Source organism: Heloderma suspectum, chromosome 17, assembly GCF_057233095.1.
Source record: "Heloderma suspectum isolate Gila_16-S chromosome 17, 16-S_ref, whole genome shotgun sequence".
NCBI classification, from domain to species: domain Eukaryota; kingdom Metazoa; phylum Chordata; class Lepidosauria; order Squamata; family Helodermatidae; genus Heloderma; species Heloderma suspectum.
Genome location: NC_139474.1, coordinates 2,608,124 through 2,748,733, shown reverse-complemented (window position 1 = coordinate 2,748,733; position 140,610 = coordinate 2,608,124). Strand labels below are relative to the sequence as shown.

At 48.7% G+C, this 140,610-nt stretch overlaps 6 protein-coding genes across 7 annotated transcripts in view; 3 read left to right on the top strand and 3 right to left on the bottom strand.

Annotated features, from left to right (window-relative positions):
- LOC146334206 (ras-related and estrogen-regulated growth inhibitor-like protein) overlaps positions 1-4,985 on the top strand; it is a 7,452-nt gene extending 2,467 nt beyond the window's left edge. For both annotated transcript variants that reach the window (XM_084824822.1, XM_084824823.1), the window contains exons 2-4: positions 136-189; positions 302-378; positions 1,915-4,985. In XM_084824822.1, coding sequence (XP_084680948.1) covers positions 136-189; positions 302-378; positions 1,915-2,337 — 554 coding nt within the window. In that variant the 3' untranslated portion in view covers positions 2,338-4,985. The remainder of the gene's footprint in view (positions 1-135; positions 190-301; positions 379-1,914) is intronic.
- Positions 4,986-50,726: 45,741 nt separating this feature from the next.
- Positions 50,727-58,233, bottom strand: PEX11B (peroxisomal biogenesis factor 11 beta). Its single transcript, XM_084823987.1, has 4 exons — positions 57,870-58,233; positions 54,929-55,044; positions 54,055-54,256; positions 50,727-53,334 (listed from the first exon to the last, which is right to left on the bottom strand). Exons 1-4 carry the CDS (start codon positions 57,923-57,925, stop codon positions 52,962-52,964), a joined length of 747 nt encoding a protein of 248 aa, XP_084680113.1. The 5' UTR covers positions 57,926-58,233; the 3' UTR covers positions 50,727-52,961.
- An 82-nt stretch (positions 58,234-58,315) lies between these two features.
- LIX1L (limb and CNS expressed 1 like) lies at positions 58,316-84,102 on the top strand. The gene is made up of 6 exons (XM_084823984.1): positions 58,316-58,773; positions 69,416-69,579; positions 71,502-71,642; positions 73,107-73,202; positions 77,463-77,540; positions 78,086-84,102. The coding sequence occupies exons 1-6, from the start codon at positions 58,479-58,481 to the stop codon at positions 78,326-78,328; spliced, it is 1,017 nt and encodes a 338-aa protein (XP_084680110.1). The 5' UTR covers positions 58,316-58,478; the 3' UTR covers positions 78,329-84,102.
- A 1,872-nt stretch (positions 84,103-85,974) lies between these two features.
- Positions 85,975-91,920, top strand: RBM8A (RNA binding motif protein 8A). Its single transcript, XM_084823977.1, has 6 exons — positions 85,975-86,125; positions 88,337-88,396; positions 89,236-89,313; positions 89,462-89,598; positions 90,447-90,583; positions 91,564-91,920. Exons 1-6 carry the CDS (start codon positions 86,059-86,061, stop codon positions 91,607-91,609), a joined length of 525 nt encoding a protein of 174 aa, XP_084680103.1. The 5' UTR covers positions 85,975-86,058; the 3' UTR covers positions 91,610-91,920.
- Positions 91,921-95,336: 3,416 nt separating this feature from the next.
- On the bottom strand, positions 95,337-111,786 carry LOC146334202 (gonadotropin-releasing hormone II receptor-like). The gene is made up of 4 exons (XM_084823950.1): positions 111,638-111,786; positions 98,738-99,966; positions 97,604-97,808; positions 95,337-95,982 (listed from the first exon to the last, which is right to left on the bottom strand). Exons 2-4 carry the CDS (start codon positions 99,308-99,310, stop codon positions 95,495-95,497), a joined length of 1,266 nt encoding a protein of 421 aa, XP_084680076.1. The 5' UTR covers positions 99,311-99,966; positions 111,638-111,786; the 3' UTR covers positions 95,337-95,494.
- Positions 111,787-122,353: 10,567 nt separating this feature from the next.
- Positions 122,354-124,044, bottom strand: ANKRD34A (ankyrin repeat domain 34A). The gene has a single exon (XM_084823468.1). The coding sequence runs from the start codon at positions 123,984-123,986 to the stop codon at positions 122,427-122,429; it is 1,560 nt and encodes a 519-aa protein (XP_084679594.1). The 5' UTR covers positions 123,987-124,044; the 3' UTR covers positions 122,354-122,426.
- Between the last annotated feature and the right edge of the window lie 16,566 nt (positions 124,045-140,610).

The following is a 140,610-nucleotide window of genomic DNA, read 5'->3' as shown; positions in this document are numbered from 1 at the left end:
AAATGTATGGGCAGGTCAGTCCAAGAGAAATCTCTCCTGGGGTCTTGGAGGAGTTGCCTGTGTTCTTAGCAAAGATGTCGTACCTGCCCCAGCCAGATCAACAATGACTTCCTAATATTTCCTCCTTTGTTCTAGCTTTGACTGTTCGGTTTCTGACCCGAAGGTTTATTGGCGAATATGGCGATATTGGTGAGTGAGCTCTGGGAAGTATTCCTTCATTATCCCCACTTCAGTTTTTCTCCCTTCTCCTCTCAGTCCTTCCTTCCTAACACATCTTCCCCACTTCATGTCTCCCTTGCAGAATCAATTTACACCCACAAAGTGACGATTGGTGGCCGAGAGGCTTGCTTCAGCATCTGGGACTCGGTGTGCCCGCAGGTAAGACATTGCATGAGAATCTGGGAAAGATCCCAAGGGTAGCAGCTCAAGAACCATGAACCAGCTGAAGCTGACATGTCCAGTCAAGAGGCTGAATGAGAGGAGGATCATTGTTTTCGCTGAATTAGGAGATACCTGGGCCAGGGAAAATTCTGAGCACAACTCCAGACAAGATCAGCCATCCCCCAACCTGGCAGCCTCCAGATGTGTTGGACTGCAACTCCCATCATTCCTAGCCAGCATGATGGGAGTTGCAGTCCAACACATCTGGAGGCCGCCAGGTTGTCTCCACTATTTCCCTTCCATCATGCCCAAAACAAATTGGAACATAAGAACACTTCTTGGATCAGATCAGGGGGCTACGAAGCCCAACTCTCTGCTTCCAACAGTGATCAGCCAAATGCTTTCAGAGAAGCCCATCAGCAGGGCATGAAGGCAACATCTTCCCCACCCCACTCTTTGCTTTCAAGCAACTGTCACTGAACGTGGAGGCTCTATTGCACTATCTGGCTCATAGCGTCTTCTCCATGAATTTGTCTAAACTAAAACCATGTACAGGCGTGGCCACATCCTATGACAATTAATTCCCTACATTAATGATGCGCGCGCACACACACACACACGTGTGTGTGTGTGTGTGTGTGTGTGTGTATTATATTTATATATAAGGAAGAAAACATAAGCAGGTGAGCATCCAAAGTAGATCACAAAGAGAAACAGGTTCTCGGGATGCAAAAAGAAATTTATTGTAGGAAGCCCAAACAATAAATTTATTCTTACAATAAATTTATTTTTGCATCTTGAGAACCCATTTCTCTTCCTTGTGTTATATTTATATCCCACTTCCTCCTCCAAGGGGCCCAAGGTGGTATACATGATTTTCCTCCATTTTATCCTCACAACAACCCTGTGAGGTAGGTCAGGCTGAGAGTCAGTGACTGGCCCAAAGCCACCCAGGGAGCATCGTGGCTGAGTGAGGAACCCAGGTTTCCCTCGTCCCAGGCCAATGCTCTCACCGCTCCACCATGCTGCCTCTCAGAGTATAAGAACAGAGGAATTACCCAGCTCAAGCTGACTGTGTTTTATGCTAGGCTACTGGTGCCTGTAGAATCATGCTGGGTGAAGGGTTGCGTAGCTCTTCCTGACTTCAGTCCATCCATTTGAGACATGGGATATTTATCTTGGGTGGGAGTTTGAAGGTGGATTTGTCCACGCCTCCCGAGACGAAACTGTGTGGCATAGCTAGACAGAGTGATGCATGAGGGGTAGAATGGAAGGAGAAGCTTTTGGGGAGGCTGGAATGAGTGGCCACACGAGGCCTGCTGAATTTCAGCACCAGTGCTACATCACCACGCACTGCTACGGCCAACTGCTGCGCGTTAATATCCCAAAACTGCATGCTCTGGCTGGGCCTAGTTTGATTTTGGAAGCCTGGATGTTGATTTCCTAGGTCGCCAAGGCAACCTGCGAGGGCATTAGGGAGGGCTGTGTTACTTACACCGCAGTAATGACGGGTGCTCGCTTGAATCTCTGCAGATGGCCAATCTCCAGGGGTGCATGAACGAGAAACGGCTCCGCTGGGCGGATGGGTTTATCGTCGTCTACAGCATCTGTGACCGGGCCAGCTTCCATTTTGCCCGCCAGCAGCTGCAGCGGATCCAGCAGCTGAAGAAGCGGGGCGGGGCTGAAAAGACGCCCGTGATCCTGGTGGGGAACAAACGGGACTTGCAACACCGGCGCACCGTCTCCAGTGAGGAAGGCCGGCTCCTGGCCCTTTCCACTGACTCGGGCTTCTTCGAGATCTCTGCTGCCGAGACCTATCATGGCGCCTTGGTGGTCTTCCATGAACTCCTCGACATGGTACGGGACTCTCGGAGCTCCATCAAAAAGGCATCTGTGGGCATCCGCGGGATTGTACGCAGCATGTCGGCCGTCTTTGGGCGGAGGAGGACTGAATGAAGAGGCCCCAGGGAGGAAACGTTAGCAGGAAAGAGGGAAGCTAGAAGCGTCATTCACGGGATGGCCATCCAGTTGGAGATTGGTTCCTCCTCCTGGAATGTCAGATGAAAGACCACAGAAGGAGAGCATGGAAAGATTGTACATGATGTGCTTGGAGCTATGGACAGCTACACATGTATTTCCTGTTTACTACAGAAGGCAGTAACTGTGAACAGTTGTAAATCCTTTTCTCCTGCCAGCACAATCTTGCATCTCTGGAAATTCACAGATTTGCACCTCCAAAACAGTGTTATCAGAGCATAGTGCTACAGATCAGACTTGGAGTGTGGAAAAAAAGAAGAGGGTGCTTCAGAGCATACGCAGAGGGCCATTCCTCACCACCAAGCAACTGCAAGCAGCCACAATGACATCTCTGAAAATAGAGGGGTGGGTCTTCCAAGTTAGTGGAAGAAGGAGAGGTGTGCACCGCTCTTCATATATGAATCCCTTTGCAGAAAAACGATGTGAAAGAAGCAGAGCAATTATGCATTTTTTTTTTTTGAAGGCATATAATGTTGCTGTGAAACCTTTTGGGGACGCGGCAGGGGTTGGCGAAATGATTAGGTTGATTGGGAAGAAAATAATAAGACTCAGTTGATCTCATGTCAGTTTCAGTGCAAGAACCGCACTGAACTTGACAGCATGCAGTCGCGGCACATAGAGCTTTCTCTTTAATTAAGTGCTCAAAGGGGGAGGCGGGACTATGTTGTTTTAGATTTTATGTACAGCGCATGCTGAAAGCCACTGAGATGGTTTCTGATCTCAGTTGCATACTGCATAATTCCCCCTTTAAAAGAGCTATGGAGAATGCCCAAGTTTCAGAACTGGCAGATTTCCAGAACTCTGCAAGGCATGTTGGGCAGGGGTGGGGGGAAATAATTTTTATCACCTCGGAAAAGAAAACTGAAATGTTTACACACACAGAAACACACACACACCTGAAATGTTTACCATTACATCCTTGTTTGGGTTGCTTCAAACGTTGGGGTTTAGAAATAAGATGTAAACTAGACCTGCCCACAAAATTTGCAACCAGAATGTCTTTATCTAAAACTATTTCAGTGCAAAGTTGTTATGGCTGAGAACTGAAGAACCGTGCCAGTTCATTCTTTGCCCTTCTGGTGGGTTCGGGCTTGTGTTTCTCGAAGTCTAGCCACTCCATGCTGCTGGGGCAAACTGCTTTTTAATGGAGTGAAATTTGAAAATCGGGGCTGTGTATCAGCACAGGAACTGCTCTTCAAAGGGAAAGAAAGACAAAAATCTTATCGGGTCCTCCGGATGCATGTAAAATAGCTGTTTGGATCCTGGCCTCTATGTCAAATTTATACAGAGAGTTGCCAACCACCTGGTATTGTGCTGGGGCAAATAGTCTGCATTCTGTTTTGTAACTTTTGGCTGAAAGGTCGGTCAGTTTCAGGCTAGTCAGGTTCAGAAGAACTCATCAGTTCTTCCCCCAGCTGCTCCTCTGCTCCAGGATTCTGCCTTGGCTTCACCCCTGATTCCCCCAGGTCTCCTTGTGCTCAAGATGGGGGAGCGATTTGTCTAGTTTGGACTTTAATGTGAACTTACCTAATTTCACACGTTCAAACGCTTTGTGAGCTGAAACTCCATTATCCTTCAAAATGCGCACTTCTCTGAATCTTGCAATGGAGTTCGCTAGTCAAAATGTATATAGTGGGGGGAATAATGATAAAAATGCACGACATTAGCAAAATTGCTTGCCAAACCTGTGTGCATTAGGCAGCCGTGAATACAAAATGCATATATTCTTGGAATTCTACACAAAAATGCTTATGGGTTTTCGTGTGAACTTTTAAAAGAAAACATTCTCAAAGTTTGAGATGAACTGAACAAGACTGGGAAAAATGAGAGAGGGGGAAAAGCTGAAATGGACAGAGTTGTCCAGCCTTACCTAGGCACTGGGTTTGCTCAAAGTTCCAGTATATTTCAAGTGTCCAAACATACGTGCAAATCAGGACTCACATGTGATTCCCCCCCCCCCGCCTGCTGCAGCTTTAGCCCGGTTTTCCCTCATCTACACAGTGCATTTGACAGACATACTACTAGCTGGCAAACTGAATGCTGATCCGGTGGTCTGTTTTCCTGAACCTGCCTCATTCAGGAGAGCTGCCCACCTTTTATTTCTTTATTTATTTGTCCTGTCCCTGCTTCTTTTTAAATTTTTACAAAGCAGCATCAACTAAGGTATATCAGCATGTTCAAAGGACCCCTGAAATTCACAGAAATACAAAAAAATGGTGGGGGGAGATACTAAAGAGGCAACCTCGGCAGAAAACAGCCCTATAAGGACAAGCATAGCCAGCAGGCACGGAGCAGTATGGCCCTGTATGAGTTCCTTACAGTTGTTGTATCCTGGAGAAGGATTACAACTCTGAACAAGAGTACTCTTGCTAGGAGACAAAGACATGCTGCAACATTTTGTTGCAGGCCCCACTGTTTTTGACTTCTAAAAACATTGTTTGGGGGGATTCCTGTTTACATTCAAATTTATTTTGTTATTTAACTTTAGTATTGGAAGGAAACTCTGGCAGAAGAATTCCTTCACTCTGTTATTATTGGCTGAGTAATAAAATGTTTGTTATTTATGACGATGGACTCTGTGAATTTCTTGGTTTGTGGGCCCCTAAATTCTTCTGAACTGCCCCAAAGGAATAAGGGACTGCTTGCAACAATGGCTGCGAATGCTTACTGATAATGATTCAGAAGCCAAAGAAACCTGTGAAGTTGTTCCACGTGCTCAGCAGGTCTGGGCTTGTGCCCCGCAAAGAGCAGCCTTGTATCCACAGAGCAAACCACGTTTGAAACGGAGGAGGCTTTCAAAAGCCATTTGTTACGTGGTGCAGACAGAAAGTCAAATATCCCAATGGGCCTGCCTGCAGCCCTAAAGTGTCACTATGGATCTTGGCCATTTTCAGGGGTGCTGCAAGGCACTTAAAAAATGCAAGACTGAGCCCCATAGTGCATAAAACAGCATAAAATTTCCATATGCTAATTGTTACACACGCACGCGCACACACATTTGGAAATAATTACCAGGACTGATTTAAATTTCACAGCCAGCCAACTAATTTCTCATCCAAATAACTTCAAATAAAATCAATTCTTCAGTTAATTTGCACCCTGTGATCAGCTATTAAAGATACTGCCTCTCCGAGATGAATTAGTCTCTCTCAGTTCTTTAAGAATGCTAAATATTTTTCCAACTTGGCCTTAAAACATGAGATAGCGGGCTCATCAAAGAGGCTGATGTTTTGTTTCATTGATAGTCCTAGGCTCAATTCGTCTTCCAAAATTAAACTTGCCTGTTTTGTCTGTTTTGTGGCATTGCACATAGGACTCCTTGTCTTCTCCTCCTACCGCAACCCCTTTCTTCTGTCTTTGGTCCGTTTTTATATTCTTCCCTTTGTGGCTTGGGCTCATTAGCCGCCTGTGATAACCAGCTCAAAAATTACAGTTTCTTACCGTCCCTTTGCACGCTCCCCCCCCCACCCCTCACATCTTTCTCTTTCCGTCCTGGAAGAAAATTGTTCCCACTACCATACAATAAGGCTTAGAGGAAAGTCTTCCTTTGACTCTAGTGGAAGTTTTTCTCTAGGGTTAATTGCTGTGTTTGGGGGACGGGGTGGGAACTGAGGCATCTTCCAGCATGTGGGGAGGGGGGGTTAACTGTTCCCTCCCCAGCACAACTCCCTTGAAAATTGCTCCCTGTGTGGCAATTATATAACAAATACCAAATATATACACCCATCATGATGATGAGAATTACATCGTTAATGTGCCTAGCAAATTACAGGGTAACAGAAGCAGGAAATCAGTCACTGCCTCAAGGAGCTTACAATCTAGCAATTGTCAGTAGAGGACACACAAAAGATAGGGAGGAGAAGGCACTGGGCTGAGTACTTGGGATGGGGGTGTCAAGGCTTGGCAAGAGAGATGAATTTTGCAGCGGCATTTGCAGAAAGAGAGGTGGCATTTCAAGTGCTCAGGAGGCAGGATTTCAATTTAGCGCCTTCAATTTAGCGCCTCTTCTTTATGACTTGGAGGAGGAGGTGCAGGGAATGCTGATCAAATTTGCAGATGACACAAAACTGGGCGGGATAGCTAATACTTTGGAAGACAGAAACAAAATTCAGAGTGATCTGGATAGACTGGAGCGCTGGGCAGAAAACAACAGAATGACATTTAATAGGGATAAATGCCAAGTTCTGCACCTAGGAAAAGTAAACCAAATGCACAGTTACAAGATGGGGGATACGTGGCTCAACAACACTATAAGTGAGAAGGATCTTGAAATTGTTGTCAATAACAAGCTGAACATGAGCCAACAATGAGATGCGGCTGCAAAAAAGGCCAATGCTCTTTTGGGCTGCATTAATAGAAGCATGGCTTCCAAACCCTGGGAAGTACTAGTTCCCCTCTACTCAGCACTGGCTAGGCGTCATCTGGAGTACTGTGTGCAGTTCTGGGCACCACATTTTAAGAAGGATGCAGACAATAGTGTTGTTGTCTCCCAGGTGGAAGAGAGAGGAAGCAACCAGGCTTTGCAAAATTTCCAAAGCACATGAGATGCTGCTTGTTGAGAACAGACTCCCAAGAGAGGCTGGTGCTGCTATTTGTGGGTCTGAGTGGGCCCGGGTTCGTAAAATGCCACCTACTGTGGCATAATGGCTCCCTTGGAGTTGACACAGAACCTCACAATTTCCCAGACATACTTGGCGGAAGTCCTGTTCTCGCAAACCATCGTCAGGACAACAGCCTCCTTTGTCACGTTGATCTCCGTTCATTGAACCAGAGGCTGGGCCTCCCAGATCATGACAGGGTTCCTGGACCTTCAAGAGGAGAATTCCACCAGGGGCAACTTCCCCTGCCTCTGTAGCACTGTGATGGGAAAAGCAATAAGCTGGCAAAATCTCTCCCCCCTACCCTCCCACTCAGGCATCTCCTAAAGCCATAGCAGGCAACCCTCATGAGAGGATATGAAGTGTTCTGTTTGTCTCTTCTTGGTTGTCTCAGAATAAAAGACCACAAAATCGATAGTGCGGCCAGATGCAAATGGGGCAGGGGAGGGAAGAGATGGGGTTCTGACGCTTTTAATGTGGGAATAGTTGGATACATTTGCAGACAGCAGTTGCAATAAACAGTCTGTTAAGACTTATAGTCAAGGTGAAAAAGAAGAAGGATTAAAAACTTTATTCAAAGTAAAAAAGAAAGCTACGTAGTCATCTCAGCTGCTGAAAAATAAAACAGCACTTCATCGCAGAGGGAGGAGAGGAAAAAAGGAGACAGAGATAAGAAGGGAAGGGAAGTAGTCAAGATATAGGAGAAGAAAAAGGACAATTAAAGGTTAAGCAAGTTAACCTCTTATTTACCAGAGAAAGGATTAGTCAGCAAGGACAGAAAGACTATCATAACAATCACCTCCCACTGACCCAAACAATTAACTAAAAACCCTTGTTGCCCATTTCTAACATTTAAGAGGCTACAGGTAGAAGAAGGAATTTGGGCAGTCATGGGGCTCCTTCACTGCTATTGAGATTGTTCACTCACAGGACGGTTTGTGGATCCTTTTCATGACGTTGTGAGCCCCCAGGGCACATCCAGAGGTATTTCCTGGTTTTTCTGTCTCAAGTAGATCTGGAATTAATGAACCATTTTTTTAGACTCGGAATGTTATGCGATTAAAACAGCCGCTAGATGGCGCTGCTTCATTGAGGTCTATGGAACACTGAAAATTATAAGCTTCCCCTCTCAGCAATCACGTGGCTGCTGTCTGGGAGCCGCGATAAATGCGGAAAGGCTCCAGAACGGGAGGACTGCGGGGGGTTTCTTTAGCGTAAAGGCAGCCATGGCTTGTCACCAGTGCCAGCTCCAGGTTTTGGAGGGCCCTTGGGCAAGACAGCCTCAATACGCCCCTTCCCTCAGTGCGTCTACCTTCTCACCGCCACAGTCACCAGTTCCTCCTTCTCTTCCCCATCATGGCTGCCACTTGCTTGCGTGACGGGCAGAGAGCCAGGGAGCAGGGCGGCCGTGGCATCTGCCGCTCCTCCTTCTCACCACCACCACCATTGTCTGGGCTGGAGCGAAAGGCAGTTGAACAAGCAGGTTGCAATGGTAAAGAGGGGGAGCAAGTCCAGAGGGCTCTTGTCAGTGGGCCCCTGCTGGGGTGTGGGCTCTTGGCAGGTGCCCAACCATGCCTATCTTTGACGCCGGCCCTGCTTGTCACATTCCAACACTGCAGGTATGTGCTGATTTTATGAATGTTGGCGGTTTTATTACTGTAGGTTTTATATCATAATGGATTTTGTGGGTGTGAATTGCCTTGGGAGGGCTCCGTCCCTGAAAGGCAGCCTAGAAAGCTGTTAAATGAATAAACAAAAAGGCTATGCCTGCTGGAATTCTCTCCCCCACACAGCTCATGAACGTTCAGGCGCCCCATCCTCTTTCTTCTGCACCTGGCCTCCCTGCCCCTCCTCTGATATCAGGGCTGTTATCACCAGGGGTGGAGTTTGCCGGACCATGGAATCAGCCAGGCTCTGTTTGCACAGCCGTGTTTAGAGGGCCGCAGGACTGAGCGACTCGCAGGGCCACAAGAGATCAAACGCCAAAGACAGAGGTTTTACATCACCTCTGGGCACACTTCTTTTAAAGGTAAGCTGTTCACATGTTCAGCTACAAGCCACCAAACACTGACGAGACCCGTTTCCCCACTGCTTCTCCTGTCTTTTTTCTTACTGTGGAAAATCCATTACGGAAGAAAAGATGGAAAGGCCCTCTGAGTGGCACAGGGCCTTCTGAGTGGCGGCGTTGAGGCCCTCCTGGAAGCACCGTGAGTGGACATCTGTGGCAAGAAAGCCAAGAGAGGCATGTGCATGTGTGACCTGGCCCACGGTGGTGACCAAAGGGAATCAGCAAGAGGCTGTTAGGCTGTTATTCATTCATCTATTATATTTTTATCCTACCCCTTCTTGGCAGTACATATGTTTCCTCTCCCCCAACCTCCATTTTATTTTCACACAAAAAAACTGTGAGGTGGAGATTTGAACCCAGAACTCTCTAGTCCTTGTGTGACATTCTAACATTTGAACCCAGAACTCTCTAGTCCTTGTGTGACATTCTAACATTTGAACCCAGAACTCTCTAGTCCTTGTGTGACATTCTAACATTTGAACCCAGAACTCTCTAGTCCTTGTGTAACATTCTAACATTTGAACCCAGAACTCTCTAGTCCTTGTGTGACATTCTAACATTTGAACCCAGAACTCTCTAGTCCTTGTGTGACATTCTAACATTTGAACCCAGAACTCTCTAGTCCTTGTGTGACATTCTAACATTTGAACCCAGAACTCTCTAGTCCTTGTGTGACATTCTAACAGTTCTACCACACCAGCTGTTATGAAGACAAATGATTAGCAGCCATGACTTTTGGAGCTTTATTGTGTAGCTGTGGGTCTAGAGATCAGCAGAAGAAAACAAGTGATGTCCCACTGCACACTTCCCTGATAAAGGACCTACTAGCCCTGGGTCACACTCCCATAGAAAACCAATGAAAGGAGTTGAGTTAGACTAAAGGCTTGAGCACATTCCTAAATGGGAGCTAAACTCCAAAATCCTTGACATGGTGCATATAACACCATTTTAAAGTGGCAATTCGTAGACTTCAAGGTCTTTCATTGCACAGTTCCGTAAAACCAAACCTTTCTTTCATTTGCAGTTGATCTCTTGCAAAGCAAAAGTTGTTTAGTTTAAATATTAACTCCCAGAAAAGCTGATTGCAGTACTCGAGGCCAGGAAGTACATTTCCTCCAGGTCATACAAGTTAGGAAGTTCAGGTGGGCTTCTCTAGTGTAAGCCTTGGTTTGCTGCGCGAGTAATCAGGAGTGGTTTGTTCTGCAGAAATCTTTTCTGTGCACTCTCTGCTTGTGGTCTCGATACCTCAGAAGTCTCGGGTTGGTGCATGGGTAATATTGCACTGCAGTATATATGTAGGGAGGCTAAACTAGAGTGTTTCTGATTACAAGTGTTTCTGGGTAATATATTGTCTCCAGTTTCCATACCAGGTACACTGTGGGCATTACTAAACAGCTTGAGAAGCTGCGAATTTGTTGGCACCAACCTAAGCGACAAAATGAGTGTGAAATACACATGGCAGGAGTTGGCGGAAGGCATGGAATGACCAGGAACAGCGTGTGACACTGCAGGGCTGGTGAGGGTACAGGTGACTATTTGAAGCTAGGAAATTTCCATCAGTCAAGGGAAAAGTACCCGCAAATCAACTTGTCTGTGGCTGAAGAGTTAATGATGCTTTGGCGGCTCCCAGCTCAATGAAAATTCTGTCATGGTTTAAAATCGAGCTCCCCCAGCCTTTCCAATCCCATTGTGGCGACAGAGTTAATACCATGCCAACTTTTGTGATTTTTGATGCAAAAACCGTTTTTCTGAGTGGCCAGTTTTTGGCAAAGGTCCACACTCCCTTTGGAAAAATAATGTTCATGTTGACGACCAGCTGAAAGGCTACCAAAGCAAAACCAGCTCTTACCTCCCCTGAGTGTAGAGACCGGTGGTTTCGTGGAGCCGGGCTCGCAGGGTCGAGGCGCCAGGATGCTTTGATTAGCAGGGGCAATTATGTCATCCTTGCAGTACCACACTTTGATGCAGTACTCCTTGCTTTATCAAAGTTCCCAATCGTGCGGAGAGTTTGAGCTTCTCCACAAGAGCGATTTATTGCACGCTTGTGACTGGTCACTCATGGGCCTTAGAGGGTCCTTTACATGACATCGTCAGCCTCCAGGACATATCCCACACTTTCCCCTGTTTATTCCACTTTCAAAAAGATCAGAGATAACGCGAAAAAGGACGTTATTGTGAAATGCCGGCGTAGCGTTATGACAGTGCCGTGTAGTGGCTGTAAATTGAAACACAGAGAAACATATAGGACTTGCCGAGGAAGGGCTTTCCTTGATTCAAACCACATGTCCGCTGTGTAAAGGCGTAATCCCGCAAAGAAACTGAAAGCAGAAAGCCCCGGTAAGGATGCGGGTTTTTTTTCCTTAATGTAGTGAAGGAAATTGTTTCATTTTATTGTTTTAAACTGTTCTGTTATATACTTTGTATATCGCCCAGAGTGGCTGGGTGACTGGCCAGATGGGCGATTAATACATTTAAATAAATAAATAAATAAATAAATAAATAAATAAGCAAGCAAGCAAGCTCTTCTACTTGCATTCAAGTGCACACTAGTTGAATTCCCTTTCAGGCTTTGCTGGTTCAACATGGCGAGGTCTTCACTGAGGGGGAACGGGGGGCGTGCCCAGAGACATAAGGGTCGCCCAGTCAGGGGCAGCATGCATGGCCCCAGTACACCCTTTAAGCATTCAAGCAAACTTCTGAAAAGACCCACAGTAGCAGCATAATCTATGTGGGGTGAGAGATATCATTTGTGTATAAGTTGCAAAGTAACCTCCTTAATTTGAGTGGAAATAGTTTTGAAAGGTGGTTGGGTCCAAATGGAATTTCATGGACAGTCTCTATCCAGACCTGTTTCCCATGAAACCTTAAGGGCCAATGAAGCCAACAACAGATTGAAGAGATATGTCCTTTGGTTGGGTTGGTTGGGTCCGTGCATAGATTCTTAAGAGGGCTGAGCGATCCAGACACTTCCCCCAATACGGCTAACTGTGAAGCAAAAGCTAGAATTTGATTTATTTTTTGCATCCATGTAACCTCTATACCGTTGAAGGATGTCAGTCAGTTTGGCCTTGAGAATAGGTCTGCATTCATGTAAGAGATCGCAGATTCAGAATATGCCATGATCCTTCCTGTCTTTATATTGAATATATTTATCAGGGTCAGTAAACTGGGGATGGTCCAAGATGGGGTACAGCTGTGTTACGGGGAGTGCCATGTTCTTCTCCCATTTTTTCCAGGTTTGTACGGTAACTAGCTGTGTAAAAAGGGGTTTGTAGTTTATTCAACAAGGCTTGGGAGAGCGATGTATAATGTTAAGCGTTCTCTTAATAGAGTCAGCCATTTGCTGATTGGGCATAAATACTGTTTGATCTTTTGAAATAAGTCTCCAATGAACTGATTTATTCTCCTGGTTACTAGAATTATCCAAGGAGTTTAGTGTCCTGATTAAGGAGCACGACAGGGCGGTATGTTTCACCAGGTATAGATCTTTATCTGGCTTGGGTATTACTACAAGCATGACCCCCCACAATGTCTCAGGTATCCCATTTCCTTCCAGGATACTGTTAAATAGAATTAGGAGGTCATCTTTGAACAACATATAAAATTCTCCTGTTTATCCATCTGTACCGGGGGACTTTCCCAATTGTAGGGAAGCAATGGCACTGTTGATGTTATTTTCTGAAATGGGAAGATTTCCATGTAGCTTTGTGTTCTGGGTTGAGCGATTTCATTTTCAGGAAGGCCAAAAATTGGTCCGTGATGCTGAAACTGGGATCGTCTGATTCGTAAAGTTTTGCGTAAAACGTTGTTTATAATTATAATGCTGTTTCTAATTCCAGCAATACTATTTCTGTTCTTTTTTGACACTCTTTTAACTTAAAGACCTCCATTATTTTTTTCTGGCTGGCTTGCTATGGACTTGAATAGCCAGAAGCTTGGAGTTTTTCTTTCTGAACTCATAATGTTGAGGTCGTAAGTAATTCATGGTCATTTGTATCTCTGTCTCCAGATAACTCAGCCTTTTGACTCAAGGATTTGGCACAGGCAGCTTTGCCCCCAATCCTTTCATGTTCAGTGAGGAGAAGAATAATTCCTTTCACCAGCTTTGACCTGGCACCACCTCTTTTCTTTTTGATTCATAAGGCTTCCTGACTGAACAGGCTTTGCCATGCTGCCTTTAGGGTGTCCCATAGAAGTGTTAGGGCCAGCTGTAATGGACCAGAGTGGAGCCATATTAGAACCGAGTGAAGGCTGGGGCCTGAAATGTCTCTACTGTGGAATTTTTGAGTGTGTACATGACCATCTCCACCCTCTTTCTCTTCAAAAAACACAAGATCTGCACGGTTCTGAGAAGCAGTTTGCCTAATCGGCAAGAGTTTCTATATGCACCAGTCAGACAAGGAACTGCCTGTATGTCACCCACCCCCCAGACAAATCACCCAAAGGTCTAAGAACCTGTGGTAAAGCTAGACTTCCTTTTGAGTAAACAAGCATTCTGCACATGATCAAGTGGCTGTGTAACCAATTTGCTAATAAAAGCTAGCTGGGTCGACTCGAGCATGCTTCGAAGAGGTCTCGTTCCTCGCGGAAGGTGAGCTCTTTCCACTGCAGCGTTGTTTCTCCCTCTCCATAAAGGCGTGTTGTTCCAGAAAGGGCCTTCAAGCGTTGGGCCAGGACAGAAGCGAGGGGGAAATGGACGGATGGGAATTCTCCTGATAAACATGGCTGATGCCATCTCTAATTCTATCAGTGGGATACATTTCAGTGAGTAAAACTAGAATTTAGGCACCATGTAAGTACGGGGGCCCCCTTCATGGATCACTGCCTTGTTGTGGCGAAGGGGCTTGCGTAACTCAGTGAAGCCATAAGCTATGCCGTGCAGGGCCACCCAAGACGGACAGGTCATGGCAGAGAGTTCTGACAAAATGTGGTCCACTGGAGAAGGAAATGGCAACCCACTCCAGTATTCTTGCCAAGAAAACCCCATGGAACATATCACAAGGCTAAAAGAGATGACGCCGGAAGAAGAGCCCCTCAGGTCGGAAGGTGTCCAATATGCTACTGGGGAAGAGCAGAGGGTATTTCCAAGTAGCGCCAGAAAGAGTGAAGCGGCTGGGCCAAACCCGAAAGGACACTCAGCTGTGGATGCGTCTGGCGGTGAAAAGAAAATCCGATGCTGTAAAGAACAATATTGTTTAGGAACCTGGAATGTCAGATCAATGAATCAAGGTAAGCTGGAGGTGGTCAAACATGAGATGGCAAGATTGAACATCGACATCTTGGGAATCAGCGAACTCAAATGGACAGGCATGGGCGAATTTAATTCAGGTGGCCATCATATCTACTATTGTGGGCAAGAATCCCTTAGAAGAAATGGAGTAGCGCTCATAGTCAACAAAAGGGTGGGAAAAGCAGTACTGGGGTACAATCTTAAAAATGATAGAATGATCTCAGTACGAATCCAAGGCAAACCATTCAACATCACAGTAATTCAAGTCTATGCCCCAACCGCTGAGGCCGAAGAAGCTGAGGTTGATCGGTTCTATGAAGACCTACAACACCTTCTAGAACTAACACCAAAAAAAGATGTCCTCTTCATCATAGGGGATTGGAATGCTAAAGTAGGAAGTCAAGAAATCACCGGGATAACAGGCAGGCATGGCCTTGGTGTACAAAATGAAGCAGGACAAAAGCTAATATTGTTTTGCCAAGAGAACATGCTGATCATAGCAAACACTCTTTTCCAACAGCACAAGAGGCGACTCTACACATGGACGTCACCAGATGGTCAATATCGAAATCAGATTGATTATGTCCTTTGCAGCCAAAGATGGAGAAGCTCCATACAGTCAGTAAAAACAAGACCTGGAGCTGACTGTGGCTCAGATCATGAGCTGCTTCTTGCAAAATTTCGGCTTAAATTGAAGAACATCGGGAAAACCACTAAACCGTTCAGGTATGACCTAAATCATATCCCTGATGAATATACAGTGGAGGTGAGGAATAGATTTCAGGGATTAGACCTGATAGACAGAGTGCCTGAGGAACTATGGACGGAGGTCCGTAACATTGTTCAGGAGGCAGCAACGAAATCCGTCCCAAAGAAAAAGAAATGCAAGAAAGCCAAGTGGCTGTCTGATGAGGCTTTACAAGTAGCTCACGAAAGAAGGGAAGCGAAAAGCAAGGGAGAAAGGGGAAGATATACCCAACTGAATGCAGAGTTCCAGAGAATAGCAAGGAGAGACAAGAAGGCCTTCTTAAATGAACAATGCAAAGAAATCGAGGAAAACAACAGAATGGGAAAGACTAGAGATCCCTTCAAGAAAACTGGAGATCTCAAGGGAACGTTTTGTGCAAAGACGGGCATGATAAAGGACAAAGAAGGCAGGGACCTAACAGAAGCAGATGGGATTAAGAAGAGGTGGCAAGAATACACAGAAGAACTATACAGGAAAGATCTGAATGTCCCTGATAGCCATGAGAGTGCGGTCACTGAACTTGAGCCGGACATCCTCGAGAGTGAAGTCAAGTGGGCCTTAGGAAGCATTAGTAACAACAAAGCTAGCGGAGATGACAGTATTCCAGCCGAGCTATTTAAAATCCTAAAAGATGATGCTGTTAAAGTGCTGCATTCAATATGCCAACAAATCTGGAACACTCAACAGTGGCCACAAGACTGGAAAAGGTCAGTTTACATTCCAATCCCAAAGAAGGGCAATGCCAAAGAGTGTTCAAACTACCGTACAATTGCGCTCATTTCACATGCCAGCAAGGTGATGCTCAAAATCCTACACGCTAGGCTTCAGCAGTATGCGAACCGAGAACTACCGGAAGTACAAGCTGGGTTTCGAAGAGGCAGAGGAACTAGAGATCAAATCGCCAACATTCGCTGCATCATGGAGAAAGCAAGAGAATTCCAGAAAAACGTCTATTTCTGCTTCATTGACTACGCTAAAGCCTTTGATTGTGTGGATCACAACAAACTGTGGCAAATTCTTAAAGTGATGGGAGTACCAGACCACCTTACCTGTCTCCTGAGAAACCTGTACGAGGGTCAAGAAGCAACAGTAAGAACCAGACATGGAACAACCGATTGGTTCAAAACTGGGAAAGGAATACGACAAGGCTGCATATTGTCACCCTGCTTATTTAACTTATATGCAGAGTACATCATGAGAAACGCCGGGTTGGATGAATCACAGGTCGGAATTAAGATTGCCGGGAGAATTATCAACAACCTCCGATATGCAGACGATACCACCCTAATGGCAGAAAGCGAAGAGGATCTAAAGAGCCTCTTGTTGAGGGTGAAAGAGGAGAGTGCAAAAGCTGGTTTGAAACTCAACATTAAAAAAACTAAGATCATGTCATCTGGCCCTATCACTTCCAGGCATATAGAAGGGGAAGAAATGGAAGCAGTGACAGATTTTACTTTCTTGGGCTCCAAGATCACCGCAGACGGTGACTGTAGCCATGGAATTAAAAGACGCTTGCTCCTTGGGAGGAAAGCTATGGCAAACCTAGACAGCATAGTAAGAAGCAGAGACATCACCTTGCCGACAAAGGTCCGTCTAATCAAAGCTATGGTTTTCCCAGTAGTAATGTATGGCTGTGAGAGCTGAACTATAAGGAAGGCTGAGCGCCGAAGAATTGATGCTTTCGAACTGTGGTGCTGGAGAAGACTCTTACGAGTCCCCTGGACTGCAAGGAGGTCAAATCAGTCCATCCTAAAGGAAATCAACCCTGACTGCTCATTGGAAGGACAGATAATGAAGCTGAAGCTGAAATATTTTGGCCACCTAATGCGAAGAGAAAACTCCCTGGAAAAGACCCTGATGCTGGGAAAGACTGAAGGCAAAAGGAGAAGGGGACAGCAGAGGATGAGATGGCTAGATAGCATCACGGATGCAATGAATATGAACTTGAGCACGCTCCGGGAGAGAGCGCAGGACAGGAAGGCCTGGCGTGCTATGGTCCATGGGGTCACGAAGAGTCGGACACGACTGAACGACTGAACAACAACAACAAGTACGGGGGCGGGGAGCAGCCCCATGGTTAGTGTGGCTATAACCAGGGCATGGTCAGAAGCCGTGATGGTCCCAATTTCTAGTTCAGTGATGTGGCTAGTTAGGGAGCATGACACCAGTATGTACTCAGTTTCGGAGTAAGTGTCAGGGCTGACACCAGACTCCACCGGGCCCTTGGCAAAGTGCCGCTGATGCCCCGCACTGCTGAAACCCTCACCTGCCCCTGCCCAAGCCCCCACCCGCCCGTCTGATGCTGTTTCCGCCCCCAAACACCCACCCACCGACCACAATCAAAACCTCCCACCCACGAGTCACCACAGCCCCTTGCTCACCTGCCTTTGGACCATGAATATAAGGTTGGCTGTTTCCTTTCTGGCAGGGATACTGTGCTTTTAGCATCTGTGCGACAGGTCAAAATACAACAGGCAAAGCTTTTTGCCACTGCTGCATCACCAGGGGAGGGAAGCTTGGCTGGTTGTGAGTTTGTGCCTCCTTTGCTGCTGTTCAAGTCTGTAGCAAGCCAGCCAGAAAAAATAATAATGGAGAAGGCTTTTGAGTTAAAAGGCAGGAGGGAGTACAAATTATTCTTGTTTGCACTCAGCAAGGTGTCTGTTAAGGTTGAAGGAGGGAGGGAAAGGATGGGAAAATCAACAGGAAAGGGGCATTTTTAGCAAGAATATCAATCAACAGCTGACCTGTTATTAAGAGTCCTAGGCACAATTCCCTGTTCCTCGTGCCACGTAAAGTGGCCGCCTTCTCTCTCAGGCCTTTCCTTGTTCTTCATGCAGTCTGGCATTTCAGTCTGTCCAGTCCTAAAGCTCAAGCTGTATTTGATTGCTTGGTTCATTTATTTTAAATATTTCTTAACTGCCCTCCGTCAAGAGGAATCCACCACACAAAAGTGTGAGTAAAAGTCTTAAGACAAACATAGAAATGCGGTATAATAAAAATAACAAATAACTGTAACAATTAAGCAGATTAAAAAAAAACAAAGAAAGATTACAGAGGAATCTTACCTGTGGAGCGGGAGTGGAGTAGTGGATCATGGTGGATCATTCAGAACTTCTTTGCAGGTCTTCAGGAAGTCTCTGAAGACCCACCTGTTTTCACCTTCCCATAATCTGTAGGATGCAGGTTTTGTTGCTATTACCTGTTTTTATAGTGTTTTTATAGTATTTTATCGTATATTTATTTACTGCAAGGAGGTCAAATCAGTCTATCCTAAAGGAAATCAACCCTGAGTGCTCATTGGAAGGACAGATACTGAAGCTGAAGCTCAACTATTTTGGCCACCTAATGCAAAGAGAAAACTCCCTGGAAAAGACCCTGATGCTGGGAAAGTCTGAAGGCAAGAGGAGAAGGGGACGGCAGAGGATGAGATGGCTAGATAGCATCACCGATGCAATGGATATGGACTTGAGCACGCTCCGGGAGAGAGCGCAGGACAGGAAGGCCTGGCGTGCTGTGGTCCATGGGGTCACGAAGAGTCGGACATGACTGAACGACTGAACCAGCAAGAATATGCTATCCCTGTCCAGGACAGTGGAGGCGGGTGGCTCCGATGTCAGTGGGGCGGTGAATCGGCTCCGGGTTTCAGTCGGAACCAGTCGGAGCTCTAAAGGAGCTCTCCGAGGTGCTTAGAGTTCTGACTGGTCCCGACTGAAAGCCGGAGCGGATTCACCCTCCCACTGACGTCGGAGCCACCAGCCTCCATTGCCTATTACGCAGATAGGTGTCTTTTACATAAGTCGAAAGAGGGAAGTTTTGCTCCCTGTGGTGTAGGCCAGCCTTCCCCAACCTGCGGGCATCCGCTCCCCTCAGCCCCAGACAGCACAGCCAAGGGTCCGTGAAGCTGAGAAGCGCTCTGCCTGGCAAGCAGGTGAGTGATACCAAAGATGAGGAAGCAGGTAAGAAGCAGCTGCTCTGGGTGGCAGTGAGAAGGCGGCGGGGGGGACTCTCTTCCGTGGCTCGGGAATGTGAACATGGCTCTCTGGCCCTGACGGTGGGAGCATGGATCAGGCCGTCGTTGCCCAGGGCAAGGCTGGAACCAAAGCGAGAGAGACGGGTGTCCGGGTTGCGCAGAACCAGCTGTCCCCGTTTTTGGACAGGGGTGTGCATTTACCCCCCCTTCATGGATCACTGCCTTGTTGTGGCGAAGGGGCTTGCGTAACTCAGTGAAGCCATAAGCTATGCCGTGCAGGGCCACCCAAGACGGACAGGTCATGGCAGAGAGTTCTGACAAAATGTGGTCCACTGGAGAAGGAAATGGCAACCCACTCCAGTATTCTTGCCAAGAAAACCCCATGGAACGTATCACAAGGCTAAAAGAGATGATGCCGGAAGATGAGCCCCTCAGGTCGGAAGGTGTCCAATATGCTACTGCATTTACCCCTCCGACGCATTCGCATTGCCACAGACCCTGGAGGCGTGGGAAGAAGCAGTCAGTAGCCAAGACACGGTTTAGGCCTTGCTGACCCCCCCCCCCCCCGGGCTCACTGCCACTCGCCTTCATGAAGCGCGCGGCCCCATTGAGGCGTGACGCGGCCCCCGCCTTTCCCCTTTTCTCTCACTTCCTGCATTGCATAATAGAGGAATGGCTTACTATAACGTAATAAATTGGCAAAACGTAAATGTCACCACCACCGCGCTGGCTGGGCAGAAGCAGCTGATGTGCTCCGCTGAATCTCCATTTAGCCCGAAGTCCTCCTGTAGCCATAGGGAAATGGGGCGTGTGTGTATGCGAGAGGGATTCTGGCTGCTGGAGCATTGCTCTACCCATCACAGCAACCATGATAGCTCAGTGGAACATCTGTCTTCAGAACTAATTGAGAGGCAGAGCGGCAGAGTGCTTAGAGCAGCCCTACCTGGGGCCCTCCAAACCTGGCCGGTTGCAGGCCCACCAGCCTCCACTGTGACGAGGCTTCAAAGATTGAAGCTGAGCTTTATTTCGGCCCCCTGCCCCCTTTCGTCATGCTCACCTGATGGCGGACTACACCTCCTGTCATGCTGGCTGGGGATGGTGGTAGTCCAACCCATCTGAAGGGCACCAGGTTGGGGAAAGCTGGTTAGAGCGTCAGGATAGAATAAGGGAGACCTGGATTCAAATCCCCGCCCTGCCAGGAAGCTCACTGGGGGACTTTGGGCCAGTCGCTTTCTCTCAGCCTAACCTACCTCGCAGGGTTGTTGTGAGGACAGAATTGGGGAGGGGAGAGAACCATGCGTGCCGCCTTGAGTTCCTTGGAGGAAAGGTGGGACGGAAATGTAATAAACAAAATGAAATATTAAAACAAAGCAGTGCAACTTGTGAGTACCTCGGGCAAATGACAGGGGGCAGCTCCTTCTTAGAAAAAAAAGGGGGGGGACAATACCAGGAATGGAGAACGGGGCTTAATATGAGCCAGGATTCAGCCCCCAAAAGTGTTTCTGAGGCTAGGGCTAATTTCTGGAACATGCCAAGTAATAACAGAGAGCCCCTGAGCACGCCCTAAGTGCATTTCCACTGCCCACTGCCCCACCAGAGGCAATCGCCGCCTGTCTGAGGGTATGGGGCAAGATTTCAGGGGCAGCAGGGCTCAGCTTCCTGGCCCCAGTGAAGCCAGGGGAATGTCTGGGTTGTGCCAGGCTGCTGGCAAAGCCACAGTTCAGGGTCGAGTCAAGAGTGGGCAACTAGATTCCACCAGACTCCACTATCTGTTGGGTGGGTCCCAGGCAGCCCAGCTGCTGCCTTTAGAAGCCCCATTTCAGGCAGAAATTCTGCAGGCGCAGCTTTATCCATCGCTGCATCTTCATACCAGGAGCCCTGAATATCTGGTAGTGACTAGATGCTAGTCCCACAAGAGTGTCAGGCAGAGGAGCCTTGTCTGCAGAAAACAGGCCCCTTTGCCCTAATACCCGCCACGTCCATTTAGAAATGAACCAATGCAGAAGAACAAACCCCATGATCTGAGGCAGGGCTTCAAATGCAATTGCCTGGCCTCCCACTCCGGGATTAGTCGGTAGCAAGTACATTTCATTCCTCTTTAGAGGCTATTTTTGCAGCCGCACAGCTGGCTCTCGCTGCTCAATGTGCATCCAGCTCGTTGAGCCAGGATTTCAGCAAGAGCTTCGGGTTCTGCTCCTAGCCAGATGGTCAGATCCCGAACCTCCCTCAAGCCGTAGAAGTCATCCTGCGGTGGTAGACAGATCGATGGCACGTTGCCACGGACGAGATCAGAAATTCAGTCAGGAACCCAGGACTGGTGCCACATTAAGGGGACAGTACCGTATGTCGATGGAGTCCGGGGGGGTTACCTGGTGGTAGAGGCAATACTATGATCAGCACGGGGCTGAGGCAGCCATTTTAATTTCCCACAATGCCCCTGCTGTAGTGTTACTCAGAGGCATTATGGGAAATGTAAACGAGGCTCCTAGACCCAGCTGTCCAATGCAGGGGCTCCAGGGCAGATGTCTGCTCTGGGGGGCCTGGAACAGGGGTAGCTAGCTGCCATCCAAAGTGCTTTTCTGGCCAAGAGACCAAGGGAGATGGCTACGAAGCCAAGCCCAGTTGGCATCAGAGCTCCTTTCATTTCTGGTACAACGGATGCAAGAACAGAGTGCCCACCACAGATGGAACAATCCAGAAAGGAGACCGAAGAGCCAAATATGTCAACGTGTTATCCTTCTTGGATTTATCCACTTCAGAATGCAGGAGAGGTGACAGTAGCATGTTTGAATGTTTCAATGTATTTTTTTTTTAAAGCTTGCATGTAGAGAAATAGCAGCTAAGGAGAAGGGTGAGTTAGAAAATGTGTCCCTGATGTGCTGGCTTTCTAAGGGCAGGGAGCTTGAGATGTGGGGGAGCACTCAAAAATGGGACCCCTTCCCTTCTGCATTCAGAAGTGGTGTTGCCAATTTATTCATCCGGTAAGCTGGATGAACGGCAGGAAGGGGCCGGCATGCAGCTTCAGTCTTTGAAACCTCCATCGTGGTCAGCACTAAGATCAGTACAAGCCTGCCCGGCCGTGGGAGCAGCTGCTGAGGTATTTATGGAGCACATCTGATCCCTTCATGAACAGCCCTACCCGCATCCTCAGTATGTCAGGGGCTGGATGAGGGCCAATCAACTGAAACCGAATCCTGGCAATAAGACAGAGGCTCTGGGAAAGGGGTGCTCAGCCTGTTCTGGATGGGGCTGCCTGCCCCTCGAAAGGGCAGGTGCCCAGGTTGGGGGTGCTCCTTGACCCAGCATTGCCCCTTCCGGCCCAGGTGGGTTCACTGGCTCAGAGTGGCTTTTGCCCGTCTTGGCTGGTTTGCCAGCTACAGCCGTTCCTGGACTAGCAGAGGCTGGTGGCTCTGATGTCAGTGGAGTGGTGAATCCGTTCCGGGTTTCTGTCAGAACCAGTCAGAACTCTCAAGGCACCTTGGAGAGCTCCTTTAGAGTTCTGGCTGGTTCTGACTGAAACCCGGAGTGGATCCACCGCCCCACTGACACTGGAGCCACCAGCCTCCACTGGCAGCTATTCCATCTTTTCCTCCTTCATGTTTCTTTTTTTGTTTCTTTCTGGCAAGAAAAAAGATGGATGAAGTTGTAGGAAAACACAGGAGGACTACAAATGGAAGATGATGTCGTCTGCCCCCCCTCCGCCCCCGGCCATAAAAGTGAGGAAGGGCAATTGCACGATAAAAGCTTGGTCTGGAAACACGCTAAGTCTAAACGCAAGGAAGTGAGACAGCTCCGCATACCGCTTTCTTGTCTAGTATTCCATCCTCCCCTTGCTCTGTTGTTTCCCTTGTGTTATGTAAGCTCCTCAGGGCAGGGGACTGCCCTCTTGTACTCTGTAAAGTACCATGTAGACTGATGGCAGTATATAAAACTCTGTCTGTCTGTCTGTCTGTCTATCTCAGGTTAAAAACTGTCTTATTCCACCAGTCCATGGGCAAAACATGGCTGTTTAAAAAGAAAAGAAAACAAGGTCCCTGAAGATGAAGGAACTTGTTTTTCTGCCTTTTAGTGCTGCATGTCCACAGTCTGCAAAGATTTATAATCATGATTCACGTCATAACAATATTTTGCATTTATATAGTTGTTTGATTGTTCAAAGTGCTTCACATATTTTATCTTGTTGAAATCTTTACAACAACCCTGTAAAGCAGGCTATTATTATTATTATTCATCCACATCTTGCAGACAGTGGTGGTGGCTGAGGCCACAGGAGAGAAGCTTGCCGAATGAAACCTGATGACTTTCTCACAGAGGTAAGATTTGAACTGGAGACATCAGACTGCAGGTGATGGCTCAGGCAATGGAATTCTCCTCCATACAAAATAAATACATAAATAAATCTCTCCACATAGAAAACTAGCATGTTGGGAGAAGCCTAGGCTAGAACCTGATATGCTAGTTTTCTGTGTGCAAGGAATATGGTTCTACTAGTTTTTCATGGGCATCTTCCAGAAATGGCATCAAGATGCTTTCTTTCATGTGCTTTGGTGGCCAGGAAGAGAGAAGGGTGAGGGGAAGATGAGGGCCTTTAGTCCACGGCTGGCTGGGTGAGGAATGAATCATAGAATCATAGAATAGTAGGGTTGGAAGAGGCCTACAAGGCCATCGAGTCCAACCCCCAATGCTGGGAGTTGCAGGACTTATTTCTGTCTAAACATGCATAGGGTTGCGCCCCTAGTTTGAAAAAGTTGTGTTGCCATCTTTTAAGATCTTTGCACTGCTTTTCCTTTGGCTTTGACTCTAGTTTTATTTTGTTTTACACTGTTGAATGCTTGTATATTATGCTTTATTATATTATTATATTTTATGGGTTCGTTCTGTGAACCGGTCAGAGAGCTTCAGCTACTGAGCGGCATAGAAATGTAATAAATAAATAACTAGATATGGTAGAAATACAGGCAGACTAGTTTTCTATATTCAAGCAAACTGTGCATGAACTTTTCTAGAGTTCCACGAGAAGGATTCTAGCTTGACCTTCCCCCTAACTTGCTAGTTCCCTCTGCATGGGAAATCATTCATTCATGCATGGGAAATCATTCCTACATCGATTCATGCAAGCCTCCACCTGCAGTCTGGTGTGGCATTGCCCAAAGGCAGGTAAAACGATCAAGGGGCTGCTGAAGCCTCTCCCCTGTGAGAGCTGGGATTGTTTCGCTTGGAAAAAAGGAGGGTCAGGGGAGACATGATGGAGGTGTACAAAATGATGCCTGGTGTGGAGAACGTGGAGAGGGAGACATTTTAGTCCCTCTCTCAAAATACTAGAACACAGTGGGGTCACCCCATGAAGCTGATTGGTGGGAGAAAAGGACAGAGAGAAGGAAGGACGTCTTCACACAGCGCAGAGTCAAACTATGGAATTCGCTACCACAGGATGTAGTGATGGCCACCAATTTGGATGGCTTGCAAAGGGGGTCGGACAAATTCCTGGAGGAGGAAAAGGCTATCAGTGGCTACTGGTCCTGATGGCCATGTGCTACCTCCAATACCAGAGGCACTGAGCCTATGTGCACCAGTTGCTGGGGAACATGGGTGGGAGGGTGCTGTTGCACCCGTGTCCTGCTTGTGGGTCCCTGGTCGACAGCGGGCTGGCCACTGTGTGAACAGAATGCTGGACTGGATGGACCCTTGGTCTGAGCCAGCAGGGCTGTTCTGACGTTCTTATGTTCTCATCTCAGCGAGAACTTAGGTCGGTGTATCACCAGCATAATGTGCTCCCAAGAGGCTTGGTTCGGAGAAAGGTTTAAGGTTTGGCTGTTAGGAAAGAATTAATGAATGCGATGAAGCGGTGCTCTCCGGTGAACGTCCAGCATCTGCTCACCGGCTCGACAACATGCCTGGCAGCTGCTGGCTCTGTGCGTACCATCTGAGTGAGTCCATGGCACCCTCGCTCTCCGAGAGAGCCATTTCCTTTGCAGAGAGGTCCCCCAGGGTGATGGAATTGTGTTAGAACACATGCAGAGCCTGGGAAGAAACGTTTTCGCCCGGCGGGGCTGGAAGGGAAGGGAACATGACCGTTGTATTGAGTTAACTGGGAGGACTAACACAGTAAAGAGGAAGCAAAGCGACCGTACATCTCTTGCTGTCGTCTGCCAGGTGTCCGTCGCCTGTGGTTGGGGTCTGGCAAAGCGGAGGGTCTTGAAGGCTCTTCGGTACATTGGAGGCAGAGAACATTGTTGCGTCATGTGTCGACGTGGGAGATGCAAGCCTGCATCCTGGCCCAGCCAGGCTGACAGACTTGCCCCCATCAGTGATCTTTGATTTGATGTAAAGGCTGCCCCCAATCTGAAGGCTCGGTGGGTGACAATGACCTGGTTCGCACATAACAGCAAACCATGTCTTGATTAACCATGGTATATTGAATAATGGATTGCTGTTACATGCAAACCCAGAACTATGGGTTAAGTATAAGTTGTTAACGACCAACAACCCACGGAGAGAACCCACGGTTTGTTGCTAGGTTGTGAACTGTGAGTTGTTTAAACCATGGCTTGTCATTACCTGCGAACCCAGAATAATGGGTTGTTCATGAGTTGTTTCGACAGGCTACGGAGGCAGCAGGCAGGAGCAGACAAAAACAGTGCCACAAGGGCAGTTGGGATACAGGGAGGGAGTGGGCAAAGGAGGAGGGAAACAAACAACCCAGGGATTGAGAAAACAAACCACTTCTTCAACATTCTGCCAGACAAATCCTAGATTGGGCAACAAACCATGGTTTAAATAAACCATGGGATAGGGTTATGTGCAAACAAGGCCAAAATGATAATAATAACCCCCCAGTTACTGATGATTACACCCCCGGCTGATCCTCCTCCTTCTCCGTCCCTGGCCACCACGAGCTGACAAAGAAGAGTTGGAAGGAACTTCAATCTAGTCCAGTGGATGAAGGAAATCTGCTACTACAGCATCCCTGATAGCTGATCAGCCAGCCTCTGCTTAAAAACCTGGAATGAAGGAGAGCCCACCATCTTCCAAAGGCAGTCTGTGCTCCCCTGTTAACAGCTTGCATTGTCAGGATGCTCTTCCTAATGTTTACTTGAAATACTGTTCCTTGTAATTTGAACCTGTTGGTTCGGATCCTACCCTGTGGAACAACAGAGTACAAATTTTTAGGGCTGTGCACTGCTTTGGTTCTGGATCCGAATTCCGAATCACGGCGGGGCGCTTTGGAGCACTTTGGCCCGAATCCAAAGTTGGTCAGGATTGGGCCGAAGTGCTCCAAAGTGGGTTGGATCAATCCAAAGCGCTTTGGCCAGATCCAGATAGGTGTGGCAGGGGTGGGGGGTGGGATTTGGCTGTCCAGATCTCATTTTGGATCTGGATGCTGAAGTGGCTTGGCCCGGCTCCGGATCAGGCTGAGGTGTAGTGGGGCCAATTTGGAAATTCTGAATTGGCCTCCAAAGTGGGTCGGGGTGTGTGTGTCCCTGCATAGCCCTACAAATTTTAACCATCTACGTGACAGCCCTTTAAATATTTGAGTATGGCTATTATATTGCTTAATTGTCTCATCTCCGGGATAAATATATTAAAATCCTTCAACCTGTCTTCATAGGTCCTGGGGTAGAATCCAACTAAAGTCCTACGTCGAGTAGACCCACTGAAATGAATGGAACTTAAATTAGTCTTGACTAACTTAAGTCCCATTTATTTCAATGGGTCTGTTTTTAGGTAGGACTTTAGTTGGGTTCTACCCCTGGTCTCCAGGGCCTTAACCATTTTTGTTGATGACATGTTCCAGCTTGTCAATATACATCTTAAAAGGCAGTGCCCAGAACTGGACAAAATACATGTGGTCTGGCCAAAGCAGAATAGAGTGGCACTATCGAGTTCTAGTCATTTATTCATTCATTCATTTATTCGTTCGTTCGTTCATTCATTATATTTCTATGCTGCCCAATAGCTGATACATTGGATGCAAAGAAAGGGGAGATTCTTCCCTCTTTTGTCCTCTTTTTCGGTGATGCATCACTGGTTCCGTACTGCTCCAAGCCCCTAGACAGTTTGGTTGCCCTTTTCTGCAGACAGGTGCCAGAAGAAGCCAGATCTCCGGGTAGTGAACAACAATTTATGTATTCTTACATATGTAATTTCCAGCTTACAGAGGACAAGGGTACCAGAAAAATGAAAGAGGCAAGGATGGTCATGGAATGAGAAAGAAAATAAGTTCTCCTTGCTGGACTTAAGCCATATTCACCAAGGCTGTTTGTATGTTCCTATTATGCCATCTGTGGCTGGAAATTATATTTTATTTTGGAACCATAAAACAAAAACCGGAACTCCAGGGCCAGTGACTGTAAGTGATGTTACACAGAGTGATGACAAACTGTAACAGTGTGAAATTTTCCTGCCTGTATCGATCGAAGGAAAAGGGAATGAATTAACCAAAGGGGAAATGAGATTTGTCAGATATATTTTGGCTTAATAAACTGGTAGGTCTCTGCTTACCTTGAATGACCTGTTTATTTATCCCTACACTGGAGTTACTCTCTGCGGCCTCTTTTGCATTCTTCGCTTGCTCTCCCTCCATGCCAGTAATTTGGGCAAAGTGTTCCATCATCCTAGAACCTGCTGCTAACATTGTAGCTGAATGGTAAAAGCACATGCAGCATGAATGAAAACTGTCAGGTTTGGTCCCTGGCATTCCCAGGTAACAAGATTCCCAGCTTTACCAGTTAAAAGCAGGGCTGGGAAGAAACTCTGGAGAACCACTACCAATCAGAGGAGATGATGATATGAGGCACAATACTGAGCCAGTGTAGAGCTGGAGGAAAGGACCCCCTGCCAAAAGATGGCTTGAGTGGGGGGAAGCCCACCCTTCCACCCCCACCAAGGAGAATCTGGAAGTGAGCGGACTGGCAGGTGCATTAGAGCAGCGGTCCCCAACGTTTTTGGCATCAGGGACTGGTTTCGTGGAAGACCATTTTTCCACGGACCAGGGGGGCCCATTTGTGCCTGTGTTCTTTGCAGTAATAGGCTACATAAAGATTTACGTAGCCTATTACTTGAAGAACAGGGACGCCATTTGCGTCCCAGCGGCCGGAAGTCTGCCAGTGGCCAGAGCCGGCTGGCAGCTCCACGGACTCGCCACGGAGTGGAGCTGGCCAGGGCCAGTGAGGATTGCGGGGGGAGGGATGGATCACCTCCCCCCCCGCGGACCCCCACAGACCCAAGGTAAGGGGTTTTTGCACACCCCTATGCTCACCTCCTGCTGTACGGCCCGGTTCCGAACAGGCCACAGACTGGTACCAGTCCGTGACCCAGGGGTTGGGGACCCCTGCATTAGAGGGTCTTGAAAGGTGAAGGTGCACCCATGGGTGCCACGTTGCTGGCTCTTGGCTTAGAGTGTTGGACTGGGACTAGGGAGGCCAGGGTTCAAATCCCCACTGGGCCCTGAAGCTCACAGGGTGACTTTAGGCCAGTCACCAACTCTCAGCCTAACTCACCTCACAGGGTTGTTGTTGCGAGGATAAAATGGAGAGGAGGAGGAAGATCATGTATTATTATTATTATTATTATTAACATTTATATACCGCCCCATAGCCAAAGCTCTCTGGGCGATTTACAAAAGTTAAAACATTAAAATACAGTATACAAAGTTTAAAAACCATTTACATAAAAGTACACAGACAATATACCCAAACAACATATATCTAAAAACAACTTTGAACTAAAAACATTTTAAAAAAAAATCCAACAACAGAACAACACAGCTTAGAACAACACAGGTTAAAAATGGTATACAGAAGTCAGCCAAAGGAACGAGAGATCTCAAGAGGGAAGGTCTGCCGGAATCTTTAATGCCTGCTTAAAAACCTTCCAAGAGATCAGCCGGCTTCAACCAGCAGGTCATTCTACAACTGATGGGCAGCAGAGAAAAAGGCCCTCTTGCACATGTACAACGCCTTGGTCTCCTTGGAGGAAAAGGTGGGGTATAAATGTATTTATTTATTTTATTTATTTATTAAATTTATTAATCGCCCATCTGGCTGGTCACCCAGCCACTCTGGGTGATGTACAAAGCATATAATAAAACAGTTTAAAACAATAAAATTCTACAATGAAAACATTTTCTAAAATACCTAACCCACCCCAAATGCCTGCCTGAACAACCACGTTTTTAATGCGTGGCGGAAGCTCATTAAAGAGGGGGCATGGCGGAGTTCCCTAGGGAGGGAGTTCCACAGAGTGGGGGCCACCACAGAGAAGGCCCTCTCCCTCGTCCCCACCAGCCTAGCTGTCCTGGCTGATGGGACGGAGAGAAGGCCATCCGAGGCTGATCTTGTTGAGCGGCCTGTCTGGTGCTGCTGGAGGCGCTCCTTGAGATAGGCTGGGCCGGAACCATATAGGGTTTTAAAGGTCAAAACCAACACCTTGAATTTGGCCCGGAAAACGACTGGTAACCAGTGCAACTCCTTCAGCGCTGGAGTGATGTGATCTCGCCGGCCTGTAATCAGGCGAGCCGCCGCGTTCTGTAACAAATAAATGTAACAAATGTAACAAATCATCCATCCATCCATCAGCCAGTGGTCTTGATTCTGTCCCATCACCAGTATTGAAGAAAGATTCAACTGCCAGTTGAGCGGGCTTTTGTACTTGGGATGGAAGCGGGCGCCATCTTGTTTTTTCCTCAGGCAGCTGAATGTCTCCTTGGGGCATCCCTGCTCGAGAGCCATGGTTTCAGACGGGCGGGCAGGGGACGTCTTTGCTTCCCAGAGGGTCTTGTGGTCCCGTTTCCCAGACAGCAGTTACAGAGGTCAGCAGGGCAAATACCAGCCCCAGCGGGCAACAGCCGTCGGCTAACATCTGTCATCACCAGGCCTCCTGCGAGATGGAGCGGTGATGTCTCAAATGTTGCAGCTGCCCCTGAAGCCGCAGCAAACGGGAATCCTATCCCCCCATGGCAGGTCTGGTGTGGGATTATTATGGGCATGGAGGTAGATTTTTGTGGGTCATTTGAAATAGCATTTACAGTTCAGCGTGTCATAGGCCTTAAGCAAAGCAGGCTGAATTCTTGCAGGCAGCAGCAAACAGAGAAGGGACAAGCTGTAGTGCTTGGTTCGGGGAGAGAGAAAAAGCCAGTTTGCTGCTTACGGTTATGGATTATTCCTAACTCTAAGGACAGTTACTTTTCCCATTCTCGTTTCCGGTTCAAATATTGCTAAAATTCATTCTGTATTTGTCCTAATCGTCCACACACACACTGGGTCATTCTTTCTCCAGTTTCTCTTTTTTCTGGCTTGCCCTTTCTCACCTTTACCCTCTTTTACTCCCATTCTTAACTGGTTTGTTTGTGTCTGCACCTCATTTTCACCCCCTTCTTCCTTCATTACGCTCCCCCCATTTCCTTATCAAGTCCAGTTTAAGAAACTGATCTTTGCTCATGTTTGGCCTCCTTTGTTGGGCCAAACGGCAGGCAATGCCACTGGTCCATGGATAAAACCTCCCGTGTGGGTTTTTTTAAGTGTTAAAAGCTGCTTGAGTGCTGCAGGATTTAGATCAGGATTCAAGCTGTGCTGTTCCCCCCCCACACACACACATACACACCCTACCCCACAGTACTATTTACCCAACTAAAATCAAACGCACCCTCAGCTAATATTTGCCCCACAGGGCAAACCATACAGAAAGATATCCGCTTGAAGCTGTGATTTTAACTGGGGAAACAGCACAGGAAAAGCACTACCCACCTCTCCAGCAGCATTGTTGTCTCGATCCAACCCCACTCTCTTCCCTGCAGTTGCTAATAAGAATGACATTTATTTATTTTTAATCAGCTTGAAGATGATGAGGGGACTGGAAACAAAGCCCTGTGAGGTGAGACTGAAAGAACGGGGCATGTTTAGCCTGGAGAAGACTGAGGGGAGACAGGATAGCGCTCTTCAAGGACTTGAAAGGCTGTCACAGAGAGGGAGGCCAGGATCTCTTCTCGATCATCCCAGAGTGCAGGACACGGAATAATGGGCTCCAGTTCCAGGAAGCCAGATTCCGGCTGAACATCAGGAGAAACCTCCTGACAGTTAGAGCAATACGACAATGGAACCCGTTCCCTAGGGAGGTGGTGGGCTTTCCCACACTGGGGGTGTTCAAGATGAGGCTGGACAGCCACCTGTCGGGGATGCTCTGACTTGGATTCCTGCATTGAGCAGGGGGTTGGACACGATGGCCTTGCAGGCCCCTTTCAACCCTGCTCTTCCGTGATGCTGCCCAGTGTGGGCCCCAGGTTTTGCAAGGCCCTTGGAGAAGGCCCCCTCCCTCAGGGAGTCCATCTTCCCACCACCACTGTCACCAGCTGCTCTTGCTCGGGAGGCGGAGAGCCGGGGAGCAGGGAGGCCGGGGCATCTGCTGCTGCTCCTCCTCCCCACCACTGTCGTCTGGGCCAGAGCGAGTGGTGGGAGGGACAAGCAGGCTACAGCAGGGAAGAGGAGGAGCAACTCCAGGGGGCCATGGTCAGTGGGCCCCTGCTGAGGTGAGGGCTCTCGGCATGTGCCCGACCAGGCCTACCCTTGACGTCAGCACCGGTGCAGTTATAGGAGCTCCGTGTTCAGGAGCTCAGTGTCTGCCTTGTAATAAATTATGCCCTGTCCAGATTAAATGGTCTCTTTCTCTCTCTCTCTCTCTCTCTCAATCTCTCCCGAGTGGAGGCTGATGGCTCCAGTGTCAGTGGGGCGGTGAATCCTCTCCGGGTTTCAGTCAGAACTCGAAAGGAGCTCTCCAAGGCGAGGTGGGATTTGACAGAAGTAAGAGAGGTGGCATCACTCGGGCATGCCGGGCATACGGGGCAGCAAGGGCTGCTCAGTCAGCTGTGGCTTTTTGCATCGTCATTTTGTTGCACACTGCCTTTTACGGCAGGCGCTGGGAATCTTACTCGATGCCGTTGCAGGGCTCAATGTGAAGCTGTGGTGGGCAGCAGGGTGAGCTCTGGGTCAGGGCGCTCTGCAAAAGCTCCCTTATTAGGGTGTAGGCCGGGGGCTTTGCATGTGGAGCTGTGCACATCCCAGCTGGGAAAGCGGCCAGAACAATTCCCCCCACCCTGAAGCCCCTCCCTCTCTTCTTCCCCGCGGCTTGTCCGCTGGGGAGGGACTCGGGGCCCAAGCTCTGTTTGTTTCCTATTAGACCCTGCCTTGTGTAAGATGGAAGTCGATTCCCCTCTGAGTCATACACACCCACTTAGGATGTCTTCCTGGCAGGGCTCCTTTGCTTTTACTGGAAATGGAGCAGGTGAAACTTCAGCCATGTGGAGAGAGACAAAGCCGGTGGGGCCAGGGTGTCCGGAGGCCACGGAGATTTATTGCATTTCTCCTAATACATGCATTTCTGTACACAATTTTGCCTAATATGCACATTTTGGCAAGCAATGTTCTTAACATAATGCAATTTTGAATGTTTCTTATGCTAATATATGCATTTTTGTGTGCATTTTTCCCTAATATACGCATTTTTGTATGTAGCTTTTGATTGGAGAACTCCATTACAAAATTTGGAGCAGTGCACATTTTGAGAGGTAACTGAGTTTCGGTTCACATGGTGGTTTGAATGTGCAAAATTCGCATTAAAATTTGAATTTACTAACAAACCACGATCAAACCATGGTTTATGATCCTGGCTTGTTAACAAACCATAGTTTAAGTAGCCAGAGTTAGGGCTTAATGAGAAACTCCGGTTTGTTTTAAAGTGGAAGCAGATGCTTCTGATTTCCTCCTTACAGCTGCGCCAGAGGAGGAGGAGAGGTTCATGCCCCTAAAAACGAAACCATGCTCAAAACCCAGTCATTGCGACCCTGGCCATATCACTCTCTCTCAGACTATAAAGCAGAAGCAACAGGGACTTGGTCTCTGAGGAATTTTTTTTCAAGGGCACTTGCAAAGGAACATTCCAAAACATTGTGGAAATGAAAAAGGGGATCAAGGGGTGGTTGGCAGGAGGAGCCGTTTGTGGTTACTACAGATCCCCCAGGGAGCGAAGCAAGAGGACCGAAAGTTTCACTTGGCCGGCCGCCTAGAAAGGGCAAATGCCTTATCATCGTCATCATCAGCTTCAGCTAGAGAGTTATGCCCCGGCTTGCATGCCACTAGCATGACATAGCATATCAGAGCGAGCGAGGGAGCCAGGCGTTGCTCACTGTCCCGCCCAGCACAGTTTCAGTTGACAGAAGGGTGGGACATCTGCACAGTCCAGATGGGATCTTGTGCTGCTTTGTTCAGCACCAAAAACGTCTCCTGTAGGTATTGGAACGGTAGACTTGAAAGATCTTGGCATCCATTAACTCTCTGGCGTTTCCCCAATCTAGTGATCCATTATATTTACATATTGCTTATACAACAGTAAAGCTGACTTTTAAAAAGGATTCTGGATGTCCTCCCCCCCCCCCCGTTGAAATCAACCCTTTGCTGTATTTAACTGCTGTGGGGGGTTTGTGTGTGTTTCTGAGATGACTGAAGGTTGCTGGAATGCTTCCTTTCTCTTAATCTGCCGCACTCCTCAGCCATTATTTAAAATGCTATAGGCATAATCGAGATGCACCTTAAATTTAGGGCCTAAATCATTTTGGTGGGGGAGAAGTCAACACATTTTTAACTCTCCAATGGAAATAAATGGGGCTTACAAGTTCTCAACCCTGACTGGATCATGTCCAAAACAAATAAGCAGGGGGAGCGTGGGGGGAGGAAAAACTATATCACAACCTTCCCAATCTGGTGCCATCCAGATATTTTGGACTACAACTCCCAGCATTCCTGACCATTGGCCATGCTGACTGAGACTGATGGGAGTTGAAGTCTAAAACATCTGGAAAGCACCAGATAGGGTGAGGCTGCCATATGGATTCATTCCTTAATAATAATTTTTAAGATGAGTCATTATTGATAGAATTAAGGTACAATAGCATATAATGCTGTCCCCCCGAAAAAAGAATTACAGTGCTAAAATAAATGAATAAATAAAAGCACTGCCACCTTGAGATCCATTTTTCTCGGTAGAAAGGCAGGGTACAAACAAACTAACTGTAATTACAGTACTCAGTTTTTTATTTCAATAATTCTGCTCCCGACACGGTACACAGGGTCTGTGCCATAGCAGGTGGAAAAGGAGAATAAGGGAAACATCTAGCAACTAAGGGATGGAGACAGAGTGGGATATAGTGGGTCAGAGTCAGGGGAGAAATGGGTGGAGCTAGTACAGAGCCCAGGAATTCTGGGCAGATCTAACAGAATCTGGATTTTACTGGCTTTTCAGACCCCAGTACTACAGGCTTTTCTACCATAGGCATGTATTGTGCACCCATCATTCCCTATTCCTGGTTGTTTATAGGTTCTTTAGAGGATGTCATACCCTCCAGTTTCACTTCTGTGTCTAATCAGCACTTTCGGTGAGTTTTTTTAGAGCAAGAAAAATGCGACATTTCATTGTGGAAGTGAAAGAAAGCACAATGTCCTCTTCTGTATTTGCACTATTCTGCTATACCACAGTGCCACCTAGAGGTTATGCCGGGGAAAAGCAGGAAAAGAAATGCTCTTGATGTTGTAGTGCTTGGGTCTCAGTTCTGCAACGAAACTGAAAGTAGATAGAGTGGGTAATAGGCTCGTGTAGAAAAGCTCTAGTTGTCAGGCCAAATGTAATTCTGGTTTATTACCAGCCTTATCCATAATATAACAAAGTGTTCCATAGCACCTTGAAGACGAACCGATTTATTATGGCACAAGCTTTCATGATACAGGAAAGCTCTTGCCATAATAAATGTGTTAGTCTTTAAGGTACTACGGGACTCTTGGTTGTTTTTGCTTCCACAGACTAACACAGCTGCTCTGTTGGAAGTTTTTATCCGTAATGTAAAACTTCTAAACACATTCAACAAAGCAGTCCTGAACTTTTGATGTGACTGGGATGAATCTCGTCTTCTTTCTTTGAACTCACTTTGTTCAACTAAAAGGTGTTTTTCACAACCTGTTCCACCAGGTAAGAGATTTAAAAAGATTTATTTCTAGAAACCTGGTTCCCATTTTTATCATATGTTAATAGCAGGGGAGCCATTCAGAGGCAGTCTGCAAATCAGCATTCATTCTGGAGTGGCATCCTCACCTAAAAGTGTAAAGAAAACAACACATTATTAAGGGAAAAAACAGCAGAGACTCTTCATGCAAGATGTTCCAAAGTACTTCATTACATGCATTGTTTAGCCTGTGGGCAGGGACTGCCTTGTTTTGCTGACTATGACTGGGTTCGCACAACACGCTAACCCACACTCAGTGGTTGAGTGTGGGTTGCTGCTGAACCGTGGGTGGTTGTTGTACTGTGGGTTATTGTGCTGTCTGAACATGGCGTGTTTTTTGCAGGGTGACTTGTTAACCATGCAGTGTGGCTTATTTTTCTTGGACAAGCTACCTTGAGAACCCATGGTTTGTTGTCGGGTGGTTCAGGGTGGTTAACAAACCACTGTGCAGAAAATGCACTGTGTTGGGACAGCCCAAGAACCCATGGTTCAGCGACAACCCATGGTTCAACAACAACTCACACTCAACCACTGAATGTGGATTAGTGTTTTGTTTGGACCCAGCCTATACGTAAGCCCCTCTGTGAGCCTTTTTGGCTGAGAAGCAGGGTAACAATACTTTAAATAAACAAACAAATAAATAATACATTGGTTATTTATTTATTTATTTATTTAAAATATTTCTAGGCTGCCTTTCAAGGCAGGAGCCCTCCCAGGGCAGTTTACAACATTAACATCTCATATAATAAAAACTGATACAGTAATAAAACAGCAAAACTTCAAAAACAATAAACACCTGCAGTGAAACATCTGGCCTAGTCCATACTAAAAACCTACAACACAACTGCTGCTACAAACCAGATCAGTCCTGCAAAACTTTACTCTGGGAGAGGCCAAAGCAAATAAGTAAGTCTTCAGGACCTTTCTAAAAGCCTGCACTGATGGGGCCTGACTGACCTCCAATGGCGATGAAAAGTCTGTGTGTGAAATCAGTTTGTTAATTTTTGTAATTGCAAATGTTACGCACACAATTTTAAAACCTGTTTTCAAACGGATCCATCAAAGCATGCAGTCCTGTTAAAGCGAGGGGTGTCGGAGAAATCTGCAATGGATTCAACTGAATTTGGATTTCTACGAACCCAGCCTGTGCAGTCTCCAGGGGACTGGCTTTTCCCGAGTCGCGTGGATTCCGTGGACTTGTGAACAGGGTTTTTACTTTTGGGGGAGGATTTGGGGGTTTTTTTACTGGGGGGGGGATTTGCACAAGTGTACATTTGCAAATGAACTAAATTCTCATAGAAAAACCTGATTCTGTCAGTGAGTGGATGACAGAATGAAAGGTGGCTGACAATAAAAAAATCTGTACATCTCTAGTTAAAACAACAGTAGCTTTAACACTAGTTCTAAAAGGCAGACTCAAGAGGATCCAGAGGGAACTTGGCACAAAATTTCACCTTAAACCAGCCTTTCCCAACCCAGCAACCCCTAGATGTGTTGGACTACAACTTCCAGCAGCCCCACCCAGCATGGCCGATGGTTGAGGAAGGCTCCCTCAAACAAAACACGACAAAACACAAAGCTAAGGAGGTGGAGGGTGGGAAGAAAGCACAGTTTTGCCCTTGCTTTTCCGGCAAAAGGCTCGAAACGAAAACCCAGTTTTCTTCTCTCTCTCTCTGTCTCTCTTTTTCTTAGCCCCCCACGATGCCTCTCGCTTGTGTGAAGGGTTTGTCTGAGTGAGAGGCAGTTCCGCATTCCTGGCAGCAGAGAAGGGGGGACGTGCAATGGCATTCTGGTGGCACGCTAGGAATTCTTGCTGATCGGGTCACCAAGCACAGGTGGATTTTAACAAGAAGGCACCAGATGAGTAGTTTGGAGAAGTCCGTGTTCCTGCAGGTCACGTACATACTTGCCAACGTTGAAAATAAAGGAAGGAACATTTTGCTGAAAGTGGCTTTGCTGAAAGCTCATTTGAAGGTGTGGGGGGGGAATGAGAATCCACACCCTCCCACACAATCTGATCTCTCATTCCAGGTGTCCCTCCCTTTTTTTGCCTTGAGCTGGCAGTTAGGGGACAGGCAGGGATCACCCATTCTTAGGAATTTTGCCCAAACACCACCTCACTAAAGGATGTTGATCTCCCTGACCTGGCCCATGATTTGTGAAACTGGTGGGGAAAGTGGGAGGTTGTATATGAACATTTACAGCAGGGGAAGGAAATCTTTTTCCTATGGTGACACACGGAAAAAAAGCAGTCAGGGGCCAGAGTCAATGGCTGGCAGAATCAAGACCTTGTAATCACTTTAACCACCAGCTTCCCCTCACCCCTGCGGCTGCTTCTTGCCTCAAACAGAGACCCCCTTGGGACCTCCCTTTCCTTCCCGCCTGGCATTTGGAGGCATTTTAATCCTGGCATTTCTTTCCCCTTCACCACTAGGAATTCCCTCCTGCCTAGCATTTTAAGAAAGGGATTCAGGGGCTGAGAGCCATGCGGTTCCAATTAAGCCTTTCATAGGACCTTACCAACAGCCTCCTGTGGGGGCTGCTCCATGCTTCAATCTGAGCATTCTTGCCTCCTTTTACCTCCTTCCTGGAGGAAGCAGCTTCTTCCCTCCTTCCTCTTCTAACTGCCTCCATGGTGGCCCTGGGGCCTGACCTATTCGCCCCATTTGTCCATGAGCTGGCTTCCAGATGGGGTTCAGCAGTGGCTCCCAAACATTGTCAAGGGTAGGCATGGTTGGGCAACTGCCAAGGACCCAGACCCCAAAAGGGGCCCACAAGAGCCCCTCGGACTTGCTCCACCTCCTCAACACTGCAACCAACATTCATCTGCCTGTCATTTTGGCCCAGACAATGGTGGTGGTGAGAAGGAGGAGGAGCAGATGCCACGGCCTGCTTGTGCCCTGGATCTCTGCCTGTCAAGCAGGCTAGTGGTGGCAACGATGAGAAAGAGGAGGAAGAGCAAGAGCAGCTGGTGACCATGGCAGTGATCAGGTCGACTCCCTGAAGGAGGAGGCTCATTGACGGTGTCTTGCCCAAGGACTCTCCAAAACCTGGAGCAGGCACTGACCTGCGTCTTCTACAGTTCAGCTCAAAGAGTGCCACCATCCCCAGTTCTAGGACTTTACAGTGCACAGTGGAGGACTCTGATGAGGATGAGGTTCAGCCTGCTTCCTCAAGAAGAGAACCATTGGTACCTTATTTGGGCCCCTTCTGCTAGAGGACACAACCCTGCCATCATCCTCGGACTGAGAGGATGTCTCCTGTAGTACCTTCATCTGCCAGCCTTGAAGAAGTCAAAGGCTGAAAAATCAGGTGAGGACCCATTAACAGTCTAGCCAGTTCCTCCAGGGAGGTGGAGCCAACCACACAACAGGCCTTGTCAACCTATATAAGGCTTAAGTTGGCTTTGGTTCTTTGCTGAGACAACATCTTCCCATAACAATGCTACCTTCATAGAAAACACTAGGGGCTGTCCAAGGGAGCTTTTGATTTGACTTTGTCTACCCTGCCTTGACTTTAGCTGCTTGATATAACTTCACCCAGCCTGCCTTCACTTGACTTCATTGGACATTAGGGGCTTCTGTAAGCCTTGAGTGCATATCGAACAAGACAAAAAGCCTTGATTTGATTCGTTCTCCTGCAGCCCAACTAGTGTCCCACCCCTTCTGGCCTCCGTTCCATGTTTATCAATGGAAACCGAGGAGAAGCCATAGAGTTGTAAAAAGGAAAACTCATTCCAGACAGAATCCTGCTTAATTTGTGGTGGGGTGTGACCAATCTGGAGAGTTCAGAGCAGGTCTGTAGCAACTGCAGAGCCCAGAGTGGGCTGATGCCAGAGGGTGGATGAAATTTGGCTGCAGGCTGGATCCTGCCTGTGAGCCATAGCTTCCCCATCTATCATTTACAGCCATTTAGATTCGCAGTGTTTAAAGTGTAAGATCTGGCTACTGGAAAAAATAAGAGCTATTGAAGATCACCAGAGAAATTGCACCCACCCCAACCAATATTTTAATAAATTGAAAAGTGGTGGGTTATAGGACTGCCGTTTCTGGTAAATGAATGTGGAATACAGAACTGTGATCTTGTGTATGTGATATATCACTGGAGTGGGATTTGAATCCAGGTCTCTGAAGTTCATCCCCATGGTCATAGTCCACGGAACCACAGATGGATCGGATATTTTCCTCATGCAAGCAACCTTGTGTGGAGAAATTCAATATGCACCTGGAGAACTTGTTTCATGTGCGCAAGCAGCGCTTAGCAAATTGCTCCCCTGGTTATTTTGAACTGAGTAATTGCTTAGGAAAGTCCTCGCTCAGCCATGTGGCACAAAGCACATGAGGTTCATATCTGCCACCTCCACCCTTCTGGATCACAGGCCAAAATGTGATCTTGCGCGCTGTTTAGCAGTTGGTTTTGCGTATGCTCATGCCCCAGTCAGGGCTGCAAGGCGCGGTCTTTCCAGGTTCACATGCAGGCCTCTCCTGACAGAGTCCCTCGAAAAGTCACAAAGCCTACGAGGGGCTGGGCAGGTATCATTAACACCCTCATCAGAAGGGGAAAGTAAGACAAAGCCCAGTTACAGCCTGTTCTGTTAATCTATCAACAGACCTTCTGACCTTTCTGGTGGCAACAGTGGTGCAGATCAAAGGGAGTTATGCATTTAAAGGGTGGGACTTGGTTGTACTGGGATTAAGTTCCTAACATGCTGATTGTGGAACAGATCAAGGGTGCAGCTATTTGTGGTGGCAGGCAACTGGGGAGACATCTGGCCCGCTAATTGCAGCTAATTGGGGTGGGGACACGCTCAGTTCAGTGGCTGTTCTGTGGCCTGGTTCCTGACGGAGGACGTGGTAGAGCTGCCACTTTTTCTGAGCCTTTAAAACTTGCTCTTTCAAAAGGCGGGAATCCAGCAGGTACAGCACTCCACATCACTTTTTACTTTCCATGGAGCTGTTATTGAAACCATAAGCAGCCTCGTCAGGAAAAAAAGGAGACAAACCTGGAACGCTTTGGAGGCAGTCGCTGCTGCTTGTTTTTAGCAAGGTCCTTTTTTCAGTTGGCCAGAGACAGACACCAGGAAGAAGATTTAGCATGCACCAAGACAAATGTGCCAGCCTTCACTAGGTTCCCTGGCAGCGCACACCCGGTTACCGGTAGCTCCACCAGCTCTGGATACGGCCTAGCAAGCCTAGGACCACAAGTTCCACGTTGCCCAGCAACCAGCACTAAGGACAGCATCCCGCCAGATGACATGAGCATCACTGTCGTGTGGGCCCCACGCAAAGACCGTGAAGCAAAAAAAGAAAGAAAACCTTGACACTCGTGTGCATACACACACAGATGCAGGAAGCCCAAACTTAACTCAAAACAGGACTTTCCTTGTTCTGCAGCCAGCTGCATTGAGTCCATCCATTTTGTGGGGAACAAGGACGGCATTTACTCGTCATGACTGGCATGCAAATACCACGTGCTACAAGGGTTCATTGACTCTCATCTTAACAGGAATACACATTTGAACACACACAGCAACCTGCCTACCTTAAATGCATGTGGAGGGGTCTTTTGCGAGGTACAGGCTTTCCAACCTATAATTATTTATTTTATTTTGTAAATCATCACCGTCATCACCACCATTTATTTATTTCCCATTTCCCCCCCCCAAAACAGAAGCCCCAAGTGTCAAACAAAATCATCATACAGAATACAGTAGCATCCAACCCAAAGATATCAAAAGCCAACAATGTAAACATTTGACAGTCAAAATACTACAACAGGCCTATAAATAAACTTTCAACTCGGAGCTTAAATATCAAATCAGTTAATAAATACAAAATTCATGAATATATTAAACAAGGGGATAATAAAAAAATTAACAGAAATATATACCTTTTAACAAAAAATATACCTTTCTACCCTATTCCAGTAGTCCAGTAGTGTGGTTTGGCTGTACCATTAAAAGAGACAAATCCCCCTGGAACTAGCAGGAAAAAAACTAGGCACAGCAAATGAATACTATAATTGTACATGTACAATGCTTCAAAAGCAGCAACTCCAAGGTACAGTGTGTGCCAGTCATGGCAGGGAACTAAAGACTGTATATCTCGTGGTGATGGAAGCAAGCTGCAGGACAGGAGGTTGAAGAATTGTATTATCTTTTCAGAAAAACAAGTGATTACATATATTAAAGATGGCAGAATTGGGGCCAGGCCTCCCCACAACTCCGAGTGCCGGAAAACTTCAGTTATAGAGATTTTTTACTCGAGGCTGTTAATCGGCTGTATCTCCTTTCAGTTTTGTCGCAGAATTGAGATCCGAGCACTATACGAAGAGTGTTTCCTCCTTTTCCATTACATAACCTCTAGGTGGCACTGTGGTATAGCAGAATAGTGCAAATACACAAGTGGAAACAATGTTTTCTTTCACTTTCAGAAATAATGCCCCATTTTCCCTGCTCTAAAATAACCATTGAAAGTGCTGTTTACAAACAGAAGTGAAACTGGAGGGTCATGATGTTGTCTAAAGAATTGTGAGTATGGAACTGAACGCTGACAAAACTGAGATACTTTTGGTGGGAGACAAAGGGAGGTTGGGGGAGGTTGACCTGGTGTTCAGTGGGGTGCGGCTGTCCCTGGAGGTCCGCACCCTGGGGGACATTTTAGACTCCCAGCTGTCCATGGAGGCTTAGGTGTCGGCCGTGAGCCGGGCGGCGCTGTACCAACTCCATCTGATATGGTGGCTGAACCCCTGCCTCCCTAACCATCTGCTCCCCTCAGTAGTTCATGCCCTGGTCTCCTCTTGCCTAGACTACTGTAATGCGCTCTATGTGGGGTTACCCTTGAAGACGGTTTGGAAGTTGCAGTTGGTGCAGAACAGGCCACCCGCCTGGTTAAAGGCAGCCATTGGCGAGATCACATCACTCCAGTGCTGAAGGAGTTGCATAGGTTATCCATTGTTTTCCAGGCCCAGTTCAGGGTGTTGGTATTGACCTTTAAAACCCTAAATGGTTCTGGCCCATGTTACCTTAAGGAGCACCTCCAGCAACACCAGGGATGCTGTTGAACGAGATCGGCCTCGGATGGCCTTCTGTCTGTCCCATCAGCCAGGACAGCTAGGCTGGTAAGAATTAGGGAGAGGGCTTTTTCTGTGGTGGCCCCAAGGGATGTTGGAGAAATCCTCCACGGACCCCAATGAGGCTGGATTCTATTGAATCCGGCCCCCCCGAAGTCCGTGGAGGATCGAATTTCCTACCTCCACCTCCTCGCGAAGTCCTCATCGGCCAGATCCTACCTGCCGCCGGCTCTGAAGCCCCAGTGATACGGCCGCCATTGCAGTATCGCTGGCTGGACTGATGTAATGCGGACGCAAATGGCGTCCGCTATGCTATTTGCATCCCTGCTCTTTGATGTGATAGGCTACGGTAAATCTTTACGTAGCCTATTGCATGAAAAAACAGGGACGCAAATGGCGTATTTGCGTCCCTGTTCCTTCGCGTGATAGGCTACGTAAAGATTTACATAGCCTATCACGTTAAAGAGCGGGGACGCAAATGGCATCTGCTATGCCAGATGCCATTTGCGTCCGCATTACGTCAGTCCAGCCAGTGACATGGCAATGGCGGCCATATTGCTGGAGCTTCGGAGCCAGCCAGTGGCTCGGCTGAATCACCGCGGAGTGGAGCCGGCCAGCCAGGATTCCGGGGGGGAGGGATGGATCATCTCCCCCCCGCCAGCGGATGCCACAAAACAAAACAGGGTATTTCGTACACCCCTAGTGGCCCCCACTCTGTGGAATTCCCTCCCTCGTGACCTCGGTCATGCCCCCTCTTTGATGAGCTTCTGCTGGGCTTTGAAGACCTGGCTGTCCAGGCGGGCATTTGGGGTGGGTTTTTTGCTGGGGTTTTTTTTAAAGCAATGTTGTTTTGTTCAGTTGATTCGCTGTATTTTGTGTTCTTATTTGTATCGTACACCGCCTAAAGTGGCCAGATAGCTGGCTAGATGGGCAGCTAATAAATCTAAGAAATAAGTCCGCACCATTGGTATATAGGGAACACTATTTGCCTCTCAGACAACAGAATGATCACTGGCAGTTCATAATATTTTGCACAAAAGAAACCCAATCTTTCCTGCCCCTTCTTCGTCTTCTTCAAAAAAGTTGCATTCCCACAGATTATAAGCTTTGTGGGTTTTATGGATCACAGCCTCTCCCAGAAATCAAACATTAAAATGTAAAAGCTGCTTGCTGAATGGAATGTGCAGGGGTGTGGAGTGACTCAGGTGGACCCCTCGTCGGGAAGGAAGAAAAGCGCCTGCCCCCAGATGCCTGCCAACGCTGCGCACATTTAGCTAGAGCAGAGCGTATAAACCTAAATGTTGCTAAACGACGCAACCAGGAGGGGGGCGGCCGAACACTCGACACGTTTAGGAACATTTGTTCTGCCGCTGCAGGTGTCCAGCAAAGCCTGTTTCAGAGAACAGTAATGTTTTTTTTTTTTAAATGGGAAGAGAAATATCAAAAGGAATTGTTTTTCTCTCCCCCTCCCGCAAACTCCTATGGGAGATAGCAAGACCCAAACTTTGAAGCATCCAGGCTTGCCAAAGCAGACCCTGGTGGCACAGAAAGAAAGAAAGAAAGAAAGAAAGAAAGAAAGAAAGAAAGAAAGAGTGTGGATGGGAAAGCAGAGCCTGAACACAGAACCATGAAGCCGGGAGGGTCTAAAAGACCACCACATCTAAGCCCCAGTCTCCAAATGCAGGGTCCTCCCGCCCAGCAATGCCCGCTCCCCCCAGATCGATCTATGCCACTAGTTTGAGGTCTAGCAAACTACAGAACAAGGCCTAGACCAAGAGCCAAGCCAAAACGTGCAGTGGCCACTGATAACAGCGCCTATGTGTCCTCTGCCAGGTCTACCGGAATCTAAGCACGCCCTGGGACTGGGCCAAGACTTTTGCTGCCTGAGGTGGAACAGCAAATGGTGCCCTCACAACAGTCGGGACACAAGCTTCCCAAGGCCGGTGAAGTTATATTGGCATCTGCGGCCAGTGCCGCAGCCAGATTTTTGAGGTTTTCCTTCTCGCCCCACCGTTGGCCGGGCCAGAACGAGAGGCAGAGAACAAGCAGGTTGCGATGGGGAAGAGAAGGAGCACGGCCAGGGGGCTCTGCTGGGGTGTGGGCCCTTGACCATGCCCACCCTTAATGCTGACACTGCCTGTGGCGGAAAATCCCACAATGGCCTCTTGCCCTCCTTGGCAGGAATATACAATAATACAAAAATGGATCGGGGCCAAACAGCTCTTCAAGCAGAGGAGCCTCCCCCAACCTGGTGCCCTCCTAATGATGGGACTGCTGCTCTCATCATCCCTCAGCCAGCATGGCCAATGTCCTCGAGATGTGTTGGATTGCAGCTCCCATCGTGATGGGAGTTGTAGTCTAACACACCTGGAGGACACCAGGTTGGGGAAAACTGAGACAGAGGATGCCTCCAAAAAGAGGGCTGTCTTCCGTGAAGTAGGACACATGGCCACTTTCAGAGGAGGCATCGTTGGCTTTTGCTCTTGTCGGCTGGTAGCCGTCTTGGTTGTTTATGGCACACCTATTTATCCTTAGAGCCTGTTCTGGTCCGGGTGCTTTTATCTGTAATGAAAACCAACGGCACCTTTTGTTTATTAAATGGCAAATCAGTCTCTCAAAATGCCAGCTGCACTGAAGCTTTGGCGATACGCAGGTGGATTTATATTCAACAGATGCACCCATTTCATAGAATCATAGAATAGTACAAGGCCATCGAGTCCAACCCCCTGCTCAGTTTCAAAGCCCTATGATTTAGGCTGGAGTCCTAAACAGACCTACTAGGGAGTAAGTCCCATTTTGCTCATGGAGACTTCCTTCTGAGTAAACATGCTGTTTCACATCCTTGCTACCTGAGAATTTTAACTGGAGATGTTGGGCACTGAACCTGTGGCCATGTGCTTGCAAAATCCACATTCTGCCACTGAGCCACAGACCCTCGGCCCTCCCATGCTTTTGAACAAGAGATCACACATGCTCCTACACGTGTGATGTCACCTTCACACCTTGTACTTACAGGAGTCTGATAAAAGTCCCCCTCAGACTGCCTGAAAAAGCAGGGTCCAGAACAGGACGTTCTCGGGAGTACTTAATTTTATTTTAGCCATTTGCAGAGCTGTTGTCATGTTAGTCTGCCGCAGGAAAAACACACACACCCCAATGGTCTTGTGGCACTTTAAATATGAACGCATTTATTCTGGCAGGCGCTTTCGTGGACAACAGTCCACTTCATCAAATACATGGAGTGTTACGGAGAGTTTGAGCTTTCGACTGAGAGGAGCATCCAAGTTCAGACTAATCCTTGAAACTTACTGGTTGACATTCACACATCCGGGCACACGTCCCTGTGGCCTGACTGAGTTCGCAGCATTGTTGCGGGTTTGGAATGGCGGAGGAGGCCATGAATGCCACCCACAGCTCCCTGGAGGAAGGGTGGGAAAAGAAGTGCAATGACTTCAGGGATCCCAAGCACATACAGTCTTTCAGGCATCCTTACAACAGCCTCACTAGTTAAAGTCAGCTTTAATATCCCTGCAAAATGCCCTGCCAGTACCACAGCTCCGGAGGTTCCGATATTCATGAAGTTTTAAAAAGGAGGGTGTCATGAGGGTGGGGGGGAGGAAGGAGGAGAAGTTTGCATGAAGGCACAGCTCCCTCACAGCCGGGGGGTGGGCGGTGGGCGGCGCGGCGCAGCACGGGGCTGAGAGGCATAGAAACATGCGCAGTTCCACCCCAGTGAGTGCTGGACGGTCCCAGGGTGTTCCCTCCGTTGCTAGGTCTCAACGGTTTGCAGAAGCGCTGTGGGTCATTACATGTGCGCTCAGGTTGATCTGAACAAGTCCGGGTGGTTGTTTTTCTCCTAAAGAGGTCTGCAAACACAGCAGGAGATAATGCACAAATAGCTGGCGCAAGCAACCCCACACGAACGAGAATTGGCCACGTGGGTGGGGGAATTAAAAATGTAACATTGGCTAAAGCAGGGGTGGGCAGAAGGTAGCCGGATCTAGATTGGGGACGCTGCTCGGGGCCGGGGTCGACAGTAGGCCTGTTTGGGCACCTGCCAAGGGCCCACACCTGCCCAGGGGCCACCTGGACGTGCTCCTCCTCTTCAACATTGCAACTTGCTTTTTCGCCTGCTCTTCTCTCTGGCCCAAATAACGGTAGCGGAGAGGAGGAGCAGCAGCAGCGGATACCACAGCCTGCTTGTGCAACACTTTTTCTTCAGGGTCTCTAAAGGGACTCGAAGCAAAGGCTTTGTACAGGGGCAATTTACATATATTTTAATATCTTAATTAAAACAATAATGCACATGTAATAGTTTTACATGCATAACCATACCGTTATCACCAAAACAATGAAACAGCGAACAGCCCTCCCAAAGCTCTGTCCTTTTTTTCAGCTTGAGTTTGCAGCAAAAATATAAATAAAACTTCTCTCTGAAGCTCGATGTTTTTCTGCTGGCAGAAGAAGGAAAACAGTCTCTGTTCTGTTCGCTCGAGCTCTGCAGCAATCTTCTCAATATGGCTCAGGATCCAGCAACACAGGAACAACTTAAACAGCCCTTTATACAATATAAAGGAACATAAACAAACAAGGAGCTCATAGTGCTTGGAAGGGGAAAAAAAGACACTTTAAAAAATTTTCAAAAGGAAATCTCCCCTACTAACTGTCTTAAGGTTCAGGGTCTTACAGGGAGGAGAAAACAAGCTTCTTCTGCATTGCAGTTCTGGTAACTGCCTAAAATGGTGCCCACCCCTTCACTCACACCTTTATTGAGCATGTGCAGAATATTCCCTCAGAATTCTTAAAAGAAAAATATACCACTTGCTCACTGGTTCTCTCTGCCTGTCAAGCAAGCAAGCGGGAGCCATAATGAGGAACAGGAAGAGGAGCAGCGAGAGCAGCTGGGGACAATGGTGGTGAGAATGTGGACACACTACGGGAGGCAGGCCATTGAGGATGTGTAAACCAAGAGCCCTCAAAAACCTGGATGATTCTACCGGTAGATCTCTGATTTGCAGTAGATCCCCAAGGGTTTCTGACTCCCAATTGTCTCACAGTAGCAACAATTAAAATGCTTTCCCCTCCCCAAATTAGGTTGCTGAAAAAGTACACTGGGGGGGGGAGCCAGGAGTGGATCTTCATATGAAAAGACTAGTGAATTAGGTTCTGGTGCTGATCAGAAGTTGCTGAGCTGAGCATGTGCTCAGAGGCTCCCAGGTCCGAAATTCTTAGCGCATGTCTGCCTGCGTCATGCGCCACTATTCTGCCCCTGACTCCAGCGGGTGGATCTCAAGCTCCAGTTAAAACAAACAAAGTAGATGATGCAAAGGAGTCCACCCAGCCCTGAGATAAAGACATGCTCACACTGCGAGTCAATCCCTTATCGCTCTGCTTCATTCTAGTAAAAAGAGATGCGCCAGAACGGAAACCTGGACTCCTTGGCTTTTAATGCCAGCTGCGTGGAGGGCTGGAATCTGCCCTCCACAGGGCACAGTTCTGCAGCGAGTTCTCTTGCACCAGCCCCATCGCAGTCAGTGGGAGCTCCGCAACAGCACCATGCCTTTGCTCAGCTCCTGTTCATTTCAGTGGGGTAGCGCAGGAGAATTCCCTGCAGAATTGTGACCCATGGAGGACAGATCTCCCCCCTCCCCCTTTGGCCCCTGTTGCAGGTGCAGAAAAAAGTAACGGGGCCACAACCGCAGTGGCTATGTCTCCTGTGCAGAGGGCCAAGGAGCTGCTGTTTGTCTCTTTTTCGTGGGCTGGAAGACAGTAGACAGCAACGCCAATTCTTATCTACTCCAGCTGGCACTCTCTTGGCCCCCACTGACAGCTTTGGGGCAATGGCTAAGAATGTTCAGCCTGCTTTTCCATTGGCACTGAGCACAGGACACACTGTGCTCTCCCATCCGATCATACTCTGGTGAGGCTTCCTGCTTAGTGGGGACAGATTTCCAGACAGGACTGAGGTGAATCACAGCATCTCTCTTGTTTGGTTTCCCTCCATCCCTTATCCGTTGCCTTCCCCGCTGTCAAAGTTTGGATTGTAAGTTCCTTGGGGCAGGGATCAGTTTCAGTTACGAAACTCTGTGTACCCTTGACCGGGCTGTATCAGTTAAGAAAAGAATAATGAATGTATTAAGTCGTAGGAGGAAGTAAAGCACTACTCTCCCTCGAAATTCTGGGGTGTATACATGACTTGTTAGACGCTGCATCAAGAGTGAGCAAATAGTGCCACCTTCCGAGCTGGCCGGCTTATGACAGGTTGCCTGCTCCTCTCAGTCTTTTAGCAATGAGGCTGAGTTATAGGAGAATTTTTAAGCTCAAGTTTTTCTTTAAGTTCCTTATTTTTATGCTGCTTGCTTCAAATGGCAGGATTTTGTATTTGCTACTCTTTCGGTTGTATCTATATTTTATTGTGCACTTGCATGTTACTATCGGTTTATGCTGAAGTTACAAACAGCATCAAAAAGGGTTTTACATACCCAAACAGTATAAAGTATTTCAATAAGGATGTTTTAGTCAACCCTTTTGTCTGTTTTGGAATTTATTGCCCAGCCTAAAGCCTTTTGGCAAAGGTTTGGTGTTGCATACATAGATCTCTGGATCTGGGCGTTGCATTAGCCTGGTGTCACAGCTTGAATGCTCGTCTCAGACCAGGGGTGGGCAACTTGTGCTCTCCAAATGTTTTGGCCTACAACCCCCATCAGCCCTAGCCAGCATAGCTAATGCTGAGGGATCATGGAAGTTGTAGGCCAAAACGTGTGCGATGGGGAGGCACAAGTTACCTACCCATCTTGGGTGGAAGAGACATGGAGATTCAAGTTCCCCAGGTCAGCTGTAAGTTCAGTGGATGATTTTGGGACCCTCTCTCTCTCTTTCTCTCTCTGCCTAGCCTACCTCACAGAGTTCTTGTGAGAGTACAATAGGATGGGGAAAGATAATAAACCCAACACTGACCATGGGAAGGGGAATAAAGCAGAACATGCTTTTTAAAAATCAAAGTAATAAAATCTGTAATCCATTGCTCTCACTGATGCTACAGGACAGCATTTCTAACGCTTAAGTGTTATTTTTATTACAAAATCCCCACCCATAAAAAAAAACTCAGCAGAGTTTACTTGCTTTTACTGATTTTAACTTACAAGCCACTTTGTGGATGAGGAAAGGACATAAAATTTAATTGAACAGAGATAATGCAGCAAGAACCACACCTCCCCAAACTTATCCTGCTCCTGCCCCTAGCAAGTGACCTGTACATCTCTGCGACCCCTCCTGAAACCACTGGCCCATGGAGCTCCCTTGGGTTCCTCCAGGGCTCAGCCTGCAAGGCCCACTCTCCAGAGGAACCCCTTCTCCATAACCCCTCCAAGCGCAGCAAGGCAAAATGTGTGGGGGCATGTGATGACGTCAATGGCCGTGGCCATGCCCAGTGGCATCATCTGGCTTGTGGAGGGCCCAGGGGGGGCTTGGGGGGCCTTTTACCAGCTTCAGCTGGTTCGCCAGCTACGGCCTCTCCTGGACAGGGACAGCTGGGCCACAGTGGTAAAGGCATTAGTGACCTCAAGACTGGATTACTGCAGTGCACTCTATGTGGGGCTGCCCTTGAGGCTGGTCCGGAAGCTGGAGCTGGTGCAGGATGCAGCAGCTCGGCTGTGGTCAGGAGCTGCCCCTTTTCAGCGTGCAACTCCTTTGCTGAGGGAAATGCACTGACTATTTGCTACTGGGCCAGGCTGAAGGTATTAGTACCAGCTAATGCCCTAAACAATTTGGGACCAGGATACCTGAGAGAGCGCTGCCTTCTTTATCAACCTGCCCAATCACTGAGGCCATCGGAGGGCCTGCTCCTGGTGGTTCCATGTGGACCTATGGTCCGGCTGGAGTCCACCGGGAAGAGAGCCTTCAGTGTTGTGGCCCCCTTCCTGTGGAATTCCATGCCTTTGGAGGTCAGGCAGACACCAACGTTGTGTTGCTTTCGGCGCCTCCTGAAGACATTTTGAGAGGCTTCCCCTGAGTGACCAGCAGCTGTTTATTATGTTCAGAATCTGTTCTTTAAAAATGTTCTAATTACAGGGGTTTTATTCTTTTATCTTGTTGCTCGCCGCTCTGAAATCTTTGATGTGGAGCGGTATATAAATATTGTCAATAAATAAATAAATAATTCAACCCCCACCAAAAACTGGTTGCCCAGCCCTGCAACCCCTAACTCGGGAGATTGTGGCCACCAGGTTCCTCCAGACTGCTGGCTTGATGGTAGCAAGTGCCTCTGCCTAACCACAAAAACACCCCCCCACACACACACACAGCAATCTTTTCGTGGGGAATAGCAGGTGGGGAGCATTCCTGGGAGAAGGGGACTTGCAGCTGGAAGAGCCCCCCACCCCTACTGCTTCAGAAGAGACAGCAGCTTCCTGGCAGCAAAGAGGCCCCGAGAGGGAGGAGCAGCAGAAAAAGGCAAGTGGAAGAGAGGGAGGGCGATCTGCCCCCACTGAGTGGTTTGCAAGGGTGTTTATAGCCAGTATTGAGAACCCCAAGCTTTCACGATCAGTGCCCCCACCCCAAGGAAAAATTATCCAAGCTGCACAAGTTACACCAACAGTATTTTATTAGATCAAATGATCACCCGTTTCTCTGACAGACTTACGAGGCAGCAGAGATGCCGTCCAGCACTGGGGCAAGTGGTCACGTTTTCGTTGAAGCAATGGGGGAAGCACACCTGTCCCAGGCGAACTACTCTGTTGCAAAAGCAAGATGGGGGCGATGGATCGGGCAGATGGGTGGCGGGGAAGGGGAGGTTAACAAGCAGTATGGAAGGGGCAATAGAATTGGATTGGTGGGGGGGTGGGGCGGAAGGACAGGCAGGAGCAAGGAGCTAGAAACCCACTCCCCAAGTGACTAGTTGCCTTGGCCAGAGAGTGGGGAGGAAAGGGGGCGCAATGAACAGCAGGCTAAAAGGGACCAGAGGGATTTCCCCACCCGTTGGCCTAGCTCAGCCTTCCTCCGCCTGGTGCCGCCCAGATGTGGCTGGCCAGGAATGCTGGGGGCCACATTCCAATGCATCTGGAGTGTATCAGGTGGCTTCACCCTGCCTGTGTGTGGACCTTTCAGAAAACCCATGTGACCTTTCAGAGCAGGGTGGGTGTGTGCGTGCGTGCCTGGGGTGTGTGTGTCAGCTTCTTGAATACTCCCCATAAAAAGAATTTCCTACACACAGAAGATAATTGCGTCAGAGAGAAAGAACCTCGCCTAAACTTCTCATCATGCTAATTTCCGCTAACGTGGTGGGGTTCTCTTCCCTCTTAGAATGACCGAATGGTCCCTCATACATCTCCCCTACACCCAGTCTGAAGTGGTATAGCCTCAGCACAGGCTGGGCACCTCAGTGAGAACTAGAGCACACATGCTACGGCTGTAGCAGCTGAGCATCAGGCAGAAATTCTGTCCTGCAGCTACTCAAGTTATCCGTGAACGGGACACAAATGGCAGATTATGAGGACTAGGGCTGCCAAGTGCATACTCTGACAGAGCTCCTATGCTTTACAGGGTGCACAGAGGGAGAACTCTGCTGGGTACACCTTCTGCCATCATGGTTGTGTGATAGAAAAAGCTGCCACTGGCAAAATTCTCTCATCTGACTGCAGCCTTCTCAGTCCAGCTCTGGCTGTGAAATAGTGACAGCCAGAAGCTTGATCTTAAAAAGCATCTGAGTTTTTAAAAGAATCTGATGCACACACCACATTCTGAGTACGAAAAGCCACGTTCCAACAGCTGCCTGGCAGAAAACTGGCATTTTTGCTCAGAACTAATAAAAATAATAGCCACTGACCATTAAAAAGGCATCAAAGGAAAGCCTACGGAACTGGCGAGAGCTCCAGAAGATGGTGGTTCACTAGATTGACGGTTACATTTATTAAAGAGAAAGGCTGCAGGGGGTATTCTTACAAATCAACTGCGAAAAGGTTGCCAAAGATCAGGGCGTAAGCTTCTAAGCCCCAAATATCTTGAGCGCACTTGTTAACTGGAGAGGGGATGGGGCTCCTACCCGCAAAAAAAGGAACTCCTGCTCTGCATGAATGGCAGACATGCCGTTTGCTTATTCTTCAGTTCAGGCATGTCCCCATCTCCCTCTCCTCCGTTTCCCACCAAATAAGAAGCGGTGAGGACACTGAACGCAACAGGGCCTCTTTCCACCGGCCCCTCCTTCCTTAGCTGCCGAGGGACACAGGTGCGCTGTGCCTGGGGGGCAGACCATCACTAGTCCACCAGGACAAGCATGGACCTTCATTGCTTGACTCTGCTCTCCTGGTCAAACTAGGAGACGCTGGGCAGGACAGGGGACAGCTCTGATCGCCCCTCCCGGCTCGAATGCCGGGGCAACGGAAGACACATTCCCACCGTTCCCAAGAGGCTGAACCACTGCAAGTAGCCCAAGGTGAGTTAAAGAGCAGCTGAGCGAGCTGGGGAGTTTGTGACGAGAGGTATTGGGGAGTGGAAAGAGAGGGGGATATAGGCACAGGGGAGAGAATACATCTTGAGGTCTATCTGCCCAGGAGGGCAGTAGCACGGTGGCCCAGAAGGGTCAGGAGGTTTGCTCATGAAGTCTGGGCACCCTGCTGGCCTCCACTTAAGAATGCAAACAGATGTCCCCCCCAAGCCCCGAGATCCCAAGTTCCAAGGGAACCACGCCACCAAAGGGGCCTTGGCTGGCTGGCACAGTTGGGTCACGAGCACCCCACGCTGGGCCCTGGCGTGGAGGAGGAGAAAGCACTGCAGCATGCACGGCCGACGCCACGCAGCCCGCGAGCCCTGCCCGTGCCACTCAAGGCTTCAACTTCAGCCATGGGTAGACGATGGCCAGGATCGACAGGATGGAAGATGTCAAGCCACAGAGCCCCACAAACCCCGAGCTGGTCTGGTACAGCCCCAGCTTGTCCAAGGGGATGAAAATGTCGCAGGCGTTTTTCGCCACGTCCAGAAGCAGAGGAGGGTTGTCCCGCAGCACGTGCCCCAGGAGGCGGAGCTGCAGCGTCAGCCGGAGCGCCAGCTGCTGCAGCCGGCCGCCTTCCTCTGGCACAGAACCGCCGCCTCCACCGCCGCTTTTGTGGCACTTCCCGTTCCCCTCATGCTCCATCAGCAGCCGGATTTCGTAGGCGTCCCGGCTCAGGTTCATGATCAGTGCGAAGAGGTAATACCTGAAACACGCGAAGGGAAAGAAGAACCCGTGACTCCTGTGGAGGAGTGATGTATCAACGGCTACGAGGTGTGACAGCAAAATGGAGCCTCCGTGAACAGAGGCAGTACGCTGATGCCAAGGATGAACAGCAGGGAGTGTCGCCTTCAGGCCCTCTTATGAAGCCCCTGGAACAGAGCATTGGACTACCTGGGCCCCCTCTGGTCTCACCTAAAAAGGGAGTTCTTACTTCTGGGGTGGGAAAACCGGAGCTGGTACGGGCTCCATACTTCTCTCCACATGGAGAAAGGGACTTGGCTTTGCCTGCCTCTCATGCTCCAAAAAGGGAGGAGTGCAGCGGGCTGAGCTGCAGCCTCAAGGAACCATCCTTGAGGCTGCGGCACAGTTGCTCCCGCCCCTCTCCCCTCTTGGAGGGGGCGGGGCCTGACCTGTGGCCTTGTGGGCTGGATGGGGCAGCTGCACAGGTCGGATTCAGCCTCTGGGCCGGAGGTTCCCCATCCCTGAGCTAGACGTTCCATCGCTGACCCTGCCCACCGCCAACGACAGGCAGTCGCATTGGAAACCTGTTTCTGTATACGATGTGCCTGGTGTCCTGGGCGCTGGATTGGCAACTGCTGTCACCCAGCAACACATAGCCGCCCCTTGCCATGTTTTTGCCAAGCAGAGTGGCGAAGGAAGACAAGGCTGGTTGGAGCAGGAGGGAGGGGAGGATTCCATCTACCTGAACGACCGCTGGCTCCATTTTTCCTGGTCCATGTGTGGGACGAGGCCCGACTTCCCTGCCCACAGGATATTGTCACAGGCAAAGTACATGGCCCTGTTCAGGTGGCTCACGGTGATGCAGAAACGAAGGACCGTGTCCGACAGGTGGATGGCCCGCTTGGCTGCCTCCAGAGCATCTGCAGAGTTCCCCAGCCGGAATACTGGAAGTGGAGCCCAGCAACGTTAATAAACACAGCCTACTTTGGCCTTGCTACTGTAGCTCTCCCAAAGAGACGTCCTGAACTACCACCAGCCCTGCCATCCGTCTACTGTATTTTTTCCTCTTCCCTCCCCCTCCCCGTTTCCTTAGGTGTCGTGTCTTTTTAGGTTGTAAGTCTGTGGGCACAGACTGTCTTTTTCGGCTTGAGGAGCAAGATAAAAATATTTTAAATAAATTAATTAATTACTGACTGCCTGTCTGGATATATCCGGTAGTATCCAATGGTAGTCCTACATAGAGTAGACCCATTAAAATGAATGGGACTTCAATGACTCATGACTAAATCTCTTCAGTGGCTATATGTAACCTCCCAAATCAAAAGAGGTATGGTGCTGGGGAGCAACCGTGCAAGAGGGCCAGTGCCTTTGGGCTTTGCTTCTGGACTTCTTGGAGGCATCTGGCTACCCACTGTGGGAAACAGGATGCTCAAGTCAGTGGCCCTTCAATCTGGTGGAGCAGGGCTGCTTTTCTGTTATTATAAAACATTTTGCAAATTTAAGAGGCAAAACAGGTGCAAGAACAATTTAGCATTAAGAAACAGAGCCTGCGTTTCTTAAACGCCAAGACCACCGTAACTCCCCACCGCCTGCAAGTCAAGTCCTTGGGCACTCACACTTGCGCCCCAAACTCATGTGCGCCTCCAGCTGCTTGATCCGAGCAAGGAAATCGGGGCTGGCCCCATTCTTCTGCAGTGTGTAGCCTAGGAGAGTGCAGGCATACTGGGCGGCCCTAGGGATAAAAGGAGAGGGGGGATGACAACACAAGCAAGAGGTTAACCAGCTGGAGAAGATACGCAGGACTGCACTGAATAGGCTGGACACCACTCACCCCAACATCTGGCACCACAAGGCAAAAAAACCTAAAGCCAAAAGGAGAAGAGAGGCAGAACTGCATACTCCAAGAGTGCAATCATATGCATGTTTGGACAGAAAAGGCCCTACAACTCTCAGCATGCCCCAGCCAGCTCTGGGTGTAAAAAACAGCATTTATGACAGGGATGGGGAACCTCTCTCAGGCCAAATTCAGTTTCAGAGAAGCTCTTGGGGGCCGTGTTTTGGTGGGAAAAGAACCTTTTAGAATGAGGGGGAAAGCTGTGCAAAAGCTGGGAAGCCACCAACCAATTGGTTGGTTGGCGGAAAGGGAAAGGGGCATGGTCATCTGAGGACTCCTGGAGGGCCAGATTTGGCCCACGGTCCTGAGTTCCCATCTCCGGGTTTATGGGGAAAATATATTTGGGAGATTTTAAAATTAAATGGAAACAGGGAAGTCAGTGTGTGTTTTAATCCCTCTTGGTCATTTTGATTGTAGAAATGATAGAATCATCATTTGAGATTTTGCATGATGTGGGCATATGTTTTCATAGTGAAATAGTGTGTGTTTAAACAGCTATATTGCCTCTAATGAAGAGCAATTTCCTAAGAATGCAGGAGGAAGAACAAACATTTACTGGGGTGTTTTACAAATAAATCAAACCTATAGCACACCTTGGGGTTCACCTCTTAATTGTTAGTAGTTCTAGACAACAAGAGTCTTGACTGACACAGGTAAGATGCAACATGAGAATAAGCTTTGTAATGTTGCTGCATACAGGCAGGTTCACACATAACCTCTACCCGCTTAAAGCCAGTTTTGCACGTTTGAAAGTGTGTGTGTGGGGGGAGAAGAGTGGATCATTAGGCAATTCCCGGACATACAACCAAACCACGCCACATTAGTTATCAGTTGTGGGAAGGAAGGGTTACGGTTCTAAGTAGGGTGGGCTAGCCCACTGGGTATTTCTTCAAAAGGGGCACAGCTAAGGTGATCAGAGTTGCAAGGGTTGAGGATTTAAGCTAATGTTTCCCAGTATATTACAACAGAGGTGCATTTTTCCTGAATTAAAATTAGGAAGGTGCTTCACTTTGCACTCAAGGTCTCTTCGGAGGATAAACATAACCTGCCCCAGAGGCGGCCACCTCCTGCGTTCAAGCTATGCCTCCTTATTGGACGGGACACGCAAGCATTTTCCTCCCCCTGGGGTGGGTATGCCTGCTGCCTCTCTGGACTGGGGTAACAGAAGGCAGCAATATCACCTAATGCAGATACGGAATAGATTTCCCACTCCCAAGCAGAGCTGACTAGGAAGTGTTAAAGCTGGAGCAGTGACTCACAAAGAGATGATGTGGGCAGTCTCTTCTGTGGGTTTGAGTGGCTTGGAAAAGCCTTCCATCATTCAAAGTTATTTCATACAACGCACTAGAACGTTCTCTTGTAGTACACCATTTGGGAATGTTTGTTTTAAGCTGTGACATAGCAAAGTTACCAGACAGAAATGAGCACTGGACAGCCTGAATCTGCCTTAGAGGGAGTCTGTCCATCGGTCAAGCTCAGCCTTCCTCAACCTGGTGCTCTCCAGATGTCCTGGGCGACAACTCCCATAATTCCCAGCCAGCATGGCCATGGGAAGGTTGGTCCAGCTCAGTGCAGTGGTCCGCATGTGAAGCATGATCTCGGGACCACTGAGTTATAGCCGCCTCTAGAAAGAGCCAGCAAAAACTCATATGTAGAACGAAACCAGGAATTTCTTATCAGCATCTTGATGTTGTGGCTTCCAAGAGAAGCTGTCCCAACTTATCTGGAAGGATCCGGTTGCACCAGCTTGCATTAAAGAAAGCATTGGAAGTAAACACCCTTACTTGCTTAAACCTGAAGGACCACTTGCCTAGCCAAATGGAAAGGTCTCCCAACATAACTGACATATTCTCAAGCCTCGGCAAGGATCCAGGAAGAAAATAAGGGAGCTCTGTTGTAGCGTTGGGCAGCTACTGTGAACGCCTCTTGTTGTGTCCTTGATGTTTAGGCTTTGCGCGCGAGTGATATTTTTGTGGACCTCCAGGGAAATCTTAGGGTATGCCATCATAAGATGCAAGAAGAATGGAGAACTGATGTCATCATCATCAGTTTCTGCCATTGCTACATTAAAAAGAGAAGCAAAAACATATCGTGCATCAGTTCTGCCTGATGTCACCTCAGCACGCGTGACTCCCAAATGTTACGGGACTCCAACACAGTGGTCCGACTGGGTCTAAGGCGGCTTCACAGGCAGCTGGCGGGCCACCGTGTGAACGAGACGGACCCCGGGCCTGAGCCAGCATCAGGGCTCTTCTGATTCTCTTATTTTATTTATTTAGGGCGCAATCCCATGCAAGTTTCGACAGAAAACAGCCCTACAACTCCCAGCATTCCCCAGCTGGCTGGATGGGGAACGCCGGGAGCGGTAGGGCCTTTTTCCCGTCCAAACGTGCATAGGATTGCGCCCTTATTCATTTACTGACTACATTTCCACGCCGCCGCCCAAGAGCCAAAGCTCTCCAGGCGGCTCACAGGAGTTACGACTTGCTGCCAAGGCGGGACTTCCGCGCCCCGCGGCAGTAACAGAGCCGCAAAACCGCAGAGCTGGAAGGGGCCTCCGAGGCCATCTAGCCCACCCCACCCCGCCTGCCAGGCCCCGCGCAGGGCTCCCCGCCCCGCCCCGGCTTCCACCCGCAGGGGGAGCGCCCCGCCCCGCCGCAGACCTGAAGAGCCGCTCCTTGGCCTGGCTTTGGGCGCTGAACTGCACCCAGGCATCCATGGCGCCGGCGAGCCTGCCCCGGCCCAGGGCCCTCTCTGGCCGCCCTTCCCTCCACGGGCCTGCTGGCGCGGCCGGCCCGGCCCGGCCCGGCCCGCCGCCTCCGCCTCCTGCCGGCGCTCTGCGAGGGCGGCCCGACCCCTCGGCCGCCGCGCCAGGGAACCCGCCGCCACTTCCGGGGCCGGTACAGAAGCGCACGAGGGACAACCCCGGCCAGAACGTTTCGCGAAGGCGCGGGGCGTCCGCGGCCTCTTTTTTCCGCCCGCCCCCGCGAGGCCGCGCCGATTGGCTCGCTCCGGCGCAGCGGGGCCGGCCGCCCTCGCCTGAGCGGGTGGCGATTGGGCGAAGCCCGCCCGCCCCTCGCGGGCCCCATTGGCCGAGCGGCGGCGGCGGCGCCCGCGCGGGGGCCGGCGCGGCGCGGGCGATTGGGCGGAGCGCCGGCGCGGCCCCGCCCGGCGCCGCGCCATTGGCCGCGGCGCCGCGACTGACGCGTCGGCCTGCGGCGAGGGCGACGGGGCGCCGCGCCGCCTCAGCCGCCGCCGCCGCGCTCGCGAGGATGGAGGCGCTGCGCGTCCAGCGGCTGCAGCCGGGCGTCGGCGGCACGCTGCGCTCGCTGCGGCCCGGCGTGACGGCGGCCGCCGCCGCCGCCGCCGCCCCCGCCCCGCCGCCGCCGCCGCCGCCGCTGCCGCCGCTCGCGCTCAGCCTGGGGCCGCCGCCGCCGCCGCCGCCGGGCGTGACGGCCGCCGCCGGGCCGCCCGGAGCCTGCGCGGCGGGGCCGCCCGCCGTGCTGAGGGAGGCCGTCGAGGCCGTGGTCAGGAGCTTCGCCAAGCACACGCAGGGATACGGCCGCGGTGAGGGCGGCCGGCGCCGGCGGAGCACGCCGCCTCTGAGCGCGCGCAGAGTGCCCGCTCGGAGCAGAGCCGGGCGGCCGCCGCCTCTCAGCCTGGCCTGCCCGCAGGGCCGTGGTTGCTGCCCGGGGGGGGCGGGCCTGGGGGGCGGGAGGGGGGAGGGGGGCGGGCAGGCTGAAAGTGTCCTGGGCAGGTAGATGGAGTCGGAGTGCCCCTGAGCGCGTGCAGAACGCCTTTCCCTTCTGATAACCACTTGGTTAGAGGTAAGGGTTGTGATTCTGAGCATGTGCAGAACGCCTTTCTCTTCTGATAAGCAGTCGGGTGGAGGTAAGGGTCGTGATTCTGAGCATGCGCAGAACGCCTTTCTCTTCTGATAACCACTTGGTTAGAGGTAAGGGTTGTGATTCTGAGCATGCGCAGAACACCTTTCTCTTCTGATAAGCAGTCGGGTGGAGGTAAGGGTCGTGATTCTGAGCATGCGCAGAACGCCTTTCTCTTCTGATAACCACTTGGTTAGAGAGAGGTAAGGGTCGTGATTCTGAGCATGTGCAGAACGCCTTTCCCTTCTGATAAGCAGTCGGGTGGAGGTAAGGGTCGTGATTCTGAGCATGCGCAGAACGCCTTTCTCTTCTGATAACCACTTGGTTAGAGAGAGGTAAGGGTCGTGATTCTGAACATGTGCAGAACGCCTTTCTCTTCTGATAAGCAGTCGGGTGGAGGTAAGGATCGTGATTCTGAGCATGCGCAGAACGCCTTTCTCTTCTGATAACCACTTGGTTAGAGAGAGGTAAGGGTCGTGATTCTGAACATGTGCAGAACGCCTTTCTCTTCTGATAACCGCTTGGTTAGAGGTAAGGGTTGTGATTCTGAGCATGTGCAGAACGCCTTTCTCTTCTGATAACCACTTGGTTAGAGAGAGGTAAGGGTCGTGATTCTGAGCATGCGCAGAACGCCTTTCTCTTCTGATAAGCAGTCGGGTGGAGGTAAGGGTCGTGATTCTGAGCATGCGCAGAACGCCTTTCTCTTCTGATAACCACTTGGTTAGAGAGAGGTAAGGGTCGTGATTCTGAGCATGCGCAGAACGCCTTTCTCTTCTGATAAGCAGTCGGGTGGAGGTAAGGATCGTGATTCTGAGCATGTGCAGAACGCCTTTCTCTTCTGATAACCACTTCGTGAGAGGTAAGGGTTGTGATTCTGAGCATGCGCAGAACGCCTTTCTCTTCTGATAAGCAGTCGGGTGGAGGTAAGGATCGTGATTCTGAGCATGTGCAGAATGCCTTTCTCTTCTGATATCCACTTGGTTAGAGGTAAGGGTTGTGATTCTGAGCATGCGCAGAATGCTTTTCTCTTCTGATAAGCAGTTGGGTGGAGGTAAGGGTCGTGATTCTGAGCACGTGCAGAACGCCTTTCTCTTCTGGTGACCACTTGGTTAGAGGTAAGGGTCGTGATTCTGAGCATGCGCAGAATGCCTTTCTCTTCTGATAACCATTTGGTTAGAGGTAAGTGTTGTGATTCTGAGCATGCGCAGAACGCCTTTCTCTTCTGATAAGCAGTCGGGTGGAGGTAAGGGTCGTGATTCTGAGCATGTGCAGAACGCCTTTATCTTCTGATAAGCAGTCGGGTAGAGGTAAGGGTTGTGATTCTGAGCATGCGCAGAACGCCTTTCTCTTCTGATAACCATTTGGTTAGAGGTAAGGGTCGTGATTCTGAACATGTGCAGAACACCTTTCTCTTCTGATAGCCATTTGGTTAGAGGTAAGGGTCGTGATTCTTCTGAGCATGTGCAGAACGCCTTTCTCTTCTGATAGCCATTTGGTTAGAGGGAAGGGTGTTTCTGAGCATATGCAAACTGCCTCCCCTTTCACAGAAAGAAAAGGAGGGAAAAACCCTAAGAGCAAAGAGGCTCTGCTGAGGCACAAGGAGCTTCTCCGTCCAGGCCAAAATGCGGTAGGACGCAAAAGCAAAATCTCTTTGAGCATATGAAGAGGGCCTTTCCCTTCTGGTAGTGCAAAGGACAGAGCGTACTTGAACATGTGCAAACTGGCTTTCTGATGCACTGAACGAAGGAGGGCTTAAGGGCAAAGTGCCTGTTTTCTGACAAGAAGCAGCTTTTAACGAAAAAGATCTCCGGACAGTGTATTTGAGCGTATGTAGTGTATTTTTAGTCTCTGTCAGGAAACAGTATTGGTTTTTAGCCCTTGTATAGTTAGAATATAGTACAAGCAATAAAAAGGACAATACCCTGTGTAGTGCTTGAAGTGTTCAAAGTATTCAACATGCATTATCCAGTTGCAGTCCTTACAACAGCCTGGTAAGGTAAGCCATTATTATCTCCCCTGTTGCAGTGGAGGGTGACTGAGGGTGACAGAGTGTGTGTCTTGCTTAAGCCCACCTAGTAAAAGCGAGATTCAAAACCAGGACTTCTTGCTTTGCAGCTCTTAGCTGCTGTGTTACACCAGTATATGCAGCGTCTTCTCCTTCCTTTAAAAAAATGCGACTTGTGGGGGAAAAGGAAATAATAAATGTTTACCGTACACACTTTTTTCCATCTGTACATCCTCCTGTTTTGGCAACTGGCCAGGCAGAGAAAATTCTGCCCAGGCCAGTAAAAATCTGGCTGTCTGGAGGAGGGCATGTGTGAGACAGAAGTAATAGTAATAGAGAGGAAGGGACACACACATTGACTGGAAGTCCTCTTGCAATGAATGGAAGCTGCTAGAGAGTGTTCTGGATTGTTGTGGCTGTGTTAATTTGTGTGCAGGGTAAGGACATTTGATGTTTACACCTTGGGTACAGAAATGCATTTAGCCAGACCTGGGAGACCAAATATCCCTAAAACACAGGCGTGTTTGAGAGAACTCATGAAAGAGCCTTAAGGATTCCCCCAACGCAGTGGAGTCAAAAGGTGACATGGGTGCTTTTTGTGTGAGTGTGAGGACTGACAGACAGGCGTGTCCATTTCTGGAGGAAAAGTTGTGTTCTTTTTTTTTTTTTTTGAGAAAGGGAGCATGACTGGGAGAGTCCCAGTGGTGTGGGTTCTCAGTCTGGGTATCTTGGAGAGGGGAAACTTGAGTTCCAATAATTGTGGGGAGAAGTGTGGTTTATCTCCAGTTCCTTTGTGGAGACACTTCCTCTCACATCCTGCCCTTGTTTGCTTTGCTAAGCAAAGCCTTCAAACTGATAATGAGTGGAAGCTTCTAATGTCCCAGTTAAGAACTTTATGTGTTCATTCGTTGTTGTTTTTAATTGATGTTCCTACCTCTGGCTTCCAACTTCAAAAACACACATATACAGTATGAAAAAAGCCATTAAAGCTCATTGCAACCATTGCTTCTTTGGCAGTCTGATGTTCCTAATACTTTGGTTTAGGCTCAACTCTAGGGGTGTGTGTCTGAAATCTTGATACTTATAGCTAGCATTGGAGAGGGGGGTTTTCATCCTGCTCAAAGATACATAATGATACATCCTGTCCTTCCCAGCCCTTTTCTCAGAATAGCCATATCTTCTAGCAGTGCTGTGTCGCTGTTCATACTTGGACGCGAGAAGGGACCAGTCTATTCAGACTGTGTGCTTTGGAACATGTTTGTTGATGTACAATCTGCCACACAAGTTTTATTCTAGGATGTTATGTGCTGAGGTGGCATCAAACTTGGGTCATCTTCAAGACCCGTTTGGTTATCTTAGGAAATGTGGGTAAGGGTGGAGAAAGGACAATTAAAATATGAAATTTTACAAACTTCTAAGTGGGAAAATATTTCTCCTTTTCCGAATGTGTGTGTGTTGGGGGTGGGGGGAGAGACTCTGGCTGTTCAGAGTGTTTGACATCAGGCTGCAGCAGCAGGTCCAGTAGATGCTGCACATTTTAAGTGGTAAAGACTTGGAAGGCACTCTGTGGCTTAAACACAACACTCCTTTTCTGGCTTTGGAAGGCTTTGAGGCCATGTGGAATCATTTACTCTTTCCTATTTAATATGCAAGTCAGATTGTGCTGTCATACACAATGCAGGGACCAGGGTTTGTGATCCAAGGCCATAAACAATGGATATAAATAACAGCAAAGCAATGCTCTCTGACTGTAAATGTCTGCAGTTTTGGTAGGAAGCATAAAAGTGGACTGTAGCTTTTCTTACTTGCCAAGAGTTTTGAAAGATAATTTCTCTTTCACTGCTTCATGCAAACAAAAGCATTCATGTTTTCACATAGGGCTGTTTGTCTATGGACGTGCTGCGGTTTCCAGCTTAGGACTGGCATTGCTTCTGCTGCTGACCTCCAGCTGCTGTCTTTGTCAGCCCTTCTTCTGAAAGATGTGGAGGGTTGTGTCTTCACAGTCGCTGGTGTTGAGAAACTGCTAGGGTGTCGTTGGTGTGTGTATTGGGGTGGGAGGTTATTGCCATCTCTACTTTAGGGGAGAATCCAGCAGGGCCCTGAGATGTTTAAATGGGAGAAGTCCATGAAGGTCATCTTGATAGAGCAACATTAAACAAGTGCTTTGGTGGCATTTACAGTAGAAGCTGGGAAAAGCAGCAAGAGCTTTCTAATAATGGAGGGGGGTAAATGAGGGATGTGTTTGAAGAAGGCCACTGTTTTTTTCTCTCCTCTTCTTGACCCGACCTGTGCACACCCAGGTGTGAGAGGTTATAGCAAACTGTTTGGGCTTTATCAATATTTAGTCCTAAAAGAACTCAACCTGGGAACATTTGGCTTAGTTGAGACAAGGGGGTCTCCTAATGAGAATGATTTGGGAAGTGTGGAAAGGGAGAAGAAAAGAGAGGGGTCACAGAGATTCATGTGAGATAAAGCTGATCAGTGGCTCAAGATGGCTATGTATTGTCTTCAAGAACAGAGGCAGCATGCCTCTGAATACCATTTACTGAGGAACAACAGCAGGAAAGCGCTATTGCCCTCATGTCCTCATTGCTTCATTAAGTGGGTTTCCCAGAGGAATCTGGTTGACCATTGTGGGAAACAGGATGTTGGACTAGATAAGGCCTTGGTGTGATCCAGCAAGTCTCTTAGGATTCTCATTTCAGTTTCCATAGACTTGGCTTTGTTTTTGCTATCCACATCTGTGTGGGGTTTTTTGGTTCAGGAAAGTTCACCCTTCTTTAAGAAACAGATACACTTCATATTGATGCATGTTGGTGCTGATTGAGAACAGCTGTAAGAGACCCATGGTTAGTATTCTGCTGGGCCCAGATATCTGTGAACACCAATATCAGCATGTCCAATATTTCTTCTGATCCCATATTTAAGGAGACCGTTGGAAGTATACTAACTTTAAATAATGTATCACCTCGAGCTTTTCTTCAACTCACTAGCAAGCCTTCTCCTTGAAGGGTTTTTTTCTGTATTCTGAAGGGCTGTGATATCTTCCAGTTATTTTTTTTTAAGATAGTATACAGTCTTGTATAAATGCGTTTATAGAAGTTGGGAGGACATCCTAGCGTAGCAGCTCATATGTTTATACATGTCCCAGTCATAAGACTTGCAGCATTCCATAATGGAGGCAAAAAAGGAGGCAAAACCACATCTGCCTGAGGACCAGAGAGAGCTTTGTGATGTCAGTGGAGGTGGCCTCTTGTGCACCTTCAAGTGCAGTGTGATCCTGATATAAGCCAACTTCAGTCCCATAGTGCTTTGGACAGCATTGCTTTTCTATAGTATTGTAGGGGCCAGGCAAGAGTCTCTGGAAAGCTGTTCTTCGTTAAGCTTTTTATCTTGTATGCAGTGTTTGCATACTTTGAGGTAGGACCCGGCCAACTCTTCATGGAAACCTGGACCTCTTTGTTCGCTTTTTCAAATGTTTCTAGCCAAAACAATCATTTTATTTTTACTTGGGCCACTGATGCTGTTTTTCCATCTTCCTTTTCAAGTCAGAAGTTCTAGATTATTTAAAATATAGGACAGCAAGTTGGTGTAAGGGGGGAGCAGTGCAGCCTGCATGCCGCCATTGTTGTAATTTCTTTTAAGGTGTCATGAGAATAGAGTTGTCAAGAATGCCAGTGAGCAAGAAAGCATTGAGCCTTAACAAGTACAGGATGACTTTTGTCTTCCCGCGTGAACAGTGGATTCTTGGACTGACAGCTTGAAAAAATAATTTTTATTGCATACCTTTTATGGTAAATTTTGATGCTCTAACTAGTGCACAGCACTGTGTATCTCTCTCTCTCTTAATCAGAGGGACGGGATCATATTTTTAAAACAAATATGCTACTATTTTGAATTAATTAATATACACAGGGCTTGTTTTGTTCTGTTCCTAAACCCATCTGTTTTGTAATTTTAAATCTTATCCTTATAAAACTCTTGTCTTCCTCAAATGTTTCTAAACAAACAATCATTTTAATTTTACTTGTGCTACACTGTTTTTCCATGTTCTTCGTAAGTACTACTTTCGGGGAAGGAGTGGGGCTGCTTTGCATACTTACCCATTGTCTAGCCTCATTCTTTTTTTTGCAAACAGTGCTTTGCAGTACAGAGTGGACAGTATGTAAGGGGAGAACCTTGTCTAGGACAGGAATAGCTCTGACTGCAAAGTGCCATTTTGGCTGCTTCAAGCATCCCATAACCAACTCCAGCTGGATACTATCTAGACAAATGATGAATTGATCTTGTAACTTCTGACAGGGCTTTTCCAGTGGTGGCCCCACACCTGTGGTTTGTTCTTAGGTTAACTTTGGGTTGTTTAACCCATGAATAACCCAAAATGTTCGGCTTCAGACGTCACGCTAACAAGCTATGAATGGGGGTGTTTGTAGGTTGTTGCTGCAAACTCTAAGCGGCTTACAAGTGGTGCACATCCCTGCAAATAATGGGTTCATTAGCTCACGAATTGCCACCGAATGCTCCAGTTACATGCGAACAGTCCAAACAATTACTTGCAGACGATCCTTGGAAGCAATGTGAGAAGGAACATGGGGGAATGTTCATCTTGCCTTGTTTTGGTTATGGTTCTTCCTGAAGTTTTAGTTGTCTTATGTTTTGGTATTTTAATACATGGTTTTAGCTGTTTTATATTTTATATGTTTTTAATGTTGTAAGTTGCCTTGGGTCTTTTTAAAGAGAAAGGTGACTAATAAATTCAGTTAATAATAATTGTCTGGCTGTAGCAGAGTCATGTTGTAATGTGATGCAGTCGTTGCATGTGTGTATGTATATACACAGGGGCCTACTTTTTCACACTGACCTGGTTTGCATGTAATGACCAGCACAGGAGGGAGCAAACCGCCTCCCTCTCACATGCTACTTCTGCTTTGCATCCAGTTTAGAAAACAACTCAGGGACAAACTATGGGTTAAAACTCCAGGTTGTTTTCCCCTCAACAACCCAGAGTTCCAGGTTCACATGTCATGCCAGATGCAAAGCATAATGGGTGAGTGGGGGGAGGCAGCTCCCTTGCGCTTGCACGGGCCCAACAACCCATGAGTTGTCGCCATGTGTAACCCAGGTCTGAGTTTCACATAGCATGCACGGGATTGGGGCATTGCATGGCAATATGCCGCTGTCCCCCTCTGGATGACTTGTGCAGCTCGTGAACTGAGGGCACTACGTTATTCAAATGTCGCTTTCAAGCAGCACATCATATGCCCAAGATGCATTTTTAGCACAGACATAGTTAACTGGGTTGACTACAGCTGCTTTTACTTATGGCTACATTCGCCCAGACTTGAGACCTTTCTCATGCAATTTTTCCTGCGTAAACACAGTTTCCCTTTCCCCTTGGATTTTGGCAGATGCTCTAAAACAACCAAAATGTGCGTACCTGATACTTGCCACACAGGTTAGGTTCAGTTCTAGGCTGGTGACTTTAGATTTACAGCAAGCTCCATCCTGAAGGCTTGGGGCAGGTGGCAGAGCAAAGCGGAGTACAATTAAATCCAAGCAGCTTTCCACCTTTTCAAACCCAGGACCTGCCTTTGACTGCACAGGATCCTCTTTTAGTTGTTTCGTTGTATATTCCTTGTTTCACTATATATGTCTGTCTCCCTTCTCTAGAGTGACTAGATTCAAGGGAGTGAATTTTGGGACATGCACCTTGTCATGCCAAGTTGTACTAGCTGAAACTCCTTTTCATGCAGAGGTTTAAACCCTCCTTTGTGGTCATCCTGTCTTTCTCTCTGTGTTTCCCTTTGCTCTTTTCTCCTTAAAACCTAACTTGTGGCCCTCCAGATGTTTTGGCCTACAGCTCCCATCAGCCCTAGCCAGCATAGCCAATGCTGAGAGATGATGGGAGTTGTAAGCCAAAACATTTGAAGAGCCACAAATTGTTCATCCCTGGCCTAATAGAAACCCTGGGGCAAAGAACTCTTTCACCCAAGGTACTGCTGTCCAGCAGTGGGAGTGAGTACTTATATCCACAACCCTTTGTGATGAAGAAGCCAGGACCCACTCTGTTCCCTGCACTTCCAGCCACCTTAGGAGGAAGGAAAATTAGTTTCTTCCAGAAGCTTGAAACAATTAGAGGCAGCATGCAGCTTGCCATGTTTGTTTGTTTATTCAGATTTATACACCTCCTTTTAGGTTAAAGCTTCCCAAGGCTGCATACAAGGCTTTAAACCATAAAAGAATAATAAGAAAAGTGATAAAATCAAAATTAACAGTTGAAAGTAGTTAGCTCCAATGGAATCTTAACTAGGCCAAGGTAAACATATACATCTTTAGGGCTCGCTTGGAGGCCTGTAATGATGGGGCCTGGCAAACATAAATTGGAACAGAGTTCTGCAAGAGGGGGCCACCGTTGAACAGGCCCTGCTCTTGTGCCCGCCACCATTATTGCTCTTACAGACAGACACAAAAGTAGGGCCTCTGATGCTGATCTTGGAGTTCAGGCAGGTTCAAGTAACCTGGACTCAAGTAACCTGGGCTCAAACCATTTAGGGCTTCAAGAGCCAGAACCAGCACTTTAAAATGGGTCTGGAAATGCACTGGCAAGCAGGGCAATTGGCAAAATGTAGGGGTCACATGATCCTGCTGTCTAGCACCAACTGGTACTCAAGCAACCACAGTCTTTGCTGTTTTTGTTCGCAACAGGGAACATTGAATCAGGGAAGTATCCTTTCCTTCCATTTGAATTACTGCATGACCACAAAATTCATAATACTTCTGTTGCTTGTGACTCTCTGGAGCCACATCTTTATTGCTTGTTAGCATCTGTCATTATGAAATGGCATTCCGTTTTGTTGATGTGAGATTAGAAGCACAGTAATTATGAAGAATGTTACATTACATGTGTAAGAATCCACAGTAGGGAAATACAATCAGAACATCACAAAGTAGCAAGCAATTATGTTGATATTTTAGTTGGTCCTGAAATGGTATTTTAAAAAAGAGCAACTTTTGTGACATGCCATCCCAAGATCCTTAAATTTCCTCTGAATGTCACCTGTGATTCTTGAATCAGCCTTCTGTTTTCTGTTGCATGACTGTGCATTTGACATTTAACCATAAAATATTCTTGTACCTCCATGTGAAATTAGAGGCATTCAGGGACGTTATGACTTGTGCAAGGTGTGTTAATGCCAGGTCAGGTCACTTAGGCTCCTGTTGGATACTCTTAAGCCCTCTTGCACTCTGTAACCATTTTTCACTTGCATCTGAATGGTATGCCAAGACATGGTAACATCTTTGTCTTTAATTGTCAAGAGGGTGATTATTTTTTAGGGCTGTGCACAGACCCCCCCAAGCCACTTTGGAGGCCAATTCAGCGTTTCCGAATCGGCCCCAATCTGCCTTGGCCTGATTCAGACCTGGGCCGACCTGCTTCAGCCTCTGGGTCCAAAGCGAGATTCAGACATCCGAATCGCACCCAGCTAGCTGCTGCTCCTTACTTGGACCTGTTGGAGCGCCTGCACCCGTCAGCCTCTTCAAGGGAGTCGCCATTTTCTTTTAAAATGGGCCATTTATGCCCATAACGTCGTGTGATTGACTGCCTTATGGCCGCCATTTGCATAGCATTTGATTTCTAGAAATAAAGGAGTTGCCATTTTTAAAGAAAATGGTGACTCCCTTGAAGAGGCCGACAGCTGCGGGCACCCCAGTGGGTCCAGGTAAGGAGCAGGGGCCTCGCTCGGCGCGTGGCTCGCGTGCTTGTTGGGTGTGTCCGGGGTGTGTGTGCAAGCAGTACTTTGGGATTGTCTGGATTGGCCTGAAGCGGTCCGAAGTGATTCGGATCGATCTCTTCTTCAGACCAGTCCTGACCTGCTTCAGAACCTGAGCGATTCAGTCCAAATCACCCCGCTTTGACTGAGAATCCAGATTCGAAGTGGTGCACAGCCCTACTATTTTTAGAGCACTCTAAACTTTTTTCTGCCTCAAAACAAGTCCTCAAAACAAGAACCTTCTGCTCATTCTTTGTGGTCAGCCCTAGTGTTGTACGCCTTGTAATCAGTGGCAATCAATTTATTTTTCTCTCTAGATCTTGTCTTGAGGTTGTTGAGCATCCAAGGCTTTGATTCCTAGATTTGGCTGCTAGTGGAGTGGAGCCTCTTACCTGCCAGTAGCTGAGCCTGTGCAGGTGCCTTTGGTATCTCTTTAGAGGGAAAACACGGCAAGGAGAAAGCAGTGATTCCAGAATATATTGTCCTTGCTGCAGAAAATAACTTATTCCATGCTCAGTATTCTGACACACCCCTCTTTCTGTTTTCAGTCAATGTTGTGGAAGCTCTTCAGGAATTCTGGCAAATGAAGCAATCGCGTGGAGCGGATCTGAAAAATGGTGCTCTGGTGGTCTACGAGATGGTCCCGTCCAGCAGTCCTCCTTATGTCTGTTTTGTCACGCTGCCGGGGGGGAGCTGTTTCGGCAGTTTCCAGGTTAGATGGTCTCAGCTAGATGTTTGGGTTAACTTTTTGTCTCGGTCATCTTATGGATCTTTCCATCTGGTAGGATTGGTGAAAAGATACTCCAGTTGTGTACAGATGACTTCAGTGGAACAACAGCAACAAACTTCCCTCTGTACTGCAACTAGCCCTGATCCACGATTGGTAGCTAGATAACCATACAAATGTATCAGGGTGATGGGAGAGCTGCTCCAGGCACGTCAGGGGCACAGTCCAGTAGGCACAAAATGTGCACATACCTCTTGCAGCAGTGCTGCTGATGTTTTTTGGGGCTAGCTTGATCCCAAGTAGTGCTTCTAGGTTTAATATTTTGTCTTTAGGCTCAAAAGCGAGGCAATCAAGTTAGAAAGTTTTGTTTGATAGCTGATATTCCTTTCATCAAAATACTAAAGACCAGTTGTAGTAGTAGTGAGCTATAAATGTTCAAAGTCCCCAGATCCTACAAGACCAGTGTGTGATAGAAGATGGCATAGCTGCTGCTTCAATATACCTTCCTCTCTTCTCTAAATCAGGGGCCTCCAAACTTTTTGGGCTGGTGGGCACACTTGGAATTTTGAGGGAGTGTTCTGAGCAGTCTCACGAAATGACTGCTGTTGGGGGTCTTGCCCATTCATAAAATGGTTGCCACGGCGGGTGTGGCTGATGACAAAACACCCATTTTCCAGAAAGCAAACTGGTGAGAGACTAAAAGAAAAATAAGCTGCCCGAGAACCTATGTACAAGGCAGAGGCGGGTGCTGAGCTCCAAAACACAAAACCACAGGTGTTAGTGCCCACCTTCCAGACAACCCTCCCCTGTGCAGTTCAGGAGGGAGGAAATGGTATGTTTCCAACGCCTCGTGAAAACACACTTGTTCACCTGGTCTGGCTTGAAATGAATTGCAATTAATCACATGCTGCTCCCTCTTACTACTCCTTGTATTGTTTTGTATTGTTATTGTGGTTGGAATAGTTTTTAATATTATCTTTTAAATGTGATTTGTATTGTTCCTGTAGTTGAAATTGTTTTGATAGTGTATTTCGATTTGATTTTTAATACTTCTATGTGAACTGCTTAGGAATTTTATTATATGAAGCAGTATATAAATATTACAAATAAAGAAAACCACTCTTTTAAACCTAAGTAAAGATGCAGCTGGAGGGCAGCCTCCCAGTTATTTTTTGTAATTACTAAAACTCTGAAACAAAATAAAAATTGGGCAGGATCATGAGCCTGTCGAATGCCAGGAGAGGTGTCTGCAGGCAGATTGGTGCTCACGAGCACCACGCTGGAGACCCCTGGGTTACAGACTTAACACTTGGAGTCTAGAGCAGCAATGACTTTTGACTATATTAAGCTCTAGCCCAGCCTTCGCCAACCTGGTGGCCTCCAGTTTTTTTGGATGACAATCCCCAGCAATTCTGACCATTGGCCATGCTGTCTGGGACTGATGGGAGTTGAAGGCTAAAACATCTGGAGGGCATCCGGTTGGGGAAGGCTGCGCTAGGCTGTGGGATTGAGGCAGGCATCCAAAACAAGCAGTCCTAGTTTCTAAATTGCCTACCCCCTTGGAGAGCAGCTTCGAGTGTTTAGAATAGGGTGGTTACAGCTTGGTTTAAGCTAATTAATTTTGTTGACAGACCCAGCTGTGGTATTTCCTTCTGTAAGTAATATGTGCTGACTTCAGCTGCCTATGTAATTCTTTCACGCTACATGGCTGGAGTTGCTGGGTTTTAGAAACCCATTCCTAATGACTTCAGGATGTTGAGAGTGTAGCAGTTCAGCAGTGCCCAGTTGCAACATAATAAAAATGTGGGGTGGGGATGATTTTGGGGTATGTGGGATCTAATTGATGTTGGCCATGTGATTACTGTCCTCGTGCCTGTCCTATTCCTCTTTCTCCCCCCACCCCCCAGTTTTGTCCAACAAAAGCAGAAGCCAGGAGGAGCGCAGCGAAAATTGCACTGATGAATTCTGTTTTCAATGAGCATCCGTCCCGCAGAATCACAGACGAGTTTATTGAAAAGAGCGTCTCAGAGGCTTTGGCATCTTTCAACGTAAGTGCATCTGAAAGCCCTGTGGACTGTAATAGTTGGGGACAGAAGAAATGGGTAACACTCTTTGCTCCCTTCTCTACTCTTCAATAACCCTTTAAAACACAGATCTTCTCCCAGTAACATGTCTGCTAATTTGGCTGTGGTGCTTCCACGCCCCGTGTGGAAGGCCTACATCAGACTTTTCCCCAACTCTGGCCAGCATCTTATGCAAGAGTGGGCAACATGTGGCCCTCCAGATGTTGCTGGACTGCAGCTCCCATCAGCTCTAGCCATCATAGCCAGTGGTGAGGGATCATGGGAGTTTCAGTCCAAGAACATCTGGAAGGCCACAAGTTGCCCACCCTGGATCATTTGAAACAGTTTAAAAAAAAAGGCAACTCCCTTCGCTTTGTGGTTAGTGGTGGGTGTAGAGCCGGAGCGGGCAGACCTCTTGCCATCGAGGGCTAGAGCAGTGCCCTGGGCCATTATCCCCCCTCGCTCCCCTCTCACACTTAAACACACGCTGCCTCTTCTGAGGGAGATGAGATGGGGAAGCAGGGCCATTCCATCAGCCCTGCTGAAATATGTATTTTTAGTCCCTCTTCCCTCCCCATTCCTTCTTCCTTGTGTGTTGTGTCTTTTTAGATTGTAAGCCTGCGAGGCAGGGACTGACTAGTTTTACTGATTATATGTAAGCTGTTCTGGGAGACAACCCCTGCCTGCAGGCTTACAGTGTAAAAGACACAAAAGGAAAAAGGGGAAAGGAAGGAAGAGCGGGGGAAAGCAAACTTAGGCACCGATTTTTAAAGTGAAATAGTTCTTCTATAATGACCAATTGGAAACAGCTCAGGGAGAGGCAGAGCTGATGGGATAGCCCTGCTGCTTCCCATTTTATCTCCGTTGGTTTATGATATCAAGCAAGCATTCCCCAAATACTTTGTCTCTATTATGCCAGTAGCGTAGTAAAGTTTCAGCTGTAACAGTGATGGCTTTTGCTCAGGTTAACAAAATTCCAAAGAGAGGCTGGTATAAGTGGTATGCTATTTTAGACCTAGTGGGAATTATGTATAAGACCAGAAGTCTCCTGAAACTTGGGAAATAGTGATAATCAGCAAGCCAACTTCAACTGCGCAACCTTCAGCATTGTACTTAAATAATATAACTACTTCCCTGCTCTGCATTCTCTATTCTGATGTCTTTTAAGTGCTTTAAAATAGAGCTGCTACATCAAAAGCAAAGGGGGATAATTTGAAGCTGTGGCTTCTGTAGTAACAGGTATATTGCATTTTGTGGGGCTGTGATTTTCTCAAACCAGAGGTTGCCCTGTGTGAAAAAGAGCCCATTTAACATCTTCAACTGCTAAAGTCCATGACTCTTACTTGCATTCTAATCACGTGGAAACACCCCTTGGGTTTAGAAATCTGCTAGTGGAATAAGGCTGATGCTGCTTACTATAAATTCCTTAAATGGTTGTCTTTCCTGCAGGGCAATAGAGAAGAAGCAGATAATCCAAGCACAGGCATTGGTGCTTTCCGCTTCATGTTGGAGTCCAACAAAGGAAAGTCCATGTTAGAGTTCCAGGTACTCTCCTTAATTAAACAGTCCAGCCTTGTGCTCTTAGAACTTGCGGTATGCATAGTTAGGGCCTTTGTTTTGCTTGATTATTTTTAAAAAATGCCGATTAAGACAAAATGCAGAGTAGAGGAGGAAACCAAATTGTTTAGAAATGCAAGAGGGTTTGACTTACTATAATTCAGAAATATTTATTTATTTATTTACAACAGTTTCCAGAGTGGTGAACAAGAGATAAAATGAACAAAAGATCGAAAGAATGAAACACGATATTAAAATTATTCTTAAAAAATACGGACAGAGGTCTTAGGTTTGAAACCTGTACAATGTCTTTAAAATAGGTACTCTTTAAGGAATTAATACTTTTAACTTGTTGAATTCAGTTGGCTGAAAATCTTGGGAATTTCTGACAAGCTGCAAATTCTGTGTGTGTGTGACAAATTCAGGAATTTATTTTCTGCATTTATTTTGTTTTTAGAGGGAGATAAATTGGCCTAGTTAAGTGGGAGAAGAAAGCGTCTATGGCCATCCCTGTGATGTAGTTTGCCTCTCCTTCTGCCCTGCTTCTGGGACTGGAGAGCTGCCTTGCAGGATTCTTAAGCAATTAAAACTTGAAATTGCATGGATGGAACTGTGAATGTTGCTTATTGTGTGTCATTAAAGGAAATCTCTAATGGTCACTCAATGCTGGCAGCACACTGAATAGAGAAGAATTGGGTCAAGGGAGAAGCAGGCCCCAGAGTCCCACTGCTAGGGCCTGGAATAGAGCCAGGTTGTTTCCTGAAGGCAGGCGCCTCAGCCTGACGCTTCGGGGATTTGCTGTAAGCCAGCTTCCCTAGCGCTGACGTCTCCTTTGGTTTTGTCTCCCATGAATAGTAACAGTCCAGTAGGTTGGCAGAGCAAGGCTTACATTAACGGGCCTGTTTATACAGAGCGACTCCACGGCTTGTGCATTTATTCCCGGCAGTTCTCGTTGTATGCGTGGGGCCGCCTGTTTGCCTGAGGGGTATTTATGGGATTGTTTCTGGCATAAGCTTCTGCTCGGCATCACTGTTGCTTGCGTTTGTGCTGTGTAGAGGTTCTAGGTTTGTAAGCAGCACAGAAGCACATGCACATGACTGACACAATCCATGAGACGTGCTGATTATCCGTACAGTCCATCTGCAGATGTCGGGGTATTTCCCAAGACAGCTGGTGCTGTTTTTTCTATCCAGCTATGCAACAGATATATATTGTCTTGAGCATTTAGAATAACACTGTGTTTTTAAAAGCCCCTTCAGACATACAGAAACCCTTCATAAAACCTGGGATTTTCATCACTGGCCTTGTGATCCCTTAACGGTTTTGCATTGTATCAGAGAAAGACAGCCGGGGACCAGTAATGCTGGCAGTTAACCCCTTTTCTCCCCATGAATACAGAAACACAATGAAGGCTGGTGGCTCTTATGTTAGTGGGGCGGCAAATCCGCTCTGGGTTTCAAGCAGAACCAGTAAGAACTCTAAAGGAGCTCTCCAAGGCCATACCTTGGATATATTTGTGTTGGATCACAGCAGATGCCAGGTAGATACAGGGGTCTGATCTCCAGATAGAAATCTGAGTTCCTGAGACACAGTTATTTATACCTCAGCCTTCAAGAACATTCTCACATCAGCTTACAGCAGTAAATACAGAAATACAATAGAGAATGGTACAAACATGCAGTAAAACGAAAGCGATCATCTAAAAGCAGAAATTAAAAGAGCAGCATAAACCCAATAATTGGAGATTTAGAATTTATAGTTTAAAAGGCATTGCCTGGTGCCAAACTGGCATCGAAGTAGGCACCTTGTGAGCCTCCCTGGAGAGAGCGTTCTACAAAAAGAGCATCACTTTTGAGAAAGCCCTTTCCTAATCGCCATCCATCACTCCTGTGACAATGGGCCACTTGCAGAGGACTTCTGAAGGTGATCAGTGTACTGGCAGGCCCATGTGAGGAAGGGTGCTCCCTAACCCTGATTCCAGCCCATGAAGTCGTTAAAGGAAAATGCCAGCATATCAAATTGGGCCTAAGCACCAGCAAGATACGTTTTCAGTGCCCTGTTCACATGAGCAGCCTCACAACTGTATTGTGAATAGAGATGTGAAACGTCCAGAAATATTGAAGCCAGGGGGGGAAATACCCATTTTTTCTGGTTTGCTTTAGGAACATACAATGTATTACGTATAATTTGGTTGGCTCATAAAATGATCATTAATATTAAAAACATTTAGAAATAAACTTAGTAATCAAATCACATGTTTATTGTACATGCCAAATGCTATGACAATAGGAATATCACAACAGGAAATACATATAACTGAGGATTAAAAAGTAGAAAGGGGTTCAATATGGGCCCCTGGCATCAAGTCCCTCCAACATGCCAACAAAATTTGCTCTAATTTTCTTTGCTCTTAGTCCAGACATTGATAGTCTATAAGTAGTTGTCGCATCCAGATCTGACAACAAATAAGCAAATTCATGAGGTTCTAGGATACCATTTATAAATTTAACTTTGATGTCTCTAAATAGGGGACATTTCAGAAGATAATGCAGTAAGTCCTCAATCTGATTAAGGCATTTCGGACAGTGTCCTGCTACCATGGCTGAAGGCATCACATAGAGGTGCAACTCAGTTAATTCATGCCTTTGTGCTGGGAGAATCAGGTTATCCAAATATATAGCTTTATCATGTGTCCTTCTAAGCTGAGGGAGTTGTTTTACGATATTTAAGGTTTGAGCTGTCCTAACAACCTCTTGCTCACCTGGTTCCTTGATCTATTTTATTTAAAATTGTGGCAGTGAGTTCTGTAGACCGAAGCTTCAGGTTTTTTTATAAAAGAAACATAGGTGGGATAATCCATATTCTGTTGCATGCAATGGCAGTGGTAGGATAACCTGAAGTGTTTCTCTCGCACGTGGGTTTTAGAACTATGCTCATTGGCTGCTACCGCATCTAACAGAACAAGCCCATCAACACAGGACTCTATAGAACAGAACAAAAACAGTCAAGAATCCACATTTTCTTTGTATTTTGATATGGTGACTCTAGTCACATGTTGGGAAACTAAGCATGACTTGGAGCATCCCTAAATGTCTTTCAGTAAAAGACACATTAGACCAATCAATTTAATAAGGAGTGGAAGAAATAACTATGCTGGGAATCTCACAGGGAGGATTTAAAAATCCTTTTTCCTCATGGCTCCAAATTTACCAGAAATTTTACATCTCTAGTCTTACTCAGGTCTTCCTATTACATAGTTTTTAGAAATCATTTTGTGGGAGTAGCAATATATGAACACCTTATTCATCCAGCAAGGAAATAATATTTCATAATCCAGAATTATTAAATTTTTCCAATTTATTTTTTGCTGGGGAGAAGGTCCTTGGGAAACAGAAATAAAAAGTTTTAATTTTTTCCGGGCCTTCGCATCTCTATTCTGAACTAACTGCAGTTTTTGAATATGTTCAAAAGCAGCCTCGTGTACAGTGTTTCACAGTAGTCTAACGTGGAGGTTACTGGAGCATGGATAACTGATGCTAGGCTATTTACAAGAGGTTGCAGCTGCTGCAGCAGCTCTATGCAATTGCCTGTACATCCCATAAGAAATCAAACTGTGGTCCTGCTTTTTTTAGATAAGAGTTAAACCCTATCAAAAGTGGATAAACGCTATTCCAAGGAGATGAACCATCTACTACCAATAGCACATCCATCTTGTCTGGACTGAGCTTGGTTATTGACCCTTACAGAGCCCAGGCACTAATTCAGCACTATCTCACTTGAATCAGATAAGAACATAACATAAGAAGAGCCCTGCTGGATCAGACCGAGGGTCCATCTAGTCCAGCATTCTGTTCACATAGTGGCCAACCAGCTGTCAACCAGGAACCCACAAGCAGGGCATGAGTGCAACAGCACCCTCCCGCCCATGTTCTCCAGCAACTGGTGTACATAGTCTCACTGCCTCTGGTACTGGAGATGAAAAAGAGAAATAGAGTTTGGTGCCATTGAGGATGTCTCACTCAGCACTTTACTGTAGATATTAAAAGAGCAGGGGAGACAAGATGGAGCCCTGTTGGAGGTCATTGTAGTGGAACAGTAGTAGGAGCTGGGGGCAGCTTTTGCTCAGGACATCTGGTTACACTTTCCTTCAAAGCATTTCACCTGTCAGTGGGCATCTGTTGAATGTCCTTTCCTTGGTTTCATTCGTGTTGAAACAGTGCTCAAAACTGGACTGCTTTCCTTTGGCAGGAGCTGATGACAGTCTTCCAGCTGCTGCACTGGAATGGCAGCCTCAAAGCCATGCGAGAGAGGCAGTGTTCTCGACAGGTAAGCGGAGCCTGTGCAAAGGATCTTCAGACCGACAATCCGGTCCTCCATGGATTGGATTCCCCCAAAGCAGTGTGGGAGGGTGAACCAGGCGGGACAATGCGCATGAACTTCTGTATGTCTGTTAATGGGGGATTTCATTTAAGTCGGCACTTAGACAGAGGTTGGGGGTTATATCTCACCGTGCGTACTTGGGCCCTTTGGGGGCTGGTGGCTTCTGCTTGGATCCGAAGGGGCACTATAGCAGGAGGTGAGTGTGTGAACATTTCTTCCACTTCTCAGCTTTGTGTGATTTGTAGCTCTTACTACTGTACCCTAGCTGTGTCCCTCACTGTTGTCCCATTTTTGTGTGGCTTCTTTGAAGTGCAGCTTAAGCCATGCGCCAGCATCTTGGGACCCCGGCCCATCTGCCACTAGAGCTTCCTCTGCGATTGGTCCCAGGCAACTCCATCCCACTGCCCTGATTTTGGGGAGGCACATGTCTCAGAACTCAAAAGCTCATCCGCAGGTCTCTCTCCACCCCCTCCACCCCCCTGCCCCCCCAGGAGGTACTGGCTCACTACTCCCACCGTGCTCTGGATGACGACATAAGGAACCAGATGGCAATGGACTGGGTGAATCGGGAGCAAAACATCCCAGGAGCCCTCTCCAGGGAGCTTGCCTTGACGGAGCGAGAACTGGATGAAGCCCGGCTGGCTGGGAAGGAGCTGCGTTTCCACAAGGAGAAGAAAGACATCCTGATGTTGGCAGCTGGCCAGCTAGGGAACATGCACTCTTCCAACTGTTAGGAACAGCAGAAAGCTGATACTTTTCTTGTTCCCTTCCCTGCTCCCCCCCCACAGCTTACCTGCTGAAGGGATCTGATCTAGCGCTGTTACAAATTTGACAGGGGCAAGATACTCAGCTAAATCTTCCTAATTTGCTTCCAGATTTTTCTTGCCTTCTCAGTTGTGCAACATGCTGTTCGGATTTTGGAGGTTTTAATCTAATCTGGTTGTAAAGTGTTGAATTTGGCAAAGGAATAACCTTTATTCCCTTGCCTCCCCTGCCCTGTACTTTTAAGTTTTAAGTAGACTTCCATCAGAAAGCAAAACAAACATTTCAGAATCTGAATTTTGAAGTTTTGCAAGATGTTGAGTTCAAAATTCAGCTTCATTTCTAATCGGAACCATGTCGCTTAAGAGTGTGCACAGATGCCTCCTTTTGAAGAATTGGGGCCCGTTTGCATATTTAAAAATCTTTGTTAAAAATGTATGTATAGACTTTTATACTTGGATCTCCTTGGTTAACTTTTTCTCTCTCTGCTAGAGAATTTTTTATAGAGCACATTTTTAATGTAGCCTTTTCAGTGTTAAATAGACTCACACATACTCACTTAGATCTCGATTTTACCCAGGTACTGTACAGTCAGCAGTATTAAGTAGAAATGTAGCATTGCCAGGAAAATGCCAGTTTTTGCCATGGATAATAATGCATAGCCATCTGTTAGTTCAGGGGTGCAGAACCTCAGGCTCACGGGCCACATCTGGTCCTCCTGGAATCACAGTCTGCCCTCTGGGGTTCTCCAGACACCCACGCCCACTTCCCCCAACCACTGATAATTTGGGGGTTTCCCAGCTTGTGTGCAGGGTTTTTCCCTGTTCTAAAAGGTTGAAATGCCTCTCCTAAGGCCCAGTTTCTGGGAGGAAGAGCTTTAAGCTACAATATGCTGTTAATTTTGGCCATGCCCCTTTTGCCTTTGACCCTGCCCACCACTGGAAGGCAGCCCCCAGGAGCTTCTCTGAAATGGAATTTGGCCGTCAGGCTGAAAGAGGTTCTGCACTCCTGTGTTAGGCAAATGTATCTCTGCTGTTTACCTACTTTGATATACTCCAGCTCCTGCCACCACCTGAAAAGCGCAGCACTTAAAACACTCCTTTCCATTATTCTCCAACTATAAGGGTTTGATTTAGTTGGATCATGCTTCAGTATTCATGGCATCTTGGTCTGCCTGGTGTCATGTTGCCAAATTCCATGCAGTACGAGAACTCTGATTCAGGATCCCTAAAACAGCAAAGGACCTGGCCGGGTTCAGACGTCACGATAAGCCACGAACATACAAAATGGCCACCAGCACACACCGCAACCCACCATGGCTTAAATAAGCTGCGGCGATCGTGCGAACCAGCCCATGTGTTTGTTTCCTCTTACCTCTTTATTTGTGCCATCCAGTTGCTTCTCTGATGGCTTATGTTAAGAGGAAATCTTGGCGCCAAACCACCAAACGTGAGGTGCTTAAAGGAGTTATCCTGGCTCTAGAGAAGATTGAGTTCATCTTATAATTAAGCTTAATGGGGAGCCTCTTGCACAGGGCTGGAAGGACAAGTTGTTAGAAGTACTGTTTCTAAGGGGCTCCCCACCCCCAGTTGAGTTGTCCCCTTTTCCATGACAGCCCCATCTACCTAATGAATCCAGAATTTATTGATTGGGTTGCAGAAGCGATAGGCAGGAAAGTGCCCCACACTGATCCAGTTTGCACGTTACAGCAGCAAATTTTAGGTTATTTGACCCACAAATTGCGAGGACGCACATTGGCTGTGAACCACTTCTGGTTTCGGTAAGCAACCTCCATTCGGAGGTTTGTTGTTTGGTTAACCGCTGGATTGTCTAGTTTCTAAACAACCCATCAGTCCATGTTTGCACATCACGCTGACAACCTCCGATCATAGTGACTGGAGATTGTTTACAGAAACCGGAAATGGCTCATGCATGATCCACGTCCTTGCAAATTGTGGGGTTATTAACCCATAATATTCCCCCATGACGTGTGAACAGCCCCAGTGGGTCAGAGGAAAGCCAAGAAAAGGCCAGTTGAAATGATTTTATTACTAGGATTGTGTTTAACTTCAAACCAGAACCCTGGATCCAACTGGTACCGTAGGTTCTGTTTATATAGCTTGCATTAGCCAGTGTGTAAAGCTGCTGTGAACTGTGATTTATGCAGTGCCCACAGCTTACTTCAACTAGAGCAGTCTAATGTTTCTTGGGAAACTGCACAGTGGTCTGTGAGTTAGCCTGTCACACAGTAACTAGATATATTTGTTCATAAAATGCATATAATTCAGAAGTCTGTTCATGATTCTGGACTGCAAGGGAAAAATAGCCGCTTTGGGCATTCCAAAACTTTTCTAGAACACAAACTTTATATATGCACTTTTTAAAAAGAGACTGAAAGTAGGAGCAGGACTCTTAAGTAGCAATACTGATCATGTATATGTATATATATAGAAAGTTGCTCAAAGCAAGCTTCAGAGACAGAGGTGCTCTGCAAATCATGTGTACTGGGAGTGGGGATCATAAGCTGCTGCACGTCAAAGGGAATATCATGTCGGACAGTCAGAAACCAGATCGTTCATCGGCACTGAGGAACCCCTTGTGTGTGTGTATGCTGTGTTTGACTCTGTCTCATCTATTTGTGCATAGATGTAAAGAACTACCTTCCAAACTGTAAGATAGTAACATGAACTAGCAAAATGTGATGCTTAAGGGATATCTATATGAGTAGCTGGAAAAGGAACATTAAACACTAAAGGGAAGAAAAGTTCAGGTTACAAAAGAAACCACTCCTCTCAAGAGTTCTGTGTTGTGACATTTTTGCACAGCCTTCCTGATTAACAGTCCAAGCCTATACGCATCTACTGAGCAGTAAGTCCTATTGATTCAGTGGGGCTTGCTCCCAAGTAAGATTGCGGCCTTAATTTTGCTTGCTTAAGATCCATTGTTAGGGTCCTTAAGATAATATTGTTACAGCCTAACACTTCTAATCTTATTAGATTGGTACAATAGTGATGTGTTCCCAATTTTCAAAACATAATTCCAGGTGAAATGGGGATTCTAATTCGTTTATTGATTGTGATCACAGAACTAGTGTCTGGTAGTTAATCCAGATTAATTAACGCGGATTACAGGGTGTAACCTATTTACTAGATTCTTAAAATGGCTTAAGGAAAATAGCAATGATAGTTAAGGCTTTGAGCTTTACGCTGTTTACTCATGGGGGTAACAGCATATCAGAAAGCACAACTGTAGGACTGTGTTTTTGTTTGTTTTTGGATGGTGGTGGGAAACTAATTTTTGTACCAGTTGAGTGGTATCTGCCTTAGATTTTCAGGGTCTGTCTTCTCATCAGGCCTGCTGCATGTTAAACCATGTGCAACAGGATTGTTGCAGGCTAGTGATTAATTTCCGTGGTTACACTCTGAAGACACTTCATTTACAGGGTAGAATGAGAGATATTTTTGAGACAGGCCATCTCTGACTGTGCCTTTCTGATCTTGACATTGCACATAGAAAAAATCTTGGCAACTGGAGAGGAATGAGAAAAGGTAGAGGATAGGGTCTCCCCCCTTCCGGGCTGTAGCTTCAGTTTGCATTATGAACAAAAATCTTGGATTTCTTTGGTTATTTTTACTGAAAGGAAAAATAGCCTGTCTTTCTGTTTCCAGTTGGAAGTCGCTTTGTGGTATAACCTGTTAACAGCAATAATTCTTCTTTTGATATCTCAGAAAACAGTCTTCCAGATATTTGTTGCAGGGAATGATGGAGCTCCATACTAGGACTAGACTTGAGCTAGAATATGCTGTTGGGTTGATATTGCCTTGATCAGCTTAGAATCTTGCTTTGCATTTAATGAAAAATCACAGCAAGGCTAACAGCTGTATATAGTAATGTGTAGTATATAGCAATGTGTATGGTTGAGTCCTTTTTAAAATTTCAACTGACATGCAAACGTTTATGTCCTTGCTTGTGTCATTGACACAAGAACGCAACTCACAGCATCTCCCTTCTTCGTACACCAAGGAGCTGCTCACGACCGACAGTGGCTCCTGGAGGACTTCTTGGGAGTCAGCAGTGCTGACTGGGAAGCCACAGCCTAATCCAGAAGTCAGCCTGCTATGCTACAGCATGACGCTAAAGCGAGTACAGAGCCGGCTAGAAAGGTGCCATCATTTAAACCCCAGCTGGAGCAGATTAAGGGTGGGGAGAAAGAAAGTGGAAGAAAGGCAGACGGCAGATCAGGACCACAGGAAAAGGAGTCGCGGGTGAGCCAAAGAAGCCAGGAAGGAGAAAGAATAGAGGAGGAGCCAATGAGAACAGAGCAGGGAGAGAGGAACAAAGCAAGAAAAGAGTCTTGGGCAAGGGGAAAGGAGAGCAGCAGGGCTGGATGTTTGGAGAAAGCCCTAGAGGTACCTACCTTGGGAGGAGGAGGAATGTGGTAGGTCCATGAGCGCTTGGGGGCTGCCCGTCCCCTTAGCGAGCTGCCATTTGGCAAAAAAATAGCTCTGGTTTTTCCATAATGTTGCATAAATGGCCCTTTTATGTCCGCCTTTTACGCAACATTAGTTTATGGGAAAACCCAAGCTGCTGTTTTTTTGCAAAACGGCAGCTTGCTGAGGGAATGGGCGGCTGCAGAGCAGTTGTGGACCACGCAGGTCTGGTAGGTGTGGCTCGGCCAGCGGGTCGGATAAGTGTGGCGGCTTGGCGAGCGGGGTCCCAGGGACTCCACCCCCATCGTGGACTCCCACAACATCCCTGTCCTAACTGCAGGCTTAAGCCAGTGTAGGCAGCCTCAGTCATTTGTCCTTAAGTCCAGGGATGTGCTGAAGAGGCGTAATGAATCTCTCGAACGTCATCTATACGCGAGCAAGGCTGGGCAGCCGGTGGGGGTTTGTGTTGTGGACTGCCTGTGGGATTATTTTTCGGAGACGGTGGAAGCACATTACTGGAGCTGAGAGCTTTAAGGTTCGTGTGTGCCAGCTCACTTAGTTCTTGGCAGCTTTACTGGTGTATAAGCAGGCTTATGGTCCTTGAGTACAGCTTTGAAATCTGACTTCAGAAGCTTGGCCTCAGAGACCTCTTGGCCATGAGAGCTCCCACTCCTCCTCTTAAATAGAAAGGGAGAATGGAAAGGGTTGCAGAAGAGGTGTGGGAAGTGTAGGTATTCCAGGCAGAGCTCAAGAAATGGCATTCTTTTTGCCTCAGCGCCTTGTCATTTGTATACCTGAAATAATAAATCAGTCTTGTCCTTTATATATATATATTTTATACAGCCTCGTTTGCACAATAGTATTAACGTGTAAAAGCATTTATACAGTTGGCTTATAAATTATCCTTTGAAGGGTTTGTATATGAATGTCTCAAACTTTGCCCTCAATTGTCTGACCCACTGCTGTTACTAGAAATAGACCACAGGGTTTAAGTTCCTTCTGTACAAGCCAGCGGCTCCTGAATTTCTCTTGAGGAGACCTGCCTATAGGCCTTTACTTCTGGGCATACCCCAGCTGTCACTTAGGGCTCAACCATGAACACTCTGTTCTCTTGGTACTCGTTTTCTGAACATGCTGCCTTTCTCCTCCTTTTCATTCCATATTTATACTCTCCGGGTTTTCAGTGCTGTTTGTCTAGCTCAGAGGTTACCTAAAAATAGTTTCACATGTCTGCCTTTTCTTCCACTCTATGCTATAAAGTCCAGTACTTATTTTGTAATGCATAATTTTATACAATAAAATAGCTTTTATTGGGGTAGCTGTTCCCAGTTGTTTCACAGTGAGAAATCCTGCCATTTTAATTCTTAAAGGAAGTATTGTCCCCAGGGCTTGTTCTGTCAACATATTGAAGCCTAATCTGCTGTCTCCCTGTTGTTACTCAAGACGAGGAGCTGAAGGACAGGGGAAGGAATTGATGCTGTCAGGGGGCAAAGAAGGAGCACACACCTTGGAGTGAGGGGAGTTTCCCAGCACCAGAGGGGAGGGGAAAGAATCCAGATTGTATGAACGACACTTGGTGTGATAGGAATCCATGTGGTGCAGCCTCTTGCTGGAGGTACCCCTTCCAACTTCAGGTGTGGGATTGCATGCCCGAGGGCTCTCCCGTGTTAGAACAGACCTCCCCTGCATGGCCGAGAGATGGCTTGTCTGTCTTCTGTGTGCAGTCCTCATGCGTGGGGCTGGGAAAGATCTGTCTTTGAGAGCTGCAGCCAATCTGTGTAGAGACCATGCTGGATGGGGATGATGAGAGCTGAACTATAGCTGGAGGGAAGCAGGCTGGGGAAGTTCAGTATACGGCAGCTTCCTACCTTAGATCCTATAGCAGGGGCGAGAGCAGGTGCTTTGCATGCAGAAGGCCTCACTTCAAACGGGCGGAGGTAGGCTGCGAAGGGGAAGACTTCTCTCTAAGAAACCCTGGACAGGAGCAGGAAAGGATAGGGCTGCACTTTTATTAACATGCCAGGTGCAGGTTTTGGAGGGCCCTTGAGCAAGGCCCACCCTCAGTGAGTTGACCTTCCCTCCGCCGTTGCCAGCAGCTGCTCTCGCTGTTGCTCGCCTTTCTCATCACCGCTACCGCTTGCTTGCTTGCTTGACCAGCAGAGAGCAAGTGGGCCATGGCATCTGCTGCTGCCCCTTCTCGCCACTGCTGCCTGGGCCAGAGCAAGAGGCAGGCGAACAAGCAGGCTGCCGTGGGGGAGAGGAGGAGCCGGTTTGGGAGGCTCTTGTCCATGGGCTGCTGCCGGCACCTGGGCCCTCGGCAGGTGCCCGGCCAGGCCGACCCTGGATGTGGGGGACTGCCGGAGTGTGGCTGAGCAGCGGCATCTGCTGCCGCTCACTGCCGCCGCCACCCTTGTCCGGGCCAGAGCGAGAGGCGGGTGAACAAGCAGGCTGCAAAGGTGAAGGCGAGGAGCAACTCCGGGGGATGTTTGTCCGGAGAAAGCTGTAAAATAAAGTCAACCCATGCAAATCAAAAACGGGGGGAGGGAGGAGCGCTGTGCGCCACACTGAGCTGCTGGGGAGAAGCGTGGCATGAAAACATAACAAGCGTAGACGGAGCCAGAAAGGCCAAAGGCTGCAGGAGGAGCAGCAGAATCGAGCTGCTATGAAGGCAAAGTCCAGGGAAAGGAGGCTGTGGGTGGAAAGCCAGCGTGAGCCCTGCTTAGAGCAGACCCGCTGCAATGAATGGGGCTGAAGTTAGACATTACTAACTTTAGCCCCATTCATTTCTGCGGGGCTGATGTTGGCTTTCACCAGAGGAGGCCTCATCTGGCGCCTTCTCAAGATGGCGCCCGCCTTGGCCCGTTTCAGGTTCTCTCGGCCCTTCTTCCCAGGAGCCTTTTCCTTTTCTCCCCCAACCGGCCCAGCGGCGGAAGCGCCCGTCCCGGAGACCGCCCCAAGATGGCGCCCGTCCCGGAGACCGCCCCAAGATGGCGCCCGCCCGCCTTTCCCTTCTTCCCGGGAGCCTTTCTCGCCGCTCCTGCCCGATCAGCTTCTCCGCGCAGGCGCGGTCCTCGCCCTTGAGCCGCGGAGATCGTCCCAAGATGGCGCCCGGCCCGACTTCCTTCCGCCTTCTTCCCCCCCCCCCCAGCAGCCGCCTGCCTTGGCCGCGCTGCGCAGGCGCGTCGGCCGGGCCTTCCCGTCGTGCATTGCGCCCTCTTCTCCTCAGGCAGCCTCCGGGCGCGGCGGGCCGAGGAAGGCGCCGGCGGGCCGAAATGGCGGACGTGCTGGACCTCCACGAGGCGGGCGGCGAGGACTTCGCGATGGACGAGGATGGGGACGGTACGGCCGGGGTGGGGGCGCGGCCGCCTTGTCATTAGCCGTGGCGCGCTCGGGAGGCCTCACAACAGCCCTGTGAGGTAGGCCGGGGGCCGCATTCGCTCGCAGTGCGGCCGGCGGCGCTGGCTGAGGCGGGCGCGGGGCAGCTCGGGCAGCCGCCCTGCAGAGTCGTCCGCTCTTTCTCTTCTTCTTTTTTCATCTGTGGCCTTCTCCTTGCCCTCTCTTCAGCCGAGAAAGAGGCCCGGGGCGGCTTACGCGGAGGAGCGGTGGCGGGACACCCGCTTCCCCGGGGTTGCCGCGTAAGAGACACGGCACGCAAGGAGAAGGGCTGGGGAGGGAGGAGGAAAAGCGCAGAACCCGGGTCTCGCGGGGGCTTTTTCGGGCAGGGAAGGGCGGCACCAGCACTCTCGTTCATGTTCTTATTTATGTATTTGGGCAGCAGCCCAATGCGGATAGGCAGCTGCCTCTCCAGCGCAGGGCGGGCGGAGCGGACCTTCTCCTCCGCGCTCTGGCTGCCCTGCGTTCGCGGCTAGACGGCCCGTTTCGGCTGTCTAGCCGTGGGGCTTCAGAGCAACGCGGGGGGAGGCCGGCCGGCTGGCCGACACACAGGAAACATCCTACCGGCGCTCCCACGCTCCCTGCCCCCAGGACGCCCCCCTTTGCCCGGCTCAGTGCTGCCCTTCCGAGCGCGGAGCCTGGGGACGATCCGTGCCGCCTGCACAGGGTAAGTAAGGGGAGCGGTGGTGGTTTTCCGGGAACCAGACAGTCCTGTTGCTGTCTAGGCACTGCCTAGTGGCCATAGGACTGGGCCCTTATTCTGTGCTGTTCAATAGCCAAAGCAATCTGGGCAGTTCACAGAAACCCCCTATTGCAGAGGAGCTTCTGATATATCCGTGTTGCAGAGGAGTGTGGGGCTGAGGCTGTGGGGTGGGAGGAGAGGCTGCTTGGTTTTTACTAGAGCCCCCCACATGGTCCACCAAGCAGAGCCCAGGCGCAGCACAGTGGCTCAGGCCAGAGGACGTATGCTAAGACAGCCTCCCCCAACCTGCTGACCTCCCAGGTGTTTTGGACCACAGTGCTGGCTGGAGGGTGCTGGGAGTTGTAGTCCAACACAGTTGGAAAGTACCAGGTTGGGGGAGGCCACGCTAAGAATTAAGGAACAGCATGCCTCTGAGCACACGCTTAGCCCAGGAGGTTATGGCAGGTATAAATCCACTTGCACAAAATCTACTCCCAGCAACCTAATTTTTTTTTGCGGGGGCAGGCTTTTTAGTTGTTGCAGTTGTTAAACAACTGGGAGCCAGAAACTCCTGCTAATCTGCTGCAGATCACCCAAAGACCTATCAGCAGATCCCAACGTGCCGCCTTCTCGCCCCATCTCGTTGGAATCCATACCTCAGCCCTGTAAGTCGGGTCAGTGTGGTTACCCTCGTGTTGCAGAGGGAAACGCTGAGGCTGAGAGCGGGGTTTCTCTAAGGCCAGCTGGTGAACTTCGGGGCGTCCTGTTTTATAGCTTCATTTTGTACCTAAAGTTTTCAGCTTTTCTTTCATTTCCACCCTATCCACCCCCTTTTGCGTCAGCTGGCAACACAGTAGTGTATAACGCTTTGGCATGTGTATCGTAGTGGATGAGATCCAGACCTTGTTATTACATGCATTATCCTGAGTATTCCTTATGGTACAGTTCTCAGAGGCAGATTACTCTTATTATCCCCATATTGGAGAGGGGAAAGAAATGGGCTGAGGCTATCCCATGCCATAATAGGACAGCTGAGAGATTCAAACCTGGGATTCCCTATTTGTAGCTCATCTCTTCTTCAGTGCGATTCCCCCTGCCCCTTCTGTGACTACATAGTGGTATTTGAACACTCTTTGGGAGTGTTCAAAGCCCTTCATGTGCACTTTCCCAGTAATCCTTACAGCAACCCTGTGAGGTAGATCAATAGTAATATCTTCATATTGCAGATGCAGGGGGGGGGGGGCTGAGGCCTCTCTCGATTACGGCCACCTCCTGAGGGAGTTCCTGGCAGAGGTGAGAGCTGAGCCAGGGATGTCCTCATTCAATACCTCAGGGTACTTGCTCTCCTCACTGGGCATGTTTTCTCAAATTTAGTCATCCCTGAAATGGGTGCACAGAGGAGTCCAGCCCCACAACCTTGTTATGCATTTGTGTTGAATGGTCTGTTGACCCAGCCATGTTTGATCTCTTTGCAGAAAGCATCCACAAACTGAAGGAGAAGGCAAAGAAAAGGAAAGGCAGAGGGTTTGGGTCAGGTAAGGTCTTGCATATGTTGCTCTGGTGTGTGTTAATCTTAACTTGCCTACTGTTGTTGACAGATTCCATTGGCACCTGCTCTGATCTTTAGCAGGTTGCCTTTCCAGTCTGCTGCTCCGCTTGTTCAGTGGGAACGCTGGGCAATTAATTTTTGCTGGGCTTGGTAGCCAACTCCAAACTTATGCTTGCCACCAACCTGACAGGGAGGGGCACGGTCTTGTTTCTGACATCACCTTGAGCTTCAGAAGCACTCAGAGCTCCCCCAAAACCCAGTACATGGTGTAGTGGCTAGAGTGCTGGACTGGGAGTCGGGAGATCCGGGTTCTAGTCCCCACTCGGCCATGGAAGCTCACTGGGTGACTTTGGGCCAGTCACATACTCTCAGCCCAGCCTACCTCACAGGGTTGTTGTTGTGAGGATAAAATGGAGGAGGAGGAGGATTATGTACGCCACCTTGAGTTCCTTGGAGGAAAAAAGGCGGGATATAAATGTAATAAATAAAATAAAATACAACTGCAGGGCTGAGCCTTGGTGTCACCTCCAGCCCCAAGCTGGTGAGGAGGAGGAGATGTGTGCCTCTCGCCAGAGAAGGGAGGGACACCCCTCATGGCCACAGTGGTAAGCAGGAGTGTGGACTCCTGAAGGGGAACAATATAAGGTTGAAGTACCCCTGGAGGAGACCCAGGGGAAGCCTTCACTGCAGCTCATGCTTAGTTTCTCACAGTTCACCTAAAAGAAGGTGAGTCTTGTTCAGCACTGTTAATGCTTTCTGTCCATCTAAAAGGTATTCTCTGCGTTTTTCTTTGTGTGTCTGTGTGCACGACATGCGTGTGATCAGAGGAGGGTTCCAGGGCTCGAGTTCGTGAGGACTACGACAGCGTGGAGCAAGATGGAGATGAGCCGGGTCCTCAGAGATGTGAGTATGTGTCCGAAGAGCATGTTGTCCTCTTTCCCCCTGCCTCAAATACTGGCAAATAACCTTCTTGTAGCGACTGTGTGGGATGGCCCTCATTTTGTCTGAGCACAACTGAGGGCTCTTTGTCTCTCGGACTCTGTTGCTACAGCGGTAGAGGGCTGGATTCTCTTTGTCACGGGGGTTCACGAGGAGGCCACAGAAGAGGACATTCACGATAAGTTTGCAGAGTTTGGCGAAATCAAGAACCTCCACTTGAACCTTGATCGACGGACCGGCTACCTGAAGGTAGGGGAATGGGTGCTGTTGTATTTTTTTCCTAGGTTCCCTTGTGGAAGTGGAGGAGCAAGGAACACTGCCATAAAATAGCCCTACAGCTCCCCAGAGCTTCAGGTCTGCCCTGCATGGGCCCAGGCAACAGCACTGCTGGCTTCCAGAAGCCAGGGAGATGGACGTATTGGTGGTGGTGTTGATTTTGTTATTTGTAGAACATTGACAGTCGCTAGGGGTTGTATATAAAGCAAAATAGAGACCAGCCCTTTCCACAGGTTCCTCCTAAGAGAACACACACGAGGGAAGGGCAATGGAATGAAAATGTAAGAGGAGGGAAGTTGGGTTTGACAACGTGAGGTTGACTTGGTGGGAATTTTAATTGGGACCAGGCTGATCTTCCCTTGCTGGGACAGAGGGGTCACAGCGTTTCTGCAGCCCTCAGTCTCTGGCTGTTGACTGAGGCTAGATTGTCCGTGTCCCCACTTCTGTACCGGTAGGGCAACTTCTCCCAAGCTGGTGCCCTCCAACTGTGCTGGACCGCAACTCCCATCGTCCCCAGCCAGCATGGCCTATGGGTGCTGCAGGGCTATGATCTGCCAAGAGGACAAAGATGACAACTTCAGACCTAATTGGGGTAGCGCGTGGGCGGGGAGGACCCCTTGATTTCTGAAAATGCTGATGCTTGAGATGAAGCTTGTAAGGAGAATGGATCGTCCTGTTGTGGCCTTGCTTCTTGACATGCGCTTGCCAACACTGAGTGCCGTTAAGTGGAAGAAGTGCTGGGATGGACAAGGGGGACTGGCCAGGGGAGGTGTTTCCGGGTGACTGATGTCTCTTCCGCCAATTGTGCTTGCGTCTCGTAGGGTTACACGCTAGTGGAATATGAAACCTACAAAGAAGCCCAGGCAGCCATGGAGGGGCTGAACGGGCAGGATCTCATGGGGCAGCCGATCAGCGTGGACTGGTGCTTTGTCAGGGGGCCTCCGAAAGGAAAGCGAAGGTGAGAGTTTCCCAGTGGCAAGCGGGAGGAGGGAATTGAGCGTGATTAACATGCCTTTCCTCACAGTGAACCAGGAGGAGCTGGTGCTTACACTTAACTCACATTCCATGGCTCTGGATTTGCCACAGCCAGTAATGTCTCCTGGATAAGGGGTTGGCAGTGTGAAGTGAAGCAGAAGAACAAACGGCTACTCAGACTAAGGTCTGGGTATCGCCAGGTCTCAGTCTCTGATCTTGCAAAATAGAGTTTGAGCCCCGCAGAAGAAACTCAACTTGCATACTTTTAGATACCAGTTCTGTACAAATTGTTTGTCCTCGCAAAGTTTGAGGCTCGCTGTCATTATCCCCATTTTACAGAAGGGGGGTTGCGGCAAAGTGGAGATCTGGTTCAAGGAGATCTGTGAACTGGTTCTGAGGCCCAAGCAGCAAATGAACCCAAGCACCAGGTCTAAGTGCTATCCGCTTCTCAGTCAAATAAACATTTGTGTTGACACGTATCATGGCACTTTTTCTTTTTTTTACTTTGGGGGCTGCAAGATCTTGGTCTTTTCCCAGCAGCCAACTCCGTTCTTAAGCGATCTGCTCCCAACTATTAGCTGGCTTTAGAATTGTCTTCTGTCTGTGATAGTCTTGTTGTTGTTGTTCAGTCGTGTCCGCCTCTTCGTGACCCCATGGACCAGAGCACGCCAGGCCTTCCTGTCATCCGCTCTCTCCCGCAGTGTGCTCAAGTCCATTGCATCGGTGATGCTATCTAGCCATCTCATCCTCCGCCATCCCCTTCTCCTTTTGCCTTCAGTCTTTCCCAGCATCAGGGTCTTTTCCAGAGAGTTTTCTCTTTGCAGTGATAGTCTTGATGGCATGATAAACTGTGTTTCTCCAGCAGAGACCTAATCGATGTCAACCGTCCTATTACTTTCTTAGAATTTGCATATGTGGAGAAACTCGAAGCACAATTTAATGGGGCTCTCTCTCTCTTCCCAGGGGTGGCCGTAGAAGGAGCCGGAGTCCTGACCGGAGGAGGCGCTGAAGCGGGGCCCTTTTTTATCTTTTCCATGGTGTAAAATTATCCTTGGAGAAACTGAGGAGGACACCCGTGTGCCCACCCATCCCCTCCTGGTTAATTTTGTATTTGCCCAGTTGGGTTATTTCTTTATTTTTATCCATCTCTGTATTGATGTCTGAAATTACTTGGGATTTTCTGTTATTTGCATACTTTAATGCCCCCTCCCCTCTCTCTCAGGAGAGATTCATCTCTTTTTTAGCCTGAGAGGGGACCCTTTGAAAAACAACATTTGGAATAAAAAGGCTATGGATTTTTTTAAAAAAACAACAACACAACTTGTGTTTAACATCTTTGTATGTGTGTGAAGGAAAACGTGTTCCAAGGGGCTTAGACGTGGAGTGGCTTCGATGTAATCTACGCAGGTTACATTTAAGCATGTGTAGTCTACTAGTTTCCCCCTGCAAGGGCCTATTTTAGTGGTCAGGTTGGAAAACTGCCCTTGTGTAGTCGCAAAAGTGTCTTCTTTAACTGTTCTTGTGGTTGGGTTCTCAGAAGCAACCATAAACATTCCTGAACTACCCTTGTTCATGAGTCTGCAAAAGTAGCCTTCTCACGCATGACTGTATTAGACATTTGTGGTGCATCAAAGGCCCAGAAGGGAAAAGAAAAGTGCCTGTTCCCAGTGTTTGGTTGTCTGGAGTTGATTCTCATTCACCCTGAGCGACTAGGCAGATAGTGCTTCACAAGTCTGCTCCATGCCTGGGGCTGTACTTGTTTCATGTCTCTTTTGTTATGCAACATGTGTACCCAGTTTGGCCTCTTGTGCCAATCCAGCAGTTTTCACTCCCCAACCCTTAAGGCTACAGAGAAGCCAGAAAGGGCTTATACCAGGGGGTGAGGGTTCAGGACTTACACAGCATTTCCCCCACCTTCCCAAACACAGCTACTAGAAGCAAAATAAATGTATTTAAAATGTATGTGTACATAATATGCACAAAAGTCCCCAGTTTGTGTAACTTATGCAAGGGACAAAATCTGGTGTGTGGGGGGGAATTTATCGCTCTTGTTGTGTAGAATGTCCCATTTTCCTCAGATAGTCCCTTGTGCCCTTGATCAGATGCTGAAAATGCATAAAAGTGAGCAAGCTTTCAGATTCCCCAGAATTATCTTCACGATGGATGCTGAGTTCAAAAGGATGTGCGGGGGAGGATGTGCTGAGCATGATGGGAGCCCCCCAATCTGCAGTTTTTAATAGTTGGAACGGAATCCCGCTTGGCTGTTACCAAGGGGGAATAGCCGTTGCTTCTCAGTTCCAATAGCCCTTGGTGCAGTCTCTCAGCATTAAGCATGGCTAGCCTCAGGAAGTCTGCGTAATGCCCTTTCTGTTCAGTTTTTGGAAGACTCTCACACTGCAGATGGGGGAGGGGCTTTTCTGTTCACCCAACATCCTTTTCTCTCCCTCTACTCCATTTTTTTGTGTCATCTGAAGAAGCCTAATAGGGTTTTGATGAACCTGGAGAGCTTGTTCTTTAAAATCAGTAATTCCTACTAAATGTATAGCACTTCGTATAGAAGCCCTCTTCGAAGTAGTACAGCAAGTAGCTTTGGCCATTGGCTGGCACTACTGCTTTACAGGATCAAAATCCTGCACATTCTGCTTGTCCCGCAGCTGGGCTTTTCCTTCGGTTTTCTGATCTTCCTTGCCTGGGTAAAAAAGGATGATAAAGCTGGCAGGGAAAGGCCATCTGGCCCTCAGTTTCTCTGATATTTGAGCTTGCCCCCAGTTCTGCTTCCTCTCTCCCCACCGAATGTGACATCACCATCCTGAAACCACTCACATGTAAACATTAATACAAAACGGCTCTTCCCATAATAAGTTGGGATGATAGAAGCACATGAGAGGCAATGTAGTTGTCTCGCAATCCAGTATGAATCAGTGAGGGTCCTCTCCTAGACCCACTCGCAGCTTCACTGGGTGAGGAGAGACCGCCACCTGCCTCAATTCTGTCCCGCTGTTGAACTTCACGTATGCTCCTTTGAGGTGTTCTGGATGCTTTTGAAGTGGGGCCTCTCCCACAGCTAACCCACCAGCTGGGCTACAGTGAGGAGGTGTCCTCTCTCCCGGATCAGCCCACACAATCTGGATTCACAGCATTGCCATGAGCAGAGAGCAGTTTCACCGCATGGGTGTGTTGACGGAACAACTAGATGGCGCGGGCACTCAGGCCTGCCTGCACGGTGCCCAGCACCCACGTGGCTCCTGCTAACTTCCTGACATTTGGGCAGAGCTCAATCCAAACCACTCGGGTAAATGGTATTGGGGGCACAGGCCCTCCCAGCCAACATCCTAAACCTGGCAGCAAAGAGTGAAATGTATGCTGCGGTTTCGTGGGAGCATAGAAAAGGTGTAAAAATGTACTAGGTACAAAAGCCAGTACCATGAGTACGTTTGCTCCCATTAAAAAAAATTCTAGCCTTTTAGATGAGGTTGGAAGTGTGTGGAATGCCCAATGAAATTTCCAAAGCCAGAGGGGTAGCTCAATTGGGTTTTCCAATAGTTGGGAAATCCAACACCGGTGGCCCAGGCAATATCTCCTTGCTGCTTCCCATGACCTGCAAAACCAGAATAAACTATTAAAATGAAGAGAAACTGCAAAAGTGCATAATTTATGTCGGTTCCACAATGAAGCTTTTTTAGGTGCAACATTTGGATTGGCAGGTCATGTTGCGGCCCTGAATGTCCCTAGCTTTCACCTTGGACCCAGAGAGGTTCTTTGCTCCCAAAATGCTGCAGGCACACTGTTGAATCAACCCTTTGAAGGATCAAATAATTACCAATATTCTGATTTCTAACCCCTTCGCCTCCAGTGCACAGGGGGTCCCTAAGGAGCCCGTTCACGTGATGAGGAGCCTTCAGCGGACTGTGGTGGCTCTTGGTTCTTAGGGCGATAAGCTTCCGTGGAGAGACTCGCATCCGGGGGTGCAGTGGAGGCAGGGCTCACAGGGACGCAGTGCCAGCACTTTTCGATAGCAGGGACGCTGAGGTCATCTGACACCCCCTTCAGGCTTCCCTGTTCCCTCTGAGCTTAGCGGCAGCCCGCACAGGAACTGGGGGCGGGGGTGAGGGAGGAAATGAACCTTCCCAGCAATGCTCTATCGCTCCCTGTTGTCATGCAAAGTATTTTGGGGTGATGCGGTCTTGCGTGGGCAATGACGACCCGTTTTGCTTAACAACAGACCTCCTCCTGGCGGAGATGAAAACTACTGGAATGGGTTTATTGATATGGCCTGCCTGAATTTTGGGACTCTCCTTGGGGGCGTGGCTAGGAGGGCTGTCATGGTGGGTGCCTGCACTTTCAAATTTACCGCTGCACCATTGCTCCCATCACCTTCTCCCCGCTGCTTGCTCACCCTTGTAGCAGCAGCTCCTGCGAAGCGGCAGGGGCAGGGCAGGGCAGGGCAGGACAAGATGGCTCCCCACGGAGGCATTTGCAGTTGGAAGAACCAAGAACTGCGACGGGTACCTCGAGGCTCCCTGCCACTTAGACGCAGCCTTTAGGGCTCCCATACGGACGGCGGCTGCTTGGCTAGTTGCAAGCATCATGCCGTGTGCCTGCAACTGCCTTCAAATAGCGCTCTCCCATTTTGAGGATTAATCCATCTGGTGCGTAGCAGCGATATCACACCTGGGTCAACTGATTTCTTCCACAGCTGCAGTGACCGAAAGGAGGGACAAGAACAACCACCTCTTATCGAGAAAATATTCTATATTTGTTGAATGTCAGGACTATTGCCATTGGAATCTTCTGGAGCTAGAATTATGGACGCCTCCGTCGCCCACCTCCCAGGCGCAGAACGCTAATCCCAGTGGGTGGGAATGGGCCGTTACGGGCTTGCGTGAAACCTCTTTCAGATAAAGCTCTCGGCCATCATCTTCTTCCTGCACAACCGTAGCTTCTTGCTTCCTACTGCTAGAGGTTCTGCTTTGCGCTTCGGGTCCTTCCTTGGCTGCCGGACAGGTGCTGCGCTGGCAGTGGAAGCGTGGAAGGAGCTGGTGAGTGCGGAGGGCCCTTCCGCCTCCTTTCTCCTCTGAGCGCAGCAGCAGACCGGCCGGCTCTCCGCCTGGAAGTGTATAGCAAAGAAACCGTAGACCAGGGGGTCAAGGCACGTGTTGAAGAGGCCGAAAAGGAAGAGGATGTGGCTGAGGGAAGGCGGCACCTGCTCCCGGGTCAGCATCTCCGGGGAGAACCAGTACCACAGGCCAAGCAGGAAGTAGGGCATCCAGCAGACGACAAACGTCAAGACGATGACGGCGGACATCTTGAGGGTGCGCATGCGCACCCGAGGAATGTTGTTGTGAGAGCGACGGAGGTGGATTTCCCTGGACGCGGGCGAAGCTGCAGAAGGAAGAGGGAGAGAGAAAAGGGGTGCCCAGCCTTTCCGTGCCCCGCTCGTGGCCTCTGGCTGGCCACTGTCTGAAAACAGAATGCTGGATTAAATAGGCCCTTACATCCTTACGTCCTTAATTAATTCATTTATAATACTTTGCTGCTGCTTAAGGTGCAGTCTTATGCATGTTTAGACCGGAAAAAGTCCTTCAACACCCAGCATTCCCCAGCCAGCATGGCTGGCTGGGGAATGCTGGGAGTTGAAGGACTTTTTTCGGTCTAAACACGCATAGGATTGCACCCTTAATATATTAAAACCCCTCAGCAGTTCACATTAAAATACAAGATAACAATATAGGAACCAGGTAAAAACAATAAATAAGGGATAGCATTTAAAAGCATTGCCACCCCGTTTCATTGTTAGGGCATCGTAACACAGTCCCTCACAGGTCAGGGAAGGCCTATGTGCAGTTGTGTTCTCAAGAGGTGTTTAAAATTTGCCACCATTTTTGCCTCTTGGATCACATGTGGGAGAGTGTCCCCAAAGTTGGGGGCCACCACGGAGAAGGCTTGCTTGCGTACTGCTACCTGTGGCAATATTCAATGGGACTTACGAAAGGTGGAGAGTTCGGGGGAGGCAGAGCAGGGGGGCAGTTTCAAGAAATACATAGCCCCTCCCTTGAACTGTGTTCAGTCAATTGTGCCAAATCTGGCCTTGTGGACTGAGCAGGGGACTGGACTCGATGGTCTTATAGGCCCCTTCCAACGCTACTATTCTATGATTCTATGACTCTTTGGCAAGCTGTCTCTATCCGTCACATGGCGGGACTAATAAATCTCTCAAGAGAACAGTTCTGAGCTAACTTTCCCTCCCAGAACAAGCTCAATCAACATGACTCTCTTTTTCGGGTGTGATGGAGGGAGAAGATAGAGGCTTTATAAAATGATTCCCGGTGTGGGGACAGTCGATAGGGAGCAATGTTTCTTCCTCTTGCATAATGCTAGAACATAGGGTGCGGTGGGGTGAGCGTCACACAATGAAATTGATGGCCAGGCCAAAGGAGGTATTTACTTCATGTAAATCATGTAACCTTGATCCATGCAAGCTTGATCTCCTGAGAGGAAGAGTGCAATGCAAATGTGATTGATTAAGACAAGCAGTCTTAATTAAGGGCTCTCTGCCTGTAGATCTGGGGATGGAAACCTCTTTCAGCCCAAGGGCCAAAAATATTTTAGCTTAATGTTCCTACTGCCAGTAACTGGGCGTTAGGAGAGGCATTTCACATTTTAGAATGGGGGGAAAACTGTACAGATGCTGGGAAACCATCCGATGGTTGGTGGTTGGGGAGAAAGGGGGTGTGGCCATTTGAGGAACCCTGGAGTGCCAAATTTAGCCCCCACCTCTGCTGCAGATCTTCAGGTTCCAAACGAGCATTGAACCCCCACTGTTTTATGATGTTTGCTGATTTTGTGGGGTTTATGTCGTATTTTCTGTGGTTTTGTGAGCTGCCTTAAGGCTATTGCAAAAGGCAGGATATTTAAAAGAAATGTTCTATTTGGTTTCTCCTTTGATACCCACCCACCCTTCGGGGATGCCCCGGACAACCGGCTCTTTGTAGGTTAGCCTCACCACAAGCTTTCCTCATCTTTCCCGAGATCTCGATGAAGATGCGGGAGTAGCAGAGCACCATGATCAACAACGGCAGAAGGAAGAGGCAAGAAAAAGTGAACATGTTGTAGAGGGTCTCCTGCCAGTGAGCCCGGAAACTTCCCACTGTGGCACATTGGATGAAGTAGATGGGTTGGGACCGGCTGACGGTGTGGAAGACGAACATCTGGAAAGGGTGCCGCCCCCCAAACACAGACAGATAGACAGACAGACAGACAGACAGACAGAGAGAGAGAGAGAGAGAGAGACTAATACCAATCGGAGCTCAAAACTAGATGTTGATGCCTCGTTGGAGGGAAGTGGACACAGTTCCTTTGCCTCCCAGCAAGCAAATATTGGCTCGAACAGGTCAATGGATCAAGTGCTGACTCCCAGAATGGCAGCCACAAATGCCACTTCGTTTGGAGGCGGGTGGCACCTCCAGCGACCCCAAATTGGCCAGAGTCTCTGCAGTTGTGAACCCTAATCCACAACAATATGAAATATCCTCAAAGATGGACTACCGCAACGCGCTTGACGTGGGGCTGCCATTAAGGCTGGTCCAGAAGCTACAGCTGGTGCAGAACACTTCGGCTAGCTTGCCAAGTGGGGTGACCAATTGGTAGCATCTTACACCTGTGCGGAAGGAACGTCACTGGCTGCCTATTTTTACCGGGCCAGATGTAAGGTTTTGTTGCTAGTATATAAAGCCCTAAGCAACTTTATCTGAGGGACTGCCTTCTCTGCTCTAGGCCCATTTGACCCTTGAGGTCGTCTGGGGAGGCCTCCTGGCGTAGCCACACACACCTGAGGTTTGGAGCAGGGCACTCAGTATTAGCGGCACCCACCATGTAGAATAATCTTTCCCCCTGACATTAGACATTCGCCAACACTTTTTATTGTTAGGTGGATATTCAGGACTCATCTGCTTATCCAAAACTTCCCTTTTATGTAGGCTACAATGTGTGTGTGTGTGTGTATATATATATGCATGTATGTATGTATTGGTCCATTTTTGTGATTTGTGTATATCGCTTTGAAATCTTTAGATATAAGCCATTTATAAATTCTTGTAAATAAACCAACAGTATGACCAAGGTCCTAATTTCTACCTACCTGAGGTAATGCCAGAACCAAACTCAAGGCCCATGCTACACACAGCATGATCTTATTCTTTCTCTTGGCCTCGCCGACGCTCAGGGGGTGCAAGATGGCCGCCCGACGGTCCAGGCTGATCACTACAGTGACAAAGGCTGAGGCGTACATGGCCATGAGCTTGAGGAACATGAGAATTCGGCATGCCAGGTCCCCAGCGTACCACTGCACAGTGATGTTCCAGGCCGCATCCAACGGCATGACCACAAAGGTCACCAGCAGATCAGCAGCTGCCAAGTTCATGAGGAGGATACGGAGGTGGGGCCTCCGCTGGTACTTTTGGGTGACAGTCCAGAGCACGGTAATGTTTAAGCATGCTGAGGAGAGGAAGAGGGCCACAGTGATGGCCACCCGGACTCTGGCCGCTGTGGAGAAAGTGGGCAGCTGGAAGACTTCCTCCCCAGGCAAACTACCATTAGCAGTTCCACCACCATTGGCCAAGATCTCCTCTATGCTGTTGGGTTTCCCATGACTTTGGTTGGCTACGGTGAGCAGCTCTGACCCCATCTTGCTGACCTGGTTGGTGGTGTTCATTGGGCCAATGTCAAGCCTTCCCAAGATGGAGAGGGCGTCCTTCCCCAAACAGAGAGAAGGCTCCTGGTTGGTCTTGGTGTCCCCAATCTGGCTGGGTCCCCTCCAGTCCCCCGGGAAGCCCTACTTGTCCAAGACCTTGGTAGAGCGGGCAGAGGTGGGGCATGGTTCTCTCCTTGGACAGAGCCACCGCGAAACTGCAGCTGTCCGGATCTTCCTCCCAACTGAGCAGGTAAGCACCTTCCCTTCGGTCAGCTGGCTTTATTCCTTGCTGCAATGGGGAACAGAGATGTGGGTTTTTATGCTGTCTGGGAAGGTCTCCCCATGAGTGAGGAATAGGCCAGGAACGCTTGGGTTTAGCTCACAATTCCCCCTTCTAAATCTTCTGCATTACGTAGGAGAGTCTCCTCACTTGCAAGAGATGAGAATATGTGATGTATTTTCTTTTTAGTTCTGTGGCTGCGTCAGTTCAGTGCATGGGAATGGTTGCGACCACTTGAATGGGCTCAGCAGTTAATCCAGCCAGCATTCCTGCCAGGGACCAGACGACGACAGAGCATGTGCCACAGTTTCGTCTTCCCCTCTGTGGCTCCTTTGTCCCCTTTCTGTGGGCGTTCCAGCATCTCCTGGACAACCAAGGAGCAGTGAAGCCCAAGTGCCTGCAGAGGAACCGAATCCAGATTAGCTCATTTCAATTCACACACATTCTCTCTCTTTCTCCCTCCCTGCGCCCACTTCTCAGGAGTGCTGAAATGAAAAATTGCCTAACTGTGGACATCTGATGAATTAAATGTTTAAGTTTTTTAATGTTTGGACATTTATTTTAAACTTTATCTGTTACATTTATATCCCTCTGTTTTTTCTCTTGGAAGGAACCCAAGACATGCAGCTCTACCTCTCATTCAAATCTTCACCAAGGTTTGCCGTAGAATCCCTGTCCAAATGTCTGGAGACGGTGAGTGGCTGGATGGGGAGGAATAGGCTAAAGCTGAACCCTGACAAGACTGAGGTACTTTTGGTGGGAGACAAGAGGAGGCTGGGGGATGTTGACCTGGTGTTGAATGGGGTACGGCTACCCTTGAAAGACCAGGTCCGCAGCCTGGGGGTCACTTTGGACTCCCAGCTGTCCATGGAGGCTCAGGTGTCAGCTGTGAGCCGGACAGCGCTGTATCAACTCCATCTGATACGGCGGCTGCGCCCCTTCCTTCCCGACCATCTGCTCCCATCGGTAGTACATGCCCTGGTCTCCTCTCATTTAGACTACTGTAATGCGCTCTACGTGGGGTTACCCTTGAAGACGGTTCGGAAGCTGCCGCTGGTACAGAACGCGGCGGCTCGCCTGATTAAAGGCAGCCGCCGGCGAGATCACATCACTCCAGTGCTGAAGGAGTTGCACTGGTTACCAGTTGTTTTCCGAGCTGAATTCAAGGTGTTGGTTTTGACCTTTAAAACCCTATATGGTTCTGGCCCAGCTTATCTTAAGGAGCGCCTCCAGCAGCACCAGACAGGCCGCTTAACAAGATCAGCCTCGGATGGCCTTCTCTCTGTCCCATCAGCCAGGACAGCTAGACTGGTGGGGATGAGGGAGAGGGCCTTCTCTGTGGTGGCCCCCACTCTGTGGAACTCCCTCCCTAGGGAACTCCGCCATGCCCCCTCTTTAATGAGCTTCCGTCGTGCATTAAAAACGTGGCTGTTCAGGCAGGCGTTTGGGGTGGGTTAGGGTATTTTAGGAAATGTTTTTATGGTAGAATTTTATTGTTTTATTGTGTGTTGTACATCGCCCAGAGTGGCTGGGTGACCAGCCAGATGGGCGATTAATAAATTAAATAATAAATAAATAATAAATAAATATATAAGACAGTGCACATGATCCTCCTACTCCCCATTTTACCCTCACGACAACCCTGTGAGGTAGGTGAGGTTGAGTGTCACTGACTGGCCCAAAGTCACCAGTGGGCTTCATGACTGAGTGGGGACTAGGACTCATGTCTGCTGAGTCCCAGTCTAACCACTGCACCACACTGGCTCTCCTTTGATTTTGAGGGACACATTTAAAAAGATTGGTTAGATAGCTTGGTTTTACCTGGCATTTCTAAACTTCTAATCATTTTATAGTATGTTTTTCAAGTTGCGTTTTATGGTTTTAATTGCTTTTAATTTAATTTAAAAGCCCAGAGAGCTTTGGCTATTGGGCAGTATAAAATGTAATAAATAAATAAAAATAGATACTGTAAAAGGAATTAGAGAGATAATACGTTATACTATCCTACTGACCACTCTGGTTATTCTGTTAAAAGGTAGTAGATAGAGATGTGAGGAAAGAACATATTGTAATGGTTCCTTGAATGTTAACTGAGGCATGCATATTACTGGTAAAAGGTTAGAAATAGACAGCCATCTGCCAGGGATGCTCTGACTTGGATTCCTGCACCGAGCAGGGGGTTGGACCCGATGGCCTTGTAGGCCCCTTCCAACCCTATGATTCTATGATTCTGTGAAATCTGCCCTTCTACCACCTTTCAGTCAATAGAGATGAAAAATATGGAAAAGTATGATAATGAATACAACCACAGCTTATGGGAGTTAAGGAATAATGCAACACAGACAATTCAACATAATTGGGTTCTGTTTTTCAGTTTTGGACCAAGTATAGGCTTTCTGGCTTAGTACCAATATTATTATTATTTCATTATTATTATTATTATTATCATCATCATCATCATCATCATTATTACATTTCTGCGCCACCCCATAGCCAAAGCTCTCAGGGTGGTTTACAAAGATTGAAAAAATTAAAAATACAGCATACCGATACAAATACAGATACAAATGTTTACAAATTGTAAAAATACAAATAGACCTGTTGGAGATCTGTTGGAGTTCATTTGTCAAGATGGATTATATAATTGATGGTTGGACCGGATGGTCTTGTAGGCCCCTTCCAACCCTATGATTCTTTGATTCTGTGATGCTGTTAATCATGTATGATGATCCATAAGTAAGAGTGTGATAGAAAGCTTGGACAAGGAAATTGCGATCCCCTCAACAGTGGCCACAAGACTGGAAAAGGCAAGTTTACATTCCAATCCCAAAGAAGGGCAATGCCAAAGAGTGTTCAAACTACTGCACAATTGCGCTCATTTCACATGCCAGCAAGGTGATGCTCAAAATCCTACACGCTAGGCTTCAGCAGCATGTGAACCGAGAACTACCGGAAGTACAAGCTGGGTTTCGAAGAGGCAGATGAACTAGAGACATCGCCAACTTTCGCTGCATCATGGAGAAAGCAAGAGAATTCCAGAAAAGCGTCTATTTCTGCTTCATTGACTACGCTAAAGCCTTTGATTGTGTGGATCACAACAGACTGTGGCAAATTCTGAAAGAGATGGGAGTACCAGACCACCTTACCTGTCTCCTGAGAAACCTGTACGAGGGACAAGAAGCAACAGTAAGAACCAGACATGGAACAACTGAGTGGTTCAAAATTGGGAAAGGAGTACGACAAGGCTGCATATTGTCACCCTGCTTATTTAACTTATATGCAGAGTAGATCATGAGAAACGCCGGGTTGGATGAATCACAGGTCGGAATTAAGATTGCCGGGAGAATTATCAACAACCTCAGATACGCAGACGATACCACCCTAATGGCAGAAAGCGAAGAGGAGCTAAAGAGCCTCTTGTTGAGGGTGAAAGCAGAAAGTACAAAAGCTGGTCTGAAACTCAACATTAAAAAAACGAAGATCATGGCATTTGGCCCCATCACTTCCTGGCATATAGAAGGGGAAGAAATGGAAGCACTGACAGATGTTATTTTCTTGGGCTCCAAGATCACTGCAGACGGTGACTGTAGCCATGAAATTAAAAGACGCTTGCTCCTTGGGAGGAAAGCTGTGGCAAACCTAGACAGCATAGTAAGAAGCAGAGACATCACCTTGCCGACAAAGGTCCGTCTAATCAAAGCTATGGTTTTCCCGTATGGCTGTGAGAGCTGGACTATAAGGAAGGCTGAGCCTTCCTTATAGCAAAAGAATTGATGCTTTTGAACTGTGGTGCTGGAGAAGACTCTTACGAGTCCCCTGGACTGCATGGAGGTCAAATCAGTCCATCCTAAAGGAAATCAACCCTGAGTGCTCATTGGAAGGACAGATACTGAAGCTGAAGCTCAACTATTTTGGCCACCTAATGCGAAGAGAAATCTCCCTGGAAAAGACCCTGATGCTGGGAAAGACTGAAGGCAAAAGGAGAAGGGGACGGCAGAGGATGAGATGGCTAGATAGCATCACCGATGCAATGAATATGAACTTGAGCACACTCCAGGAGGGAGCGGAGGACAGGAAGGCATGGCATGCTATGGTCCATGGGGTCACGAAGAGTCGGACACGACTTAACAACTAAACAACAACACTGCCAGTTCCCTCTCCTTCCTTACAACGAGAGCCCGCCATCTGGGCTCCAGGTCTCTTCATGCTCCGACAATGGATGTACTCCCAGCTCTCCTGCCTTCCTCACTTCCTTCGCCCTAGCTCCTCTGGCTAATAACACCACACCTCTTTTCTGGACCTGTCTGAGCATTTCTCCCCTGGAAAGAAACATGCCTTTCACTTCCTCCACACAGGAAATGTAACTATTTATTACCATTCTATTGCAGGCAGCTTGACTGTCACTGAACCTTTCCATGACATCACAGCAGCATGGCCAATAGCTAGAAAGGAGAGACCCCAGATGGAGCCCAGCTCTGAGTTTGCTCACTGCACGAAACGATAATGTATGTTAATTGCTTTGAGCACTTGAAAGTACTGTTTAAGTCGCTACATGTTCAGTGACAATGATGATACAAATACCTGCCAGCCAATTTTATTAAATAGTTAATTAAGTCTGTAGCCCCGTTCAATGGGAGTATACAATTTTACACTGTAATTCTATTGAACCTTTATTGTTCATATTGTATTTTTATGCACACTGTCAGAGAACTACAGTTATGGGGCAGCATACAAATACCAGAAAGAAAGAAAGAAAGAAAGAAAGAAAGAAAGAAAGAAAGTCCCATTGAACTCAAAGCAGACATGCAGAGGTTAGCGCTGTACATTGTAACATTGTCAGGTGTGTGAATGAAATGAAATAAGGTTTCAAACTGGGCTGTCACCCAATTTTTAAAAAACTTAGCTGATGAAGCATACGAGCTTTGGTGGATTCATTAACCAATTAAATTTACATGAATTTGCATACGAATTAACCAGTCCTACTGCAGTGCTAGGGTAGGGGTGGAGGGAACACACTTTCCCTGTTCGTTGATGTTGTAGCAAGAAAGCTCCATCTTGTGAGAGAGGGAGGAAATGCATCTTCTAAGACACCCTTCCCCAATGTGGTGCCCTCCAGATGTGTAGGGCCAAAGCCCCCATCATTCCCAGCCAATGGCCATGTTTGCTAGGAATAATGGGGGTTGTAGACCAGCACGCTTGGTAGGTATCAGAACAGCCTTCTCCAACCTGAGAAGATGACCTCTGCCAACACCCACCCACCCTATGGAAATTTGTTGTTGTTGTTGTTTATTTGGTCAGTCGCTTCCGACTCTCCGTGACTTCATGGGCCAGCCCACGCCAGAGCTTCCTGTCAGCCGTCGCTGCCCCCAGCTCCCCCAAGGCTGAGTCCGTCACCTCCAGAATATCATCCGTCCATCTTGCCCTTGGCCGGCCCCTCTTCCTTTTGCCTTCCACTTTCCCTAGCATCAGCATCTTCTCCGGGATGTCCTGTCTTCTCATTATGTGGCCAAAGTACTACTTGCATTAAAAATAATTAGCATTTATTTAATTATTTAATTGAATAAATCCCCAATTAATTAGTGGCACATTTTTGCTCCTTGATTAATAAGTGCCACACTTCTAGTCAATTTAAATCAGTGAATCTAGCCAAGTAATCAGCTAGCGAATTAATTGGGCGGGTGCCTTCAAGAGAGAGGGCCTTTTCAGTGGTGGCGCCTTATCTCTAGAATGCACAGCAACCCGCATTATACTCTTTTTGCTTTCAAGCGGTGGAGGGGGGTGGCTCCGATGTCAGTGGGGCACTGAATCCGCTCCGGGTTTCAGTCAGAACTGGTCAGGACTCTAAAGGAGCTCTCTAAGGTGCAATGATGTCAGCCGGTGGTGAATCCGTTCTGGGTTTCAGTCAGAACTCTAAAGGAGCTCTCCAAGGTGCAACGCACCTTGGAGAGCTCCTTTAGAGTTCTGACTGAAACCCGGAACGGATTCACTACCCGCTGACATCGGAGCCACCCGCCCCCACTGCTTTCAGGGGAAGGCCTTTTTATTTTTCCAGCCATTTTAGGAACGGTTTCCAGTGCTTCTCAGTTTTTTGCACCGTTTTAACTCTCTTGCTGGTTTCACCTCTGGTTTTATGATGTGCTGCTGCTAGTTTTGTCCTCTGTTTATCTGACATATTAAATCCCTGCTTGCATTGTCATTTACGTTTTTAATCTGTGTATGGCTCAGGCCATAGAACTTCAGTTAGTGGATTGTTTAAAAATGTAAAAAAAATGAATACATTAATGTAAAGATAAACAAATACATAAATCTTGCAGTCTTATCTTGGCAGGGAGTTCCAGAGCCTGGTACTAGCCACCGAAAAGGTCCTCTCTTCTGTCTCCACCAAACAGGCCTCCGTGGCACCAGAACCAGAAGTCTCTCTGGAAAATCTTAAACCCCAGGCAGGCTTTTATGGGAGAAGGCAGTCTTTTGGGTGGCCCGGTCCCAACCTGTCCAGAGCTTTATAGGTCATGCCCAGCACCTTGAATTTTGCCTGGAAAGCGACCGGTAGCCAGGGAAGCTGCTGTAAGAAGCACGCTCCCTGTAACCGGCCCTGGTCAGCAGTCCGGCTGCAGCATTTTGGGCCAGCTGAAGTTCCTGAGCAGTTGTCAAAGGCAGCCCCAGAGAGAGCCTGTTACAGTAGTCTAAAGAAATGAAACCACGGCATGTATCGCTGAGGCCCTACTTTCAAATAAACAGCTTTGGAGCTTTAAATGAGGAGTGTTGAGGGTGGGGGCATCAAGAACGAGGGCAGTAGTAGCCATGATGGCTGGCTGGGTTGTCCCGTTCGAAGTAGCCACCTGGGAGCTGATTGTCATTTGGCCCTTTCTCAGCCTGGCCACTTGGCCGCACTCTGCTCCGGCTACTTGGGAAAGTGCTAACAGCCATGTCTGGTGGGAAGATCCAGCCTCTTTGGAGGGTGGAGCGGGGTGTCCTGGGACCGGCGGTGACTGGGCGGAGAAGGGGCGGGCATCTCTTCTTTTGCCCTGGCAGTGCCAGGGCGTGTTGCTGCTTGATGGCTACCCAGAGAGGCCCAGACTTGGTATGTATAGGATAGACCAGCTGGCTTTATTGTTTTGCTCCTGAGAGTGTGTCCCTGGTGACTGGCATTTCTGGCTTTGGGGCATTGTAATCTTGGCTGTAATTTCCTCTACAACCGACCACCTCTCCCCTTTCCCTTCCTCTTGGTTCCTTCCTTTCCTGTAACGAACTTTGATCCAACTTCCAGTTGGTGTGGGGTGTCCCGTATAATCTCAGTGCTAAATACAGTGCCTATTGGCCTGGGAGAGAAGCTAATGGGTAATTTGGGGGAACCTGTGGCCGAGTTGGGCCTGGCCTACCTTGCAAGGTTGTTGGGGCGAGTCCAACAATCCTTCACAAGGGGTATTAATATTTCCAGGCAGGTTCTTTAAAAAACAAAACAAACGAACATCCATGTATTGGAATTGGCAAATATTCTGTGGTTGGCACAATGAACGTTTCAGTGTGAGAGGGTCCCACCCTTAAAGGTGGCCTAGAAACATCAAATAAATAAAAGACAAGGGGCCCAAATTGCCCAGAGGCACACGCTCTGCATGTCAAAGGCCCCTGTTTATTCTCCCTCCCCACTTGCCAAAAAGGATCTCCGGTAGCAAGGCTTCTCTTTGCCAGGTGTGTGGGTCCTATTTCCCCCCAAACTCTCCATCTTGCCCCCCAAATAAAGACATTTTCAGTTAAAATGCAACACCCGTCCTCAAGGCTCTGTTATGTCTGCTTCATCCCACCTGCACGTGCTTTTATTTTTGGCTTGGCTGTGATTTAGCTTTGCTGCCAGCAGATTTATTCAGGTTCAGCCAGGGGAAGGATAGGCGATGTTGAGGAGGACGGGGAGATAAGAGGAAGAAGTGGGCCCAGAGCTATTTCCAGCAGTGTAGACAGCTGGTAGGTAGTCAAGCAGGCAAGAGGAAGCCATTTCCCCCTCCTGCCTCACTCCAAAAAAGGATTCCATGGGTGGGACTCCTCAAACCCAGGGCTAAAACAATCAGGGAAGGGGAAACCCCACAATAGCTCTTGTTTATAAATGGAGAGACACCAGTGAGTAAGACGCACACCCTTTCCGAATGCAGGCCATTTTTTTTTCTGCACACCAGCAGCAGTGTAAGGCCGTCATTAAGATCAAAGTCAGAAAAGTCGCAGGCAAGCTTTCGAATTTCACAGAATTCTTTCTCAGGCTGGAGATGAAACAGAACAAGGGGGAAAGAGAAAAAGAATTTCCAGCTAGAAAAGGGCATGATAGAAATCTTGTGGGCAGTATTGACCTGGTTCGCATATAACAACCCAGAGTATCAGTTGAGTATGGGTTGTTGAATCCTGGGCTGTCATTACATGCAAACCTGGATCTATGGGTTAACTATGGGTTGTTAACTACAAACAACCCAGGAAGAGAATCCATGGTTTGTTGTTGCGTTGTGAACTCTGGGTTGTCATTACATGCGAACCCAGATCTATGGGTTGTTCATGGGTTATTTCACCAGGTGACAGAGGCAGCGAGCAAGAGTGGTAAAAAAAAAAAACCCACCAAAACTTGGTTGTTCTATATGCCAGTGGTCCAGTGCCACAAAGGCATTTGGGATACAGGGAGGGAATCCAACCACTCAGGAATTGGGAAAACAACCTGTGCTTTGCATGATCATCTGGCAGACAAGTCATGGGTAATCTCTGGGTAAGGCAGCGACCATAAACCTGGGTTGTTGTTGCTTGCGAACCAGGTCACTAGGTGGTTGTCTCAGGGAGTTCTTTGCGGAATGATTAGGATCTCAAGTTGCACCAAAGCCTGGTGAGACCACAGCAACGCCTCTGTTGGGCACCACGTGACTTGACCATGCCTGCAAAGTGCTTCCTGACAGCGCACCCCCGTCCGTGAGTGTTGCCAGCTGGGCAAGGAACAGGCACCCAGGTAGTCCCCTCGCGCTGGTAGATCCAAATGCACGCCAGCCTTGGGGGATCCCCAGCAGCCCAGCACCATGACGTTGGTACCGTGGCCCCAAATGGATGATATTAGGGGGGCATGGGGGGGGCTTTAGATGGTGTTGCCCATCACTTGCAGTGGCCATTTGTCCTCTTTTACAGAGGCTTGTCCTCTGTTTTGAAGGCATCCCCTGTTTGAACGGCTGTCCAAGCCTGGTTTAAAGATAAAGAACCGCCGGAAGGGAGAGCCCAGGGGCCTTGAAGCTGCCCCTCGACAGCACCTGGGCAGCAAACTGAGCACGGCCGGCGTACAAGTCACCTGATCACAGTATTCTGCACTATGGCGAGAGGCACTGTATTTCTATTTCAATTACGATAAAATAAAATGTCTAAATTTGCATCTATGTAGATTTGCATATGAAAATTTTATGCTAATCACTGTCCACTTTTGTCTGCTTTTTTGGTGACTCCCAAGTGGCCACCATAGTGGGGTGGGGGGGTCAGCGGAGCCAATGATGCGGGCGCTTCAGCCCAAATGTTGCCCTTCATATAGGAAAGCAAACATCCTCCCTGAGTCTGATAGTGATGGGGCACTCACTTTGCGTATGGGCGTGGTACTAGGCGGAGACCTCAGTTCTCTGAGATTCTTGGCTTTCACTGTTTAAAAGGAGCAAGTTTCTAGTCCTTATGGTATTGGAAAAATGTCTGGAAGTGCAAATGTTATGCAAATCAGTGCCCTCTTTTGTCATCTTTTTTGGTGATCTGTGTCCTCTTTCGGGGTGATTCACAAGTGGCCATGCTGATCAGCATCTTAAGACTGTTTCATGCACACCACCATCCCATTTACCAGAAACATCTTATATGCTCTCCCACCCAGTTTTTGTAGAACATCCAGCCAGACGTTTTCTGGGGAATATGAAAGCCTGATCACTGCTTTGTGAGCATTTCTACACAAGGCTGTTAATCGCTGCATCTACTTTCAGTTTTGTCACAGAACTGAGATCCAAGCTCTACACAAAGTTTTTCCTTTCCTGCTTTTCCACTACATAACCTCTAGGTGGCACTGTGCTATAGCAGAATATCACAGTTACACAATTAGGAAAAATGTCTTCTTTCACTTTCAGAAATAAAATCCAATTTTTCCTGCTCTAACCCCCCCCCCCACCCACACACACACACCCCAGAAAGTTTTTGTTTTTTAAAAACAGAAGCAAAACTGGAGGATCGTGACATTGTCCGAAGAACCCATAAACAACCATGAGTAAGGAATCACAAGTATTATGCTACCTGGTGCTGCTTGGGCATGAACTCCAACAAGCATCCCTCACTCCACCCACAAAGTATCTAGGACAAGAGTGATCTGGACTACTGGCCTGTCTGTTTTTCCACCAGCTGCTTCAGCCAATGAAAAAGCTGAGTCAGCCCAATTCTCCTCCTGCTTATGGCTGCCAACATCCACAATTGGAAGCTGGGCTTTCATCTGAGCATATGCAGAATGCTCTCCTCCCTAAGAGAAACAAACATTTCTCCCCAAAACAGGACCTATGGGCAAAGTGCCTCTGAGCATATGCAGAACACCTTTAATGAGAAACAGCTTTCTGGAATCTCTCTGTTTTAGATGTTGTTCTGTGTGTGTTCTGCTGTGGGATCCTTGTTCCCCATCTCCACATGGATTTTCAGTTGCGACTAAATGGGTTTTATTGAAGTCCTTCCCAAAGGGCGGGGGAAAGTATGCCAGAAGCTGCCTCTGGGCTCCTTCCCCGTCACCTAGAAGCTCCACCCCTTTGACTTAATGGAGCCCTGGTTTTCCACACTCTGCCCTGGAAACTCCACATCTGGCTCTAACCCAATTACAGGATTCATTGAGAACCGGGGAGCAAAAGGAAAGAGGAGTAGTTTTGCACTCAGCAAGTCCTGTTCCTGGGGAAAATAACATTTGCTTCCCTTAGGGAGGAGGGCACTCTGCATATGCTCAGATGAAAGTCCCAATTTTGGATGTTGGCAGCCGTTAGCGGGCAGGAGAATTTGGCTGGCTCAGTGTGCAGGGGAAGTTGCTGACTCAGCTATTTCATTGCTGGGCCGTGGGTTGAAGCAGTTGCTCATGTAAATACGACGAACGGCAAGTTGATTCTGAGAACTGAGAATGGAATCAGCAGTGGAGGCGGGCGGCTCCGATGTCAGTGGGGTGGCGAATCTGCTCTGGCCTACAGTCAGAACCAGTCAGAACTCTAAAGGGGCTCTCCAAGGTGCAGACTGGTTCTGACTGAAACCTGGACTGGATTCACTGCCCCACTGAAATTTGAGCCAACAGCCTTTACTGGGAATCAGAGATGCCGAGCTGAAGATTTTAGAGAACCTCTGGGGGACACTGGACCACAACAAGTATGGAAGGCAATGGACCCTCGGCCACCGGGACAAGAGCCACAACTTTGCAGGAGGACCTAAAAGGTGATAACTCATTTCATGCGCTGTTAGCACACCAATGCTCAGTCATTAGCCCCAGTAGTGCAGCTAGAAAGTTTTAGACTCTAGATTTAATGGTCTTACTGGTGTTTGTGTTGGGGTTTCTTTAGATGGTAATGTGTGTTCCTTCACTGACTGAAAAATGTGATAATCCAGCCTTGTTGCATTTGGAGAGATTCCTGCTTATTCTTCCGCGTGTGGCATCACACCGATTGAGCACACAGGTCAGGTGTTGATGCTGAATTTAAAAATGGGTGCGAAAGGCCCTGGGGCCCCAAAATCCTCCCAGTGGCTGGGGCGAGCAGAGGAATCGCATAAATGGCAGACAGGCTTAGAATACAGAAGCATAACTTATATATCCATACAGTGCCATCCATGCGCGGCGCTTTCCAACTGAAAGTAAATCACACGCGACCTTTTAACATTCCTCTCGTCCCCTCTGGTTACGTCCGGTCGATTGCCTAGAAAAAGCACCCGCATGTACATTTCTGCCATCCCATGATACGCTCCCTCCCTGCCTCCCCCATTCCCTAGTCGGCCGTCCGGGGCTATTGCCACAATGCCCTCAGCTCCTCCCCAGCGGGTCCAGATGTGCAGATGGGACGTTTTTTCCTGCTTACCGTGTCTGCTTTGTTTGTTCTGCAGTTCCGCTGCTGCGGCAGAAAAGCGGGAGGAGGGGATCCTTCCAAGCAGATATGCGCGGGTGTGTTATCTCCTCCCTGGTTGCATGTGCTCACATTCCTGATGCTTCCACAGTGGTGCCTGCTGCGCCATGTCCTTAGTGCCTGCTGGGATAGTATGTGCTGGCGGTGAACTTCCAGTGCGGAGAAGAGCTTGTGGAGGTCACTGCAGGAGCTGTGCTGATTCCTTCACTGCCCTCTCCCCCTCCTCCCATCTCCACCTTTAAATTCTATTTAAAGGTGCCCTTTCCTTTCCTTTCCTTTCCTTTCTTTTCTCTCTCTCTCTCCAACAACGGAGACACACCACAGATGCCTGGAAACCCAGAAGGGGCCTGCGTCCCCGACAGCATTGATCTGTTCTCACTGGGAGGGAACCAGATGTCAGCGGATCCCTTCAGGACAAGGCGGAAATGCTCCGCAAAACCCTTCTGAGCCGTCTGGCGTTCAAAAAAGAAGAGAGAGAGAGAAGAACTGGATAGAAATTTGGGGATTGTTGGTGTTCCGTTTTCATCCTGCAGCTTGTTGTGCTGAGAGCTGGTGTGACATAAAGAGACTGAGCGACGCATCAGGAATGTGGCAGTTTGAATCTCGTGGACTGATGTGGACTGAAGTCCCCGAAAGCATCCGCCATCATAAATGTTAGTCTCCAAGGTGCCACAAGACGGTTTGTTGTTTTTGCTGCAACAAACTAACATGGCAACTAACATTTCCGCTCTGGAAATGAATGCATGGGAGGCCTTAGGTCAGCCACAGTCTGTCTCAGCCTGAGAACAAGAATACTGGCCTATCTTACAGGGACGTTGTAAGGATTATAGTTGAGACTGCATGTGAAGAACACTTAAAAGTGTTATATAAATGCTAAATATTCTGATCGCTGTGGATGCCCTGTATGCAAGGCTGTGTATAAAAGGCCTATTCATGCCGCAAAAGGAAGCCCCGCCCTCCAGTGCCATCTTTATCCGGGCTCAAAGGAACGGCTTTTGTGTTTTGGAGCTCAGAGACCACCTCTGCTTTGGACTTAGGTTCTTGGGCAACTTACTTTTTATTTAGTGTCACCGGTTTGCCCTCTTTAGTGTCACCGGTTTGCCCTCTTTAGTTTCACCCATTTGTGACAGACCATGTCCACCATGGCAGCCATTTTATGAATGGGCAACCCCCGCTGCCATTTTGTGAGAGCGCCTATGACACTCTCAAAATTCCAAATGTGCCCACCAACTCGAAAAAGTTGGAAGTCAGGAAGAATATGTTAGCTTGCCAGGAGAAGCTCTTGGTCCTTCAGGTTCGGGGGTCCCTCAGGTCTTGCTTCCTAGAGGAGTCGCTCTCTCTGAGCTGCTGCTCCTCATGTGTAGAAGGGGAGCTGCAGTGACCCCCCCTTGCCTCTACGTCCACACCCATCCCACCTACCCTTTGTAATCATTTTGCTAGATGTTACCATACATGAACAGAGCATTTTGCCACCAGGGGGCACTGCCGTATTTCAAATACATCGAGGTCAGTCAGTGTCACCCGCTGGACTGGACCTCTATCTCCATGAGGACTAGTCTTTTTTCTTTTCTGTTTTTAATTGCAAGCTGAGAGTTTTCTGGAGGCCATTTCTCCACCATGGTTGTACAGCTGCACTCATTCCCACTCATTCCCTCTCTGACAGATTCACAATCCTGAGGCACCGTGAAGAAACAGTGAACAACAGGGTTAATCCGAGCACATGCATGGAACATGGGGCTGGCCGGTCACAAGGAGAATGATTCAAACTGTTGCATGTGCATATGCGTGAAAGCGAGAGAGAGACGCCGGCTCCCCCTGAGAGGGTCAATTTGTATCTGTACTGAGCCATTTCCGAAGGTAGGTTGGGAGCTCACATGACAGAAAGCTCCTCCGCACGAAATAAATACATGAATATAACCCCTGCACCTAGAAAACTACCGGGGAGAAGGGTTCTATCCTAACATGTTAGCTTAGGCTTCTGTAGGAATGTATTTTATTGAGGGAACTTTCTGTCACGTGAGCCTGATGTAGTGTGAAATAGGGTGGAGGTAAACTGAATGATGCCTGCAGCCGGGCAGTGTATTTTAGGAGGCTTCATCCATGTGACCGCTATTTTATTTCCTCCTTGTAGGTTTCTCACAGGAGGCTGGTCGGCCCCTGTGTGAACAGAATGCTGGATGAGACCAGCCTGTGGTGTGGTCCAGCAGGGCTTGTCTGATGTTACTGTACCTCTGAATAAAGACAGCGCTGTTGCCAGTTGAGCGAGGGAGTTTGTGCCTTGTCTGCACACCTCAGTGCAGAGAACGGACGGGTTTGCCAGAGCTTCAGGGGCTCCTGTGATGTGATCATTTAGGGTTTGCAAGACAGCGATGGCAGCTCCCTGCTCACCGCCACCACCACCACCACCAAATGGGGCCTGGACATGAATGTGCACCCTTGTAAACGTTCCCTTGGAGAAACACAGGGGATGGATTGAGGGCCTCGTGCGGGGCTGACATCAAGGCTCGGTATGGTTGGGCAGCTGCCGAGGGCCCACGGCCCAGCAGGGCCCCCTGGCAAGAGCCCCCCAGACGCCCTCCTCCTCTTCGCCCGCCTCTCGCTCTGGCCCGGACAATGAGGGTGGTGAGCAGGAGCGGCAGCAGATGCCACGGCCCCCTTGCGCACCGGTTCTCTCTGCCTGCCAAGCGTGCAAGCGGGAGCCATGATGAGGAAGAGGAGGGGGAGGAGCAGCTGGGGACCATGGTGAGGAGGAGGTGGGCACACTGAGGGGGAGGGCCCATGGGGGGGGCCTTGCCCCAGGGCCCTCGGAAATCTGGGGCCGGCACTGGCCACACACCCAGAATCTGTGTGTCCGTCGTCATACTGGAGTGCAGTTTTTCAGCCAAGTCTGAGCAATGAAGAATGGGTTCATGCTGCGGACCCCTTTTTATGATGAACCTGCTCTCCACTCGGGGCACACTTCAGTCTGAGTTGCATTGCATGTGTCCCTTTGTGAGGGAGGGTCTTAGTCCCCCTTCCCAATCCACTGCTTTTGTGATCCCATGCACGTGTGATTATCAACTTTGGGCCTGAGTGCAGTTTAGCTTCTTCTTGTTTACATTTCAACGCTCAACCCCAGAACGTGCAAACCACTGATGCTGGGAGTGCCGCTGAGCATGTGCGGAGTGCCTTTTCTACCACTGAATCAACCAGTCATTCCCTTCTGGCTGAACGTTTAGGACGGAGAGTTACAGCTTCTGGGGCAAGGCAGAGTAATTCTCTGGCACCCTTGAGTACTGCCAACTTCTCCCCTGTAAGGTGCCATCTTGTACAGAGTCAAACTATTCATCCATCTTGACCAATACTGTTCTTTTTGGCAGGTGGCGGATCCAAGGTCTCAGGCAAAGAGCTTTTGAGTTTTATACAGGGCAAATGCAATTCCTTTATGTCTTTTTCTTCCCACACCTTACCAATATGCACACTGACAAAACACAGCAAAATTAAAGCCAAGAAGCTAAACTTTAACCGATCATAAACATGGTTGTATTGAGAATGAGACGACTGATGTGCGTTGATGACACAAGACACCAAGGGTGTGGTCCAGGATCTGCCTTCCTCCAGAGGAAGGGCTCAGCTCACGGAAGGTCCCTCCACCAGATTTTGGGGGGTTCCCCCCTCCTGCCGACACACTGACGCTCACCCCATAAAGCGGGGTCTCCAGATTCTCTGCGTAGCGTTTTCAGGGGGCTGGAGGGGCTGCTGTGGGAAAGAGGGGACGGGGAAGTCCCCTTCTGCCTGCAGCATAAATCTGGATCACACACACACACCCCCGCCCAAGGAAGCTTGGTTATATCAAGATTATTTTGTGTGGTGCTGTTGCAATGTGCAGGGGCTCACAGGCGCACTGGTAAAATGCTGCATAAGAAGAATCATGGTGTGACTGTACATACAGTCACAGCAAGATTGTGGGGGGGGGGCGGCGGGGTTGCAGTGCATCAGTAACACCAAGGGGGATAAGAAGATGCACATGGAGAGAAGGAGCCATGTGGCAAACGGCACGTGCCAGTTCCGGAATCAGTGTTCAGAATCATCCTAGGAAGAGCAGATCGCAGCGCAAGAGCAAGGGTTTCCTAAAGGGAAACTTAGATTTGTGCAGTGGGATGTGATTTTCACACATGTCGCATAGGCGGCTGCTACAACGCACCTGCATTTCCCTTCTTTAGCTGGTCTGGAGATGCTGCCAGGGATTAAAGCTGCATACAAAGCAGGTGCCACAGAGCTCAACTCCAATTAAACAGCGGGAGGGCAGCCAGCCAGCCAGCCAGCATTTCACCCTCCTGGCCTGTTGCCAGTGCAGTTGAATAGAAAGCCACTGAAATGGTATGTTGGGTGTTTTAATTGTTTTTTCCCCTTTCCATTTCAGGGTGGTTTGTTTTTAAAATGGCACCCAGAGACATTTGGGGCTTGGATTATTTTTTTTTGAACGTTTCCTCCCATCAGAGAAGCCCTCTACGCACCCCACAGAGCCATTGTTTGATCCAGACATAGCCATGCTTAGAGGAAGCCCATTGAAATCAATGGGACAAGTTAGTCATGCTTAACCTAACCCCCATTGATTCCAAGGAATCTGCTCTAAGCATGGCTATGTTTGGATCCATCCAAATGCGTCTTTAAGTCCCATATTTACAACCATCTACCAAGGAAGACTCTTTGCACATGCTCACAGATACTTTGCCCTTAAAAAAAAAGAACCTTGTTTTCATAGGCTCAGAGGCAATGCATGCAATGTATGAAAATGATATTTGGCAAACCTGAGCTCAGCTGATGTAATTTTTTTTAACTCTTCTGAGACATCCAGTGATATGATAACCAATCCTATGCATGTTTAGACAGAAAAAAGTTCTGCAATTCCCAGCATGCCCCATCCAGCCATGCTGGGAATTGTAGGACTTTTTCTGTCTAAACATGCTACCGGTTATCAAGCAAATTAGTTCCGAAGTGCTCCTGGGTGTATTTCTGCTTCTGAGCATCTGCTTGTTCTGAACGGCTGTTTAAATATTACCACCTAAGCAAGTAACTGGCATTTTGAGTAGATTTCCAGTGGAGCGCTTTCTGGCTTGTGGATCTGGGCCAAAGGAAAAACCCAGGTGGAATTCTGCAGAACAGATCTGGAGCAGATCTTCCAGATCTGGAAGAGTCTTTGGGCCCGTGGGACAATGAGTGTCTTTGAGCATGTTCAGAGTGCTTTCCCAGTAGCTTTTGAGTAACCACAACAACTCCATGCTTGCCTTGGGAAGTGCTGTTGGGCCAGCGAATACCAGAATTTGGTGACTTTTCTCTCTCCCTCCCCCTCCATTTGTTCTTTGTTTGTTTGTGTAACATTCCAGCCTTCAGACATTATTACAGCATTCAAAAACTCATTCACTACTTTGAAACGTTTTAGCTCATTGATGTTTTTGGATCTTTTTATTATTTTGAGAATGGACCAATGCACCTGTCTGCAAATTTTGCCTTCTTTGGAAAATATCCATCTTGGCCAGCGAGGAGATTAGAACTGGACCTTAGGATTTGATTGGAATTTGCCTACAGGGTGAATATGCCATCCATCCACTAGGTAATGCTACCCAATTTGACCTCTATCTAATGCACCACCTAAAATTGATCGACAGCTTTGCCATTATAAGGACTATAAGGCAGGGAGGCTGATTGGTCCACATCAGATGGTACTGCTGAGCTGATGTAACTTCAAGTACTGGTGCCTGAATTTGCTTGTTTCCCTCTTCCAATTCCTTTTTCTTTCTGTATCATGTCATTTAAATTGTGAGTCTGCAGGCAGGGAGTGTCTTATCTTTTAATCTTTGTACAGCACTTAGAAAATTTTAGGCACTTCACAGCATGATGATGATTTTGTGTGTGTATCTCTGCTTCTCTTTCTCTGCCTTATATGAGCAACCTGTGTGTTGCAATTTGACCCAGCAGCGAGTGCGAGTTCCTGCTGCTATTTATTTTTTCAAAGGGAGAATTGATGCTTCTTCTCTGTTCCAATAGCCCTTACTGCATCTGCAAACGCCGATCTGCAGCACAATCCACCCGAAATGAGGCTGCAACTTACCTTGAAGCAAGCCCTACTGAAAGGTTTGGGGATTACTTCTTATATACATAGGACTGCTCTGTTAGTCTGCTTAACATCTCCTGTTCTCCGTATCTTCAGATTGGGCCAAAGTGCAGACTTCGGGGGTTTCCATCATGCCCTGAAACATCTTTTCCCCACCCCCTCCAGTCTTTTATTTTATTGAATATCTAAAGTGAAGAATTTCCAGAGGGTGGCCATGTTAGTCTGCTGCAGCAAAAACAAGGAATCCTGTGGTGCCTCCAAGACTGAGAGTGTTACTGTGTCATACGTTTTCCTGGACTATCATAAGTGAGCTATAGTCCACAGAAACTGATGCCAGAATAAATCTGTTCGTCTTCAAGATGCTGCAAGATTCTTTGTAGTGTTTAAAATGAAGAAGGTGCCTGAGGAAGAGTTTTGGGGAATTTGCCGATTTACATTTTAGTTGGTCCCAGTAAAACGTATGACACAGCTGTTGCCCTATGACATTTAGATCTCTCAGTTTGGATTTCGGTGTTGAAATTTGATGGCTTTAGACTGTTCAGGACTGCAATTAAACAAAGGAACCAATCAGAATAGTGTAGGATTCAAGCATAGGGTAGCGAAGGTGATCAGGATGTTACCAGCCTCACCAGTGGTTTTTTGCCCATTTACCAGCATAGCATAGCACACTGACATCGGAACAGCAAACTACACTTGTGACTTTACACTAAATTACCCCAAGAAAGGCCCCATGTATGGTCCGAAACACGTTGGAATGTTTCCATTGAATTAAACATCCTTTTCATCTACCCTTTGCTCTTGTTTTTATAAATTCGAAAGCAGACACAAACCCATAGATTCCAGCACAGTCCCTCATCTAGAGGAAAACTGGCCATGTAAACCAATAAGAAGGTGACCAAAAATACTCTGAGCTGCATTTAAGGTATGAGGAGTGGAATGCAACACTCTTGGCTACGCATGCACGCACAAACACACACACGCGCGCGCGCGAATATATTCATTATTTTGTTCAGTATTGTGTATATATAATTTTTTATCTATCTATTTCTATCAGTCCATATGGGACTTGAGCACAGAAAAGCTTGAACCGGTGGTGCTCACCTCCCGACAAATTGTGCGTTTGGCCGCGGGAGGCGACATTGTGCTTATACCACGACTGGAAGAGAAAGACAAGTGCAAAAGACATGAAATCAAATTCAAGAAATAGTGTGACTTGCTGCAAGAAAACAACATCTGCTTGGAGCCTGGAGGGTTGTCTATCACACAGAGGCATTATTGGGTCAGGTCAGGAGAGCAGAACTGGAAGAGAAGTATATGGGGATTCAGAGCTGAAAATAAACCGCCTTCTCCACAACCCCAAATTTGAAAATGTTGGCCCCAAAATTGGCAGCTGGTACTAACTGTAGATAAGAAACGAAATCTCATTCGGGTAAAATCTGACTGTTGCCTGCAACTGCAGCTTCCCTCTCCACACCTCTTGCAGCAGCTGTTGCTGTTGGCTGAGATATTCTGACATCATGGAATGATCAAAAACGTTCTAATCCAATGGTCAGCAACTGAAGTTCCCTGGATCAAATCTTCACCCCCGTAGCCAAGCCAGAAGTGCAAGAGTGAGGACTGTGGAAACAGGATTTGCTAGCAACCCAGCTTGAGGGTAGGGTGGGAAATTCAGGGCCCTGCCCGGCCACCCCACCTTTTTCTTAAAATGGCCCTCTGGCAAAATTCATGGCTGAGCAGAGCACTGCAGAGCCATAGTTGGTTGACAAAGATTGCAGCATCTGTGAGGGAAGCAAGAGGTCAGTGTGGCTGGTAGATGCCCTTACAAAGGCCTTGAGACAGGATTGGAAAGGCTGTGGTAGGAGGATGAAGGCTGGCAGGCAAGGAAAGTGGGAAGACTGGGAAACCACGGGTGTGGGATCCAAGGGGGGAAGGAAGAGGGGTAATTGCACATATGGACCTGAACTAGCTTTTGTACAGTGAACAATTGCGGGGCAGTGAAAAAAGCCACCAGGCCAGCCAACGAAGTGTGCTGTACGACAGCATGCACCCATCTGGGAGGCGTGATGGGAGCATTTGTGCAAGGACGTGTTGCACAAGCACTCCCTAAAGAGGGCTGAGAGGATGCACGGGCTGGGGCATTAGGTCTCAAGGCTTCCTGTTGGCCCCGGTTGCGGTCCACCTTCCCACAGCCCCCCCGGGAGGAGAGAAGGTGCCTTTCAGCAACCCAAACAGCGCTTGGATGAGGCTGAGGGTGGAAGGGGTTAATTTCAAGTGTTGGTCCAAGTTCTATTGCTTTGTCTAGACTACGAACTGCAAGAAGGAACAGAAAATACATTCGTCATCAACGCTCCAGCGGCTTTGCCATGACATCCCTTGGTATCAAAGTCGTTTACAGACACGGGTCGGTGTAAGGAGACCCGCTCGGTGGCAACTGAGGCACAAGGAAGCTGAAGGAAGGGAGAAGAGCCAAGCGTTCCGCTCCTGAATTAGTGCAGCAGTAACACCCGAACTTGCTCCCCAGTGTCTGCACTAGAAATTTAAACCAGCCGTTTCCAGCTGGGTGGACAGCCATGCACTTCAAAGGACACGAGGAAGCAAGGCGTTGGGAGGCTGCTGAGAACCCTCTGTTGGGCCAGAGAATTCGCAAACCATCTGCTGAGAGACGGGCTGGGAATTCGGCCACCCTGCGGGTGCATCAGCCCCTTCGGGGACTCTGGGCAGCTTTGTTCCCATATTGAGGAAAGGAGGAAGGACGTGCCTGGATACAGACTGTGCTGCAGTCAACAGGGGCGAGGGGACCCCAGAAGCATCCCCCGTTGCCCAGAAATCCTATCCCTGAGTCCATGTTACCTGGGCAATCCCACAGAAACAAGGAGGATTCTTCCCATTGTTGTGGGAGCAGATTGAGACAATGCATTCATCTCCTTCTAAGTGCAAAGGAAGGGCATGTCCGGTCGTACTCCAAGAAAAGTCTTTTGTGCCCCAGATATTGGAAACAATGCCTCACTAGCTTCACAGAACTCGAAATTCTAAGGGGTTCAATGATGAACCAGCATGGTGTAGTGGCTAGAGTGTTGGACTGGGGGCTGGGAGATCTGGGTTCTAGTCCCCGCTCGGCCATGAAGCTGGGTGACTCTGGGCCAGTCACAGACTCTCAGCCCAACCTACCTCACAGGGTTGTTGTGAGGATAAAATGGACAGGAGGAGGATTGTGTACGCCACCTTGGGCTCCTTAAGGAGGAAAAGAGGCGGGATATAAATAAATAAATAAATAAATAAATAGATGCCATGACAGTTTAGACCAGGGGACTGCAATGTGCCCCCAGATACTTTCCTTGGTGCCCACCAAGACACCCCTAACTCCTCCTAATTTTTATTTTCGTTTTATATTTTCTTACTGGCAGCTGGGATTGCTTCAAAGAGAAGTGGGAGCTTCTAGCTGCCGCCATCTTAATTTCCCATGAACGCCTCTGGGCAGGTTACTTGCCCCTTGTGAGTAGCCATGCCCAGCCATTTTATGGTTGTGCCCAGGACAGTTTCTCAAGTTTCCAGATGTGCATACAGAACCAAAAGGGTGCCTATTCCTGGTTTAGACAAACATAGATTTGCTTTGACATTTATCCTGTAGACCCAAAGGAATCTGACTTGATTGTGGGGCCCCCACCTGACCTCAGAAAGAACCCAAGTGGGCCCCAATCCCTCCAAAGAGAGCCTACAATTCAAAGTTAGAGCTTCCCCTGACACACTAAGCCCCCCTACCCAGGGAGTGCAACGCAAAAAGAACTTTGGGGGTTCTTGGTTTTCAGGTTCCCAGTCCTAAAAACTGCAGATGTGCATACATTCACATGTTCCCCTCCCTGAAATTGGGCACGCGGCCTAGGAGTCCCGGGTCCCGTGCTCCTCTCCTATCGAGTGCAGCCAAGAGAAGTGAACCCCAACGAAATTCACAGGAATCAACATGGTGGAGACCAGGGCATGAGCAGTTATGGGTCAAGTTTCCTCTAGGGGGCAGGGGGCCCCAATGGCCCCTGGAAGGAGCCATGAACCCACAAGATGTCTCTTGTCCACACCCACGTTCCCCTCTTGGATGCTGTCTTCATGTTGGTGCGGTTGTGCTGGAGGTCGCTCCGTGGGGCCACCATGTCAGCAACAACCCCCATAGCTTTGTCTTTTGCATTCCCAGCAGCCACCTCGGTTCCCAAGCCTTGTCCATATTGGCTGGACATCAGCGGTCTCTCACGTGCCTGGCCAAGATTTTGCTGGGTCCATGAAAACAGCCGGCATCCCACGCAATCCTCCTATTCACGGGATTTGGCCAACGCCAGATGCATCTGCCACGGGCGTTCTCACCTCAGCTGCCACATTCCCAGCCTCTTCCTGCCAATGGCCTCTCTTTAAAGATCCTTTCCCTCTACCCTGGTCTTGTGGTCAAGTCCAGCTCCATGTGTGGGAAGTCAAGTTCAGCTAGGATTATAAATATGGTGGCTACGACATGGAACACCAAAACGAGAGACGGGAGGAAGACATGAAAACCCAGCTGCGAAGACATGACGGGCTCAGGGGCCGCAAAGAGAGCAGGGGCAGCGCTGTGGACAGCTCCCCCAGCCCGGCGAGGCCGCGACCGAGTCTCCTTTTCCAATTCTGCCCCCTTTAACTGGCCACGGAGTCCCCGTGTGCGACCAGACTCTGAAAACTGACCAGCTGTTTTATCTGTTCGGTCTGCATGGAGTGTCTCCGCAGCAGCCGCTTCGCCTTGGGGGACGTGGGGGCCACCGGGATCATCCCCCGCGGGGCCAGGTCGCCCGAGGGGGGCTTGCCGTTGGTGCGGATGTCACGGAGGGGAGGGTGGGGGTTGAAGTGGAGAGGGGGCAGGAAGCCAGGGCGGGGGTGGGCGAAGTGATCCAGCAGCAGCGTCCCAGAGCCCCTCCTCTCGAGGAGGCCCGGGGTCCTACGGCGTATCATGACTGGGGAGATGGCACTGGGGATGCTCTCCAAACTCTCCCGGGACGAGCTGGCCGGCAGGGTCAACGGGGAGGCGTTGTACTTCCTCCTCTCCATGGAGACCCGTCCTGAATCGGGTGAGCCGGGAATGGAGTCGGGGCAGAGGGACTCGGACTCGTAATGGTCCAAGCAGTTCAGCTTGTGGTGGGCCAGGCCCCGGGGGCTAGGCCCCGGGGCGCCTTCTGGAGCTTCTGGAGCCGTGTTGCGTCGGGAGAGCGTCTGGTGAAGCTGGCTGAAATGGACTCTCTCTGCCCAGGCAGCATCCAGGTTGGAGACCTCCTCTCCGGATGCCTGTGGGGTGGCCATTTTGAGGCAGGAGGACTCCTGGCCTTCCACGCTGTGTCTCCGTGACAACGGAGGCCTCTTGCAGAGGCTCAGGCCGTTCATCTCAACCATCACCCGATCCTCCAGGGTCCGGGCCTTCTCCTGATGGGTGGCAGCCAAGATGGAGGGCGCCACCAGGCCCCAGGGCTCGGAGTTCAGCCTCTTCAGCTGTTTGGGACGGCCCTTGGGTGGTAACGCCGGCGCTTTTTCCTCAACATCCTTCCCTTTGGCGTGTGGGAGAGGGGAACAGCTGGGCCGGGTGGCCATGGTGAAGTTGAAAACGTCCCGCTCCTCTTCTTTCTCGCTGCCCCCCGGGGACTGGGAGGTCCTCACCTCGATGTCTGAGGGAGACATGCACAAAGCAGGCAAAGGTTTATCCTCTACGCCAGGTGAGGGGGGAGAATTCAGGTACTGTTTCGTCTTCTTGGTGCCCGAGGGCGACGTATCCGTGGTGATGATGATTACTTCCTTCCCCTTGGCCTTGCAAGCATCCAGGAGCACCTGCAAGGTCTCCCGGCCACCCTTATTGATGGCGTAAACCAAAGCAGATGCCCCCGAGTAATCCTTGGCGCTGGGATCCGCCCCGTGGGCCAGCAAGACAGTGGCCACCTCGGCCCCGGCTCCCTCGGCACAGGCGTGCATCAGGGCGGACTTCCCCGTCTTGTCGGGGATGTTGGGGTCGGCCCCGTTCTCCAGCAGGTACCTCACCATGCGGGGCTTGCTCTGGTGGTCCTCGTAGGGGGCCACGCAGGCCGCGATGAGGGGCGTCTCCCCCTGGGCGTTGCCCTCGTTGATGTAGGCCCCGCCCTCCAGCAGCAGGCGGGTGAGGCGGAATTTGCCTTGCCACACGGCCTTCAGCAGGGCGTTGCCTTCGGTGTGGACCATGGCTGCGGCGCGTGGCTCTGCCCAGGCGGGGGGTGGCTGGCTGGCGCGGGCACCGTCACAAGCCGGCGATGGGAGAGCAGCCGGGCATTTCAGGGCAGGCGGCCGCCTGGAGGGAGGAAAACAAAGAAAAGGGGGTGAGCCGGTTCTTCTTGCACAAAGCCGCCCCCGGGTTCCCAACGGACTGCTCGAAAGGCGGCGTGGGAGACGGGCTTCGCCTTCCTCGCCATCGAGAGCCAGTGTGCCGGAGCGGTGAGAGTGTTGGGCTGGAGGACTCGGGAGACCCGGGTTCGAGTCCCCGCTCGGCCCTGAAGCTCACTGGGCGACGTTGGGCCAGCCGCTGGCTCTCAGCCTAACTTCCCTCACGGGGTTGTTGTGAGGATAAAATGGAGAGGAGGAGGATAATGTAAGCCGCCTTGGGTTCCTTGCAAGAGGAAAAAAGGCGGGATAGAAATGTAATAATAAATAAATAAATAAATAAAGTAACGCTGTGATAATAAATAAATAAATAAATAGGTAGGTATGTAGGTAGGTAGGTTGCGGGTGGGTGGGAAGCCAGGATGTGGGTGGTGTGGCAGAATCTATAGTTGTGCGGGTTGCAAACAGACTGGACAGGATTCAAAAACCAGCAGCTATTGGCCAGTGGCCTCATCTGGTTTCATGGTCCTGATCCTGTTGCCCCCGCCCCGCGCAGCTGTTATTTAGGGGAAGGAACAGATCACTCTTGTCAGAGGTACAGTGGAGGGGGAACGCAGGGGAGCACAGCAAGTGCCGTCTCCAAGTTTGGGAGGGCCCTTGGGCAAGGCACCCTTAATGGGCCCTGCCCTCCACCTGTCACCGCCATGGTCCCCAGCCGGGCCGGAGCGAGAGGCAGGGGAACAAGCAGGCGGCAGTGGCGAAGAGGGGGGCAACCCCGGGGGGTTCTTGCGCGCGGCCCCCGCTGGGGTGCCCGGTCAAGCCTACGCTTGACGTTGGCCCTAAATACAGCTCTGGGACTTCCTTTTTCAGAGCAGGAGTGCCGCATCGGCAGGGGAAAGTGGCTGGCGCAGGACTTCGGAGAGCTGGCCACAGTGGGATGTCTCATGGGTCATGGCACACCTCCCCAGGCGCCTCCGAGGAAGCCAGGCATCGTGGCGTCTGGAGAGGGGTCCCCAGGGAGCCCCCAGGGAGCCCCCCTGCATTTCCTGGCACAGCTCTCCTCTGGAGTAGACGCCCATCTCCTGTTTGGCTGGAGCTAACAGGGGACATCAGCTGTGGCTGAGGGGAGGGGGTGTGGGAGAGTGGGAGATTGCCCGCAGCCCAGGCAGCCTCTTGGGACACCTCTCTCGCCTCACACCCCTGGCTCTGAGGAAGGGCCCCCCCAGAGCCAGGCATTTGGCACCGGATGGCAGTGTGAGGAGGGGGGAGGCGGTGGGGGCGGTGCTGAGCAGAGAGGGCAGGGGAGATGAGCGGAGCAGGGAGGGAGGCAGTGGGGGGGTGGGGGCAGCAAAAGCAGGGGGGGCTGTGGCAGCACCATGCCTTTGGCACCCAGAAGCCCAGCGCTGGCCCCAACTCTGGGCTAGACAGAGCAATACCTCGGCTCCATCTGAAGCAGCTTCCTGCGTCCCGAGGGAGAGCAGCACAGCCGCACAGCACAAGCCTTGCACGCAGGCGGTCCGGTCGTGGGTTCGATCCCTGGCCTCTCCGTGTCAGTGAGCTCAGGTAACAGGGCTGGGAAGGGCCTCCCCCTGCCGATGACCCTGCCGTTCAGAACAGACGGGAGGTGGCTGGCCAGCCCGGCGGTCTGACTCAGTCCGTGGCAGCGGCCTGCGTTCACGGGCTGCACAGCCTGCAGCCTGCCCACCCGCACTGGCTGGTGTGGCATGCCGCCACGTTCCGCTGGGCCCTGAGCCTGAACAGCTGGCAGATTCCAGGCTGCGCCCCTGCCTGGCACGTCCCACCCCGGTTCCGCTGCAGCCCCCCACCGCTCTGCCTCTGCTTCTCCGGGATTTTGTGCTACTAGTGGTTAATGGTTGCGGAAGCTGCTGGCCATGATTGGCTGAGCTGCCCTTGTGTCACAGAAGGGTAGGGCAGGCAGAAGGAACTACAGGAGGAGAAGCACAGGCCCAGACAGGCCTAGGGAACAGCGGGACCAGGGGAAGAGTGGGTAGGAGATGAGATGTGGAAGACAGGATAGTCGTGAGACCAGAGAGAGGTATCTGAGAGGGGCAGAAAAATTGGGGGAGAACCTGGGCCCAAAGGAGACATTTGAAACAGCCTTTTGTGCCATGTTGCTGGCAATTAACGGAAGGTTTACCAGAGTCTGAACTTGCTGGATCAAACCAATGCAAGCATCTCAGCTCCTCTGCAAGAGAGCTCCTCGCAAGAGACCTCCACTCCTTTGCAAGCTTATGTCGGTTAAATGTTAATAACCTTGTGCTGCTGGTCAGCTTGATCTCAGATCTTGCAAGGAGAGCTTATGAATTGAGGTCTGACCCATTCAGCAACCGATTTCCTGTGGATGTTTCCCAACTTCTCTGTGACTTTTCTGGAGGCAACCAGAATGGCAAAGCTCCCGCCAACGCTGAGCAGAGCGGGAGAGCATCTCCTGTCTCTTACATGGGCTGCCAACTGAGCTGCCCCCACAGAGGGCCCTGCCGGAGCTGGCAAGCACCGTGTTCCATTCGCATGCTGTTAAAGATGTCGCAGGCACACTTGGCAGGGCCTTCTGGGTGCTGCAGCCAAAGGAGCCGGTTTTGACTCAGAATCATATCTGCTGGAGCCAGAATGGAAAAGGGTAATTAATTCATATCCTCGAGATTTGCTTCCCCTTCCTTGAGCACAGAGAAATTCAGGGCGGCTTTTGCAAAGGTCAGTTTCCTTCATGGACTTCGAGAGCAGCTACCTCCCTCGTGCAAACAAATCTCCTTGTGCAAGCAGCACGAGAGTCTTGCACGAGGAAAAGCGAAGTGCCTCTGCTTTTAAAGCCGTCCTCTTTGCTCTAGTTTCCCCCCCCCCCGCCTTCATATTTACCTATCAATTAATAGACTTACGGACTGCCCTTCATAGAAAATTCCAGGGTGCCGGTTTACAGAATAACAGCAAAGGACAAAGAGAATACTTTACAATCCAGTTTTACTGTCTGTCTTTACCTGCAAAGAAGTAGCTTCATCCAAGCTGAAATGCAAACCTGGGTGCGAGAAGCGCGACTGCGTACCACCACGTACCTTTCCCCCAATGTTGTTTCCACCCTCTAAGCCCGCATCTGGGTGGGGCTCAGAGTGAACCAACAGGAGCCTGAGAGCAAAACCCTTCCAGCAACGTGGCCCTATCGTGCACCTCTTCTGCCCGGACTGTTTCCATGCGCAGGAAGACCAGAAGGGGACAAAAGCGGAGCTGTGATCCTCAGCAGAATCACACAACCCTTTTCTTATGCCTTCTGCAAGGGAAGATTAAGCAGGGCAGAGCGCTTGAGCCGTTTCTGTCCCAGTTTGCTTCAGAATCCTTTTGTGCCTCAATTCAAAACAAAGCAAAACAACTGTTTGGCGGGACTGCTTTGGAGTCGGTGATTTCTGGATGGCTGAACAAACGCACACCGTGGCTCATAAATCCCATTTCTGACTACTAGCCGTGGCTAATTTACTGCTGCAGATGGATGGTCTCCAGCCCACAAATCGCTGGAGGGCAAGCACAGTGCAACAATTGACCACAGAGTTATGACTGATGGAATTGTAGGAGTTGGAGGGAGCCCTGGAGACGTGTTAGGGACGCCGGAAGCTGCCTTCTCCTGAAGAGTCCATTTAGCTCAGAATTGTCAACACTGGCCAGGGTCTCTGACAGGGGTCTTTCCCCACCTGAAGGCAGCAGGGATTGAACCTGGGCCTTTGGCATGCACACTGCACGCTCTACCACTGAGCTATGGCCCCTCGCCTTACAATTCCACCTTGGGAGGGGTTCTGCTTTGAGCCTCCTCAGCCCAGCGCTCACATCCTATGTCATATTTCTCCGACATGGAAAGGACATTGAGTTACAAAATAATGTACGATCCCATCCATGACAACCCCACGGACGTGACTTTCTCTGCTGGTTCACACGGCGCAGGAGAGCTGCAGGCAACCTCGCCTTCCCAGTGCATGACCACATGGTTAAAGACCAGAAAGCAGAGAGTAGGAATAAATGGTAAATCCTCCCAATGGAGGGAAGTAAATAGTGGGGTCCCACAGGGATCTCTATTGGGGCCAGCGCTTTTCAACCTGTTCATAAATGATCTTGAATTAGGAGTGAGCAGTGAGGTGGCCAAGTTTGCCAATGACACCAAACTATTTAGGGTGGTTAAAACAAAAAAGGATTGTGAAAAGCTCCAAAAGGATCTCTCCAAACTGGGAGAATGGACATCTAAATGGCAAATGAGGTTCAGTGTAAGCAAGTGTAAAGTGATGCACGTTGGGGCAAAAAAACCCAACTTCAAAATAGCCTGATGGGATCTGAGCTAGTGGTGATGGACCAGGAAAGAGATCTTGGGGTTGTGGTGGGCAGCTCGATGAAAATGTCAACCCAGTGTACAGCCACTGTAGAAAAGGCAAACCTCATGTTAGGCATAATTAGGAAAGGAATTGAGAATAAAACTGCCAATATCATACTGCCTTTATACAAATCTATGGTGTGGCAACACTTGGAATGCTTGTACAGTTCTGGTCACCACACCTAAAAAAAAAATATATTGTGGAGCTGGAAAAAGTGCAGAAAAGGGAAACTAAAATGATCAAGGGGCTGGAGCATCTCCCCTATGAAGGAAGGTTACAACAGCTGGGATTGTTTAGCTTGGAAAAAAGGAGGGTCAGGGCAGGGGAGACAGGATAGAGGTGTACAAAATGATGCCTGTTGTGGAGAATGTGGAGAGGGAGACATTTTTCTTCCTCTCTCATAATTCTAAAACCTGAGGCCATCCCATGAAGCTGAATAGTGGGAGATTCAGGACAGACAAAAGGAAGGATTTCTTCACACAGTGCAGAGTTAAACTATGGGATTCGCTACCACAAGATGTAGCGATGGCCACCAATTTGGATGGCTTTAAAAGGGGATTAGACAAATTCCTGGAGGAGAAGGCTTTTGATGGCTACTAGTCCTGATGGCTCTGTGCTCCCTCCAGTACCAGAGGCAGTGAGCCTATGTACACCAGTTGCTGGGGAACATGGGTGGGAGGGTGCTGTTGCGCTCATGCCCTGCTTGTGGGTTCTGGTCGACAGCTGGTTGGCCGCCGTGTGAACAGAACACTGGACTAGATGGACCCTTGGACCAATCCAGCAGGGCTCTTTGTTTGTATGTTCTTAAATGTGTGGGATCACAGACCTGTGTGAAGCCCTGCAGGCATGTCCCATATGACTGTGTGAACAGAAATGCTTTCTGCTTCAAAGAAATGTCCTGTACAGAAGCCTTGGCAATGTCTCTTTTGTGCCCATGTTTTTGTGCCTTAACCTGTGAAAGGCTGACTTCTGGAAGGCTTGGGGAAGCAGGCTTGGGAACGGAGCATCCCAGAGCTCTATGTTTTATAAGCACAGAGCAGAATGTACATCTGGCTGCAGAATGAAGAGAACCCCAGTTTGCTTGCTTTCCTTTCTTTCCAGACATTTCTAGAAATTGTTATGGTAAAGACAGGTTTGGCAGTGTATGGTGAATGTCTGACGAATCAAGCAAGTCCAAGGGTTTCGGTAAAAGAGGGATTCCATTGACCAGGGAACATCCTCTTTGCTAATCCCTCATTCTATTACATTCTAACTCTGGGTTGGTTTGGGGGGAGACTTTCTCTTTTGGATGCACTAGCTTTTCTCACCCTGTTCCTTCCACTGGAAAATGAAATGGTTACACTCCGCTGGCTATCGCCACCTGCTTCAGAAGCCGGTGTCCAGCAGGGAAATTAATACCTACAGCAAGAGTTGCTAACTTCTCAACTGACCCATGTATCTGTGCCCCCAACAGCAGGACGACATACAGCAATGAGCCAGGGAGGACAACCATCTCCAGGGTGTGCAACGATCAAGCCACAGCTAAAGGCAAGGGAGGGTTAAAAAGTTGGCAACACTACGTGCTGCAGGAAGAGGTAAGCTTCCAGGTCAGGGTGAGAGGAGACACAAAATTCCTTTCTCCTCATCCCCGACTGTGTTTTTAGTATATGGCGTACCAGCCAGCCACACCCATTCTCTGGCTTCGTTGCCTTACTAGTAACGTAAGTAAAGCAGGACTTTACTCATGGGCAGGACTTTGCTCACCAGCAGGCCGTTACTCACGAGAAGGCCTCACTCTCTCTAGGGGTGCTTCCAGGCAGAGGGCTTCCTAGCACTAACAATCAGAAGGCCTCGTGAAGCGCTTCTGTCTTTTTCTTCTTAACAGATTTTCCATGGTAAGAAAAAAGACAGAACAGCAGTGGGAAAACAGGGGAGGACAACGAGTAGAAAAGAACATTGTCTGGACACCCCCCCCCCCCATACAATTCTGTGAAAGAGGCAGGGCGATGGCATGCTGAAAAGCTTCTTCTGGAAGCATCTCAGGTCAAGGGAATAATTTTGGACAGCCACAGCGAAAGCATCTCCCTCCTCCCAGGTTGGCTGATGGGATGTGCGTGTATGTGTGTGGAGGGGTGAGCCACTGCCCTCCACCCCTACAGCAAGATTGGTGCTTCCCCAGTGGCACCCCTGTCTGCTCTGCCTTCCTCTTCCTCCCTCTCTCGGACACTCTGTTCTTCCCTGTGGGGTGCTCTGGTGAACTCCGCCCTGCAGGTTGCAGAATCCATCTTTCTTGGACACGCAATTCAAATTTCCTGTTTGGGGGAGGCGTTTAAGGCCAGAGATCCTCTTTCCCAAACCGAGCCCTCTTTGCAGGCCAACAGGGTGCTTTGTGATGCCATTAGAGGCACGCTCCCTCTTTGTGGCATGTACAAAACCAGAACCCTGCTCAGTTTTGGACAAGAGAGGTGGCGCTCACTGGAGGCAGCCACGCCCTAATCCCAGTGAGCTTATCCCGTGGCAAGGGATTCTGGAAATTGCAGGTGCAGGGAAGTTCTCAACTTCACCGATTCCAAGGCTCAACCCTGGTGTTCGTTGCCAGACAAGATCGTGGGGCTGAGCCCCGGCTGAAACACTACTCACGTCGAGCTATTTCGCAGTCTTCTGTGTGCATTTCCAAGGCCCTGAGAAAGAATGAATGAACGAATGAGGAATTACCGCTCTCATCCTAGCGGCTTTTCCAGCTCTCCACTCCCCCAGACCCCACATATTTCTGAATCCCTCTAGAGGCACTCAGTGAAATCTGTGACAGCCATATATCAAATATCAGCAAAATCCATACGTCAAGCTGGGGGTGTAATAAGCCATACAGTTCCATCTCAGGGCTCCCAGCAAGGTGGGTAATTTATTCTCAACAAGCATGGCTCTAAATTGGCGTCAATCTGCTCTTGTATCTTTCACCTTTTATTCCTCCCTGCCTCTGGAACCTGGGCATATTTAAAAAGCCATTTTATTGGTGGAGCTATCAGAAGAGCTCTTGGCTTGGTTGGCAGACCCACTGAAAAGCAATCCTCCTTTTATCCCCATTGACTGTATTTATATCTATTTCATGCAAAGCAGGGGAAAGATGGATTGGTCCTTCTACAGTGTTGCTAAAATGGAAAGCTTGAAGAACTGAAGAAATAATATTGACCCTTTTTTAGCCATGCATCTTCTTCCCAATTTTTGGGAGGGGGTTATATCTCTAGGAGAGGAGGTGTTACCTGTCTAGAAGGCTGCTAGGGAGGTGACATCCAGGTGAATGTTTGCCAAGGGTTCCCCAGCAGGAGAAGCGATCATATCAGTGGTAAAACTGATTGCCAATTGTGTTGTTCTAGGGGAGGGGTGCAAAGAGTGCAGCTGCGGTCTGCCCCCCCAAGCCCTGACTGGTGGTCCCCAGACCCATAGGATCTGCTGCCACCAAAATCAAGTGTGTGTGTGTGGGGGGATGCTCTAAGAACAGCATAGACTCTACAGAATCTATGGGGGTTGCTCTTGTTTGGAATTTTAGGCATTTTGGTGTTGGATGCCTGGAGATGTGCAGACAAAATACACTGGTTAAAATTAGTGTGTGTGTGTGTGGGGGGGTCGCCTCCGCTTTGCTTACATAACAGTACAAAAGTAAGCAAAAAGCCAGTCTTCATGAGCAAATAGATTTGTTGTAGTTTTCAGAAGAGAAACAGGAGAGATGTATTTCAATAGCCAAGAAATCAATATATTAGTCTTTCTGAACAGGTGCTGTGGGGGTGGTTTGAAAGGGAACAAGGCATAACTGGATCGGAAGGCTTAACAAAAAAAACCCTAACAGAAATAGCCCCCCATCTGGACAGGCAAATTAAAGCAGAGGGTGGATGAAGGTAGACATAGCTCTGAACCTAACCAGACAACAAAAAACACACACATTTGAAAGCAGAATTGGGCATCATTGGCTCCAGAAAGGCACTGACAAATTTGGAGTACAGGGAAAACCTGTAGGGATCAAGGTGGGAAAACCTATTGAGGTATTCTTTTTGTTTAAGATGCTGGTGTTTTAAAAAAAATCAGAGATATGAGAGAGCTAGGAATGGGGGGGGGCGTTATCCCCCTGTTTTTGGCAGGAATGCTATTCAAAGAACGAGGGAGGATTGTTCAAATCTTAGGGCTTCGCCTCCAGAATTAAAGGAGGCCAAACAGAGATTCTCTTTGATTTTGTAACACCTTCAATCCCTGGTCCAATAACACGGTACAGTTTTGATCCCCCAACCATCTTGACCCTCAAAACCCCCCTCTGCCCTGTCCACACATTGTCACCTGGCCGAAGAGTGCAACCGGATGGGCACATCGCATTGCTATGCAGTGTATTAAAAAAACCATCTTTTTTCTTTTTTTTTTTTTAAGAAAGCAAAACACACAGATCAGATCCAAGTTTACTGTCAAGACCATCAGTCCTGACAGTCATTTCAAGCACAGACTTTGGCACACACCTCCATCAAACAACGACAGTCACTCTTTCCTTTTGGAACAATACCTGGCTGCATCTTCCGATCGTCTTCTGGCCTCTTGGCGTGGGCAGGCGATGTGCAGCAGCTCAGCCCGGCTGCATGCTTCTACGCTCTTCCAAAAACTGAGAGAGAGGCACTGGCGATATCTCATGCCGTGCCACCTTCTTCTTTGCGCACCAGACACGTGTCTTCCTCTCTTGCATGCTGTTATTTCTGTGCCTCCGAATGATAATGTTCTCTGTTGCTCTGGGGACCTGCGAGAAGCAAGTCGGAGCAGCCTGGACCAAGCATCATAAAGCAAGCGCAAAGGATAATTCCGTTCTTTTAAGATGGTGCTGTCAGTATCCTCCCCCCCTTTCTCTCCCTTCCAGCCGTTCTTAGGTTCCAAATCACTGATGTTGGTATCTTCTATTTTTAGCTCTTTTGTCCAAATGCAAAAATATACTGCACCAATATACAGGTTGGGGGTGTGGGGGGGAAGAGAGACTCCCTACCCGTGATTTTGCATGGTTATTAATTCTATTGGGTCTAGCCAAGCTGGCTTCCTCCAGCAGCCCCCCCCCCCCCCCAGCAATTTTGTGGCATGTTCTCCAAAGGCTCTTGCAAATGATTGTCATCTCTGTATAGACGAAGGCTGGCTGCATTTTTTTCTACAACTGGATAAACAAACAATAAATAAATACAGCGTATGTACACCTAACTCAATTTGCTCACAATCATCCCTTGTCTCTCCCTTTCCTTCCTGCCCAAATTGTCCAAATTTAGATTGCACATTCCTCAGGGCAGAGACCCCATTGGAGTTTATGTATTTCATTCTTGCTTCTATTTCTCTGTAAGGTGCAATTACTGTTATTTACTTAAAGCATGTATACCTCAGAGAGAAAGGCTCCAGGAATACCTAAGAGCTTGATGTAAAAATAAGGCAATTTCATAGTGCTGTGTTAATAATCATTTGATAATTATCATTTTTATCCCACCCTTTCTCCAGTGGATACTGTCCTCCCTTTCAAACTCACAACAACCCAGAAAGGTAGGGAAAGCTGAGAGATGGTGACTGGCACAAGGATCTGAACCTGGGCCTAAACTTAACTAAGCCTACCGCTATGCCATCCTGCCTATGTCACCTTTAAGTAAGCCATACTATTGCTCTCTGCTCCTCACCTGCGATACGCATGGGAATGAGAACAATGGCCTACCTTATAAATGTTGTAATGATACCTGAGATAAGGCCTATGAAGTGCAATGGATGTTTTAGTCTAAAGCATGACTTAATGGCCAAGCATGCTTAGGAATAGTAAGGCACGGCATGAGCTGAGGTCCAAACGGACCTTCACCACACAACATCATGCATACCATCACACATCAGTGCTTTTCAATTCTAGAACAGAGCAAGGATTTTGGTGTGGAAAGAAACCATCACTTTTTGCCCCTGGACACAAGTTAACCAGACTAGCAGCAACAGGCCAAAGCTGGCTTGAATGTGCACTGGTTGGTTGTTATTCCAGAATTACTAATACAGAGTGTAATGATTAGAATACTGGTCTTAAACCAAATCCCTGCTCAGCCGCACCCACAAAGCTTTGGGGAAGGACCATAGCTCAGTAGCAGAACACCGGTTTTGGATGCAGAAAGTCCCAGGTTCAATCTCTGGCAGCATCTCCAGGTAGGACTGGAAAAGGCCCCTGTTGGAACCCCCTGGAGAGCTGCCTATGAGGCAAGTATTGACCTAGATGGACCAGTGTGGTGTAGTGGCGAGAGTGTTGGACTAGGAGCTGGGAGTTCTGGATTCTAGTCTCCACTCGGCCATGGAAGCTCACTGGGTGACTTTGGGCCAGTCACAGACTCTCAGCCCAGCCCACCTCACAGGGTTGTTGTTGTGAGGATAAAATAGAGAGGAGGAGGATAATGTAAGCCGCCTTGGGTTCCTTGCAAGAGGAAAAAATGCGGGATATAAATGCAATAAAATAAATAAATAAATAAATAGTATAACGCAGCTTCCTATGTTCTTACTGGTACCAAAGTGTTGCGAGACTAAAAGGGCAGTTGGGGGGGGGTGTATGCTGTGCCGAGTTCTCCAGGAGAAGGGTGGGAGATTATATATAAGGTATAAACCAATAAACAGGGCGTCATTGTACATACGTGTTAACAGAGCGCTGAGAGGTATGGGCCGGGCTGAGCATTGGTGAAGATGGGCTTTTGTCCTGGCAGCAGCATTCCCAGAATAATCTGGGAATATAAACAATGCTAAGCAACTGAATATTCACAGGAAAGGCAATGTTAAATGAATAAGTAAAGAAACAAACATGCCCAGAGGTGAAGCGAAAAGGGGGAGACAGCCTCTAATGACTGGGGGCCTCTTTTCTGCTCAATGTTTAGAAGGGTTGAGCGGGCAGGTGTGGCAGAGTGCCATTTGCTAGGGCCCCCTTCCCCAATCTGCTCCCTCCAGATGTCTTGGGCTACAATTCCCAGCATTCCTGACCATTGGCCATTCTATCTGGGGCTGATGGGAGTTGAAGTCCAAAGCATCTGGAGGGACCCAGGTTGGGGAAGGCTATGCCAGGGTCACGTATTTTCCGCACTTTTAAATGTTAGCCTTTCCCTCCACGGTGCTCGTTCAGTACGAAGTTGCAGAGGGGGTGAAGATGTCGCTTAGAGCAGGTATGGGCAGACCGTAAGGCTACAGTTGGGTCTCTGGGTAGACCAGCAAGCGTTTCTGACTCCCAGTTCTTTAACAGCAGCCACCAAAGGGAAAAAGGTGTGTCCACTGCAAAGCAGGCCGAGAAAAGGAAGAGTACTTGCCGAGGGGACCAGGGGTGGGTTTGCAGGTGAAAGGACGGTGAGCTCACTCCTGGGACTGCAAAAAAATTCCTAGGCTGAGCCTGGGCTCGGAGGCGCCCTCCTTAAGTGTGCGTGCGGCTGCCATTCGTCATTTCCCGCTGGTTGGGGGATCTGGCAGAAAACAGGAGCTCTTGCAAGCCTGAAGTCCGCCCTGGCCTACAGGGCTTCCAATACACCAGGGGTGAGGAACCACAGGTCTGGGGGCCAGATTATGGTTCCCAGAGGGCCATAATCCATTCCTCTGGCCCCATTCCCTTTTCCCAGCCACCAATCGTTTGGTGGTTTCCCAACAACTGTGCAGTTTTTCCCCTATTCTAAGAGACTGAAATGCCTCTCCTGAGGCTTTGCTACTGGCAATAAGAACATTGCTCTAAAATATGCTGGCATTTTTGGCCCCTCCCTTGGCCTTTGGCCACGCCCACCACTGGAAAGTAGCCCCCCCCAACTTCTCCAAAATTGAATTCGGCCCAGGACCAAGAAGTTTCCCGCCCCTGCATTGGACTGACAAAATGAGGCTGGGGGGGGCAAAGATAAGTTGTGGACGGGGGAATCCTTTGAAACTGATCCTCCAAACCAGGGGGCTCAGCCCCAGAATATGTTCTGAATGTTCACCCCATGACGTAACAGTAATAATAAGAGTACTTGGCATTTCCCCACCCCCCAAGGATTCATTTTTTGTTCACTCTTTCCCATGGCAAAGATGTTTCAACCTTGGAGAGTTCTGACTGGTTCTGACTGAAACCAGGAGCGGATTCACCATCCCACTGACATCGGCGCCCCCAGCCTCCACTGGTTTTTTAATGTGGTTTTAGGATTGTTTTAACTATGTTTTTATTTTAAACTTTGGTTCTTGTTGTAGGTAGCTGCCTCGAGTGCCATTTCTTGGTAGGAAGGTGAGGTATAAATTAAATTAAAGAGCCTAAGCAAACTAACCCCAAGTGAAAGTTGTTATTTACTTGGAAAGCAACTAATTGGTCCATGTGAGCTTAGTCAAGACATCTTCTTTACTACAATATCTCATTCCGCGTAGATGAGTTTTTGTGCATCCGCAATATCCAGGTGCATCTTGGGAGCTGTAGTTTGGAATCCCGTAGAGTGGCATGACATCATGAGTCACCATATTGTGCCACCTTTGTGACTGTTTTCATGTCTTGTTTTCATGTCTTCATGATGATGTCATGTGATGTTTTCTCACTGTTGCTGATCGCTGGTAGGAAAATGGACCCACACAGAGTCATCCTCCTTTTCATTGAACCGCTGCAGGGACAACAACCCGGGAAGAAGCTAAGGAGACTGCTTCAAGTATGCTGGGAGGGGGTCTAGGTGGTAGGGCAACTGAAATTTTAGGGATGGGGGATGGAATCTGTGTACTACTTTACTGCGCTTGCTCTGAAACTCTCAACCAATTCTAGACATTATAGAAAACTCATAATGCATCAATCTAAGCTTGCTACAAAGGTGAGCATTACGAACGGTCAACCAACAAGCTGACTCAGTACAAAATTTGGTGGCATCACCACAGAGAACCAAATGAACCTTGGGGCTGACCATGGAGCTGTGTGACAGTGGGCCTGTCCTTGCGGAGTCCTGAAAGACAGCAACAAGCAGCACTGGGTGCCCAAACTCAAGGGCAGTTAGACTTCAAAACAAAGAGAACTAAGAGGCCAGTGGCTTTGAGGCTGGACTCAGGATGGGGCAAAACAAAGGGGTACATAGTTTGACTCTGGGGAATGAAAGGAGACTCCAAGATATTTCCTGGCTGTTTGAGTGAGAGCAACTAACTGAGCATCTCCAAAGCCTCTGGGAGACTGTTAGGTAAAGGTATACAGAACAAAAGGTATTGCAAGTGATGCCCAGGTGGTCCTTTAACCAACTGATCTGTCTTGGGGCGGAGAGACTTCAGGACTGGGGCAGGTTTCCTGCCAAGGCTTTGGACTGGCCAGGTTAAAGGTACCCTTGTGGGTAGTCTGGTTGGGCTGATGATCTGGAAGGCAGGAAAGCATTTGCATGTGTCTGAAGTTCTCATGTGTGTCAGCAGGAGACACACATAAAGACAATTAGGTATAGATTAGGTACTGCCTGGGGCCTTCTCGTTCCTGGCAGAGTTTGAGCCCCTTACTGTTGCTGCCTTTTCTGGAGCAAAATGGATTCTTTAGCCAAGGTGCCAGGGTGATGCCAATAAAACATAAAACCCACCTTTGATGTGTCTCTGTAACAGTGGAGCAATTCCTGGGAATTTGCTGATGCACAAGCTAAAAACAAGAACAAGAGTGGAGCATGTGCAAAGTGCATTTCTCCTTCTGCAGCGAGTACACCTCCATCACATACACCCAAAGGACGTGACATCTGAGCAACACGGTTCCAATCTCTTTCTTTTTTAAGAAACTTGGCAGAGTGCAGATAAATTGAGTTCAGGCTGGCTTAGAAAGATGCCCGTGTATTTGAAATAGGTGCTGAAGAGAGACTTGAAAAAAACTGGCCCACAATTAAATGCATTAAAAAAAATCTTAATTGCAACACCCCCTTTTCTTTTTCCATGTCCACTTCTGCCTCTTTCTCCCCCTCCATCTCCAGTTTCTCCTGCATCCCCCCCCACTCAGTTGCCATGGCAACTTCCCAGCTGGGCACATAGGTATCCCAGGGTGATGAGTTGCTGAGACTCTGAGAAGAGAAAAAGAGAATCCAATATCAAGATTTCTCTGGCTACTGCCTCCCCCCCCCCCACCAGTGGAATCAAGCCACGTGCTAACGGCTTAGCTATTAATATTATTCCAAGGGTCGAGAAAACGGTTTATTTTTACATCAGTACAAGTTTAAGGCCTCTCTGAGCAGGGGAGGGGAGAAATGAATCACCACAGCACAACAGAGATTTCAGGGCATGGGGGGGGTGAATCCGCAAAACGAGGAGAGTTTAGCATTGGAAATGGTACAGGTGCTTTGTCACAGCAATTGCCCTTGATACTAAAATAGCAATGCTCCATTTCGGTCCATACAAGACGCGTGGAGGTTGATTTTGGTTATTCAGTAGAGAGGGAAATACAGCTTTGTCCATGCTCAGAGGCACTTTCCTTGATGGTGAGCCATCATGGTGCAATGCATAGCCGTCGAGGTTCAAATTCCCACTGAGCCATGAAACTCATTGGTGGTTTTGAGCCAGCCACTCTCTCTCTCAACCTAATCTACCTCACGGGGTTGTTGTGACTATAAAATGGGAGGGGAGAGTACCTGAGCTTCTTGAAGGAAGGGTGGGATAAAACAGGATGAATTAATAAACCCCCACCCTGCAAGTTTCCATGTCTGAATCCTGGCAACAACAAAAAAGATTTATGTCTCATGGGAAGCTGCCTTTTATACCAAGTCAGACCCTTGGTCCACCTAGCCCAGTATTGTTAACACTGACCGGCAGCAGCGGCTTTCCAGGGTTTCAAGCAGGATTATTTCCTAACACTACCTGCAGATGCCAAGAATTGGACCTAGGACCTTCTACATGCAAAGCAGGAGCTCTGCCACTGAACTACAGACCTTCCTCTAAAAAATAAAGTAAGATTCCAGTCCTCGTGGTTCTGAATAAAGGGATGATTTACAAAGGGACATGGGAAGCTGCCTCATGTACAGCCAGCCCAGTATTGTCTACACCCGGGGCCCGAACCCTGGCATCCCCATCCAGCCCTCCAGGACTTCCCAGATGGCCCCACCCTCTTTCTTCCAACCAGCAATTCTTTCATAGAATTCTAGAGTTGGAAGGGTCCAACCCCCTGCTTGGTGCAGGAATCCAGTGGAAAGCACCCCTGACAGACGGCTGTCCAGTCTCTGCTTGAAGACCTCCAGTAATGGAGAGCCCACATCCTCCTGAGGAAGTTGGTTCCATTGCCTGCTCTGACTGTTAGGAAGCTTTTCCTGAACAAACTCTGCCATCCTGTAACCGAAGCCCGTAATTTCGTGACCTACAGTCTTGGATGATAGAGAAGAGGTTGCGGCCCTCTTCTGCCTGACAACCCTTTAGGGACTCGGGAAGTGCCATCATATCCCCCTCAGTCTTCTCCCGGTTCCTTCCCCCTTTCCTCGTAGGACTTAATTTCTTGTCCCCCGATCGTCTTTGCTGCCCTTCTCTGAACTCACTCCACTTTATCTGAAGCCTTCTGGAAGTGTGGTGTCCAGAACCGGACGCAGCATTTGAGGCGAGGTCTGACCTGTGCAGAGTGGGGCGGCGCTATCCCTCCCTGCGATTTAGAAACCGGACCTCTGTTGACGCAGCCCAAAATTGCATTGGCCTGTTCTGCAGCCACATCACAGTCCTGACTCATACTCTGCTTGTGACTGACTACAGCTCCAAGACCCTCCTCACATATCGTCCCGTCAAGCCAGGTATCCCCCACATTCCTGTGCTGTTGAGTTCTCTTTCCTAAATGAAGAACTCCGCACTTGTCTCTGTTGAATTGCATCCAGTTATTTTCTGCCCAACCTTTTAACCTCTCAAGATCATTTTGAATGTTGTTTCTGTCTTCTAAGGTATCAGCTATCCCACCCAATTTTGTGCCATCTGCAGATCTGATAAGCATTCCCCCCCCACCTCTTCCTCCGAGTCATTGATAAAAATGTTGAAGAGTACAGGGCCCAGGAATGAACCCTGTAGCACCCCACTTCATTCATCCCTCCAGTCTGATGAAATGCCATAGCATTTCCACAACCTCCTAAGGAAGTTACCCGATCAAAAAATGAAGTAAGATTAGGCTGGCAGGGCTTGTTCTTGACAAATTCGTGCTGGCTTCCAGTGATCACTACATTCGTGTC

Coding starts and splice junctions, on each gene's coding strand:
- LOC146334202 (XM_084823950.1), bottom strand. CDS start 99,310: ATGAACACCACCAACCAGGTCAGCAAGATGGGGTCAGAGCTGCTCACC. Junction 97,809..98,737: donor TGGTTCTGGCATTACCTCAG/GTAGGTAGAAAT, acceptor CACCCTTTCCAG/ATGTTCGTCTTCCACACCGT. Junction 95,983..97,603: donor AAAGATGAGGAAAGCTTGTG/GTGAGGCTAACC, acceptor TTCCTTCTGCAG/CTTCGCCCGCGTCCAGGGAA.
- PEX11B (XM_084823987.1), bottom strand. CDS start 57,925: ATGGATGCCTGGGTGCAGTTCAGCGCCCAAAGCCAGGCCAAGGAGCGG. Junction 54,257..54,928: donor CATGAGTTTGGGGCGCAAGT/GTGAGTGCCCAA, acceptor CTCCACTTCCAG/TATTCCGGCTGGGGAACTCT. Junction 53,335..54,054: donor TGGAGCCAGCGGTCGTTCAG/GTAGATGGAATC, acceptor CGCGTGTTTCAG/GTATTACCTCTTCGCACTGA.
- RBM8A (XM_084823977.1), top strand. CDS start 86,059: ATGGCGGACGTGCTGGACCTCCACGAGGCGGGCGGCGAGGACTTCGCG. Junction 88,397..89,235: donor AGGCAGAGGGTTTGGGTCAG/GTAAGGTCTTGC, acceptor GCGTGTGATCAG/AGGAGGGTTCCAGGGCTCGA. Junction 90,584..91,563: donor CCTCCGAAAGGAAAGCGAAG/GTGAGAGTTTCC, acceptor CTCTCTTCCCAG/GGGTGGCCGTAGAAGGAGCC.
- ANKRD34A (XM_084823468.1), bottom strand. CDS start 123,986: ATGGTCCACACCGAAGGCAACGCCCTGCTGAAGGCCGTGTGGCAAGGC.
- LIX1L (XM_084823984.1), top strand. CDS start 58,479: ATGGAGGCGCTGCGCGTCCAGCGGCTGCAGCCGGGCGTCGGCGGCACG. Junction 58,774..69,415: donor CACGCAGGGATACGGCCGCG/GTGAGGGCGGCC, acceptor TTCTGTTTTCAG/TCAATGTTGTGGAAGCTCTT. Junction 69,580..71,501: donor GCTGTTTCGGCAGTTTCCAG/GTTAGATGGTCT, acceptor CCCACCCCCCAG/TTTTGTCCAACAAAAGCAGA.